Below are 144179 nucleotides of genomic sequence, written 5' to 3' on the forward strand. Positions count from 1 at the left end.
TGCAGAGGAAAAAATCCTTAGAGTTATCAGACTCAGAAAATGCAGCCCAAATAAACAGACACATCTCAACATCAACTGTTCAGAGAAGACTGTGTAAATCAGGCCTTCATGGTCGAAATGCTGCAAAGACACCACTACTAGGACACCAATAAGAAGAAGAGATTTGCTTGGGCCAAGAAACACGAGCAATGGACATTAGACCGGTGGAAAGCTATCCTTTGGGCTGATGAGTCTAAATTTGATATTTTTGGTTCCAACCACTGTGTCTTTGTGAGATGTAGAGTAGGTGAACGGATGATCTCTGCATGTGTGGTTCCCTCCGTGAAGCATGGAGGAGGATGTGTGATGGTGTGGGGGTGCTTTGCTGGTGACACTGTCTGTGATTTATTTATAATTCAAGGCACACTTAACCAGCATGGCTACCACAGCATTCTGCAGCGATACGCCATCCTATCTGGTTTGCGCTTAGTGGGACTATCATTTGTTTTTCACAGGACAATGACACAGCACACCTCCTGGCTGTGTAGGGGCTATTTAACTAAGGAGAGTGATGGAGTGTTGCGTCAGATGACCTGGCCTCCACAATCACCCAACCTCAACTCATTTTGGATGTTTTGGGATGAGTTGGACCGCAGAGTGAAGAAAAAGCAGCCAACAAGTGCTCAGCATATGTGGGAACTACTTCAAGACTGTTGGAAAATCATGTGAAGCTGCTTGAGAGAATGCCAAGAGTGTGCAAAGCTGTCATCAAGGCAAAGGGTGGCTAATTTGAAGAATCTAAAATCTAAAATATATTTAGATTTTTTTAACACTTTTTTGCTTACTACGTGATTCCACGTGTTGTTTCATAGCTTTGAAGTCTTCACAATTTTTTTACAATGTAGAAAATAATCAAAATAAAGAAAAACACTTGAATGAGTAGGTGTGTCCAAACTTTTGACTGGTACTGTAGATATTTACAAAAAAATATACACTGCTCAAAAAAATAAAGGGAACACTTAAACAACACAATGTAACTCCAAGTCAATCACACTTCTGTGAAATCAAACTGTCCACTTAGGAAGCAACACTGATTGACAATAAATATCACATGCTGTTGTGCAAATGGAATAGACAAAAGGTGGAAATTATAGGCAATTAGCAAGACACCCCCAATAAATAGTGGTTCTGCAGGTGGTGACCACAGACCACTTCTCAGTTCCTATGCTTCCTGGCTGATGTTTTGGTCACTTTTGAATGCTGGCGGTGCTTTCACTCTAGTGGTAGCATGAGACGGAGTCTACAACCCACACAGGTGGCTCAGGTAGTGCAGCTCATCCAGGATGGCACATCAATGCGAGCTGTGGCAAGAAGGTTTGCTGTGTCTGTCAGCGTAGTGTCCAGAGCATGGAGGCGCTACCAGGAGACAGGCCAGTACATCAGGAGACGTGGAGGAGGCCGTAGGAGGGCATCAACCCAGCAGCAGGACCGCTACCTCCGCCTTTGTGCAAGGAGGAGTAGGAGGAGCACTGCCAGAGCCCTGCAAAATGACCTCCAGCAGGCCACAAATGTGCATGTGTCTGCTCAAACGGTCAGAAACAGACTCCATGAGGGTGGTATGAGGGCCCGACGTCCACAGGTGGGGGTTGTGCTTACAGCCCAACACCGTGCAGGACGTTTGGCATTTGCCAGAGAACACCAAGATTGGCAAATTCGCCACTGGCGCCCTGTACTCTTCACAGATGAAAGCAGGATCACACTGAGCACATGAGCACATGTGACAGACGTGACAGAGTCTGGAGACGCTGTGGAGAACGTTCTGCTGCCTGCAACATCCTCCAGCATGACCGGTTTGGCGGTGGGTCAGTCATGGTGTGGGGTGGCATTTCTTTGGGGGGGCACACATCCCTCCATGTGCTCGCCAGAGGTAGCCTGACTGCCATTAGGTACCGAGATGAGATCCTCAGACCCCTTGTGAGACCATATGCTGGTGCGGTTGGCCCTGGGTTCCTCCTAATGCAAGACAATGCTAGACCTCATGTGGCTGGAGTGTGTCAGCAGTTCCTGCAAGAGGAAGGCATTGATGCTATGGACTGGCCCGCCCGTTCCCCAGACCTGAATCCAACTGAGCACATCTGGGACATCATGTCTCGCTCCATCCACCAACGCCACGTTGCACCACAGACTGTCCAGGAGTTGGCGGATGCTTTAGTCCAGGTCTGAGAGGAGATCCCTCAGGAGACCATCCGCCACCTCATCAGGAGCATGCCCAGGCATTGTAGGGAGGTCATACAGGCACGTGGAGGCCACACACACTACTGAGCCTCATTTTGACTTGTTTTAAGGACATTACATCAAAGTTGGATCAGCCTGTAGTGTGGTTTTCCACTTTAATTTTGAGTGTGACTCCAAATCCAGATCTCCATGGGTTGATAAATTTGATTTCCATTGATAATTTTTGTGATTTTGTTGTCAGCACATTCAACTATGTAAAGAAAAAAGTATTTAATAAGAATATTTCATTCATTCAGATCTAGGATGTGTTCTTTTAGTGTTCCCTTTATTTTTTTGAGCAGTGCATATGTGGGATTGGAAATTATACAGACCATTACATTGATGGAAACTACAACCTATCTGCAATATTAAAGCTGATCTAGCCCCCTAAATATATCTATTTTTTTACAAATAAATACATGGGCACCAGTTACTGAACAACACTGTCAGTTACTTTGCCCCCCTGATCACAGGGTTGGTTCAATTCCCACATTAGAGCCTGTGACGATGAACCTCACGTTACCTCCTGAGCAGTGTAATGGGGACAGTGTATTATCAGTTTTGGGGAAATCTCATGAATAAGTGCTATAGCTGCTCAGGTATTCCATGGCAAATTCTGAGTGCAATCAGTGTAGAGGAAAAAATCTAGAGAAAAAAGGAGACGGATAATAACCGTACAGTATTATTGATTGATTCACCAGCTTGTCTTCATCAGGGATGTTCGTGAAACTTGATGAAAGAGGTTTTGACCTTTGAACACAGCTGATTTGGAACATTAGTCATTTGTTGACATTCGATGGACTCCTTGTTTTTCTACTGCCACGTATCATCTGCTAAAGAAATCCCACCGCAGATATATTGGTCCAAGAGGATGTACCACTGACCTGATTTCAGGAATAAAGCTTCCTGAACAAATGACTCCCCATCGACAGACAGTTAGGGGCCACATCCCTGAGTAGGAAAATGTAATGTTGGCCCATATGATGATTTAATGATCTCATGATCTAGGTCAAGTAACTAAAAGAAACTGGATGGAAGTTAACAGAAATATTCTTTAGGTAGTTCTTTCTTCAACATTGGCTTGAAATACTTTTATGTAAAGGAGCAAGAGGTGTGTACTTTAGTATTATGAGCAAGTTGGGTTATGAGAGCACGTTGTTGTAGGAGAACTACAGTTGAGGATTACAACATTACGCCCAACATGGAAAGATAAGGCACATGCAACTGATCTAAAAACTCTAGCAGATGTTTGTGTTTCTCTGCACTGTGACATTTTACTTTCTGTTTTTGGATGAAAGAAAAGAGACGAGGTACAAATTTGTTAATTACCACCACATGGTCCTGGTTAATGTCAAGAAACTTCAAAGCAGATTCAACATAAACAAGACTCAAATCTCTAACGAGTGATAGTGTTTGACTACACATGATTTATGTCCATATTCTACACATCAGCCCCAGCTACCAACTGGAAAATGTTGCAAGAATGTGTCTGGTGACTGACTGTGTTGTAAATATGCCAGAGAAGTCGCAGACTTTGCTTTGACTGTTAGCATTTTGCTCTTGGCTCGTTATAAAGCAACAAAATGAAGCATTGATTAATTTCTTTATTGGATATATTGCTGCTCTACTTTGGCAAACATGTACAACTTTAGTACAATCTCACACGTCTCTGTAAGTACCCCCAAACAGCAGTGTGAAGATACAGGAAACCTTTAGAAAAGTTACTATACAATCACTATGGGTGTTTCTCAAAATGCATACTACCGCTCTCCAAGCACGCAAATTGGAGCACAGGAGGGTTGGAGTATGAGTCAAAATCAAAGTATGTGAAACGGTGCACGGAGGCCAGTTCGCAGATGCATACTCCGTTGGTACATATTTTGAAGAATGCATCAACACAAGCTTCAATGGAAAGGATGCACAGAAATATGACGCAATCAAGTAAAGAAGGACGCAAAATGTATTGAAATCAATGGTGTCCCATATTTGAGCTGAAGCAAGAAACAATGTTGCCCATTCAATCTCATAAGTTGCCTGACTACAATATTATATCTTGATACATTATTAAATACATACTGTGTTAATTTTGGCATGTTTTGGCTGTAATGCGCATACATCCCATAGTAAGTCAATAGGGCTAACTAGCTAGCTACTACTGTCAGCTATCTAGATAGCCACGAAGAATTGGTAGCTAGCTACACACAAAGAATTGACATCTACCTTGCATAACATTAATTTAGGTCATTTTTGCCTGTTAAACTATCTCGTTATCTACAGTAGATTATTCCAATTTACATATAGCTAGCTGATTAGTTATGAAGTAAAACCTTTGATTTGTGTATGTTTAGTCTCTTTTGCCATTGTCCTGTCTGGAAGAAGGTTCAGTGAAGGTAACGTAAACTCACTCACTTTTGTACATCGCCTTGGTCCGTACAATTGATCTTATTTTTGCGCACAAAAAACGTAATACTTCCAGATCAGCTGTAATATCAATACCAATGTAAAACACAATTTCTCCCCTTTCCAACAAAATTAATGACGAGACCTTCATGATGCCCATCTCTGCATAATTCCCCAAGGCAATGAGCTTCATCGGGTCTTTTTAAAAATAGCGGGTGGGGAGCGAAGGCTACGAAGTGATCTTGAAAGGGGGAAATATGTTGTGTGAAGAAAACAGTTTTTTTCACCCGATTTGTCCAACTAATGAACTTTAAAATGTAAATAAAACATAAAGAGTTTATGTAATGTCTCATCACATACCTGTTTGAAGGTTTGTGTCGAATTTGAAGAGGGGTTTAGGGCTGCGCTAACGTTAGCCTCACAAGTGAACTGCAGCTGTTCAGGCTTTTGAGTGTCATGATGGCTCGCAGTAATGACGCGCAAAAAAATGCAATTGTCACCCTAGTCATGAAATATTAGTTTAATATTAGCAATAAGTATATTCATTTAGACAAAAATCATGAATAATGAAGTTTTCTTCCAAGTGTATATGGTTCAGCATGATTTTAATCTGCGAGAGAAGGGCTGTTGAGCTTTCTAGCACATTCACTCATTTGTTTGTAAACAATTAAAGAAGTTGTTCACTATTTTGCAACTTAAAACTAGATGGTAACTCCTCCTGAACGTAGTGTATGGACGAGGAGAAGAAAAAAAAAGTAATACATTTTTTTTTTAACAGCCATTACAAAGTTCAGCTAACTTTATCAACCACAAGCTAACAATCAATGGAAGTGATTTTTATTTGTATTTCTTATTGCCAAATCACCTTTTAGTAACATTAAACCAAATATGGCGTTGATTTGAATAGATTTCAGGTGATTAGGACATTCTTTTTTAAAACATGCTCACATGACCAAATCACTTCCATTGATTGTTAGCTTGTGGTGGCTAAGGTTAGCTGAAGTTTGTCGTGGCTGTTCAAAGAAATCTAAACCATGGATTACAGTTTATCTTGCTCCATGGACTACTTTCATGGTGAAGAACCATCTAACATCAAGTTGTAAAATAGTGAACTACTCCTTTGACAAGCTAGTTAGCTACCACATGTTCTTGTCAAACTGTCAACAGAGTAGCTAGCAAGCAACAAAATATGCCAACAGTCTAAATACCACTTGTGTCAACAGTCTAAATACCACATTGTGTCTGAATGGTCAGTTTTGACCATTCAGACACAAGTCACATTGCCAGGAATCAGATTTCTATCTGACTGAAATGTGGCTTAAAATATCTGATTCAATGTGCTTTTTGGCTGTTCAAATCTGCAGGAAAAAGAACAGATTCGAATCGGATATGCATAAAAATTGGATTTGAGTCACCTCAAACTGCCAATGTGAACAAAGCTTTAGTTTGTCTAGCGGAGCCCAGACTGCCTTAAGGGCCCAGGGTTCCAGTCTAGAAGCACGCTTTCCACTGTACCAAGAGGACAGTTTCGGAATTGCAGTTTAACTGAAGTCCGGCTCAGAAAGACAATTCCCATTCGGCCCCATAGAGAAGTATAATGAGAAAATTCCTAATAAGACACTTTATTCATCACCTTTTTGCACAAACATCCATTTAATTATTTAAATAATTGTTTTTGAGGCAGATTGTTTTTCATCACTCTCAGCCGAAGATATAACATTTTTATATTCATCCATTGTCTGCTTCTGGATGATGTGATGACATACTCGATACTCGCGGAGGGTCCCGGTGCGCACTGTGTGCTAGTGTGCAGGTGTAGACGTCCCAGTAAAACCGGATCTAGAAACATGGCTGCAACCACGAAACAGGGTATGCGAACATGGGTAGATCACGTTGAAAACAACGATCAGCCATCTTGGTTCTTCGTCTCCAGTTCTTTTATTGCTCAATGGACTGCCTCACTCAACCGCTTTCCTGCTCCAATAAATCTAGCGTATGTTCCAGTAAATATAATGGATAGGCATACGTGTTCGACTGCAGGTTTGAGTTTCATGTGTTATCCTTGGGATCCTCCATGGGATGTGATTCTTACTCCAAATATGGGAAACTATATACAGTATGTGCAGAACACATGGTTTATGTCTTGTTTACAGCCTTTGTAGCTTAGGAGTCTTAAGATTCTAATCGCTGCTAAATATGAACAAATACAGACAGACTATTTATGCAGACCAAATATTTATTTAATCTTCCACACACACACACACGTGAATAATAGTCGTCATTCTTTTTGAATGGTGACTAAGAACACATACTGTAATCTAACGTCCAATGTGGGAGAGAACAGGGAGTTAATCTAGACATGAGCACATAGCAGGCACGTGTCACTAGATCTTGCAGATAACCTTCACTGTTTTTGTGGCCAACTGTCTGCATACCTACCTCCCATGTTTTGAAATGGTAGATTAGAGAAAAAAACATCTTTCCTCGAATTTCAATGTTGACAAGAAAAGGTAGTAAATCACATTCAAGGGCTTCGCATGAAGGGACTAGAGACACAAAATAAGCCTAGTTGCTAAACACCCCTAGTCTGTGGCTGAGGAGGGTTTTCTGCTCCTGACTATCATAAAACGATGACATTCATAGTCTGCTAATGTGTTCAAACATTCAGTATGAATAACTAGCAATAAATAGTCATGCTGCTTGTGCTGAAATCCTAGTTAGGACCCATCCAATGAACATCTGCTTCTACTGGTCAATTCCCTGTAACAAATGACTGGAAATTATGCACAGTTAGTCTTGGAGAGTTCCATGGCGACCTCTTTGAGCTTTGGCATGAATCACTGGGGAGAGCCTGCCTGTCCTCCAGTCTAATGCCAGGTCTTACTGAACTCTTAACTGGTGTAGAAAGTATGACTATATTTTACACTAGAAACGGGCTTATTCTAGTTGAAACTTGAGGTACAATCCATCTACGTCAAGCTATGCCTGTCCATCGGGACATTATTAAAGGTGAATCAACAACATGTTGTTGGTTATAGTACGGAGAAAACGAGAAGCTGAAAAAATCAATTTAGACAGAATCATTGTCGAAATTAAAAAGAGGATGCAATACATACATGATCCAACATCAAAAATCAATCAATCGGGACCTGATGCAATCCAGCCAAGCCAATTCATTTCTCCCCTTCTTTGATGTGCAGGGTTTCAGTGAAAGCAAATGTGGCTGTGGTGCTAAAATCTGTAAAATACCTTAAAGGTATAATTCAGTTGTGTAATTCCTCGTCTTTCTTATGAAAACACAGCGTTATTTCGGAATGTGTTCAATTCATGCCTATACCAGACGTCAGTGCTTAGTATCATTTTATTCTGAATGTGAGTGCTTGAGGACAGGTATTGCTTCATTGATCATGAGGTTAAGGTACATTTACTGAGAGGAGACCAGAAATAAATAATTCAAAGCTGAGCCTGTCTTTAGTGTCCTCTTAGGTAATCAAATGAAAGTGTATTTGTCACGTGCGCTGATATAGAATGTTTTCCCCTCTGGTTGCACGTTTAACATGCTGATAGAAATTAGGTAAAACTGATTTAAGTTTCCCTGCATTAAAGTCCCCGGCCACTAGGAGTGCCGCCTTTGAGTGAGTGGTTTCCTGTTTGCTTATTTCCTTACACAGCTGAGTGCGGTCTTAGTGCCAGCATCCATCTGTGGTGGTAAATAAACAGCCACGAAGAAAATTGATGAAATGTCTCTTGGCAAATAGTGTGGTCTACAGCTTATCGTGAGATACTCTACTTCAGGCGAGCAAAATCTAGAAACTTCCTTAGATTTCGTGCACCAGCTGTTGTTTACAAATATAGATCCTTACGAGGCACCCCGCCCTGTGTCCTCTATACCTGCGTCTCTTTCTCTTGCCAATGACGGGGATTTCGGCCTTGTCGGGTGTCTGAAGTACATCCTGTGCGTCCTGCTTGTTGAAGAAAAAATCTTTGTCTAATCCGATGTGAGTGATCGCTGTCCTAATATCCAGAAGCTCTTTTTTGCCGTAAGATACGGTGGCAGAAACATTATGTACAAAAAAAAGTTACAAATAACACACAAAAAACACAAAGTAGCATAATTGGTTGGGTGCCCGTAAAACTGCTGCCATTTCTTTCGGTGTCATCTGTTCCTTTGGGTTCCATGTAGGATCCTTTCTACAGAGGGTTCTACCTGGAACCAAAAAGGGCTCTCCTATGGGGAACAGCCGAATAACCCTTTTGGAACCCTTTTTTCTAAGAGTGTACCACCTACCTATCTGCATGGAAACCATATAAACAGTAGGAGATGGACCCAAGTGTAAGCCACAGACTGAAACCAAACAGAAACCCTATTTGGACGGGCGGTTACTTGCTGTTTATGACACCCAGTCAACTTAATCATGAATCAAGATGAAAATAATCAAACCTTCTTCTTACATTTCTGTATTTTTGGGGGCTGGAGCCTTATCCAAAGAGGCCTTACAAATCAAAGTACCTCATGGATGCAGGGCTCATCTGCGAAAGAGACTGTGGTTAAATTGTTACAAATGCTCTTGTGGCTGAATGGAAGCAAGTCCCCGCAGCAATGTCTAATGTCTAGTGGAAAGCCTTCCCAGAAGAGTGGAGGCAGCAAGGGAGGGACCAACTCCATATTAATGCCCATGATTTTGGAATGAGATGTTCGACGACCAGGTGTCCACATACTTTTGGTCATAATGGTGTGTATAGACAGTATGGACAGTATATGAATAGAAAAGGTATGTACAGCAGTAGTCATATAGGATGACTCTATGTACATTGGGCAGCAGTCTTTAAGGTGCAGAGTAGAGTAGTGGGTGGTAGGCGGCAATAACAGTGACTAAGGTTCAGGTCAGGGTATTTGGCGAAGGCTGGCTAGTGGTGACTATTTAACAGTCTGATGGCATGGAGACAGAAGCTGTTTTTCAGTCTCTGCTTTGATGCACCTGTATTGTCTCCGCCTCCTCGATGGAAGCGGGATGAACATGCTGTGGCTCGGGTGGCTGAGGACCTTGATGATCTTCTTGGCCTTCCTGTGAACACTGGGCGCTGTAGATGTCCTGGTGGGCAGGCAGTGTGCACCCGAGGATTCGTTGGGCTGACCACACCCCCCTCTGGAGAGCTCTGCGGTTGCAGACGGTGAAATTGCTGTACCAGGCGGTGATACAGCCCAACAGGATGCTCTCAATGGTGCATCTATAGAAGTGTGCGAGGGTCTTAGATGGCAAGCATTCTTCACCACACTGTGAAGGCACCATTTCAGGTCGTCAGTGATGTGCACGCTGAGGAACTTGAAGTATTTGACCCTCTCCCCATTGATGTGGATGGGGGCATGCTCTCGCTGCAGTCCACGATCAGCTTCTTAGTTTTGTTGACATTGAGGGAGAGGTGTACTGTGTAGCTCAGTTGGTAGAGCATGGCTGCTTGCAATGCCAGGGTTGTGGGTTCGATTCCCACACGGACCAGTATGAAATTGTATGTAATCACTACTCTAAGTTTCTCTGGATAAGAACATCCGCTAAGTGATTAAAGTGTTTTTAAAAATGACTAAATTTACTTTTTCCTGGTACCATTCCGCCAGGGCCCTCACCTCCTCCATGTAGGCTGTCTCGTCATTGTTGGTAATCAGGCCTACCACTGTTGTGTCATCAGTAAACTTGATTATTGAGTTGTAGATGTGCATGACCATGCAGTCATGGGTGTACAGCAGGGGTGTGCAACTCCAGTCCTCAGGGGCCTGATTGGTGTCACACTTTTTCTCCATCCCTAGCAAACACAGCTGATTAATCAAATTGCATTCTAAACTGAAGATCATGATTAGGTGATTATTGGAGTCAGGTGTGTTAGCTGGGGCTGGGGCAAAACTCTGACACCAATCAGGCCCCCGAGGACTGGAATTGCCCACCCCTGGTGTACAGGAAGGAGCTGAGCACACACCCCTGTGGGGACCCCGTGTTGAGAATCAGTGTGGTGGAGGTGTTGTTGCCTACCTTCACCACCTGGTGTTGGCCCATCAGGAAGTCCAGGACCCAGTAGCACAGGAAGGGGTTCAGACCCTGAGCTTGGAGGGAACTATGGAGATATGCGTCATAAAACTATTCCAATTAGTTACTTCTCTATACAAATAATAATATCTGACGTGACACACCGAGAGCTCCCCACAAATAGGAAGGGAGGACAGTACGGCATGCTTTCACAGGTTTACGTGGTCGTTTTCATAGTCCAAAATGACAATACTTTCACAGAAGAAGGGGGTAGTTTTTTACTAGTCTTTTATAAATTGATCAGTCATGTGCCACAAATCACGATAGTAAAACATGGACAGCAGATCTCACTTCCCAGAGTACCTCAGCTATGCAAGAGGGGGAACTCCTAAAGCCCACAATGAGGGATCCCCTCTGATACTCTGACTTATATCGCAAAGAACATATACTTTCTGTAAATGAGCAATGATCTTGTTCTGTTGTTAATTTGCACACTCTTGAAACCTGGGATAAAAGGGATTCCCGAGCCATCAATGTCCGAGGAATTCCCCTTGGTTTTTTACAGTTGTTTCTAATCAGAGATAGCTTATCCTACTGAACTGTCTGTGTCTTGTGTATGGATGTTACTTGGCAACAGAGACTGCCTTGGCTACGTGATATGTATGGATGATGCATCGTAATGCAAGTGAACGTTGCTTTTATTTTCCAAATGATTCATGTTTCCATCGCGTGGCTTTCATTTTACACTTTTTCTCCTATTATGTGCCAGCGCACGGTGTGATATGATCAAGTGATTTGCAACAAGAGCTTTTGATCCAACAATCGAAAGCAGATGTTTTTACAGTATGAGTAGATCATATACGTGGATGGTGATAAGCCTACATTGTTTCATAACCCTACATTGTTAACTACACGTGGATGGTCATAATAACCTTATATTGTTCAGCTACGTAGATCAGTCATCATATTGTATTTATCCAAAGCCTAGTTCATAAGGTTTTTGTGGGGTGCAAAAAGTGCAGATAAAAATATTGACTGTAGTAAGACTCAGTGTCGTGTGCAGTACCTTTGGTTTCCAAACCCACAGACAGAACTAGCCCAATGCCTAAAGCAGTTAAAAGATCAACCTGTGAGCTGTCTGTGCCCTTTTCTTTCCCCACAGAGCACTCTGGCTCTGTAAAGGGCCCAATAAAAAGCACTGGAAGTGTTTACACTCATACTGTAGGAGCATTGAGAGCCAGAGCTCCCCATGGACTCCATATCCAGATCTGTTATGTGACTTTGTCAGAACTAGAACCTCTACATCAGCAGATTACTATGATGTCAGGGGGATGATGTATGCTTGCGCACTGTGGAGGGCTGTGGCCGACTGGCTGTTAATGGGTGCTCAGTGTCTGGGGGGGTGGCACAAGGGAGAGGTTTGACTTCAATTCGTTGCCATTATTCAAAGCAGTTTCGATGCATGGGTCTCAACATCATCCAGCGCCTGAGCAGCTAAAATTGCACAAACGCCCATACTATCAGAATGGACAAAAGCAGAGTAGCCACAGCAAATAAAACGGGAAGTATATGTGGGAGGATCAAATGCCATTGTTGACCTTTGATTCATTCTGCAAACCCTCACTGAAGAATTTACTTTCATTCAAATCAGTGTTGGCTAGTGGGAAAGGCAGGCTATGCTGGTGTTCTGTACAGTGAAAGGGCTGTCTGTTTGTGTGTGCATATTTGTTCACTGTGTGCAACACTACTAATGCACTCTTACCAACCACTCAATTATTAAGTCATGAACAGCTATGACCAGTCCCTCAGATTACATTCATGCCATATTATTAACCTACGATAGTTTGGCAATGCTCTGAGGTACGGTACCCTGTCAATAAGATTTGAAATGACATAATATTGGTGGTAGAGATGTGTTTACATACCGAAAAAGCAAACAAGCACAATAAGATCTTAACTTAACTTAATTAATTAAACTTAATTCCATATTCTGTAGTAACAACGATCATGGTATGTTCTTGTGTTTTTGCTATTACCCAAAAATGCAATTTTCACTAAGCTTGAAAGGACGTCTCAGAACAATATCATTCGACATCATATGAGTTACCTTTCCAATAACTTTTCTTCTAAACCTCATCAGTGTCAGTATGAGATTCTCAGAATCATTCTGTTCCACTGGTGCCAGACAGTCAACTGCAGCTTTTCAACGACTGGCGACAGTCTGAAGTAGTGAAATACAGTCGGTATGTCCATGGCACTCAGACAATGTCATCATTATCTACATGTGTGGTCGCCAGGAGGACCTCTAATGTAATGATGTGATGATACACCTTGTTGCTCTGCATATCGTAATGCTTTACGATTCATTTACAAACGGCACACTGTGTTTCAGGGTGGCTTTCAAAATACTTTTTACATTCCTGGATGCAATGGACTGAGAGTTGAGGGGCTTTATTCACCCATACATTTAGTACAGCACATGGCAAAACACAGTGGGACATACCTATACCCTGAAAGGCAGCTGATCGTCCATTATCACCAACTCTGAGCCAATTAGCTAGAATGTTCTGGGCTTGCATCTTTGGCGCACAGGGAGCACTGCGGATGACTTGGCGTCTGTCTATAAACAATGAATGAAGACAAGGCCTTTGAGAGAAGTGCATCCAACATATTCACACTATGACCTCACTTACAGGAATCGGACAGAGTCACTGCAACCAATGAATCATCTTCTTCCAAGCATGGATCCAGGAGGACTCCAATGTTAACAATGCTAACACACTGCATTGGAAGTGCTTTCACTAAGTTACCTCCAAACATGTTGCCTATACTTGTATACATACTTTATACAAGTATAGTGCACATGGATACGCAATGATAACCTATATCCAAACCAAAACATGCTGTTTGCCTGGCTCTATGGTAGTTTTATGGTGAAAAGATTGAATAGGCGATCATGACGTTATTTCATAGTACTTCATTTAGATCAAGCCGTGCTAGGCAGTTCCAATGCCATAGCAAAAGCCATACTTCCCTTGTTAGCATTTAGGGATGAAGCGTGGATTACCATCAATGATTTACGACGGCCAGCAGTTCAAGTTCATTTCAGGACATTGGCATGTTCTAGAGAACAAACAGTAGAACAAGAAAAACCTTTGGCAAAGTCTGGCAACAAACTCCTTCATGTTCACTTGTAAAATATGGTTTGGTTCTTAGACTTCCATAGAAGAATCTGCCTGTTTGATGGAAAGGGGGCTAGAGACTTTTTGCTTACAACCTTAATTTAATCTCTCCAGCTAGAGCTATGTCACGTGTCCCCCTGTAATTCTTCATTGTGGTCATCTGATGATGGTAACGTGCCATTCAAGGTTGCTTGATCCTCCTGTACATGATCTGCTTGTGTTCTCACAAATGTAAGCACTGGCACTGCTGTCTTTTATTTATTTTTCAGGAGATCGTTTACTGATGATTTACTGAAGCATTTACTCAGTAGATAACATTTGAGCACTCATGTGATAGACTACGCCATCAGAGGGAACCCAAATGTGCCTTAAACTGAAACGTTAGCCAAAACAAATTACATAGCATTACATAGTTTAACAAAAAATTCATTGTGAGTTTCCTTATTTTTTAAGATATCAATGCCATATCAACTGAGCACGGTTCATCATGGTAATATATTTGATGACCCTAAAACATTTCAAGTTGACATGCCATTGTGAAGTGGATTTACAAAGAATTTAAATGGACATGTAGATTTTCTGATTTATCATTAACTCAGCCACCTCTTAAAGGGGAATGTAAAATAATTGTACAATCTCCAGCACCAGCCCAACATCAACATATGTGAAAATGGAGCGTTTCTATGTTTTGTAGTAAAACAGATCGAGCAAGAAAAGTGTTTCCAATGACATCATCAATCAATTTGTAGACAATTAGTAGGCAATGCCTAATCATATTTTGCAAAAATCACACAATGCACACCGATGATGACATTGGAAACACTTATCTTCTATCTTTTTTATTACAAAACCTAGGGTGGTGCTGGAGATGATTGTTATGTTTGTTCCTTATATAATGACAAACCGGGGCGGGGCGTAGGTTTAACTACTTTTAATGAACATATACTTCAGCTAGAAAACTCCATGTTTAACCATGCAAGGCATTCTTTAACCATCTCCCGCGCCTGCATAGCCTGCTGGGTAACGTAGTCTAAATGTTACTAACACATAACAACACATCTTCTTTCCTTTAAAAGAAAACTACTTTTCTATGTAACTACACATGTCACATCACATTTGTTTACTCAACCTGCATAACTTGCAATTTTCAATAACACACATTTCTTTCCCCAAATAATTTTTCCCTTAAAAAAATAATATTCTTTCCCCCAACTAAATATAGTCTGTTCAACAATACTCTATTGTGGCTCTATTTCTTTTCACATTAACAAAACATTCAGTCCAGGTAAGTGTCTTGCACATTTGTCGTGTCGCTGTTTTCGTTTGTCTTTCTGTTTTTCCTTTGCGAGTTTGACTTTGTGAGCACCTCTGGGTGTTAGCAAGTCCTCATGAATGGGTAGGTTGGTTCTGATGCGACGTCCCATCAACATTTGTGCAGGTGAAAGTCTGTTCTGCAGCGGTGCGCTGCGGTAGATCAGATTTTTTAGGAAATGCTCCTTTCCATCATGTGCCTTTTTCATCAGACCTTTGACAATATTGTAGTAGGGTCTGTTGGGTACTGGATGAAGCATTAGCAGCTCTGCTTGCTGCTTTGGCCTGTAGGTCAAACACAGTTCACATGAAGCAGTGGTCTGGCTGATTCCCTGGTTCATTCTTGGCCAGTACATTACTTCTCGTGCTCGTCATTTGCATTTTTCCTCACCCAAGTGGTCCTCGTGTATTTTCTGTAGCATTTCTTTTTCGTAGTGTCATGGGAATGACAATCTTGTTGCCTTTGAACACTATGTCATCCACAACGGTGAGCTCTGCTCTGCACATCCAGTAATCCTGTATTCTCCTTGGACAGTTGTTTTTCTGTGCGGGCCATCCTATCAGTGTTGTTTCTTTCAACTCTGTTTGGTCAGCTGCGGTCTCTCTTTTGATCTGCTCCATTCTCTCAGAAGACACAGGAAGTGATGCTCCGATCATGTCGACGTAGGCCTGAATCTCAGTGTTTTTCTGTGTGCGGAAGCTCTCCTTGTTGACTGCTCGAGAATGTGTCGGCGGCGAACATGAACTTTTCCGGGGTATAGATCATCTTCACATCATACTTTGCAGTCTGATCAACATTCTCTGTATTCTCATTGGACAATCATTCAGTGGCTTAGACATGATTGACACCAATGGTTTGTGGTCGGTTTCTACTTCGAAGTCTCGTCCGTAGACGTATTGGTGAAACCTTTCGCAAGCGTATGTGCTTGCCAGTAGTTCTTTCTCTATTTGTGCATACCTTGTCTCTGTGCCTGTCAAGGCTCTGGACGCATAAGAGACAGTTTGCCATGTGTCGTCATGCTGTTGCAGAAGAACTGCTCCCAGGCCAAACTGTGACGCGTCTGCAGAAATCCTTGTGCTTTTTATGGATCATAGAACCTGAGCACTGGCTCTTATGTGATTGTCTTCTTTAGGTTTTTGAAGCAGTTTTCCTGTTCATGGGACCATTCCCATTCGTTTTTCTGTTCCAGAAGACATCTGAGTGGAGCGGTGTCACGTTCCTGACCTGTTTTCTCTTGTTTTGTATTTATTTAGTATGGTCAGGGCGTAAGTTGGGTGGGTTGTCTATGTGTTGTTTTCTATGTTGGGGTTTTGTGCGTTCGGCATGGTATGATTCTCAATCAGAGGCAGCTGTCAATCGTTGTCCCTGATTGAGAATCATACTTAGGCAGCCGGGGTTCACGTGTGTGTTTGTGGGGTGTTTGTATTTCGTGTCAGTGTTCGTGCCACACGGGACTGTCTTTCGGTTTGATTCGCTTTTGTTATTTTGTTTCGTGTAGTGTTCAGTTTATTGTTAATAAATCATGGTCACTTTCCACTCTGCGTTTTGGTCCGATCCCTACACCTCCTCTTCAGACGAAGAGGAGGAAATCAGCCGTTACAAGCGGACTGTGCTGACAGTTGAGGTATGAACTTTGCAAGGTAGGTGATCATGCCCATGAAGCGTCTCACATCGTCCTTGTTCTTCGGGCGCTCCATGTTGTTGATGGCTGATGTTTTCCTCGGGTCTGGTTTGACTCCGTCCTCTGAAAGTACATCTCCCACGAAGGTGTTTTCACACCAAACTCGCATTTGTCCTTGTTAAGTTTTAGGTTGACTTTCCGTGTCAGGTCCAGCACTTGTCTCACTCTCGCATCGTGTTCTTCTTTTGTGGACCCCCAGACGATGATGTCATCCATCATAGTCTCCACTCCTGGAATGTGCTCGAAGATCATGTGGATTGTCTTGTGGTAGACCTCTGGCGCTGAGAGAATCCCATATGGTAGATGAAGAAATCTGTACCTGCCCTCAGGTGTGTTGAATGTGCATAGCCTTGAGCTTGCATCATCTAGCTTCATTTGCCAGAATCCTGATGAGGCATCAAGCTTACTGAACCACTTTGCTCCAGCAAACTGTGACATTATCTCTTCTCTGGTTGGCAACTTGAAATGCTCTCTCTTGATTGCTTTGTTGAGATCTCTCGGGTCTAGACATATCCTGAGATCACCGTTTTTTTTCAACACAATAACTAACCAGTGAGCTTACCCAGTCTGTAGGTTCATCCATTTTTGTGATGACGTCCATCTTTTCCATGCGTTCGAGTTCCTCTTTGAGCTTTTTCCTTAGTGCAAATGGAACTTTTCTGCATGCATGCACAGCTGGAGTAATTTTGTCATCAGTACATATTTTGTGTTCTCCTGGTAAACATCCAAGACCCTCAAACACATCCTCATACTCAGCCAGTAGTGATTCTTGGTCATTTTCAGTCTGTGATGTCACGACATACACTCTTTTCAACAAATTGAGCTTTTCACATGCAATGATTCCTAGAATAGGCTGTACACTCTTTTCCACAATCAGCAGCTGTGCTCTGAACTGTTTTCCTTTATGCTGTAAAGTTACTATGCAGCTACCTTTGACTGGTACGTTCTCCCCAGTATAACCAGTAACCTTCATTTTCACCGGGTGTATTTTGCTCTTCACCTTCAGTGTTTTGTAGTCATCCAGCGATAACAGGTTTACCTGTGCTTCAGTATCAAGCTTGAATAGTATTATAGTTTAATTCACAGTCAATGGCACAATCCATTCAGCATTTACTGCATTGCATATTTCCACAGAATCAAAGAATTCTTCCATCTCCTCGACTGTGTGAACCATTTTCTTTGTAGCCTCAGCTTTGCAGCATTTTGAGAAATGATTATTTTTCCCACAGTTGTCACATGATTTGCCATATGCAGGGCATTTTTTGGGCTTGTGGATAAATCCACATTTTCCACATGTAGTGTTTTGATTTCTCTCTTTTGCTTGTTTTTGTTTTGTAAGGCGTTGTGTGTATTGCTCCTCTCTTTTTATTGCATACACTGACGTCTCATCCCTGCACAGCTCTTTACCTTGTGCTCTGGTGGTTTCAGCTGCTCGACACATATTCACTGCTTTATCCAAAGTTAAATCTTGCTCAGGCAGCAATCTCTCCTTGAGTCCATTATCAAGTATGCCACAGACTATCCTGTCTTTCACTAATGAGTCTGTCACGCTTCTACTAAAGTTGAACCCAGAAGCAGACCAGGACAAGGAGAGTAAGATGAAGGTGAGTATTTATTTACAAGTTTGAATGTAGTGATAGAAAAATCCAAGTGACGGAGCGGGCAGCGGAGGTGAGTTGATGGGATTGAATAGGAAGATCCAATGAAGTAACTGAAGTCACCGACGACCAGGTAGGAATGAGATGAGTGTTCCGGGTGAATGACTGTAGACAGAAAAAATGGAGGTGAGTTCAAGGCAAGTAAGACGTACAAAACAACAAAACAAACTCTATCAAACTGGAGGCTGATACACTGGCACAACATACTGTTCATGGCTAACGATCCGGCAGGGAATGGATGTTAGGTCAGCGCTTATGAAGTGGAGGGGTGATGATCAGGACCAGGTGTGCAGATAGCTGATGGGATACAGGTGCAGGTACTCAGAGATACAGGGTGCGTTCCAGGACACCGGACACCGCAGGACCACCTCCGATCATCCGAGGAGGAGGACGAGGAGAAGGACGAGGAGAAGGACGAAGAGAAGGGGGCAACCCCGTGACCAAGTCCAGAGCCAGATGCGACCAAGGTCGCCGGGGAATAGGTAGGGGGTGAAGAAGCCCAGAACTGGGCCGATTGGTACTCTTATTCTGCGCACAAACAGGACAAGCGGCAACAATCCTCCGGGTATCTTTTCCCATGGCAGGCCACCAAAATCGTCTGCGCAGTAGCGCCATAGTCTGAGCAGCGCCATAGTCTGAGCAGCGCCAGGGTGACAAGCTATCTTGCTGGCGTGGAACCACTGAAGGACAGCAGGACGGACCGACTCAGGCACGAACAACCGACCGGGTGGACCGTTACCAGGGCCGGGCTGCGTCCAAAGGTCCGCCATCACATCCTCCTCAATCCTCCATGTAACGGCTCCCACGACAAAGTTCTGGGGAAGAATCGTCTCAGTCTTGACCCCACTCTCCTCCGTCTTGGAGAACATCTGGGACAAGGCGTCAGCCTTGCCGTTCTTCGACCCAGGTTGGTGGGGAGGAAGTGACAGAGCCTTCTGCTTACTGAACACTTCACCCAAATCGTGATAGGTTTCTGGAACCAGGGACAAATCAGGGGAAGCAGACTCACTGACCTGACTGAGAACAGCATGAGAACAGGCAGACCTAAGACAGTTAGCATGACACTCAATGCTCCAACTAGTTACCTTCCCAGTCACCCAATCGAACGAGGGATTGTGTTCTCTTAGCCAGGGGTATCCAAGAACCAGAGGAACATGGGGGGAAGGCAAAATGAAAAAAGAAATAACCTCTGAATGATTCCCCGACAACAACATCTTAACCGGTTCAGTCCTCGTAGTGATCCGTGCAAAACTACTGCCGTTCAGAGTGGTTGCTTCAATGGCTTCCGGTAATTGTTCCTTGGAAAGCCCCAGCTGTTCCACCAAGTCGGCGTCATTAAAGCTGCCATCGGCACCTGAATCGATAAAAGCGTTCATCGCTAAACTCTGATTCTTATTTATGAGGGTCGCAGGAAAATGAGGTCTGACAGGGTTCTTGGAAGGTTGAAACTGGCTCGCTAAAAGTCCTCCCACTTTTAGCGAGCCGGGCAGTTTAACGGACGCTGAGGACAAGCGGAGATGTAATGTCCTGAGCTACCACAGTAGAGGCAGCTGTTGGTCTCACGTCTACGTTGGCGCTCATCCTTAGTTAACCGGTACCGCCCCACTTGCATGGGTTCAGGATCAGGCGGCAAGACACTTCCACTAATCCCGTGTGGAGAATAATGATCCACACGTTCCGGTCCCCCTCCTGACCCGAATGGTAACCGAGTAGCTGATTGATTGGACAGACCCCACTGCTTCTCCCTCCGACTCTATTATCTACCCGAATAGATAATTTGACCAAACTGTCCAGGTCACTAGGCTCTGGATAGGAGATCAGCTCCTCCTTGAGTTGCTCCGACAACCCCTGGTAAAAAGCCGCTTGTAGTGACTCCTCATTCTACCCACTCTCCACAGCCAATGTCCGGAACTCAATCACAAAGTTTGCCACGCGACGAGCTCCTTGGCAAAGAGAGAACAAACGTTTATCTGCGTCCTTACCTCGGACTGGATGGTCAAAAAGCTTTCTCATCTCTGCCGTGAACTCCTGGTATGACGCCATGCAGGTGTCCTGTTGTTCCCAAACAGCTGAAGCCCATTCCAGAGCTCTACCACGCAGCAGTTCAAAAACAAAAGCTATCCTAGCCTTATCTGTGGCGTAAGAGTAGAGCTGCAGATCAAAAACTAAACCACACTGCATAAGAAATGAACAGCATCCTCCCAAATCCCCTTCGTATTTATCGGGCGTCGGTTTCCAATTGTCAGCTAAATTGCCTGTTAACTGCATAGGAGTAGGAGGACTAAGCCTATCCTTGACGGAGAACAGGAACAGTGTCAATTTCTCTTACTTCTGTATGTTGCTCATCAACTTGCTCGTCAACAGATTCCAATGCAGCCTCGCTCTCGCTGCTGTCAGTCTCGCTGCTGCGGCTCGTTGTCCTCGCTCTTGCAAGCTAGCATCTTCGACTACTCACGTTATTTGACTTGTGGTAGAATGTTCAATTTTCGTCACGGAAATTTGCAGAGTTACTCATTTCTTTTCTCTGTCTCGTCATAGCGGCTACCAATCTGACATCATGTTATGTTTGTTCCTTATATAATGACAAACCGGGGCGTAGGTTTAACTACTTTTAATGAACATATACTTCAGCTAGAAAACTCCATGTTTAGCCATGCAAGGCATTCTTTAACCATCTCCCGCGCTCGCATAGCCTGCTGGGTAACGTAGTCTAAATGTTATTAACACATAACAACACAATGATGAACATGAAGTTGAACATTTTAGAAATGTCCCTTTAACCAATCCCTTAGTGAAGTTGGTGTTATTTGGATCATGAGATGGTTCATGAGAAGTTTTCAAAGGTTTTCCAAAATGTCCAAGATCGAGGAAAATCTATCTTGACGGACCTTATGGGACATTGAGGTAAATTTGTTCAGCACGAGGAAAGACACATACATACAAAGTTTGAAGTCTAGATCAAATGGGGCAGCAGATTTGAGGGTTTAAGTGAGACTGCTTATAACAGCGCCCCTATAGGCCAATTAGTGTCATTGTTTTTGAGCAATTTACTCTTGGCCGCTAGTTTCTGTGTGCAATATTTTTTGTTGTTGTTGTTACCAATCTATGCTTTAGTTATTTGACATGGTAACTGAAGCATAGATTGGTAACGTAAGAAAAAAATACATAATTTTTTTTTTTTTTATGACAATAGGTTTCACATTAACCGCTAATTAATATGTGGATTAAAATTCATGGACAATTTTGTAGGGGTTGAAGCCTTTTTAAAGCTAACAATAAACTACAAGTTTTAAATGTCCTGCATTGCAGGAAAGTTATCCTGAAACAGGGTGATCAAATTAAGATCCTACATCAATAAGTGATGATGCGTAGGCGGTAAGGTGCTGTGAGTCCCATGCTGTTTGTCCAGAGTGTTTCCATCACTGTCATTGTCTCCTCCTAATCTGTGCTCCTCATCCACATCTGGAGGGAAGTTACTATTCCAAGAATTAGCTAACATTGATTTGGGCTAAAATGCATAATCTCCTGCCAAAAGTGAAATGTGGAACAAGTCTCAATCAGGAAGGGAGGAAGCTGTCATTACATAGCATGGGTCTAGCATCTGAGTTGACAACGAAGGAGAGGAGACAGATGCAGTGAAAGGGGCTTTAGAGAGTTTAGGAATGACTCAGAGGCTACTGCATAGCTTTACCTTTCACGTGATCTGTATTTTTTTACTGTGTTTTTTTATGCAGATCTTAACTTTTTTTTTTACATAATGTCACCGCCATCACCTAACTATGACCGAAAACAGCTTCTGGACATTATAACAGCCATTGCTAACTTCGATTTGGACCAACATTTGCAGGTCTGGATGTTTTGCTTACTCCGGACGAGGCCTTAACCCCGGGACTCGAAAGAGGAAGCGGCGGTGAAAGAGTGCAGGCGAGCCGGCATCCTGATGAAAATACCAAGTCGGGCAAATAGACTCCCATTACACTCTGCTCTATTGGAGAATGTGCAATCACTGGAGAACAAACTGGATGAGTTCCGTTCGAGACTATCCTATCAACTTGACCTGAAAAACATATCCTATATTTCTCAGAGTCATGGGTGAACAAGGACATGGACATACATCTCGCTGTTTTTTTATGCATCGACCAGATGGCAGACTTGGGTAAGATGAAGGGAGGAGGGGTGTGTCTCTTCATTAACAACAGCTGGTGCACAATCTCTAATGTTAAGGAAGTCTATAGTATTTGCTCGCTTGAGGTAGAATACCTTGATAAAAAAAATGCAGACCATAGTATTTACCAAGAGAGTTTTCATTTTATTTTTCGTGTTTGTCTATTTACCACCACACACCGATGCTAGCACTAAGACTGCACTCAACGAGCTTTATAGGGGCATAAGCAAACAAGAAAATGCACATTCAGAGGCTGCATTTTTCGAGGATGGTGATTTTAATGCAGGAAAACTAAAATCTGTTTACCACATTTTTACCAGCTTGTCACCTGTGCATCTAGAGGTCACAAAACTCTAGATCACCTTTATTCTACACCCAGAAACACATACAAGGCTCTCCCTCTCCCTCTCCCTCTCCCTCTCCCTCTCCCTCTCCCTCCCTTTGGCATATCAGACCATTACTCTATCCTCCTGCTTCCTGCTTACAAGCAAAAATTAAAAAAGGACGTACCAGTGACACGCTCAATAAGGAAGTGGTCTAATGAAGCGGATACTAAACCACTACAAAGGGTGGTGAGTACGACGAGCATCACTCTATACCAGGCGGTGTCAGAGGAAGGCCTAAAAAATTGGCAAAGACCTCAGCCACCCAAGCCATAGACTATTCGCTCTGCTACCACACGGAAAGTGGTACCAGTGCACCAAGTCTAGAACTAACATGACCCTGAACAGCTTCTATTCGAAAGCTGTAAGACTGCTAAACAAGGCTGTTAAATAGCTAATCAAATGGCTACCCAGACTACCTGCATTGACCCTTTTTTTTACTAACTCTCTTGCACTGACTCTATACATACACACTGGACTCTACCCCTACACTCCCACATACTTACACTGACACCCCAACGCAAACATACACACACTACATACACCCACACACACATAACATGCACACACATGCATACACTCACATTTCCACACTCACCACATATGCTGCTGCTACTACTCCACATATGATGCTGCCACAGCTCGGTCTATTATCTATCCTGTTGCCTAGTCACTTTACTCCTACCTACAATTCCCTCCATAATTATTGGGACAGTAATTTCTTCTTCTTTTGCCTCTATACTTCAAAAGTTTGGATTTCAAATTTTACAGTGACTGTGAGGTTAAAGTGCAGACTGTCAGCTTTCATTTGAGGGTATTTTAATCCATATCAGGTAAACCATTTAGAAATTACAGCACTTGTTGTACATAGTCCCCCCATTTTAGGGGAGCAGAAGTAATGGGACAAATTCACTTATAGGTGCATTGAAGTAGTAAAAGGTGAAGCATTTCATCGCATATTCATAGCACTGTCACGACTTTTGCCGAAGTCGGTTCCTCTCCTTGTTCGGGCGGTGTTCGGCGGTCGACGTCACCGGTCTTCTCGCCATCGCCGATCCATTTTTAATTTTCCATTTGTTTTGTCTTGTTATCCCACACACCTGGTTTTCATTCACTCATTACGTGTTGTGTATTTAACCCTCTGTTCCCCCCATGTCTTTGTGTGGTATTGTTTGTTTGTAAGTGCTTGTGCACATGTTGACTGGTGCGCGTCGGGTTTTGTACCCAAGTTGTTATTTTCTTGATGCCGTTGGTTTTGGAATTAAACTGCTCCGGCTATTACCTAGTTCTGCTCTCCTGCGTCTGACTTCCCTGCCACCAGTTACGCACCCCTTACAAGCACGCAATGACTATATCAAACTTGTGATCCTATACATATTTGTTGGATGCATTTCTGTGTAACAACCCGCACCGGGCCGCCACCGACACTAGTCACCCCCCCCCCTACACCCCCATTTGGTTTCAGGTTTTGCGGCTGGAGTCCGCACCTTTGGGGGGGGCGGGGGTACTGTCACGCCCTTGGTTCTCTATGGTGTAGTAGGTCAGGGCGTGACTAGCGGGTGTTCTAGCTCAATATTTTTATGTTGGTGTTTTGTATGGTTCCCAATTAGAGGCAGCTGGTAATCGTTGCCTCTAATTGGGGGATCATATTTAGGTAGCCATTTTTCCCACCTGTGTTTGTGGGATATTGTTTTGTGTTTGTGCATGTGTACCACTACTTTCACGTTTCGTTATTGGTTTATTGTTTTTTGTTTAAAGTTTCACTGTAATAAAGATGTGGAACTTCAATCACGCTGCGCCTTGGTCCGTCTTTAATCACGAGCGTGACATTCTGTTGGTTTTGGTTGTTTCAGAATATTTTGTGCCCAATAGAAATTATTTGTAAATCATATATTGTCTCCTTTTTAAGTCACTTTTATTGTAAATAAGAATATAATATGTTTCTAAACACTTCTACATGAATGTGGATGCTACCATGATTATGGATAATCCAGAATGAATCGTGAATAAGGATGAGTGAGAAAGTTACAAATGCACAAATATCCTACCCACCCCAAAATGGTAAGCTCCCCTGTTATTGTAATTGTGAGAGGATAGCATGTCTTGGGGGTATGATCTTTGTGTGTCTATACTTTCTAACTCATCATTATTCAAGATAGGGTCACAAGCTTGATGTAGTCATTGCATGCTATGAATATGGCACCAAATATTTTTGCTCCCCTAAAGTAGGGGGGACTATGTACAAAAAGTTCAGTAATTTCTAAATGGTTCACCCGATATGGATGAAAATATCCTCAAATGAAAGCTGACAGTCTGCACTTTAACCTCATAGTCATTGTTTGATTTCAAGCCTTTTGGAGTATAGAGCCAAAAGAAGAAAGAAGTCTTCACTGTCCCAATAATTACAGAGGGCGCTGTATACTGTCATGGAAAGAGCAGGTGTTCTTAATGTTTTGTATACTCTGTGTATGTGTTAGTGAAAAGTCTGACCAACACAAAGGTGTAGCCTAAACTCACAACGGCTCTCGGTGGAGGAACTGTGAATGGCAGGATGAATAGACCAGCAATACACATCCTCTCAAAAAGCAGACATAGGCCTATTCACATACATTGATATGATATATTTTCCATTATAGCTTATTAAAGTAAATGTTTTTCCATTTCTATATTATTCTCTCCATAACATATGGCCTAACAACTTCACCCATATGTTTTTTTAAGGGGATCTACATGGTTTATTCTGATCCATTTTATATGAAATGTATTAAAAAGCGACAATGAAAATAAAGAGAGAAGCATATTTCACAAATAAGGTAGGCTCCTTTTTACAGGAAATGACGGGTTGCCCCACTTGGCCCCTGTCCATCTATAAAATATTTATCCGCTGATGGAAATCGGCTATGAAAGTATGTCTCGGATATTACGCTCAGCTTCTTGAGGTAATAAGCTCGTCCCTTTTTCCTTCTGCGCTCTGATTGGAGGAAGTGTTGTCTCAGGAATGTCACGAAACTATTTAAATAGCACTTATGTCCACAGTGTTAGTAGAATAGTCTGAGCATCGGAATAAAGACAGAACGAACTTGAGAGTTTTTAGCGAACATTAAGATTAAGACTATTTAACACATGGAATAAATTGGAGAATTAAAGAAGAAATAACGGGACAACGAAGCTCTTCAACTTATCCATCTGTGACTTATTTATTTTATTTTATTCAGGTCGGTAAATTCTAATCATAATATTTTCTTCGAATAATATATTATAAGCTTTTTATTACGTTTTTATAATTGGACTGGAATCTTTTGGAAGTGTGTAAATGACAATACCTATTTAACTGTGTTTCTACCTTCTGGTTTAAACAGATTTCTGGGGTTTCAAGATGAAGCTGACAGGAGTCTTTCTCCTTTTGGTGCTTTGGAATTGCGAGGGCAGCAGGGTGGCAGGTGAGTTTTTGTAAATGTTTTATTAAATATAGAAATATTCAAATCAACAATGGAATTATTCTGTTAAAAGGTCTGGCAATAGTTTATCTGTCAACTTAAAGTTGCCCATAGAGACTCACTACAGTTTCTCCCTTCACAGAGAGTAGAGATGATAACAGTGTATACGACCTATTCGAGCTTGTGAAAGTGAACAAAAGGCACCAAGGAGTTACCTTGGTAAAAGGCGCAGATCCTTACAGCCCAGCCTATAAGATACTGAACGCAGACCTGATCCCCCCGGTTCCCGAGATCTCCTTCAGGGACCTCATTGATTCGATACAAGCTGAGAGGGGATTCCTTCTCCTGGTCAACTTCAAGCAGTTCAAGAAAACCAGGGGCAGTCTATTGACTGTGGAGAAGGATGACGGATCAGGACCGATATTCGAAATCATTTCTAATGGCAAGGCGCAAACTCTGGATGTGGTATACTCTACCGGGAACAAGCAACAGGTAGTGTCCATAGAAGATGCGGATCTAGCGACTGGACACTGGAAGAATATCACGCTGTTCATTCAGGAGGATCGTGCCCAGCTGTTCGTCGGGTGTGAAGAGATCAATATATCAGAAATGGATGTGCCCATCCAAAAGGTCCTGACGCATGAGGTTGCCGACATTGCCCGTCTGAGGATCGGAAAAGGAGCTGTGAAAGATAGATTTATGGTAAATATAAATTAATTTATGACTTCATAAATACATTGCAAATAATGTTGTAATTGTATACAAATAAATGTTAGTTATAGCATAGTCTGAGTAAGTCTGTGAATTTACCTTGTCCTGAGGCTATTGCGAGCAGCGCAGCGTTTGGTGCGCGAGGATAGTCACACTCACAGACATGTAGCCTAATGTTTGAAATTAAAATGAAAATACGCTATTTTGATCCTTTAGGAAAAGTATTGAAAAGATGCAAATGTGTGGATATGGACTAAGTCCAAATGCAATGTGTACGTCTGCAGGGAGTGCTTCAGAACGTGCGCTTCGTTTTTGGAACCACTTTGGAGGCGATTTTACGCAATAAGGGATGCCAAAACTGTAAGTGTATAAACGTTATTTTTGTATTTAAATGTTGGAATTACTATGTATGGTATATGTTATCCAATGCTTGTTAATTGTACACATCTAAATGCATTCCATTAACAAACATAATTAATAGTAACTCTATTGCCATGGTCATTAAAGCCAATTCACAGTGGGTGTTATTATGCTGTTTGTGGAAATTAATACGTCTGTTCTTCTCCAGCTGCAACTTTGACTGATGTCATGACACTGGACAACCCAGTAAATGGGTCCAGCCCAGCAATAAGGTCTGATTACACTGGCCACAAAACCAAAGGTGAGACCAGACTTCACACTCCATGGACAAAGTAATTTGCTTAATACTGGTCTGTGTACAACTGTTAATGTGAAGGAGGCAGGTAACTAACTGATTGCTTTTCTTCTCTCCAGATATTCAGCAAGTCTGTGGTTTTTCCTGTGAGGATATCACCAGCATGTTCAAGGAGCTCAAGGGCCTTGGTGTGATTGTTAAGCAGCTGTCAAATGAGCTCAACAGAGTGGTAAGCACAGGAAGCAGCTTGGTCTGCACACTGTCATCCTTTCTCCCTCCCTCTCTAGTCTATCTGTTCCCAGTTAAAACCTCTCCACTGCACAGCCACTTGTCCCTGGAATGGCATTCCCTGCCAGATCCCTAATGACTCCCATATGAGTACACAAATATGTTTGACTGTCATTTAATTTGTATTTACTTCAGTTAAATCAAGCTATGTCTTAATCACAATGTTGGTAGGTGATTCATTTCTACTGGAACCTTGGCTATGTAAAAGTTTCCATCCTCGTGTCTGAAACCATGCTCCTCTCTCTACCTCCCCTCTCTGTGCAGAATAAGGAGAGCACTCTGCTCATGAACCAGATGAACATCCACAGTGGGATCTGTCTTCACAACGGCATTGTGCACAAGGACAAAGAAGAGTGGACTGTGGACGACTGCACAGAGTGTACCTGCCAGGTAGGTGTCATGACACTTGTTGGAATGCAGTTATCCAGTAATCCGGCCAGTAGTAAACTGTGTGAAAACCAGGCAGTAGCTCCTAAACCCCTTCTGTAATAAGGTGCTAATGGGCTCTTATGTTTATAGACTTAACCAAAGCCCCTGTGTGACCAGGCAGTGTCCGTCTGCTATCCATCACCTCACCTCTAATGAGATGTTAGAGAGAATGGCAATAAAGCAGTGTGGGGAGGGGGGGGGGGGTCTGCCCTGTCAAACCCCTCTCTTTCTCACCTACTCTCTCACTAAGGGTTATCTATTTGGATAGGTATCAAGAATGCTTCTTTAATTAGGACATTTGCTGAGACCCTCTGTTCTGCCTTTCCCACCGCCACTATCCTTCCCCCCAGCACCTTGCTTGCCTGAACCCAGTGCAGGTGCACAGAACTGGGGTGGTAGCATAGCGGTGAACCCCCTGCCCTAGCCAGAGATCATCCCAATGTTCCCAAACATAGCAATTCATCCTGGCAAAGCAGCAAGCGCTTTTGCGTAATGCAAAGTTAATGATCCAGATTATTTTCCTTTGCTGTTGCCGGACAGTCTGCTCTGGAGACAAACCCATTACTAATCCCAGCAATCTTCTCTACAGAACTCTGCCACTGTGTGTCGCAAAATCTCTTGCCCCCTGATGCCCTGTGCCAACGCCACCGTGCCTGATGGAGAGTGCTGCCCACGTTGTGGAAACCGTGAGTATTATTCTTTGTAGTACTTTTTTTTTGTGAGCTGGACTTTGAACTAGAAGTTGAACTTATATATATATACAGTACCTGTCAAAAGTTTGGACACAACTACTCATTCAAGGGTTTTTCGTTATGTTTACTATTTTCTACATTGTAGAATAATAGTGAAGACATCAAAACTATGAAATAACACATATGGAATCATGTAGTAACCAAAAAAGTGTCAACTTCTCTGGGATATGTGGGACGCTAACGTCCCACTTGACCAAAAGCCAGTAAAAATGCAGAGCGCCAAATTCAAATAAATTACTATAAAAATCAAACTTTCATGAAATCACACATGAAAGACACCAAATTAAAGCTACACTGGTTGTGAATCCAGCCAACATGTCAGAATTCAAATAGGCTTTTCAGCAAAAGCAAAAGATGCTAATATCTGAGTTAGCACCATAGTAAACAAAGAGAGAGAAGCATATTTCAACCCTGCAGGCGCAACACAAAACGCAGAAATAAAAATATAATTCATGCCTTACCTTTGACGAGCTTCTGTTGGTGGCACTCCAATATGTCCCATAAACATCACAAATGGTCCTTTTGTTCGATTAATTCCGTTGATATATATCCAAAATGTCCATTTATTTGGCTCGTTTGATCCAGAAAAACACAGGTTCCAACTTGTGAAACGTGACTACAAAATATCTCAAAAGTTACCTGTAAACTTTGCCAAAACATTTCAAACTACTTTTGTAATAGAACTTTAGGTATTTTTTTACGTAAATAATCGATCCAATTGAAGACGGAATGATCTGTGTTCAATACAGGATTAAAACAAACTGTAGCTAGCTTTCTGGTCATGCGCTTCTAACAAACAGGACACTTCGAGTGACCCTCGTTCAAGATGGCCGTACTCCTTCATTACACAAAGGAAAAACCCTCAACCAATTTCTAAAGACTGTTGACATCCAGTGGAAGCGGTAGGAACTGCAAGAAGGTCAATTAGAAATCTGTATTCCCAATGAAAATCCATAGAAAAGAGAGTGACCTAAAAAAAAACATTCTGAATGGTTTGTCCCCGGGGTTTCGCCTGCTAAATAAGTTCTGTTATACTCACAGACATGATTCAAACAGTTTTAGAATCGTCAGAGTGTTTTCTATCCAAATCTACTAATAATATGCATATTTTATCTTCTGGGGATGAGTAGCTGGCAGTTGAATTTGGGTATGCTTTTCATCCAAACGTGAAAATGCTGCCCCCTATCCTAGAGAAGTTAAACAAATCAAAAAATATTTTAGATTCTTCAAAGTAGCCACCCTTTGCCTTATCTCCTATATCGACATAACCTGAAAGGCGGCTCAGCAAGGAAGAAGCCTCTGCTCCAAAACCGCCATAAAAAAGACAGACTACGGTTTGCAACTGCACATAGGGACAAAGATCATACTTTTTGGAGAAATGTCCTCTGGTCTGATGAGACAAAAATAGAACTGTTTGGCCTTAAAGACCATCATTGTGTTTGGAGGAAAAAGGGGGATGCTTGCAAGATGAAAAACACCATCCCAACCGTGAAGCACGCGGGTGGCAGCATCATGTTGAGGGGGTGCTTTGCTGCAGTAGGGACTGGTGCACTTCACAAAATAGATGGCATCATGAGTCAGGAAAATTTGGTGGATATATTGAAGCAACATCTCAAGACATCAGTCAGGAAGTTAAAGCTTGGTTGCAAATGGGTCTTCCAAATGGACAATGACTCCAAGCATACTTCCACAGTTGTGGACAACAAAGTCAAGGTATTGGAGTGGCCATCACAAAGCCCTGACCTCAATCCTATAGAAAATGTGTGGGCAGAACTGAAAAAGCGTGTGCAAGCAAGGAGGCCTACAAACCTGACTCAGTTACACCAGCTCTATCAGGAGGAATGGGCCAAAATTCACTTAACTTATTGTGGGAAGCTTGTGGAAAGCTACCGAAACGTTTGACCCAAGTCAAACAATTGAAAGGCAATGCTACCAAATACTAATTGAGTGTATGTAAACTTCTGACCCACTGGGAATGTGATGAAAGAAATAAAAGCTGAAATAAATCATAAATCTCTCTACTATTATTCTGAGATTTCACATTCTTAAAATAAAGTGGTGATCCTAACTGACCTAAGACCATTTTTACTAGGATTAAATGTCAGGAATTGTGAAAAAACTGAGTTTAAATGTATTTGACTAAGGTGTATGTAAACTTCCGATTTCAACTGTATATTTCCCCCCAATTTCGTGATATCTAATTGCGATGCAATTACGATCTTGTCTCATCACTGCAACTCCCCAACGGGCTCAGGACAGGCGAAGTTCGAGTCATGCATCCTCCGAAACATGACCCGCCTAACTGCGCTTCTAACACCAGCCCCCTTAAACCGGAAGCCAGCTGCACCAATGTGTAGGAGGAAACACAGACGACTGGAGTCAGCCTGCATGCGCCCGGCTCACTACAAGGAGTCGCTAGAGTGCGATGAGCCAAGTAAAGCCCCCCGGCCAAACCCTCCCCTAACCTGGACGACGCTGGGCCAATTATGTGCCACCCTATGGGACTCCCGGTCACGACACAGCCTGGGATAGAACTCGGGTCTGTAGTGACGCCATGCAGTGCCTTAGACCGCTCCGCCACTTAGGAGGCCCTAGAAGTTAAACTTTTTTGACAACCTGCCTATGAGGTGTATTTTAACTTGCCAAATATCTTCCATTTCACTTTTCATTAACTTTTCTCAGTCCTTCACATTCCCTGACCTTGGAATGCCAAGTCTCAAATCTCCTGGGTTAAACTGATTCTAAAAAGGCACTGTTCTTCACAAATCCTTTGCCCCCCTGGCTGAGCTCTGCTGTGGTAATAGCTCTCCCATTATCTCTCTGCCCCCAGCGAGTGACTATGCTGAGGATGGCTGGTCCCCCTGGTCTGAATGGACCCATTGTTCTGTGTCTTGTGGACGGGGTATCCAGCAGCGAGGTCGCTCCTGCGACCGCATCAACAGCAACTGCGAAGGCACTTCTGTGCAGACCCGCGACTGCTACCCTCAGGAATGTGACAAGCGCTGTGAGTAAACCTACCATTTCTACTCTACAGTCTCTCTCAGTAACATTCTTCTCATATGTACTGTAATAGCACATTAATTAATAATGACATGTCTGTCCCCTACAGTTAAGCAGGATGGTGGCTGGAGCCACTGGTCTCCCTGGTCCTCCTGCTCTGTGACCTGTGGTGAGGGAGTCATCACCCGAATCCGCCTCTGCAACTCCCCCACTCCCCAGATGGGAGGCAGAGACTGTCAAGGACAGGGCCGAGAGACAGAAGTCTGCCAGGAATCACCTTGTCCAAGTATGCAGAAGAGCAGCATCTAAACACATGCACATATCTATCCATCTGTCTGGAGATACAGGTGTAACTCATCTCTCTCTCTCTGTCCTTTAGTTAACGGAGGCTGGGGACCCTGGTCTCTGTGGGACACCTGTTCTGTCACCTGTGGAGGTGGACTCCAGTCTCGCCAGCGTCTCTGTAACAACCCCGCCCCCAAGTACAAAGGGAAGGAATGTCAGGGTGACACCAAAACATCCCAATTGTGTGGCAAAGAGGACTGCCCTATCAGTAAGCATTTTTATCAATAGATTATGACATTTGTTATTTTTACCTAACAGTGTACAAATCCAATATTGTTCAGTATTTAAAATATGCTTCTGTCTACAGATGGCTGTCTGTCCAACCCGTGCTTTGCTGGAGCTAAGTGTACCAGCTTTGATGATGGTTCCTGGAAGTGTGGCTCATGCCCAGTGGGCTACACCGGAGACGGCATCAACTGCAAGGACATCGACGAGTGCAAGGAGGTCCCTGATGCGTGCTTCACACTCAACGGAGTCCACCGCTGTGAGAACACTGAGCCTGGCTACAACTGCCTTGCCTGCCCCACTCGCTACTCAGGACCACAGCCCTATGGGAGGGGAGTGGAGCAGGCCACAGCCAAGAAACAGGTGAGACAGCCTTTGACTACTGCGACAAAATACAAGAATGCGAGGATTCGTTTTTATTCTGATGCTAGGAGCTCAGAAGCACATCTTAACCCTACATATCTCTCCCTTCCCCCTAGGTGTGCACACCCCGTAACCCCTGCCAAGACGGCAGCCATGATTGCAACAAGAATGCTAACTGTATCTACCTGGGTCAGTTCAGCGACACCATGTTCCGCTGTGAGTGCAAACCTGGTTACGCTGGCAATGGCCACATCTGTGGAGATGACACCGACCTGGATGGATGGCCAAACAAAGACCTCCTGTGTGTGGAGAACGCCACCTACCACTGCAAGAAAGTAGGAAGGACCCCACTACACACAGTCTATTCCTAGATTCTCCACTGTGTTATTGTGGTTATGGCTCTCTAACCAACCCTTTTGTTTTGCAGGACAACTGTCCAAACCTTCCCAACTCTGGGCAGGAGGACCATGACAAAGATGGGCTTGGTGACGCTTGCGATCACGATGATGACAACGACGGGATCCCTGATGATAGGGTGAGACATCAAAACATCCTCTCGCTCAGGACTTTGTTATCCACAGAGAAACTAAACATAGCAATCAGTAAACATTTCTCTTCTAGGCTAGAGAAAGTGGAGGAGTCAGGAAGAAATATGAGACATAATATCATTTTGGGCTTGTGGCCAAAAGTGCAAAACAGCATGGCCTTATGCCCATAATTCATAGTGTGCATACTGTAAATAGACCAGGGAGAAATTTTGTGGTAAGCAAACACTAGGTTTCTCAGAGTTAAATATCAGATTTCTAGCACAATACACACTAGCCAGCTGTAAAGTCAGGGTTTTTCCCATTTCCAATACTATAGAATCTCTAATACTGTATTTTCAATGTACTGATGGTATTCTTCAACAAACATGTTAATAATAGGACAACTGCCCAATGGTCTACAACCCAGCTCAGTATGATGTGGACACAGATGACGTTGGTGATCGCTGTGATAACTGTGTGCATGAGAGCAACCCTGACCAAGTCGACACAGACAACAACGGAGAGGGAGATGCCTGTGCTATTGACATTGACGGTGATGGTAAGAGATCATCATTACTCCAGCACCAGACAATTACATTTCTCAGTGCTTTCAGTCATTATCAAAGTCCTTCTTAAAAGGTATCATAGACTGATGTAAGTGTGTGTTCACTTCACAGGTATTCTAAATGAGAGGGACAACTGCCCCTATGTCTACAATGTGGACCAGAGAGACACTGACGGGGACGGAGTGGGAGACCACTGTGACAACTGCCCTCTTGAGCACAACCCAGACCAGGTAACTGCAGCTTTAATCATCTAATACATAAGAACCCAATCTTATCAAATATCTTCCTTAGAGGGATGTAGAACTTTCATAGGCCCCCCTGCCTTTTAGGACAGTAGCCACATAATGCATCAGTGGTCAGTTTCAATGAAAGACAGGAATGAGAAAGCTGTGAGAAAAATGAGTGCAATGCTCCTCCTCCCCTTATTCATTCCCACTTTTTGAAGAAATATGAATGTGTATGTGTGTGTAGTCTTGCCAAGGTGAAAGGACACAGGATTCTTGTTTGAAGAGGCATTGCTAGAATACCTGAAGACAATGGGGTACATTTAAGATGAGGGAAATAATAGTGCTTCTCATGTTAAGGGAGATGAGTGGTGAAATACATTCATCATGTCTGAGTGCATTGAAGTAGAGAGAAGTTTCTCTTATACAAGTGTGTAAGAATGTGCTTTTGTGAAGACTAAATGAATTGTGTTGTCCTCCAGATTGACTCTGACTCAGATCGTGTGGGAGACAAGTGCGACAACAACCAGGATATTGATGAGGACGGTCATCAGAACAACTTGGACAACTGTCCCTATATCCCCAACGCCAACCAGGCCGACCACGACAAAGACGGCAAGGGTGACGCCTGCGACCACGATGACGACAACGACGGTATCCCTGATGACAAGGACAACTGCAGGCTGGCCTTTAACCCTGACCAGCTGGACTCTGATGGTGAGTCACGCTCTCCAGTAGCTCAATTCAACTGACCTATAGAACGATTAATCTAGAAAGATACAGTACTCGCTACAGAAGTGCAGTGTCACAGAGATTAACATAGGCAGCCTGTTGTCTCCATGCCGGAGTGTCAAAGTGTTTTTCTCTGCCTCCTCCTGTCAGGTGATGGTCGTGGAGATGTTTGCAAAGATGACTTTGACCAAGACAACATACTTGATATCTACGATGTGTGCCCTGAGAACTTTGCCATCAGCGAGACGGACTTCCGCAGATTCCAGATGGTACCGCTGGACCCCAAGGGAACCTCCCAGATCGACCCCAACTGGGTGGTCCGTCACCAGGGCAAAGAACTGGTGCAGACTGTCAACTGTGACCCTGGCATCGCTGTTGGTATGTACTGCACCAATAATATAACACCTTTGGAACTAAGGAAAACAACTACAAAATAACTACCATTTGTAGATCATGGGTTCATTGAGAAAAGTCCTAACCATCGCTCTTTGTTGTCTTTAGGGTTCGATGAGTTTAACGCAGTGGACTTCAGTGGAACGTTCTTCATCAACACAGACAGGGATGATGACTACGCTGGCTTTGTGTTTGGCTACCAGTCCAGCTCCAGGTTCTATGTGGTGATGTGGAAGCAGATCACACAGACCTACTGGTCCCACACCCCAACCAGAGCTCAGGGCTACTCTGGAGTGTCCATCAAAGTAGTCAACTCCACCACAGGACCTGGGGAGCATCTGAGGAACGCCCTTTGGCACACCGGTGACACTGCTGGACAGGTACGCTTAGCATTCCCTTCACATTACGAGCACAGGCCATATCTAAGAGCAGTGAGAGAGAAAATCACTGGGTAGGAAACGTTTCTCATGTATTTTTGTTATTCCTCCTCTTAGGTACGTACTCTGTGGCACGACCCCAAGAACATTGGCTGGAAAGACTACACCGCCTACAGATGGCACCTGGTCCACAGGCCCAAGTCTGGACTCATCAGGTGAGCTCAGATTACCTTTAGCTCTGAATGTCCTCCGCCTTTACCAAGGCCACACAAACTCCTGATTTCATGAGCTAATGATCTCATGTCATCTTCCCTCCTTTTAGAGTTGTGATGTATGAAGGCAAGAGAATCATGGCGGATTCTGGAAATATCTACGACAAGACTTATGCTGGTGGCAGACTAGGCATGTATGTCTTCTCTCAGGAGATGACATACTTCTCAGACCTCAAATACGAATGCAGAGGTAAGATGTTTTTTATTAATGTTTTGGCAAACAAAAAACATACTTTGAGTCTGAATTTTTACAGGGATTTAACATATTTTTTTCTTCTCTTTTTCCTCCAGATTCTTAAATTAGACCAGAGAGAGGCTCTTAGAAGAATGTATCTACCTGCTCAAATATACATGTAACGTATGACCTGGGACCATATCTTTATTACTCTTTACTTTGTGACGTGCACATTGGTGGAATGGAGAGCGAGTGTGCAGCATTGAGGCAGACTGACCTCAGGACATAACTTTGCTCAGTGAAGAAATCGGTCTCTCTCCGTCTCTGAAGTTTCTGTTTCTCTAGCTGTACTCAGACCCATATCTCTGCACTTCTGAACTAGTTGGTATCCCTCTCTGGATGGAGGTCCAAAGGGAAGAGTATTTTCTTTATTTTTGAGCATTACTTCAGATCTGCTGTGGACTCAAAAGGACTTGAGTTGTTTCCAAATGAAGAAAGCAGTAGATGTTCTACAAATAGGCCAGAGATACCTGCTGAAGGAACTGTGGAGGCACCATGGACAGTATGGATTGACTGTTACCATCAAAGAGAGTGAATGCTACCCATGAAGAGCTTTGTGATAAAGGCACCTAAGCCAATTGTAGTCAATGCATTAGCAATTTCAAATTCTAGATAACTTTAAATTCCCCCTGAGTCTAGAAATAGTTATATTCGGTAACTAATTGGCTTTTAGTAGACACTTGAAGTTCAGCTCAGTATGAAGTATGTCCTCAGGGTTTGACCAGGCTTGCCAAGTGGTTTTCAGGAAAGAACTCTAGATGATATATGGAAGGAGCATAGAACCAGGACTTGCACCAAAAGCCAATATAGACTACTAGCGAACAACAACAACACAATTGCTATTTCGCCAGAATTCCAGGAAGATATTTTTTGTTTTCTCTCATCTTAGTATAGACATAAGTGGAGGGACAAAAACCACATGGGTCAGTCTAACCTGCCTTAAAAGGACTATGGTTACTAAGGTTGTATATAACTTATTACATATTTTGTTTGTTACCATTTGAGAGTATTGACACATGATCCTAGAGTTAGGATATCTCTTGTCTTTTTTCATCTCTGTGTCTTATTTTCATAGAAACCTGTTCTAAATAATTGAAATCTTGAAACCGGGATAAATCCCTCTAAAACGTCCTCTAATAACAGTGTTCAGTACTATCAGTATTATCCCTCATTCCAACCTTCCAAAATAGACTAATTAGGTGTCATTTAAATCTCATTGTTCTTTTGCACAGTATGTCTGACTTGTGTGCTTGAGAATGTGTGTACATTTCTGATGGTAAAAACAAAGGAAAACCTTTATGTACAAATATTACCTCATTCTTTTTTTATTGAAACCAACAAAACATGATAGTACCTTTTTAGCAGCAGAATTTGGTTGGCTTTTTTGTGTGTGTTTCACTGTAGTACAATCATTTGTATGCTGTAAGATATTTTTGTAGCAGAAAATTCCTCAACAAGAAAGCAATTGATAAAAACGTTTTCATAAATATGGTGTGCTTTATGTATGTCCTGTGCATTTGTAATGGATAAATTATTGTTAGGATTGTCTGTTCTATGTTAAGAGGTTATTTCATATGTGTAGATAAATGCTATTTAAATAATTTATCAAGAAACGTGACCTGTGTTTCTGTTTGTATAAACTTGTTTGCACACTGACACGAGGATATCTTTGAATATTGTTTTGTTTTGTATATTTCCTTTCTTTTTTTACTGTTAGTGATGCTCGTCTATAAACATTTTTACCATAGTTTTACTCCCCAAATGTTGTTTCTACTTCTGTCAGTTATTTTGTAATCTCAACCAAACAATAAATACACAAGGGAGAAAAAAAAATGTTTGAGTGTCCTTTGCTTGCTTGTGGATATATTCTCAGTTTTAATAACTACAGTATTACAAAGTATTACAGGGAAAGATGCCATATTCTGTCAACTGCTGGAATCTATGACTTGATTCCTGGGAGCCCTCTGAGAAAGGGAGTGTCCTTGAGAGTCAACAGCATGATAATTTAAATGAACTAAGGCCCAGTTTTAGAACATTAATCACATTCAACAATCACAGGAGCAATGTTCCCTTTAAGCTGCACATGGGCGCACAGCTTCCCTAGGACTACCACACAGAATAAATATGAGCCCCTGCAGAGAAGCACGAGATCAAACTTCACTCAACTTGACAGTTTTCCCCTTTAGTTAACACTATAAACGTTTCGCTCTACTGTGGGAATTGTGATCGAATCAACACAATATTAGCCACTTTCAATGTAATCTACTGAAACAAAACGAACTATGCAAGATTTAGTATGCAAAACTAACTGTGCAAGAGTTTTTCTTGTAGGCACAGCGCATTGGACTAAGATTTTATTGCATGGACAGGCAGTACTCTACACAGACCAGTGCACAATTACCAATCAGAGCTGAAGTACTGACACGAATTGTCCCCATTATGAGAGAGAGTGCAGAGAGAGAAAGAGAGACACAGCTGCATGCGAGCCCTCATTTTTCAACATGTTTTTGACATGTAGAGATACTCTGAATGATCGGCAATGAAAAGCCAACTGACATTTACTCCTGAGGTGCTGACCTGTTGCACCCTCGACAGCCACTGTCATTATTATTATTTGACCATGCTGGATGAGAATTATTTTATTTTAATCATGTCTTATCAAAAGTTTTCAGAATTCTTTGAAAATCCAAATGTAATTTCAAAATTATCTTTATTGTTGTGTAAAAAAAAACCATGTAAAATAAAAGCAAACCTACAGTGTACAAAACATGAAGAAAACCTGACCAGGTGAATCCAGGTGAAAGCTATGACCCCTTAACGATGTCACTTCTTAAATCCACTTCAATCAGTGTAGATGAAGGGGAGGAGACAGGTTAAAGAAGGAGTTTTAACCTTGAGACAATTGAGACATTGACTGTGTATTATTATTTGACCCTGCTGGTCATCTATGAACATTTGAACATCTTGGCCATGTTGTTATAATCTCCAACCGGCACAGCCAGAAGAGGACTGGCCACCCCTCATAGCCTGGTTCCTCTCTAGGTTTCTTCCTAGGTTTTGGCCTTTCTAGGGAGTTTTTCCTAGCCACCATGCTTCTAGACCTGCATTGCTTGCTGTTTGGGGTTTTAGGTTGGGTTTTTGTACAACACTTTGTGACATCAGCTGATGTAAGAAGGGCTTTATAAATACATTTGATTGATTGAAATTTGATTTTACAAAAGGATAGATTTGGAGTTAGATAAACTTGAATTTTTCAACAAGGACATATGCAGGATGCTACACTCCACAGCATGGCCTTCGCTCCAGATAAAAACTCCAATCCTACAACCTAATTTTGGACAAAATTAACCAGATAGATTACTGCAACCAAGATTACCTGCTTCCAAGCAATATGGAGGGTGCTCTAGCAAACAAACAGCAGAGACCTGAGGACACCATCCAACCTGGAACTGAGTGAGTAGTGTTTGGTCTGGTGCTATTTTGAAAGAAAAGAAGAAAACATTTAAAATAAGTAAAGTACATGACAATGATAGATTTTATTTTATGGGGACTGAATGCTGAGTTAAGGCTGCCAGGTTTGCTAGGACAGACCAGATACAACTTCAATTAGCACTGAGGTTTGAAGTGAAAGGTGTCGAGGCCTTTGGGCCCAACAAGTGGCAGGAGTCTTTGAAACCCCCTCCTATTGTTCAAAGACCATCCACTGGAATTTTCCACACGAAATCTGCCTCCAGAAATAAAAGCTTCTCCCAAGTGGTTGTGACACCTACTCCCATTGCCTGCTGCACTGCTGCTTGGATTCCACCTGGCGATCTGTTCACCATCTGCCCTGTCTCCCCCTGTCTGGTACAGGTACCCCCACCACACTCCCCCCTCTCTCCCGAGCTTTCGCTCACTTCAAGCACACACACACTTTTTTGGCAAGTGACACTGAACTTACAATGGCTAGCCTCAAGTCATTATATATTTTTTTTCTTGCGCATTTTGCTATTTTGCTATTTGCCTCATGACTCTTGCATAGTTTGTTGACTACAAACTTTTTTTACCCAACCGTGGGACAGACTATGTTTGTTCCCACACTTCGGACTCTGACGATCTATTGGTTAAACAGACTTTTGGCCTCCCATCCTATTCTAACCACCTCTCACCGGCTTTGTATTCAAGTTACCTGATGAAATTGCTATACAATATGATCTTGTTGCCATCTGATGCACATTCAGATGTCATAAATCACCACTGCAGAGTTCTCCCTGTACTATGCCGTGCCTTGATTGTATTACTGTTGATGATATCTGTAAATGTGCATGTACACCCTGGCTCATCTACTGTTGCTTGCTGCAATTCTGACTTGTGCTCTGATATCTGCATCACTAATTTCTGCTCTCGTAAATGCCTGGGTTTTCTGCACGTTAACACTAGAAGCGTATTACCTAAAATGGATCAATTGAAAGTGTGGGTTCACAGCTCCATTCCAGACGTGTTGGTCATTACTGAGACATGGTTAAGAAAGAGTGTTTTGAACACTGATGTTAACCTTTCTGGTTATTACCCTTTTTGGCAAGACAGATCTTCCAAAGGTGGGGGAGTGGCAATCTTTACCAAGGATCACCTTCAGTGCTCAGTTCCCCCCAAAAAATTGTTTGCTGGTTTTAAACATTAAACTTTCAAATAGCTCTTTGTTGACTGTTGCTGGGTGCTATTGTCCTCCATCAGCACCGGCCTGCACCCTACCTGCCTTAAGCGCTCTCCTGGCCCCTTACACTAAGTCTGAATTTGTCCTGCTAGGTGACCTAAATTTGGACATGCTTAAACCACCTGACCAAGTCCTAAAGGAAGATTATTACCAATCCCACAAGGTATGACTCTAGGCACCCAGAAAAGGTTACTCTCCTTGATGTTATCCTCACAAATAATCCTGATAGGTATCAGTCTGTTTTTTTTCTATAATGAATTTAGTGATCACTGTTTTACAGCCTGTGTTCGTAATGGCTGCTCAGTGAAACGACCTGTCCTGATTTGTCATAGACGCTTGCTAAAAAACTTTAATGGGCAAGCCTTCCTTCAAGATCTGGCCTCTGTAAATTGGTTAGAATCAGCTTGATCCTCTCTGTCGAAGACACTTGGACCTTCTTTTTAATATTTTCAGTGGTATTGTTAACAAACACGCCCCATAAAGAAAATGAGAATTAAAACAGGTTCAGCCCCTGGTTCAACCAGAGTTACTCCACCTCAAGAATTGCATTTGGCGAAAGGCTCAGCACACGCATACTCAAGCTGACTGGCTCTCGTTCAGGCAAATGAGAAATACTTGCACTCAGGGTATCCGGAAGGCCAACGTTAGTTACTTTAGGGGGCAGTTCTCTCACAAGAAGTTCTGGAAACGGTTAAAGACCTGGATAATAAACCCTCATCACAGCTAATCATGTCCCTTCATGTTCATGATGTGGTTGTTACTGACAAGAAGCACATAGCTGAGCTCTTAAGTCATGATTCCTATTTGACTCAGCAATGCCTCCTTGCCCATCCCACATTTCCTCATCTCCCACTCCTTCTGATGCGACTATCCCCGATGCTTCTCCCTCTTTTTCCCCTACCCCGCTACAATGTTTCTCCCTGCAGGCAGTCATGAGGTGCAAAAGGAGCTCATGAAACTTGACCCCCCAAAAAACATCTGGGTCAGATATTTTAGACCCTTTCTTCTTTAAGGTTGCTGGCCCTATCATCGCCAAGCCTGTCTCTCCTTTCTGGGGAGGTTCCCATTGCTTGGAAGGCAGCCACGGTTCGTCCTTTATTTAAAGGGGAAGATCAAGCTGATCCTAACTGTTATGGACCTATTTCTATTTTGCCCTGTTTATCAAAAGTATTGTTAATAATCAACTGACTGGCTTTCTTGATGTCTATAGTATTCTCTCTGGTATGCAATCTGGTTTCCACTCAGGTTATGGATGTGTCACTGCAACCTTAAAGGTCCTTAATGATGTCACCATTGCAATTGATTCTAAGCAATGTTGTGCTGCTATTTTTATTGACTTGGCCAAAGATTTTGATACGATAGACCACTTATTCCCAAACTAAGGTATACAAGCCCCCAGGGGTACGCGCAATGCCATCACGGGTACGCAAAATAAAAATGTGATTCACATTTTTTTTTTTAAACACAACAGTTTTTTCTTGCCTGAGTAGCCTCGTTTCGCTGCCAAAAATAAAATTAAACCATCTAGTGTTCAGCGAAATAACAAAACAATGTCAAATACAGGTAGCCTAGTCAAATAATTAACATCCAATCACATTAACCGTTACTCTCTTGCAGGAAACCTTCACTCTTGCGCAGACATTTAGAAACGAAACATGACAATTTGAAAAATAAGCCACGGGAGGTTTCTGAGTGAGAATAAAGATGACTTTCGAGTAGTAAGAAGTTATAGCTCATTTCGGGTCAACAATGAGGGAGTGGTTGCTTCCAACAAGAGCACAAAACGTCTCTATTTCTAGCCATCTTTGAAAGGCAAATCAGGTAAAGAACTATTTTATGTCTTAGGGGAAGTGTTGTATTTTGAGACGGTCTTGAATAAGATAAGTAGCCAATAGACAGAGCCTAGCATAATTTGTCTGATTCTCTGTAATAATGGTATGGGAAAAATAATGCATTTATTTTGTAAAGTGGATTATTGCATCAAACATAACATTTTAAGTCACCTCCTAAACAGGTTTATGTCAAGCCCTGGATGTATTTTATTTTTTAAAGTCTCATGGAATGTAGTCATTGAACACCACACATTGGCTGCTACTGTAGGCTGAACGATAGAACAGCTATTTCCATGTTAAAATGTTATGGGATGTGTTTTTCTCCATTGTTTTTGATGGTAGGCCACTCTGGTAGGCCTACATTATGATCAAATAGCCACAGCAGCCTACTTGACCACTGCTAAAACTTAAAGCGGGTACAGCCTCAGTGTACTATTACTAATGTAGAGCTATTACACAATATAACCCACATAGCACTGTGTCTATTTTTCTTGGAATTGACCAGTGAATGAAACCTCAAATAGCTTATAGAGTCACACCTATCTGAGGCATTCCACAGACCTACAGCCTTTGCTGTTTGGCTTCTGTAGAAGAGACACTGAGCTTGTACTTTCTACAAACAGAATGTTGATTCAGTCATTTTACAGGGCACATCTCTGGTAGTCAATGGCAACACTGCAAGTTCATGCCAAATCCAAATCCAGACAGCCTCAGCTTGCTACTGATCCCTTTACCTCAGAGTTGACCTCATTGTTATGGAATGAAGGTAAGCAGACCATACCTAGAGGACATCATTGGCTCCTCAAATCACTCTGATTGAACCGTATTATTCTGCCAATAACTGCAATAATGATTTGATAGATTGCAACATCTGTGTCCCTTCAGATACAGTTGAAGTCGGAAGTTTACATACACCTCAGCCAAATACATTAAAACTCAGTTTTTCACAATTCCTGACATTTAATCCTAGTAAAAATTCCCTGTCAGTCAGTTAGGATCACCACTTTATTTTAAGAATGTGAAATGTCAGAAGAATAGTGGAGAAAATGATATATTTGAGCTTTTATTTCTTTCATCACATTCCCAGTGGGTCAGAAGTTTACATACACTCAATTTGTATTTGGTAGCATTGCCATTAAATTGTTTAACTTGGGTCAAACGTTTTGGTAAGCCTTCCACAAGCTTCCCACAATAAGTTGGGTGAATTTGGCCCATTCCTCCTGACAGAGCTGGTGTAACTGAGTCAGATTTAAAGGCCTCATTTTTCAGTTCTAACCACAAATGTTCTATAGGATTGAGGCCAGGGCTTTGTGATGGCCACTCCAATAACTTGACTCTGTTGTCCTTAAAACCTCTTGACGCTAGGGGTCAGATTTTTTTATATAAAAAAAAAAAAAAAATTCCCAAGGTAAACGGACTATTTCTCAGGTCAAGATCGTAGAATATGCATATAATTTACAGATTAGGATAGAAAACACTCCAAAGTTTCCAAAACGGTCAAAATATTGTCTGTGAGTATAACAAAACTGATTCTGCAGGCGAAAACCTGAGGAAATCTAACCCGGAAGTTATTTATTATTTTGTTAAATCTGTGTTTCCTGGCCCGTATTTCTTCCATTTAAAGGGGTATCAACCAGATTCCTTTTCCAATGGCTTCCTCAGGCTGTGACCAGGCTTTAGACATAGTTTCAGGCTTTTATTTTGAAAAATTAGCGAGATTTTTCAAAACTAGTCAGGTGTCCTCTGATTAGTTCCTGCGCGCGAGAGGGGTAGCTTTCCATTTTCTTTCTCTTTTATTGAATAGGTTACGGTCCGGTTGAAATATTATCGATATTGTTTGTTAAAAACAACCTGAGCATAGATTATAAAAAACATTTGACATGTTTCTACGATCATTACGGATAATTTTTGGAATTTATGTCGAACGGAACGAGGCTTTGGTTTTCTGAACATAACGCACAACCCAAATGGCGTTTTTTTGTTATAAAAGTCATATTTATCGAACAAAAAGAACATTTGTTGTGTAACTGGGAGTCTTGTGAGTGCGAAGATTATCAAAGGTAAGCGATTAATTGTATTGCTTTTCTGACTTTCGTGACCATGCTAATTTGGGGCTAGCTGTTGTAGCATTGATGGATACACTCACAAAACCCTGGATTGCTTTCGCTGCAAAGCATATTTTCAAAATCTGACACGATAGGTGGATTAACAACAAGCTAAGCTGTGTTTTGGTATATTTCACTTGTGATTGCATGATTATAAATATTGTTAGTAATATTTTGCGCCCTGCAATTCAGCGGTTGTTTAGGAAAATGATCCCGCTAAAGGGATCCGTAGCGCAGAGAAGTTAAGCCATTTTGCCACAACTTTGGAAGTATTATTGGGGTCATTGTCCATTTGGAAGACCCATTTGTGACCAAGCTTCAACTTCCTGACTGATGTCTTGAGATGTTGCTTCAATATTTCCACATAATTTTCCTACCTCATGATGCCATCTATTTTGTGAGGTGCACCAGTCCCTCCTGCAGCAAAGCACCCCTGCAAAATGATGCTGCCACCCCCGTCCTTCACGGTTGGGATGGTGTTCTTCGGCTTGCAAACATCCCCCTTTTTCCTCCAACCATAACGATGGTCAATATGGCCAAACAGTTCTACTTTTGTTTCATCAGACCAGAGGACATTTTTCAAAAAAGTGTGATCTTTGTCCCTATGTGCAGTTGCAAACCGTAGTCTGGTTTTTCTATGGCGGTTTTGGAGCAGTGGATTCTTCCTTGCTGAGCGGCCTTTCAGGTTATGTCGATATAGAACTCATTTCACTGTGGATATAGATACTCTTGTACCCGTTTCCTCCAGCATCTTCACAAGGTCCTTTGCTGTTGTTCTGGGATTGATTTGCACTTTTCACACCAAAATTCGTTCATCTCTAGGACACAGAACGCATCTCCTTCCTGAGTGGTATGACGGCTGCGTGGTCCCATGGTGTTTATACTTGCGTACTATTGTTTGTACAGATGAACGTGGTACCTTCAGGGGTTTGGAAATTGCTCCCAAGGATGAACCAGACATGTGGAGGTCAACAATTTTTTTTCTGAGGTCTTGGCTGATTTCTTTTGATTTTCCCATGATGTCAAGCAAAGAGGCACTGAGTCTGAAGGTAGGCCTTGAAATACATCCACAGGTACACCTCCAATTGACTCAAATTATGTCAATTAGCCTATCAGAAGCTTCTAAAGCCATGACATCATTTTCTGGAACTTTCCAAGCTGTTTAAAGGCACAGTCAACTTAGTGTATGTAAACTTCTGACCCACTGGAATTGTGATACAGTGAATTATTGTAACGATTCTCGTCTGGTGAAGGAGAAGAGGACCAAAATGCAGAGTGGTAAGTGTTCGTCATAATTTAATTGAAAACTGAAAACTACACAAAATAACAACGAGGAGAAAACGAAACAGTTCTGCAAGGTGAACAGACACTACACAGAAAATAAACACCCACAACCAAAATGCGGAAAACAGGCTGCCTAAGTATGATTCTCAATCAGAGACAACGATCGACAGCTGCCTCTGAGAACCATACCAGGCCAAACACAGAAATATAACAACATAGAAAAAGGAACATAGACTACCCACCCCAACTCACGCCCTGACCAACCTAACACAAAGACATAAAAAAGGAACTAAGGTCAGAACGTGACAATTATAAGTGAAATAATCTGCCTGTAAACAATTGTTGGAAAAATTACTTGTGTCATCCACAAAGTAGATGTCCTAACCGACTTGCCAAAACTATAGTTTGTTAACAAGAAATTTGTGGAGTGGTTGAAAAACGAGTTTTAATGACTCCAACCTAAGTGTATGTAAACTTCCGACTTCAACTGCACATATAGATTGACTAAGTGAATTGGAGTGAAACTGTTGTAGTGAAATCATTGGGCAGTTTGGTTCCTGGGGGTCTGTCTGTCCAACAGGCCCACACTCCCACTGCTCACAGCTAAATCATTATGCATGAGGTACATTGTGCGGTCAAATAAATCCGTTAAGTTTAAAGAGACCAGAAACGGTCTGTTCTCATCTACATTAGCAGGGTTAATACAATGGGCTCTCCTACTGTTCTGACTCCTCATTTGGCGCTACAGGAAAGTGTAAATGAATGGAAATACTCAAGTAGAATATACAGACCGAGGGGAGCAATCATTGTAAAAAGGCACAATAGAGCGATAAAAAAATTAGTTACAGGTTTAATAGTTTCATAATGTATCACTCCATTTAGGAAATCAAAAGACATTCTATAAAGCCTTGACAAACATCAAAATACTTGTATAATATAGTTATTCTTATGATTATACACTACACAGTTTAACAAGACTCAGTGATTCATACAGTCATTGTGTGTTAGTTGGTGTGGGAGAGTCTGTCTGGAAGAAATCCATATTGCTGCCCTTCTGGTGACATGACCGCAGGCCTGGTTGTTAGCACCATATAACCATACACAGCGTATTAGGAAAGTATTCAAACCCCTTCCCTTTTTCCACATTTTGTTACGTTACAGCCTTATTCTTAAATTAATTAAAATGTTGTTTTCCCCCTCGTCAATCTACACACAATAGCCCAATGACAAAGCGAAAACATGTTTTTAGATGAAAATAAAATAAAGAAATATCTTATTTACGTAGATATTCAGACCCTTTGCTATGAGACTCGAAATTGAGCACAGGTGCATCCTGTTTACATTAATCATCCTTGAGAAGTTTCTACAACTTTGAGTCCACCTGTGTTAAATTCAATTTATTGGATATGATTTAGAAAGGCACATACCTGTCTATATAAGGTCCCACAGTTGACAGTGCAGGTCAGAACAAAAAACAAGCCATGAGGTCGAAGGAATTGTCCGTAGAGCTCCGAGACAGGATTGTGTCGAGGCACAGGTCTAGGGAAGGGTACCAAAATAGTTATGCAGCATTGAAGGTCCCCAAGAACACGGTGGCCTCCATCATTCTTAAATGGAAGACGTTTGGAACCACCAAGACTCTTCCTAGAGCTGTCCGCCCGGTCAAACTGAGCAATCGGGGAGAAGGGCCTTGGTCAGGGAGGTGACCAAGAACCCGATGGTCACTCTGACAGAGCTCCAGAGTTCCTCTGTGGATATGGAAGAACTTTCCATTAGGACAACCATCTCTGCAGCACTCAGGCCTTTATTGTAGAGTGGCCAGACGGAAGCCATGCCTCAGTAAAAGACACATGCCATGATTGGAGTTTGCCAAGAGGCACCTAAAGGACTCTCAGACCATGAGAAACAAGATTCTCTGGTCTGATGATTGAACTCTTTGGCCTGAATGCCAAGCGTCACGTCTGGAGGAAACCCGGCACCATTCCTACGGTGAAGCATGGTGGTGGCAGCATCATGCTGTGGGGATGTTTTTCAGCTGCAGGGACTGGGAGACTAGTCAGGATCGAGGGAAAGATGAAAGGACCAGGGTACAGAGAGATCTTTGATGAAAACCTGCTCCAGAGCACTCCGAACCTCAGACTGGGGCGAAGGTTCACCTTCCAACAGGACAAAGACACTAAGCACACAGCAAAGACAACGCAGGAGAGGCTTCGGGACAAGTCTCTGAATGTCCTTAGGTGGTCCAGCCAGAGCCTGGACTTGAACCCGAGCGAACATCTGACCTGAAAATAGCTGTGCAGCAACATTCCCCATCCAACCTGACAGAGCTTGAGAGGATCTGCAGAGAAGAATAGGATAAACTCCCCAAATACAGGTGTGCCAAACTTGTAGCGTCATACCCTAGAAGACTCAAGGCTGTAATTGCTGCCAAAGGTGCTTCAACAAAGTACTGAGTAAACGGTCTGCATACTTATGTAAATGTGTTTTTTTTATATATATATAAATATGAAAAAAATCTAAAAATCTGTTTTTGCTTTGTCATTATGGGGTATTGTATGAGATTGATGAGGCAAAACATGTATTTCATCCATTTTAGTATAAGGCAGTAACGTAATAAAATGTGGAAAAAGTCAAGGGGTCTGAATACTTTCTGAATGCACAGTAAATATACACATTTCTATATTTGTCACACCCCACATACAGTATGTGTTAATACTCTATGGTGAACACATAGTGGTGGCTTTGTCCAACTGGCTAAAGCTGGTGGTGTATGCATCTCTAAGCAACTCTGACAGGATATAGTCAGAGAGACGGGGTGTGCTGTCCGGCAGGCTCTCCGTATCAGAGTTGTCCCTGGGTGATGTGTCCCTTGTCCCCAGACCATGTCCCCAGCTCTGTGATATCTCATACTCCTCCAACAGAGTCATCAGCTGCTCCTCCAGTAGTATTGGTTTGTCAAACTAGAAAAAGAGAGGGCGAGAGAGAGAGATAGAGACAGTGACAAAGACAGAGAGACAAAATACTATACTGAACAAGAAACACTGGAGATGTCTAAGATCACTTCCCAGCAGTATTCCTACTGTAGTCATTGTTTAGTAGGCCGATGATTTGGTTCCGATAAACTCTGCTAAAAATGCTCTACCATTGATAGCAGTGGTATTTCAAGATGATTAATGAACCAACCACAGACGTCCCTGTGCTTGGTGGGACTGCGTCCCACAAAATAGTTGGACAGCCCAACTAAACAAATTTCCAGTTGCCTAAAACACTTCTAGTTGGACGAGAGGTTGTTTTTCTACAGATAAGTAAGGGTCTTCACAGAGCCTTTTGGAAATGCAGGGAGTTCAAGGAGATAGCCAATGCACAGAAATGGCTTACACAAATGACAGAAATCAAATGTCAACTCTTTGGCAACTTCTGTATTATCATGGCTCTTTTCTTTAACTTAACAATGAGGATTCATTTTCAAAGTGGGGTAAGTTGATCAAAAGGGGAAAGTTGAGGCAACCTTGTTTCTAGGAAACCATCTTTAAAAATGCATAATTTGACCAAATATTTAGGAAGAGGTCATAATTTTCTGTGAAGGAAGAAAGCACATGGAAAAAGTGGTAAGCAAGTAAGGTCCCAAAAACTGATTTTCACCAGGTCGAATGAATGTATTGTGTTCGACGTATCATACGCATGTACAGTTGAAGTCGGAAGTTTACACTTCGGTCGGAGTCATTAAAACTCGCTTTTCAACCACTCCACACATTTCTTGTTAACAAACTGTAGTTCTGGACATCTACTTTGTGCATGACACAAGTCATTTTTCCAACAATTGTTTACAGACAGATTATTTCACTTATAATTCACTGTATCACAATTCCAGTAGGTCAGAAGTTTACATACACTAAGTTGACTGTGCCTTTAAACCGCTTGGAAAATTCCAGAAAATGATGTCATGGCATTAGAAGCGTCTGATAGGCTAATTGACATCATTTGAGTCAATTGGAGGTGTACCTGTGGATGTATTTCAAGGCCTACCTTCAAACTCAGTGCCTCTTTGCTTGACATCATGGGAAAATCAAAAGAAATCAGCCAAGACCTCAAAAAAAATAATGTAGACCTCCACATGTCTGGTTCATCCTTGAGAGCAATTTCCAAAGCCCTGAAGGTACCACATTCATCTGTACAAACAATAGTACGCAAGTATAAACACCGTCATACCGCTCAGGAAAGAGACGCGTTCTGTCTCCTAGAGATGAACGTACTCTGGTGCGATAAGTGCAAATTAATCCCAGAACAACAGAAAGGACCTTGTGAAGATGCTGGAGGAAACAGGTACAAAAGTATCCATATCCACAGTAAAACGAGTCCTATATCAACATAACCTGAAAGGCCCCTCAGCAAGGAAGAAGCCTCTGCTCCAAAACCGTCATAAAAAAGCCAGACTACGGTTTGCAACTGCACATGGGGACAAAGATCATACTTTTTGGAGAAATGTCCTCTGGTCTGATGAAACAAAAATAGAACTGTTTGGCCATAATGACCATCTTTATGTTTGGAGGAAAAAGGGGGAGGCTTGCAAGCCGAAGAACACCATCCCAACCGTGAAGCACGGGGGTGGCAGCATCATGTTGTGGGGGTGCTTTGCTGCAGGAGGGACTGGTGCACTTCACAAAATAGATGGCATCATGAGGTAGGACAATTATGTGGATATATTGAAGCAACATCTCAAGACATTAGTCAGGAAGTTAAAGCTTGGTCGCGATTGGGTCTTCCAAATGGGCAATGACCCCAAGCATACTTTCAAAGTTGTGGCAAAATGGCTTAAGGACAACAAAGTCAAGGTATTGGAGTGGCCATCACAAAGCCCTGACCTCAATCCCATAGAAAATTTGTGGGCAGAACTGAAAAAGCTTGTCAGGAGTCCTACAAACCTGACTCATTTACAACAGCTCTGTCAGGAGGGATGGGCCAAAATTCACCCAACTTATTGTGGGAAGCTTGTGGAAGGCTACCGAAACGTTTTAACCCAAGTCAAACAATTGAAACCAAATAACCCAAGTCAAACAATTAGTACCAAATACTAATTGAGTGTATGTAAACTTCTGACCCACTGGGAATGTGATGAAAGAAATAAAAGCTGAAATAAATAATAATCTCTACTAATATTTTGACATTTCACATTCTTAAAATAAAGTGGTGATCCTAACGGACCTAAAACAGGGAATTTGTACTAGGATTAAATGTCAGGAATTGTGAAAAACTGAGTTTAAATGTATTTGGCTAAGGTGTATGTAAACTTCCGACTTCAACTGTACAGCTTGTGAATTTTTTGCATTATTCAAGAGTGTAATATGGTTTGGCTGCATTATTCAATATGTGATATGTTTTGGAAGAAAAGTTTTTGTCATTGTCGAACAGTTTGTGCTTATTGGCAATTCGCTACTGGGATATTTACGTTCAATTTGAGGTGCGGACCAAAAATGACACATTTCCAGCCACAACGATAGGTAAGGCAAGAATGTAATGCGAATTGAAAAGTAGAATTCTCTTTTGCTACCCCGCTCCTTAAACTCTCCTTGATATCTCGTAATGGGAACACGGCCTAATCGCTCATCAATGTCCCTTCTCTTTCCAGCCTTTGAAACTCACCAGCCCCTCATGACCCAGTTGCTTGCTAGATGTCGCTCCCTCAGCTTACCTGTGTATGTTGAAAGTCCTCTAAAATGTATGCTCACTGAATGCTCATTGGCTAAAAGCGTGGTATATCAGACTTTATAAACTGGTTGTTTCGAGTCCTGAATGCTGATTGGCTGACAGCCGTGGTATATCGTATACCACAGGTATGACAAAACATTTATTTTTAATTGCGTTGGTAACCAGTTGATAATAGCAATAAGGCACCTCAGGGGTTTGTGGTATATAGCCAATATACCATGGCCAAGGGCTGTATCCAGGCACTCCGTGTTGCGTTGTGCTTAAGAACAGTCCTTAGATGTGGTATATTTGCCATATACCATACCTTCTCGTGCCTTAATGCTTAAGTATACCACGGGTATGACAAAAAATTACTATTTACTGATCCAATTACGTTGGTAACCAGTTTTTATAGCAATAAGGCACCTCAGGGGTTTGTGGTATATGGCCAACTCCGCATTGCGTCGTGCATAAGAACAGCCCTTAGCTGTGGTATATTGGCCATGTACCACACCTCCTCAGGCCTTATTGCTTAAATGACACCCTTTAGGCTAGTGGTATTCAAACTTTTTCAGCCAGAACCCCATTTGTTTTTTCACTAGAAATTCTGCCCACCCCACATCTAATGACACAACCTTACAAATCGCCGAATTAAAATTCACACCAACAAATAACCTTAAATTCCTTACATTTGAATCTCTCAGATAAAAATTAAGAGAACCAATAAATAAATTTACTCAAAATATGATTCAAATTATCTTTCTCAAAACGTTTGTATATTGTCCCATAAAATAATCTGTACTCTTCATTTTTTATTTGCCAACACTGCAATTCCCCCACGACCCCAACTTTCCATAGTACTGCTTTAGGCCATTAGAGGGTGGGCGGTATTACTCATTTACGACCCCTGCAATTACCCGCACAGCATATCGTCTTTCCCTGCTGACAACGGCCAGAGGTGTACACTCCACGGACACATTCCTGCCCTACCCCATGCATTAAGCACCCCATGCTGCTCCGCCGCTTGCCTGTGGACTTGACCTTCAACCCTAGCATGGCCCTAGCATGGCTAAGGAAACCCCTGCAATGAGGGGAGAGGACGCATGGGGCATGTCCTTGGCCCTGGCTTAGGGCCTCTTGATGGTGTGTACAGAATGGTGATAACACTAACCACTAAGTAAAACATTACACACTTAACCTTTCTCTCAACCTGTCTAAACTATAATTTTTTGACTGGTGTGTTTGACTCACACACTAAAAGATAAGGGCCATGAGGTAACGACAGTGACTAGAAATACATGTGCTGGACTGTAAATGAGCCATTACTTCAACTTGAAACCACTGTCATTAAAACACATCGCCATCGGTCAATTACAAGCATGTCAGCATTTGAGTGCTCATGGATGAGGCAATACAACACACTCCATGGTCAGCCTGCAGTAATGGGTACCTCTGGCTCTAGGCTTACCAATACCATGTGCGTTGGACATGGGAAGCACATGTGAGCTTCCCCTACGGAGAGAGAGAAGCCTTAATGGCTATAACAAAGTGCTCTGATCAGACGGAGCGGCTGACCCTAGATGCCCCTCTGCAGTGCGTGCCGGGGGTGTTGCTGGGTGACTGATGTATGTTCCCCTGTCCGTCACTGCCCAGTCTCTTTGCCAAGTCTGTACCCAGTCTGTCTATGCCCAGTGTGTCTCTACCCAGTCTGTCTCTGCCCAGTCTGCTCTCCACAGCACCCGCTCGTTAAGGCCTGTGCTGCAGCCGGGGCTTCTGGGATGCCGTCCAGCAGCCCAGAGACCACATTCCAGCAAACAGAGAAAGTGCTGCGTTGACAGGAAAGTGAGGAACCCTATCCAAAAGAAATGAAAAGTGACTTGTTTCAATGAGGTGCTGTGTTTTGGGACTGTACTCTCTCACAGGGTTATCATTGAGAGGGGAATGAGGCCGTCAGGCCTGCTTGGGCACTTGTAATGCAGAGCAACGCGATCAAACGCTGGTTCCGTTGGGAAAAGGACAGCCTGGAGAATGCATGTCTTTGTGAGACAATCCGTTTGAACGCTCTGGGGAGTGAGCTGGGAAACATTTATGGCACAGTATTATGTATGTTGACCAGGCTGTTACAGCTGCAATGCAACTTTGTTGCCTTACAGAAAGCCCTGGTCGGTTTAAAACTTGTACTTAAGGCGGGCAAGACTAAATATATGTTGTTTTCTAATTTCTCACAAACATGTTTCAGATGAACTACATCTTTATTCATTAGATGGTTCTCCCATCAATCGGGTTCACGCCTAGAAATATCTGGGCATTTGGATTGATAAAGACAATGTTCACAAAAAACATATGGATAAGCTAGTTAAAAATCCAAGATTTGAAGGGGGCTTAAAAATAAATAAATAATTGTCCCCTCTCCCTAAATAGCAGGAAGCAGATTTTGCAGTCAACTTTCCTGCCAGTTCTTGACTATGGTGACACCATGTACCAGAATACAACAGTCACTACTCTTAAACCTTTCGATGGCGTCTACCATAGCACCTTTCTCTTTATCACAGGTGAGAGTTTTAATAATTACCACTACATCTTGTATCAAAAGGTTTGTTTAACTCTTGAGTTTCCTCTGGTCTCGACCAATTTAGGTAAATCCCCTTTAGTTTTATTGCCCTCCATTTTTGGAATAACCTACAAAATTCCTTACATCATGATTCCCTGGTGCCGCTAGAGCAGTTTAGGACTCTGGTGTTGAATGAACTCAGTGAGGATTGTAGTTGTTTTGATTGATTGTAATGGTTTCTTTGCTGACATTTTGTTGAGGTTGTGCCTTGTGGTTATTTGTACTCTTCGTGGTTTTTTTTGTAATGCAGATGTTTCTTCCTGTTTGTAAAAAAAATAAAATAATAAATGAACTCAGGGCAGCATTGGGAATAAGACCCTGGGCTCAATTGGGCTACCCTGAATAAATAAAAGTTAATAATACATGTTTGCTTTTGACCAACTGTGAGCCAGTCAGGAAGTCGGCAGTTGCGGACCCGTTGTGGTCAGCTTCCTCACAGCGATACAACCTCCACACGGACATGTGAAATATAAGGCAGAGGTGCCAGATTCCTTGATCTAATTTCTGACTGAAGCTGCCAATGGCACAATGAACACAAAGCATGAATTACAACTTTCTGATCAATTTGTAAGTAACACTATGGAAAGGAAATTGCCAAATTCTGATAGTGTATGGGCTATAAAGACATGAACTACAAAGAACAAAAATTCTTCTACATAAATGTGATGCTGCCGAGGATCAACTAAATTCTAGAGAAGGAAAGACTTGGAGGTCTGAAGGATTAGAACGAGACAAGGTGTATTGATCCAGGCCATATGCCTGGCGGTTGTTACAGAATCCTAATGAGGCTGGGCCAGACAGAGAGACGGACAGACCGACCGACATCTCTCCATTCCCAAACCAGAAACCGTGGATTGATGGCAGCATTCGCGTGAAACTGAAAGCGCGAACCACTGCTTTTAACCAGGGCAAGGTGACCGGAAACATGACCGAATACAAACAGTGTAGCTATTCCCTCCGCAAGGCAATCAAACAAGCTAAGTGCCAGTATAGAGACAAAGTAGAGTCGCAATTCAACAGCTCAGACACAAGAGGTATGTGGCACGGTCTACAGTCAATCACGGATTACAAAATGAAAACCAGCCCCGTCGCGGACCAGGATGTCTTGCTCCCAGACAGACTAAATAACTTTTTTGCTCGCTTTGAGGACCATACATTTAAACGTGTTAACCCTCGCAAGGCTGCAGGCCCAGACGGCATTCCCAGCCGCGTCCTCAGAGCATGCGCAGACCAGCTGGCTGGTGTGTTTACGGATATATTCAATCAATCCTTATCCCAGTCTGCTGTTCCCACATGCTTCAAGAGGGCCACCATTGTTCCTGTTCCCAAGAAAGCTAAGGTAACTGAGCTAAACGACTACCGCCCCGTAGCACTCACTTCCGTCATCATGAAGTGCTTTGAGAGACTAGTCAAGGACCATATCACCTCCACCCTACCTGACACCCTAGACCCACTCCAATTTGCTTACCGACCCAATAGGTCCACAGACGACGCAAATCGCAACCACACTGCCCTAACCCATCTGGACAAGAGGAATACCTATGTGAGAATGCTGTTCATCGACTACAGCTCAGCATTTAACACCATAGTACCCTCCAAACTCGTCATCAAGCTCGAGACCCTGGGTCTCGAGCTTGATGTTTATTGTCGAATTTGAATTGCGGGTAAGAGGAGACCCTGGATTCAGATGATTAGTGACTGCCTCTGCTAATGATATAGGCATTATGATATCTATTTCTATCTCATTAAACATTGTCTCAGTGAGATGCCATCCGCAACTCTTTTTCTCACACTTTACAAAGCTCTACCTTACAGGGCTAGTTGATACACTGTAAAATCAGTCATCCCCATGTACTTGTATTGTATAGCATTGTAACTCAAAGATCATTGGACAAACAGGACAAATATAAGCACCCACCAATGTGTCATCCGCCATCCAGGTAAGTCAAATTCTTCCTTGAGTTCAAGTTTTTCAAACAAACAACAACGTCAGCTGTCAACAGATCATAGCTTCCCGTTCACACAGCTGGCCCACTGGAGTTGCATGTATCAACACCCTCAAACTCTCCGGCCACCCCCTACCTCCAACCTCACCTAGCCCAGGCCAGCCCACCCCATCCTGGACTACATCACCTCGGAGGGCTCACTGTTGAGATCCTGTACACGCAGGGTTCGGTGCTAGCTTCCCACATTGTGGTCTGCTCAAGTTACAAGGTCACAGGCTTCAGTCACTAACCTTCACTTTTTTTCTTCAGCCAAAGTAACCTGTGGCCAATGCTACTCTAATAAAGGGAGGGATGTGTGACTCGCTAAAATTAAATGAGGACAAATACTTTACTCAATAAGTTCCTGTCACGTTCCTGACCTGTTTCCCTTTTTCTTGTATTTATTTTAGTTGGTCAGGGCGTGAGTTGGGTGGGTTTGTCTATGTTTGATTTTCTATGTTGGGATGTTTGTGTTCAGCCGGGTATGATTCTCAATCAGAGGCAGCTGTCAATCGTTGTCCCTGATTGAGAATCATACTTAGGCAGCCTGGGTTTCACATGTGTTTTGTGGGTGTTTGTTTCCGTGTCTGTGTTTGTTGCACCACACGGTACTGTATCGGTTTATGCACTTCGTTTATTTGTTTTGTAATTCAGTATTCAGTTTCGTTTTAATAAATCTTTAAGGAACACTAACCACTCTGCGTATTGGTCCGATCCGTCTCGCCTCTCCACGTCCGAGGAGGAGGAAGAATATGACGATAGCCGTAACAGTTCCCTCCCATATAATTATATGGTCACTCCCACTAAGGCCAACTTAGCCTGGGGATAAGGTTAGGTCTGGGAAATCCTAGGTCTGGGATAGCGTTGGGCCAGTAAACGAAAGGTCAACTGGTTAAAATCAAATCAACAAAAAAATTGTCACATGCGCCGAATACAACAGGTCTAGTAGACCTTACAGTGAAATGTCTACTTACAAGCCCTTAGCCAACAATGCAGTTTTAAGAAAATACCTAAAAAGAAAAAAAATACAAATAATAATAAAGTAAGAGATAAGAAAAACAAATAATTAAAGAGCAGCAGTAAATAACAATAGCGGGGCTATATACAGGGGGTATCGGTACAGAGTCAATGTGTCAAAGTGCGGGGGCACCGGTGTCGAGGTAATTGAGGTAACTATGTACATGAGGGTAGGGTTATTAAAGTGGCTATGCATAGACAATAACAGAGAGTAGCAGCAGTGTTTGTGGGGGGGGGGGGGGGGGGGGGGGGGGGGGGGGGGGGGGGGGGGGGGGGTAGTCTGGGTAGCCATTTGAATCCCCAAACCAACTAGGTGAAAAATCTGTTGATGTGCCCTTGAGCAAGGCACTTAACCCTACTTGCTCTTGTAAGTCCAACAGATAAGATACAACAGGGAGCCCTCTTCTGGTCTTCATCAGTAGAGGGCTGCTGAGGGATAGCTCAGTATGACAAGGCACTCGTTTAGTGAGATTATGACAGATGCACTTTGACCTGACTCGGATAAATATCAAATCAAATTTTATTGGTCACATACACATGGTTAGCAGATGTTATTGCGAGTGTAGCGAAATGCTTCAAGTGGGTTTACACCTACAGGTATACATAATATATACATCTGCTAAATTGTAATTATTCGATTTATTGCCTACCTCATGCCTTTTGCACACATTGTATATAGATTCTCTTTTCCTACCATGTTATTGACTTGTTTATTGTTTACTCCATGTGTAACTCTGTGTTGTTGTCTGTTCACACTGCTATGCTTTATCTTGGCCAGGTCGCAGTTGCAAATGAGAACTTGTTCTCAACTAGCCTACCTGGTTAAATAAAGGTGAAATAAAAAAAAATTAAAAAATGACCAGAAGGACTGTAGAACTGTAGTATTTTGGGTGTGAATACAAGGGGGAGTAAGCCTTATTCACACTCCGGCAGGAGAGTCTTTATGGAAATATGTTTAATTTCTGCTAAATGGTAAAGTGCTCCATTAAATCTTTCATTAGATGTCTCGCCCAGTGGCAGGCAGTGGCCACTTGGCCAGAGCCCAAAACAAACCCACTTTGAGTTAGTCAGAATTAGATTCAGGGAGAATCCTCCCCTCCTACATTTTAGTAATTTAGCAGACGCTCTTAACCAGAGTAACTTACTGGAGCAATTAGGGTTAAGTGCCTTGCTCAAGGGAACATCAACAGAATTATATATATTTTCAGGACCCTGTCTTTTAAAGATAATTCGTAAAAATTCAAATAACTTCACAGATTTTCATTGTAAAGGGTTTAAAACACTGTTTCCCATGCTTGTTCAATGAACCATAAACAATTAATGAACATGCACCTGTGGAACGGTCGTTAAGACACTAACAGCTCACAGACGGTAGGCAATTAAGGTCACAGTTATGAAAACGTAGGACACTAAAGAGGCCTTTCTACTGACTCTGAAAACACCAAAAGAAAGATGCCCAGGGTCCCTGCTCATCTGCGTGAATGTGCCTTAGGCATGCTGCAAGGAGGCATGAGGACTGCAGATGTGGCCAGGGCAATAAATTGCAATGTCCGTACTGTGAGACGCCTAAGATAGCGCTACAGGAAGACAGGACGGACAGCTGATCATCCTCGCAGTGGCAGACCACGTGTAACAACACCTGCACAGGATCGGTACATCTGAACATCACACCTACGGAACAGGTACAGGATGGCAACAACTGCCTGAGTTACACCAGGAACGCACAATCCCTCCATCAGTGATCAGACTGTCCGTAATAGGCTGAGAGAGGCTGGAGTGAGGGCTTGTAGGCATGTTGTAAGGCAGGTCCTCACCAGACATCACCGGCAACAACGTCGCCTATGGGCACAAACCCACCGTCACTGGACCAGACAGGACTGGCAAAAAGTGCTCTTCACTGACAAGTCGCGGTTTAGCCTGATGCTTGGATTCGCATTTATCGTCGAAGGATTGAGCGTTACACCGAGGCCTGTACTCTGGAGCGGGATCGATTTGGAGGTGGAGGGTCCGTCATGGTCTGGGGCGGTGTGTCACAGCATCATCGGACTGAGCTTGTTGTCATTGCAGGCAATCTCAACACTGTGCATTAAAGGGAAGACATCCTCCTCCCTCATGTGGTACCCTTCCTGCAGGCTCATCCTGGCATGACCCTCCAGCATGACAATGCCACCAGCCATACTGCTCGTTCTGTGCGTGATTTCCTGCAAGACAGGAATGTCAGTGTTCTGCCATGGCCAGCGAAGAGCCTGGATCTCAATCCCATTGAGCACGTATGGAACCTGTTGGATCGGAGGGTGAGGGCTACGGCCATTCCCCCCAGAAATGTCCAGGAACTTGCAGGTACCTTGGTGGAAGAGGGGGGTAACATCTCACAGCAAGAACTGGAAAATCTGGTGCAGTCCATGAGGAGGAGATGCACTGCAGTACTTAACGCAGCTGGTGGCCACACCAGATACTGACTGTTACTTTTGATTTTGACCCCCCCTTTGTTCAGGGACACATTATTCCATTTCTGCTAGTCACATGTCTGTGGAACTTGTTCAGTTTGTGTCTCAGTTGTTGAATCTTTTTATGTTCATACAAATATTTACACATGTTAAGTTTGCTGAAAATAAATGCAGTCGACGTTTCTTTTGTTGCTGAGTTTATATATAAATACATATAATCATTTTTTTATACTCATCCAGGGTGTGTAGCAGTGCAGTGTGCAGCAGCACCCGTCATTCACATTCCTGTGCTTTCCTCCCCACAGACACAGACAAACAGGCCTTTCTGGAAAGCTTGACCGCTCTTATGTGGAAAACTGTTATGAAACTACCAGATTGTCAGAACAAAGAGCCCATATACTACACCACCTGAATACTGAGCATAACAGGTCTCTGACAGCAGAGCCAGCCTTCCACCCACGATGTGTCAGAGCCATAGCCTCTAGCTACTCCCTCATACCTCCACCTGCCCAGAGCAAACACATTCCACATACGACAGGCTTATTTTCTCATCAGCACAGTCTGAGCCTGTACTAGTCTGTCAACAACTACTGTGTGAAAAATATATCAACTACAACAATACTTCACAGAGATCTAACATCTAATATTTTTGGTCAAAAGTGTAAGTGTGTGTATAAACATGGCCTTTGAATTGTCATTTATAAAATCTGAGACAATGGCTAATGACAGTATTAATGATGTATTAGTGATAAAATGAGGAGTGCCCCATTGGATGTATCCTGTCTTACTGTACATTCTGTGATTGTGCTCCTTCATACTGTTGATATTGGGACAGAGCCAGAAGAGGGTGTGGGAATAACATTTTATCCTGACCTGTTGCAGACAGCTGAAGAGCAGGGTTATCACGTCTCAACAAGTATACTTTTTATGTTTTTGTTACTGAGAAACTCAGAGAGGGGGGGGGGGGGATTCATCACACAATGGACCAAATAGATGGTCATAATAATTGAGATGATATTTAAAGGTTCATGTATATCAACATGATACAGAGGCATTCCAGCAAGATTGGGGAAAAAAGGTGGGAGAAATGAAAGACTTCGATGAGAGAGGAGTTGGGGGTCAGGAGAATTTGGAACAGGGAAGCTTCACTGATGCCAATAAAGCTGTCCTCAGATCTGATTCCAGAAAAATGTAGGAAGCAAAAATATGACATATACAAGTAAATGCCAAAATAATGGAAACACTTGAGTAAATGAGCGATACAAAGTATATTGAAAGCAGGTGCATCCACACAGGTGTGGTTCCTGAGTTAAATCAGCAATTAACATCCTATCATGCTTAGGGTTATCTATAAAAATGCTGGGCAGGGCATTAGTTTGGCCATTATTTTGGCTAACATGTGTCATGTTCCTGACCTGTTTTCTCTTGTTTTTGTATGTGTTTAGTTGGTCAGGGCGTGAGTTGGGGTGGGCATTCTATGTTATGTGTTTCTATGTTTAGGTTCATTGTCATTTAGCCTGATATGGTTCTCAATCAGGGACAGGTGTTTTACGTTTCCTCTGATTGAGAACCATATTAAGGTAGGTTGTTCACACTGTTTTGTTTGTGGGTGGTTGTCTTCCGTGTTTGTGTCTGTGCACCACACGGGACTGTTTTGTTTGTTCGTTCGTTTGTGTAGTCTGTACCTGTTCATGCGTTCTTCGTGTATATGTAAATTCTCTAGTTCAGGTCTGTCTACGTTCGTTTATTTGTTTATTTATTCTTCGGACAAAGAGGAGGAGAACAACCGTTACAACATGGCTATGCCCAAAAGGATGGCAATGCCCCATCCACAGGGCACGAGTAGTCATTAAATAGTTTTATGAGCATAAAAACGATGTAAACCATATGCCCGTCTCAGTCACCAGATCTCAACCCAATTTAACACTTATGGGAGTAAAAATGGTATTGCTTGCATCCCTCCAATAAAGTTCTAGACACTTGTAGAATCTATGCCAATGTGCATGAAAGCTGTTCTGGCCCAACACCCCATTAAGATACTTTTTGTTGGCGTTTCCTTTATTTTGGCAGTTACCTGTACATAGATAGCACTGTATTGGAGTAAAATGGGTGAATGTGTGTTTCCATAATCCAAACAGATAAGACTAAATCACCTAAAATTCTGTCAACCACAATGAAATCCATCAAATGTGATGTGACTGGACACAGGTCGTCTCTGGTCATTAATCTGTGAGTTACATCAACAATTTAGTTCACCAAAGCTTTTAAGATTTTCCTCCTCTCCAAAAAGTGCTGAAGTCCAGAGACTCGAGACTAAACAATATGAGAGAGCATACCTCTTTTCCTCCCTCTACAAAGTCTTGGGAGAGAAACCACTGCTACTGCTCCAGGTAGTTATAAGCTATTTATTTAGGATCTATTGATCTGGAAGGGAGATATTTTCCCGTTCATTGCAGCATACGCAGAATTATGTTTTTGATTTATCCCAGTTTTTACAGGATCCCTAGTCCCCTAGATTAAGCTTGTGTTGCCTCTCTTTACAGGCTTGTTCCTGGCACATTAACCAGGGCAAAAACTATGCAGAATGGATGGCAAAATAAAGACCTAAGTACAGACATAATTGGCTGGTACCAAAAGAGCTGTAACCAGGCTGCAGGAACATCAACATGAAGCACTCAGCTGAGTTTGGACCAAGTTAACTCACCATGTCAATGCTGTGAACCTAGTCTCCCTATACGCTTGTTTCTATTTCTGACCAATACAATCAAACTCTAGAACCATACTCTTAAAACACCTAAATGAGTGTGTTCTGATTAGTTTAGGGGTAAATCTAGAGGTAGAACACATAAATCTAGTCTGAGAACAGAATCATGTCGTTGTTTAGGTGGTGGTTTTCATAATGAGAGTATCCTCCGGATACTGGTTGAGAGAATACCAAGAGTGTGCAAAGCTGTCATCAAGGCAAAGGATGGCTACTTTGAAGAATCTCAAATATAAAATATATTTTGATTTGTTTAACACTTTGTTGGTTACTACATGATTCCATATGTGTTATTTCCTAGTTTTAATGTCTTCACCATTATTCTACAATGTAGAAAATAGTCAAAATAAAGAAAAAACATGGAATGAGTAGGTGTGTCTAAACTTTTGACTGGTACTGTATATCCACACTATAGGTTGGAATAATACTGTGACATTGTTAAAATGATGATAATGCCCTTTTAGTGTAAGAGCTGAGTGAAAAGACAGCAAATTTTCCGTTTTCCACTTCCCACTCAGACCACTCCCAGCAAAATTCTTGCTAGAGAAATTGCCCTTTGGTATGAAGCTATTTTTGTTTATTTTTGACCATTTTAATTGAAAATAATCACAGCAAGGTACTTAATTGTTACCCAGAAATGATTTGATATTGAGATAAAAATGGCTGCATTGGACCTTTAATTGTTTAGCATAATAGGGTCTACTGATGCTTTAATTAAGCATGGATAAGTTGAGTTGTGGTTCACCATGGCAAAGTGTACAACCAGTTGGTAAAGTGGAGCCCTAAATTAGATCAAGGCATATTTCATAGACTCCGAAAGTAACACCTACAATAAACATCCATACTACCAAATGGGGATGAGGCAGGTACCCCAGAAAGCCATATTGTGTGGGGTTGTAAAGAGCTGCCACTTTGAAAAATGATATGGCAAAATCACTGATTCGATGGCTGATGCCCTCTTTTGCTACACAATAAATTAAAGTCACAAACGTCAGTGGATGGAGGAAACAAATCCATCCCCCTTTGTTGCAGGTACATTCCTGTGTTCACGTGTTTTTGTCCCTAGAAACCAGAATGTTTGCCATTTGTAATAGTTGTGATTGTAACTCTACAGAGTCTCAGAACAAGGCCATGCTCAATTGTTTCCAGGGGACATTGTGGGAATAGAATGAGGGAGGAATTGCAGTGAGCCATTAAACATTAAAAAGGAACCTTGGGCACAGACAATCAATGGAATTAACGAGTTCCCAAATGAAGAGTAAAATGTGTTCAGCATTCATAAATAAGGCCGTTAAAGACCTAAAAAGTGATACAGCATTAAAAATAAAGTCATTGGATTTACAGGTAACTGCCTAAATAAAGGAAACACCAACATAAAGTGTCTTAATAGGGCATTGGGCCACGAGCCTCCAGGACAGCTTCAATGCACCTTGGCATAGATTCTACAAGTGTCTGGAACTCTATTGGAGGGCTGCGACACCATTCTTCCACGAACAATTCCATAATTTTGTGTTTTGTTGATGGTGGTGGAAACCGCTTTCTCAGGCGGCGATCCAGAATCTCACATAAGCGTTCAATTGGTTTGAAATCTGGTGACTGACACACCCTTTAAACCTCCTATGCTCCTTTGAGACCCCTCTTTCATAGTCACTGAGATGTCTTCTAGCCATGGTGGCCAAAATATTGGGAAACTGGGCATTTTTATACATGACCCTAAGCATGATGGGATGTTTTAATTGCTCAGGAGCCACACCTGTGTGGTATCCCTCATTGGCTCAAGTGTTTCCATTATTTTGGCAGCTACCTGTAATTCTACGCACAGTGCAATAAAATAATTACTTGCTTACAGTATAATGTAATGCATAATCTGACCTAAGGTTAATTGCCCAATGCCCTGTGACATTTTTGCCAGCAGGGATAGTGCTCTTTTCAATTCCCCTACAAACTATATGAATTGTGTCAATGCATGTGCATGCATATCTGTGCATGTGGAATTCCCACTGTGGAGTCAATTGTTCACTTTGATCAAATGTGTGTATTAGTGATTGTATATAAATGTGCGTGTGTGTGTGTGCGCTGTGGTGTGCGTGTGTGGCTGCTTTGAACTCACAGTCATTTCTTGGCCCTGGCCCAGCAGCTCTAGCTGCAGCTGGATCTCTTGGAGGCGCCTCTCCTGCCCTCTCTTCTCCCTTATATCCTGCAGGACCTTCTCTCCTGGCAACCTGTCCCAGCCAGCCTCCAGATCCTGACAGACACACAACAGAGAGTAATGTTCTCATGGGGAACACACCACTAATCATCACACATGTAGAAGGAGACATTCACTTGACCATAAAAGCAGAGGGGACTTCCATGAGGCAGAGTTGAAACTGTCACAGAAGAAACAGCCATCAAAAGACTTCCACTTAAACCAATAACTAACTACATTGTATAAAAATGCCATCATCCTAAAGTCTAATTAGTCTGTCTGTAGAACGTCACTGTAATGATGCACTGTCATCAATACAATACAATGCTATGAATCCCAATGGCAGATTTCTGTACTATGTTTTAGATTTATGGGAAAAAATCTGAGACATAGGAGAGTTGAAACCAAACCGTCGTAAGAGCTGAGGAAACTGAATAACCCCATTCCACTTCTCATGGGGTCCAACATAAATCTCATATTTATGGCATAGACTTGTAAGCTGGGGACACAGACTGCAGTATGCTACATCCAAAGCAAATGTTGAAAATGGGTCAGGAGGAAATGGATGAATCATGCCTGGAGGACTATCCAGGGCTGATGAATGAGAAGGCCTCGAGAGCTTGTCATTTCCATGGGATCTGTTTCATGGGTAGGTCTTGGTTACAGAGGAGAGAAACTCTGAGCAGGCATCATCATGAGGTCTAGACTCCATAGAGACACAGATATCTACCCCAGAAATCCGTAGATCACATATGTTTATAATGTTTACATTACGGTGCGTTCTTGTAAATTAAAATTAAGGTGATTCACAGCAATGGGTTCTGACACATTGTACCAAATATTTCAGAAAATACACTTGTACTTAGGTTCCAAAGGGCGTCCTGGAGAGGCCTTTCTTTCCTGCTTTGAGTGACCAATAGATGACCTGTAGTAAGGTCACAATCCAACCCCTAAAATATATGAGTGCACATTTAAGACCTAACTAAGTAAAATAATGGTTGGTTCTAAGAGGATGTAGCCAACCACAGGGTTCTTTTTGTGTGTCTAACCAGTGATATGTGGTTAAAGTCTCCATATCCTCTGGTAAGCTTGACATGCAGCACTATTTATGATCTAATAATGTCAAATTGATGGAAATATGATGAAAAATAGACATTTTGAGTGAGATTCGCTCATTGTGACATTGTAGATTATGGGAGAGGCCTGTTCTTTGCAACAAAACAAAAAAAAGTTAATAATTGTTATGACACATTTATGATTTCATATACAAGTTGAGTTCAGAGTTGAGAGCTCAGTAACGACGTATTACACAAATTTTGCAAATTTATGGCTGATATAAGACCTCATAACAACTTCCATAAGTAGTAAACTTAACAGAATAAGTGTCAATCACAATTCTATTGATATCCACGTTTCTGTCCACGAAATCATCAAGCACTATGAGATTATTCGATCAATTTTAGATTTTAACAAAAAAAGGCCCTCTTTTAACACATGGCATGTGAGAGTGTGTGTGGCTTCACCTATAAATGCCCTGTAGTCTCCCTGAGCCTGATGGAAACGATGACAACCTCCATGTGATGTCTCTTTTAAGTGGTTGTTATTAGAGCCCTTCAGACTCACTCACAATGGACTACCACTGTGGGATCAGGTTGCTCTCGTGCACTTGAGTGAGAAACACGCCGACCCAACAAGGCAAAACACAAATTAAAGTCTAGTTTTACTACCTTATTCACACCACTAACTACATGTTTCTAAAAAATGTTTTCTCAAAAATCGTTGGGAAAGACAGACCATTAATTTGGAAAAGACAGCTTATTCTGCCCTACTTTCAAGAAATCACAACCATCGTCAGAAGACTAGATGAGACATACATTTAGGCTTGAAATACCATTGACTTTTTATCACTTATAATAGCCACATAGGCTACATGGGTATCCTGTGCTATTTCTATTGAATGTACTGTAATTAAGGTTAGAGCTATCAATATATACACTATGGAGTCCACAGCAGTGCACGTATTTTATCCATTCAACAGCATTTCTACCCAGTGGAAAGACAACTTAGCATGTGTCTGATTAAGATATGCCTAACCTGAGCAAGAGATTCCATCTCTCATTTATTAAGTGTATATATGATTAAGTCAAATTAAATCATTTGAAGGATCAGTTTGACTATTTTCAGTTGCAACATAACTCACTGTAGCCCTGTACACTTGTACCCTCATAAGGGTTGAATGGCAGATTTGGGCACTGATAAGTGCCTAAATTGGAATACAGTGGCTGTACAGTAACATGCTATACATGACGTCAGAGCTCAGGCTCTACGCTCCACAGCGCTGTATGGGTTTTGACTGTCAGCCGTTCAGAACTTGAGCAACGCAAGCAACAATAAGTTGCCCCCATCCCTCCCACTAATTGGACAACTTTTGCAAATGTTTTGTTGTCTGAGTGAGGGAAATGCTGTAAATTACGAGGACTCTGTGTATTTTGAAAGATGCGACGTTGAGTATTATAATAAATACTGCTTTGCTGTCCTACAAGCAAGCCAAACAACTGTGAGTCCAAATGTGCATATCATAAAACTCATGCCATATACAGTGTCAACGTTTATGACCACTATGTTCGATGTACAGTTAATAGATGACATGGCATTGTTCTGAACAGAATGAGCCTGTTTGTCTATTGTGAATGCACGCATCTGAATCATGACTCCTTTCTATGCGTAACAAAATAATGATATGTTTCTCTAAATTGCCTTTTGAAAGCCTAACACTGCAAGATAATATTTTAGAACTTAGCTCGTTATGTTGGTAATAGAACAAGCTTTCAAATGATGCCCACCTGACCCAGATTGCGATTTAAAAATGGGCAATTTTTTAATTGCGTAAACTACAGTAATTGTGTGATGGCTGGGAGGCAGGGTTGTGCTCCAAACCAAACAAATGTGCTTGCTCTAGTTCCTCAATGGCACAGCTAGGAGATTAAAAAAAAACACTTTCTAGTTCAGAGCCATTCAACTATATTCTTACGGGGCCAGATTTGAAAAGGGTTATTTATAGGGCAGCAGACATTTTCTACATGGGATTACTATTCCTAAAACCAGTATAAAAAAAACATTCACAAACACAATTATAATCTTATGAAGCACTTTTATTAAAATGAAATGTTGCTAAAAGTTCATATTAAGTGCGTTAAGATTAGCTTAATTCAGTGCATCAAATTGTTTAAGTAATGGAACACATTTGTAACACAGTTTATCTGCATCACATTCATTTTACATCATGTCCATTTTACATACAGTTGAAGTTGGAAGTTTACATACACCTCAGCCAAATACATTTGAACTCAGTTTTTCACAATTCCTTATTCACATTTAATCCTAGTAAAAATTCCCTGTTTTAGGTCAGTTAGGATCACCACTATAATTTTCATGCCTCATGATGCCATCTATTTTGTGAAGTGCACCAGTCCCTCCTGCAGCAAAGCACCCCCACAACATGAAGCTGCCACCTCCGTGCTTCACGGTTGGGATGGTGTTCTTCGGCTTGCAAGCCTCCCCCTTTTTCCTCCAAACATAACGATGGTCATTATGGCCACACAATTATAATTTTGTTTCATCAGACCAGAGGACATTTCTCCAAAAAGTACGATCTTTGTCCCCATGTGCAGTTGCAAACCGTAGTCTGGCTTTTTTATGGCGGTTTTGGAGCAGAGGCTTCTTCCTTGCTGAGCGGCCTTTCAGGTCATGTCGATATAGGACTCGTTTTACTGAGGATATAGATACTTTTGTACCTGTTTCCTCCAGCATCTTCACAAGGTGCTGTTGTTCTGGGATTGATTTGCACTTTTCGTACCAAAGTACGTTCATCTCTAAGAGAACACATCTCCTTCCTGAGCGGTATGACGGCTGCATAGTCCCATGGTGTTTATACTTGCGTACTATTGTTTGTACAGATGAACGTGGTACTTTCAGGCGTTTGGAAATTGCTCCCAAGGATGAACCAGACTTGTGGAGGTCTACAATTTTTTCTGAGGTCTTGGCTGATTTCTTTTGATTTTCCCATGATGTCAAGCAAAGAGACACTGAGTTTGAAGGTAGGCCTTGAAATACATCCACAGGTATACCTACAATTGACAAAAATTATGTCAATCAGAAGCTTCTAACGCCATGACATCATTAACTGGAATATTCCAAGCTGTTTAAAGGCACAGTCAACATAGTGTAAAGTTCTGACCCACTGGAATTGTGATACAGTGAATTAAAAGTGAAATAATCTGTCTGTAAACAATTGTTGGACAAATTACTTGTGTCATGCACAAAGTAGATGTCCTAACCGACTTGCCAAAACTATAGTTTGTTAACAAGAAATGTGTGGAGTGGTTGAAAAACGGGTTTTAATGACTCCAACCTAAGTGTATGTAAAGTTCCGACTTCAACTGTACATAGCTTAATCTTTTGTTTTTATTTACACATATGAAACCTATTTTGCATGGAATATCTCAGTTAACCAAGCAGCATCACATTATTTTCTACAGTGCCTTCAGAAAGTATTCACACCCCTTGACCTTTTCCACATTTTGCTACGTTACAGCCTGAATTTAAAATTGATTAAATTGACATTTTTGGTCACTGGCCTACCCACAATACCCCATAATGTCAAAGTGGAATTATGTAAATAATTTAAAAAAGTTAAGTATTCAACCGCTTTGTTATGGCAAGCTTAAATACATTCAAGAACTTCTTCAGGCTAGGGTCCTTTTTTCTCAATTTCCACCTGACTGATGTGCCTAAAGTAAACTGCCTGTTACTCAGACCCAGAAGCCAGGATATGCATGTAATTGGTACCATTGGCTAGAAAACACTTTGAAGTTTGTAGAAATGTTAAAATAATGTATGAGACTATAACACAAAATATATGGTGGGAGAAAATCCAAAGAAAAAGCAACCAGAATAATTTTTGAGAGAGCCCATGCTCTTACAATGGAAAGTATTGGGGCATATCAAAATCCAGCTCCCAGATTGCAATTCCTATGGCTTCCATTAGATGTCAACAGTCTGTTCAAGGTTTCAGGCTTGTTTCTTCCAAAACGAGGAAGAATTATGAGTTTCAGTACTGGGACTCAGAGTTGGAAATCAGTCTGTGCGAGCACGGTGAGGGGATGCGCACCTGCTAATATCACTTTCCTATTGAACATACTTCTTTCCGTATGAAATATAATAGTTTAATTACATTTTAGGGTACCTGAGGATTACATAGAAACGTATTTTGACTTGTTCTAATCAAATTTAGCGGTAAATTTTTGGATTCCTTTCTCTGCACGTTGAACAAGTGGATTACTCCAACAGATGGCGCCAACTATACAGACTTTTTGGGATATAAAGAAGGATTTTATCTAACAAAACGACACTACATGCTGTAGGTGGAACCCTTTGGATTGCAAATCGGGGGAAGATTTTCAAAAAGTAAGTGAATATTTCATCGCTATTTGTGAATTTATGAAACCTGTGCTGGTTGAAATATATTTTGATGTGGGCCGTCCTCAAACAATCGCATTTCATGCTTTCGCTGTAAAGCCTATTGTAAATCGGACAATGCAGTAAGATTAACAAGAATTTAAGCTTTTAACCGATATAAGACAGTTGTATGTACCTAAATGTTTAATATCCATAATTTGTTTGATTATTTATTTAAATTGTACGCCCTCCAATTTCACCAGAAGTTGTCGACAGGTGTCCCGCTGGCGCTAAGCACTAAGTTAACAAGTCACATAATACGTTGCATGGACTCACTCTGTGTGCAATAATAGTGTCTTTTTTGAATCTCACCTCATCTCTCTACCCCAATTATCTGTAAGGTCCCTCAGTCGAGCAGTGAATTTCAAACACAGATTCAACAACAAAGACCAGGGAGGTTTTCCAATGCCTCCCCAAGAAGGGCACCTATTGGTAGACGAGTTAAAATAAAAGACATTGAATATCCCTTTGAGCATGGTGAAGTTATTAATTACACTTTGTATGGTGTATCAATACACCCAGTCACTACAAAGATACAGGTGTCCTTCCTAACTCAGGTGCCGGAGAGAAAGAAAACCGCTCAGGGATTTCACCATAAGGCCAATGATGGCTTTAAAACAGTTAGAGTTTAATGGCTGTGGATAGGATAAAACTGAGGATGGATCAACAACATTGTAGTTACTCCACAATACTAACCTAATTGAGTGAAAAGGAAGCCTGTACAGAATAAAATATATTTTAAAAATCCATCCTGCTTGCAACAAGTCACTGGAGTAATGGCACCGGAAGGGATGGCTGCAGTTTTACGGGCTCCTAACAGACTGCATTTTTTCCCCCCTATTGTTTGCAACTTATTTGTACATAATGTTGCTGCTACCATATCTTATGACCGAAAATATCTTCTGGATATCAGAACAGTGATTACTCACCTCAAACTAGATAAAGATGTTTTACTTAATGAGTCCGACGAGAAGGATATACTGCTTCTCGAGACCAGGCTCAAATACCTATCATTCGTGTGAAGAAAAGACGGAAATACAGGGGGCGGAGATCGGGGTGCCTTGTGAGAATTCTTCGGCGAGTGAGTAACCCGCCTCTACCATCCGTTCTATTGGCGAAAGTGCAATCATTGAAAAATAAACTTGATCTCTGTTCGAGACCATTCTACCAACTGGACATTAAAAACTGTAATATCTTATGTTTAAGCGAGTTGTGGCTGAACGACGACACGGATAATATACAGTTGGCTGGGTTTTCCGTGCATCGGCAGAACATCTATGTCTGGTAAGACGAGAGGTAGGTGGGTGTGTGCTTCTGTTTGTCAATAACAGCTGGTGTGAAATGTCGAATATTAAAGAAGTCTTGAGGTATCGCTCGCCTGAGGTAGAGTACCTCATGATAAGCTGTAGAACACACTATCTACCAAGAGAGTTTTCATCTACATTATTCAAAGCCATCCATTTACCACCACAACCCGATGCTGGCACTAAGACCACACTCAACGAGCTGTACAAGGCCATAAGCAAACAAGAAAAGGCTCATCCAGAAGCGGCGCTCCTAGTGGCCAGGGACTTTCATGCAGGCAAACTTAAATCCGTTTTACCTCATTTCTACCAGCATTTCACGTGCAACCAGAGAAAAAAAAGCTCTAGACCACCTTTGCTCCACACACAGAGATGCATACAAAGCTCTCCCTCGCCCTCCATTTGGCAAATCTGACCATAATTCTTTCCTCCTGATTCCTGCTTTCAAGTAAAAACGAAACCAGGAAGTACCAGTGACTCGCTCAATATGAAAGTGGTCAGATGACGCGAATGGTATGCTACAAGACTGCTTTTGCTAGCACAGACTGGAATATGTTCCGGGATTCAACCAATGGCATTGAGGAGTATACCCCCTCAGTCACCGGCTTCATCAATAAGTGCATCGACGACATCGTCCCAACAGTTACTGTGTGTACATATCCCAACCAGAAGCAATGGATTGCAGGCAACATCCGCACCGAGCTAAAGGCTAGAGCTGCTGCTTTCAAGGAGCGGGACACTAATCCTGACGCTTACAAGAAATGTCGCTATACCTCAGACGAACGATCAAACAAGCAAAGCGTCAATACAGGACTAAGATTGAATCCTACTAAAACGGCTCTGACGCTCATCAGATGTGGCAAGGCTTGCAAACTATTATGGTCTACAAAGGGAAACCCAGCCTAGAGCTGCCCAGTGAAGCGAGCCTACCAGACGAGCTAAATGCCTTTTTTGCTCGCTTCAAGACAAGCATGCATGAGAGCACCAGCTGTTCCGGATGACTGTGTGATCACGCTCTCCGTAGCCGATGTGAGCAAGACCTTTAAACAGGTCAACATTCACAAGGCCGCGGGGCCAGAAGGATTACCAGGACGTGTACTCAGATCATGCGCGGACAAACTGGCAAGTGTCTTCACTGACATTTTCAACCTCTCCCTGACCGAGTCTGTAATACCTACATGTTTCAAGCAGACCACCATAGTCCCTGTGCCCAAGGAAGCGAAGGCAACCTGCCTAAATGACTACCGCCCCGTAGCACTCACGTCAGTAGCCTTGAAGTGCTTTGAAAGGCTGGTCATGACTCACATCAACACCATCATCCAGGAAACCTTAGACCGACTCCAATTCGCATACCGCCCCAACAGATCCACAGATGACGCAATCTCAATCACACTCCCCACTGCCCTTTCCCACTTGGACAAAAGGAACACCTATGTGAGAATGCTGTTCATTGACTACAGCTCAGTGTTCAACACAAAGCTCATCACTAAGCTAAGGACCCTGGGACTAAAGACCTCCTTCTGCAACTGGATCCTGGTCTTCCTGACAGGCCGCCCCCAGGTGGTAAGGGTAGGCAACAACACATCTGCCACGCTGATCCTCAACACTGGGGCCCCATAGGGGTGTGTGCTTAGTCCCCTCTTGTACTCCCTGTTCACCCACAACCGTGTGGCGAAGCATGACTCCAACACCATAATTAACTTTGCTGACGACACAACAGTGGTAGGCCTAGTCACCGACAACGATGAGACAGCCTATAAGGATGTCAGAGACCTGGCAGTGTAGTGCCAAGTCTCCTTGGTGTCCACATCACCAACAAACTATCATGGTCCAAACACACCAAGACAGTCGTGAAGAGGGCATGACAACACCTTTTCCCCCTCTGACTGAAAAGATTTGGCATGGGTCACCAGATCCTCAAAGTTCTATAGCTGCACCATCGGGAGCATCCAGACCGGTTGCATCAACGCCTGGTATAGCAACTGCTCGGCCTCCGACCTCATGGCACTACAGAGGGTAGTGCGTACAGCCCAGTACATCACTGTATTTCATTTTCAATAAATGTGCCAAAATGTAAAAAAATGTTTTAAAAAATCACTTGAGAAAAATATATTCAATCAATTTTGAATTTAACAATAACTCAAGGGGTATGAATACTTTCTGAAGCCACTGAACACATTTGTACTTATAACACAGTTGATCTGCATCACATTAATACATTTATATTAAATGTCTGTTTTACATACGTAACTTCATCTTTTTTCAACATTTTATGCATGGCATATCTCAGTTGACCAGCATGATATTCTGTTCTATATTATGTTGTTCTTTTCTCTGACAATATTATTATTATTTTTTATATTGAAAATGTTCTAGGCATGGCATATCTCAGTTGACTAGCTTCTACGGAGAAGTCTCTCTCCCCCACATCAGTAAAGAACGGGTCCCTATAACAAAATGCCCCCCCCCCCCACCCTCAGTGGGGACACAAACTCATAAAATCTCGTTGGAAAGTGAGCTTCCAGTTACCTAAAAACTCTGACATCATGGGAGTGATCTGTACAGATGATGACCTAATATAGTTGCGATGTCACGCGGGACTAGGTGGGTGCAGGAATCAGACGCAGAGAGAGTTCCACTGGGGTATAGTGCTCTTTACTAAGGCACACACAAAATATAAGCCCAACAATACAGGGCGTGGACATACAACGTGACAACCCAAAAACCACAGGGTGTCAAGTGTAAGAAAGAAAATACACCTCAGCCTACAACATAGAATGCCCACTCAGATCACACCCTGACCAAACAAAACATAAAACATACAAAGCAAACTATGGTCAGGGCGTGACATGCGAAGTGTATAGAAATTGAACGTTTCGTTTGGTCTCAAGAAGAAAAGAACACATTTATTTTAAAATAAGTCTATTTTTCAATCATGTCAACAACTGTTTTATCCCTCCCCTGTTGTCCCAAATTAAGTCCACTGAATTGATTGAAGATGTCACTAAAAGACACACAACTGATACGAACTCCTCATCATGCATTTTTGCTAGATATGGGTTTTCTTTCTTGTGGTGGCAATCAAGGAGAAAAGCAACTCTCCTCCATAAACTCATATAGACTGTCCTCGAGAGCGTTATTACCCTTGCTTTGCCACCAAACATCATGTTAAATGATGTTCTGCGATGAAAGAGCCGATAGGCAGGCTGACAGACCCTGTTCCCCTCTTAGCAGCTTTGATTGGCTGTAAAAGAGATGTTGGGTGATATTGATTGACAGCACTTAATGGGCGGGACTACAAGAAAATATATTCTCCCATTGGAGAATATTGAAAGAGGGCTCCTTTTTGGCACTAAACATCAGCATTTTTGTAGGGATTGTTAGGCAGATTTTTTTAATTTAAATGATGTTCTGAATTGATCAAAGGGCCATTCTAAATTATAAGTTGAATAGCCCTGTTATAGTTGAAGTCATAAAAGCGCATTGACATTACTTAGGAAGTGTGCACCAGTGGAGGCTTCTCAGAGGAGGAAGGGGAGGACCATCCTCAGTGAATATCAGAAAAATAAAAAGTGAAATGTTAAAAAGTTATCCTTTTAATTAAATATAATCACGACACCAAATACTTGATTAAAACAGACTGTTTTTCAATGAAGGTATAGAGTAGCCTCAGCAGCACTCTGTAGGGTAGAACCATGGTGTAGCCGGAGGACAGCTAACATCCGTCCACCTCTGGGTACATTGACTTCAATACCAAACCGAGGAGACTCGTCAGTCCAGACCACCTGCTGACATTTTTCTGCACCCCAGTTCCAGTGTTTTCATGCATAGTTGAGTCGCTTGGCCTGGTTTCCACGTCGGAGGTATGGCTTTTTGGCCGCAAGTCTTCCATGAAGGCCACTTCTGACCAGACTTCTCCGGACAGTAGATGGGTGTACCAGGGTCCCACTGTTTTCTGCCAATTCTGAGCTGATGGCACTCCTGGACATCTTCCGATTGCAAAGGGAAGTAAGCATGATGTGTCTTTCATCTGCTGCAGTAAGTTTCCTTGGCCGACCACTGCGTCTACGGTCCTCAACGTTGGCCATTTCTTTGTGCTTCTTCAAAAGCTTGGACAGCACATCTGGAAACCCCTGTCTGCCTTGAAATGTCTGCCTGGCAGAGACCTTGCTGATGCAGTATACCTTGTGTCTTGTTGCTGTGCTCAGTCTTGTCATGGTGTATGACTTTCTTTGAACGTAAACTGTCTTCAGCAACCTCACCTTCTTAGCTGAGTTTGGCTGTTCCTCACCCAGTTTTATTCCTCCTGCACAGCTATTTCTGTTTCAGTTAATGATTGTGTTTCAACCTATATATTGAATTGATGATCATTAGCACCGGTTTGGCATAATTGTTTAATCATACACCTGACTATATGCCTACAAAATCCTTGACTTTGTGCAAGTGCATCTACAAGAAATTATGCTGTTTCGAAGGCATTCTTACTTTACAGCATTTTTTTACACCTGCCTAAAACTTTTGCACAGTACTGTGTGTGTGTGTGTGTGTGTGTGTGTGTGTGTGTGTGTGTGTGTGTGTGTGTGTGTGTGTGTGTGTGTGTGTGTGTGTGTGTGTGTGTGTGTGTGTGTGTGTGTGTGTGTGTGTGTGTGTGTGTGTGTGTGTGTGTGTGTGTGTGTGTGTGTGCGTGTGTGTTTGTGTGTGTGTATATATACACACACAGTATTTTTACTTTCACTTACATAGCTAGCAAATGCAGCTAGCTAGTTTAGCCTACTCAAACACCATGTTCAAACAGAGAGGAATGCCATGTTAGCTAGCTGGGTATGGCTATCCAACACTGGAACTCTCCCAAGTCAAGGTAAGCTTTTGGTTTTATTAATTTATTGCCACCAGGGCCCGCCGGTGTAAGTGGTAAACTGATTGCTGAACTGCATGATTGTAGCGGGTTTACTAACGTGTTAGTTCTAGTAGTTATGACAACGATGTAGGCTGTGTGTAGCAGTTAGCGGTTTTGGTATGAAGGTTTGGCTTGGAAAGTTTTTTTTTTGCATGGTCACAGACAGCTGTTATATTGTGCACTGAAGTCCACAAATTAAGGGAATAGATGACAGGAGAGAGCGTCAATGCGAGAAAGAATTATATACACAATGAGCAAAGTAATCATGCTGTTTATACAGTTCATTCGGGAAAGAATTCAGACCCCTTCCCTTTATCCACATTTTGTTATGTTATAGCCTTATTCTAAAATGAATTAAATAAAACAAATCCTCATCAATTTACATACAATACCCCATAATGACAAAGCGAAAACAGGTTAAGAAATGTTTGCAAAAGTATAAAAAAGCAAAAAACAGAAATATCTTACTTACATCAGTATTCAGACTCTTTGCTATGAGACTCAAAATTGAGCTCAGGTGCATCCTGTTTCCATTGATCATCCTTGAGATGTTTTTACACCTGTGATAAATTCAATTGATTGGACAGGATTTGGAAAGGCACACACCTGTCTATCTAAGGTCCCACAGTTGACAGTGCATGGCAGAGAAAAAACCAAGCCATGAGGTTGAAGGAATTGCCCGTAGAGCTCCGAGATAGGATTGTGTTGAGGCAAAGATCTCTGGAAGAGTACCAAAACATTTCTGCAGCATTGAAGGTCCCCAAGAACACCGTGGCCTCAATCATTCTTAAATGGAAGAAGTTTGGAACCACCAAGACTCTTCCTAGAATTGTCCGCCCAGCCAAACTAAGCAATTGGTGGAGAAGGGCCTTGATCAGGGAGGTGAGCAAGAATCCAATGGTCACGCTGACAGAGCTCCAGAGTTACTCTGTGGAGATGAGAGAACCTTCCAGAAGGACAACTATCTCTGCAGCACTCTACCAATCAGGCCTTTATGGAAGAGTGGCCAGATGGAAGCCACTCCTCAGTAAAAGGCATATGAGAGCCCACTTTGAGTTTGCCAAAAGGCCCCTAAAAGGACTCTCAGACCGTAAGAAATAAGATTCACCTAGTCTGATGAAACCAAGATGGAACTCTTTGGCCTGAATGTCAAGCGTCACGTCTGGAGGAAACCTGGCACGATCCCTACGGTGAAGCATGGTGGAGATAGCATCATGCTGTGGAGATGTTTTTCAGTGGCAGGGACTGGGAGACTAGTCAGTATTGAGGGAAAGATGAATGGAGCAAAGTACAGAGAAATCCTTGATGAAAACCTGCTCCAGAGCACTCAGGACCTCAGACTGGGGTGACGGTTCACCTTCCAAAAAGACAACGACCCTAAGCACACAACCAAGACAATGCAGAAGTGACTTCGGGACAAGTCTCAATGTCCTTGAGTGGCCTAGCCACAGCCAAGACTTGAACCCGAGCGAATATCTCTGGAGAGACCTGAAAATACCTGTGCAGCGGCGTTCCCCATCCAACCTGACAGAGCTTGAGAGGATCTGCAGAGAAGAATGCGAGAAACTCCCCAAATACAGGTGTGCCAAGCTTGTAGCGTCATACCCAAGAAGACCTGAGGCTGTAATCGCTGCCAAAGGTGCTTCAACAAAGTACTGAGTAAAGTGTCTGAATACTTATGTAAATGTTATATTTTAGTATTTAGAGTTTACTGTCTAACCAGACACCTAGGTATTTGTAGTTGTCCACATATTCTAAGTCAGAACCGATTAAATGTATTGACATGTTTAAAAATATATAATTTTCTAATCAACTGACACACCCTTTCTGTTTTTGGAGTAGTTGAATTTGTATGTTTCTTTGATTGTTTAATCAATTTGAAAGAATAGTGTCAGGAAGTTGGAAACAATATTGGTGATAATGTAATGTACTTGTTGATTAGAAAATTATATTTTTTTAAACATGTCAATACATTTAATCGGTTCCGACTTAGAATATGTGGACAACTACAAATGCCTAGGTGTCTGGTTAGACTGTAAACTCATTCCAGACTCACATTTAACATCTCCAATCCAAAATTAAATCTAGAGTCGGCTTCCTATTTCGCAACAAAGCATCCTTCACTCATGCTGCCAAACATACCCTCGTAAAACTGACCATCCTGCCGATCCTCGACTTCGGCGATGTCACAAAATAGCCTCCAACACTCTACTCAACAAATTGGATGCAGTCTATCACAGTGCCATCCGTTTTGTCACCAAAGCCCCATATACTACCCACCACTGCGACCTGTACACTCTCGTTGGCTGGCCCTCGCTTCCTACTCGTCGCCAAACCCACTGGCTCCAGGTCATCTACAAGTCTCTGCTAGGTAAATCCCCGCCTTATCTCATCTCACTGGTCACCATAGCAGCACCCACCCGTAGCACGCTCTCCAGCAGGTATATCTCACTGGTCATCCCCAAATCCAATTCTTCTTTTGGCCTCCTCTCCTTCCAGTTCTCTGCTGCCAATGACTTGAACGAACTGCAAACATTTCTGAAGCTGGAGACTCATATCTCCCTCACTAGCTTGAAGCACCAGCTGTCAGAGCAGCTCACAGATCACTGCACATAGCCCATCTGTAAATAGCTCATCCAATCTACCGCATCCCCATACTCTTATTTATTTATTTATCTTGTTCCTTTGCACCCCAATATCTCAACTTGCTCCTTCATCTTCTGCACATCCTACCATTCCAGTGTTTATTTGCTATATTGTAATTCATTTGCCACCATAGCCTATTTATTGCCTTACCTCTCTTATCCTACCTCATTTGCACATGCTCTATATAGATTTTTCTACTGTATTATTGATTGTATGTTTGTTTATTCCATGTGTAACTCTGTTGTTGTATGTGTCAAACTGCTTTGCTTTATCTTGGCCAGGTCGCAGTTGCAAATGAGAAGTTCTCAACTAGCCTACCTGGTTAAATAAAGGTAAAATAAAAAAATAAACAATGTACACCATTTAAAACGGCCAAACATCTATTCACAACAGTATTCAGTTGGTAAGAGACAGACATTCAGTCAATACTAGGAATATATTGTCCAAACAAAAGAGAAATAGGCAAAATAACATTTAGATTTAGAGCAATAAAGAAATTGAATAATTTATCTGAGCAAACCAGAAACCTTTCGATATATAAATTCAAACAATACTTTAGAACCATTTAAATATAATACATTTGAAGGTTGTGCGGGACTATGGTAGGTGAAGTAATCAATCTATCTTTTCAGACTGTTAGAGTATTTATCTGGTCAATATGTCAGTCTATTATGTCTGTTTGTTTGTAACAGTGTGTTATGTGAAAATGTGATCGTATTATAAATTGTATTTTAATGTTTAAGGACTCTTGGAAGATTAGTCCAAATGAGAACTAAAAGAGATCATAATAAAATCAAATCAAACTGTGCGCCCCAGTGACGGTCGGTGCCGTTTAAGATGAGGGAGGACGATTTATATTTTTTTACGGGCCTTATTTCTGTTACAGCATATTGGATGACTGTCATTCATATTCCATTTACCCTGCTCAATGTAACATCAATAGATTTAGGCTAATACATAATACTAGAATTTTCCCTATACCCATCATGAGGTTGCTACAACCTAGCCTCCGAAATAAAGTTTACAATGTAGGTGCACAGTTCGAAAGAAATTTGAGTAATCAAGGTGACTGACAGTGACATATTCAATACTGCCTTGCACACTTTTGCCTGCATCTAGCTGATCTAGGTGGTAATCATTAGTCCAACAGTTGCAAACGAGTTTCTATTGGACAAATTCGGGTATGTTTTTCCCGTTCCGTTTGCTTCCGTTTAATAAACGTTTTCCAACAAAATCGGTGGAATGAATACACCCCTGATCACACGCAAACAGAGCCACATGCAGTGCATTCGGAAAGTATTCAGACCCCTTGACTTTTTCCACCTTTTGTTACGTTACAGCCTTATTCTAAAATGGATTACATTTTTTCTTTTTTTCTCTCATCTAGCTACACAGAATATCCCATAATGACAAAGCAAAAACAGGTTTTTATATAAAAAAGAAAAAAAAGAAAATATAACATTTCCATAAGTATTCAGACACTTTACTCAGTTCAGAGTAGTGATGCTGGACGGGCGGGCAGGTGCGGGCAGCGATCGGTTGAAGAGCATGTATTTAGTTTTACTTGCATTTAAGAGCAGTTGGAGGCCACGGAAGGAGAGTTGTATGGCATTGAAGCTCATCTGGAGGTTAGTTAACACAGTGTCCAACGAAGGGCCGAATGGTGTCGTCTGCGTAGAGGAGGATCAAAGAATCACCAGCAGCGAGAGCGACATCATTGATGTATACAGAGAAGAGAGTCGGCCCGAGAATTGAACCCAGTGGCACCCCCATATAGACTGCCAGAGGTCCGGACAACAGGCACTCTGATTTAACATACTGAACTCTATCGGAGAAGTAGTTGGTGAACCAAGCGAGGCAATCATTTGAGAAACCAAGGCTGTTGAGTCTGCCAATAAGAATGTTGTGATTGACAGAGTCGAAAGGCTTAGCCAGGTCGATGAATACGGCTGCACAGTATTGTCTCTTATCGATGGCGGTTAGGATATCATTTAGGACCTTGAGCGTGACTGATTTGCACCCATGACCAGCTCTGAAACCAGATTGCATAGCGGAGAAGGTACGGTGAGATTCGAAATGGTCGGTAATCTGTTTGTTAACTTGGCTTTCAAAGACCTTAGAAAGGCAGGGTAGGATAGATATAGGTCTGTAGTAGTTTGGGTCTCGAGTGTCTCCCACTTTGAAGAGGGCGATGACCGCGGCAGCTTTCCAATCTATGGGAATCTCAGACGATATGAAAGAGGGGTTGAACAGGCTAGTAATAGGGGACGCAATAATTTTGGCAGATAATTTTAGAAAGAGAGGGTCCAGATTGTCTAGCCCGGCTGATTTGTAGGGGTCCAGATTTTGAAGCTCTTTCAGAACATCAGCTATCTGGATTTGGGTGAAGGATAAGTGGGTGAGGTTTGGGCGAGTTGCTGTGGGGAGCGCAGGGCTATTGACCGGGGTAAGGGTAGAAAGGTGGAAATGATCAGCCGTAGAAAAATGCTTATTGAATTTCTCAATTATTGTGGATTTATCGGTAGTGACAGTGTTTCCTAGCCTCAGTGCAGTGGGCAGCTGGGAGGAGGTGCTCTTATTCTCCATAGACTTTACAGTGTCCCAGAACTGTGAGTTTGTGCTACAGGATGAAAATGTATGCTTGAAAAAGCTAGCCTTAGCTTTCCTAACTGCCTGTGTATATTGGTTCCTAACTTCCCTGAAAAGTTGCATATCACAGGGGCTATTCGATGCTAATGCAGAACGCCACAGGATGTTTTTGTGCTGGTCAAGGGCAGACAGGTCTGGAGTGAACCAAGGGCAATATCTATTCCTAGTTTTTTGTTTTTTATTATGGAGCATGCTTATTTAAGATGGTGGGAAGGCACTTTTAAAGAATAACCAGGCATCCTCTACTGACGGGATGAGGTCAATGTCATTCCAGGATACCCCGGCCAGGTCGATTAGAAAGGCCTGCTCGCTGAAGTGTTTTAGGGAGCGTTTGGCAGTGATGAGGGGTGGTCATTTGATCGCAGACCCATTACGGATGCAGGCAATGATCGCTGAGATCTTGGTTGAAAACAGCAGAGGTGTATTTGGAGGGCGAGTTAGATGATATCTCTGAGGGTGCCCGTGTTTACGGATTTGGGGTTGTACCTGGTAGATTCATTGATCATTTGTGTGAGATTGAGGGCATCAAGCTTAGATTGTAGGATGGCCGGGATGTTAAGCATGTCCCAGTTTAGGTCACCTAGCAGCCCGAGCTCAGAAGATAGATGGGGGGGCAATCAATTCACATATGGTGTCCAGGGCACAGCTGGGGGCAGAGGGTGATCTATAGCAAGTGGCAACGGTGAGAGACTTGTTTCTGGAAAGATTCATTTTTAGAAGTAGAAGCTCGAATTGTTTTGGTACAGACCTGGATAGTAAGACAGAACTCTGCAGGCTATCTCTGCAGTAGATTGCAACACCGCACCCTTTGGCAGTTCTATCTTGTCGGAAAATGTTATAGTTAGGGATGGAAATTTCTGGGTTTTTGTTGGTCTTCCTAAGCCAGGATTCAGACACGGCTAGGACATCCGGTTTGGCAGAGTGTGCTAAAGCAGTGAATAAAACAAACTTAGGGAGGAGGCTTCTGATGTTAACATGCAGGAAACCAAGGCTTTTACGGTTACAGAAGTCAACAAATGAGAGCACCTAGGGAGTAGGAGTGGAGCTAGGCACTGCAGGACCTGGATTAACCTCTACATCACCAGAGGAACAGAGGAGAAGTAGGATAAGGGTACGGCTAAAGGCTATAAGAACTGGCCGTCTAGCACGTTTGGAACAGACAGTAAAGGGAGCAGGTTTCTGGGCACGATAGCATAGATTCAAGGCATAATGTACAGACAACGGTATGGTAGGAAGAGAGTATATCGGAGGTAAACCTAGGCATTGAGAGAGATATAGTCTCTAGAGTCGTTTAAACCAGGTGATATCACCGTAAAGGCGGGAGGTGGAACAACATGGTTGGTTAAGGCTTATTGAGCAGGGCTAGAGGCTCTACAGTGAAATAAGACAGTAATCACTAACCAGGACAGTAATGGACAAGGCATATTGATATTAGGGAGAGGCATGCGTAGCCAAGAGATCGTATGGAGATCGTCCAGTGAGTGGTTGGGCTGGCTGGGGACACAGCGATTCAGACAGTTAGCAGGCCGGGGCTACCACGCTAGCATAAGGGCCTTAGATGGACATCATGATGGGGGAAAGTCAGTTTTTGCCTCCTCATGCGGTGACGTCGATAGACCAGTCGTGGAATTAGTAGGGTTCCAAGTAGCAGAGGGGTCCAAGTCCAATTGGCAAAATAGGTTTAGTGGTCCAAGAAACTGGCCGATGGATCAGCTAACAGTCCAATATGCTCTAGATAGCTAGCAGGCCGCGGTTAGCAGAATGGGCCTTCAGGGGACGTCGCCCCTGAGGGGCCTGTTGGGATCCTCGGGCAGGTTATGTTGGTATTCCAGTTGTGAAGGATCGGCGGGGTTCCGTGCCCCGTATCGGCAATAGAAGGGGTCCGTCCGGATATTGTAGCTGAGGAGTGGGCTTCAGGAGTAGCCCAGGAGCCCTAGCCGGGAGATGGGTCTAGCATGGGCTAGCTCCAGGTTAGTTGGTGCGTGCTCCGGGACGGAAACGTTAGCCAGGATTAGTCAACCCGGTTGCGGTTAGCTAGCTGCCACGATCCAGATGAAAAGGTCCAGAGTTTGCGGTAGAAATCCGGGGATATGGAGAGAAAAATAGGTCCGGTATGCTCTGGTTTGAAACGCGTTGTATGAACTGGCGAGAGCTTTCCGAGCTAAATGTTAGCTGATGACCGCTAGCAGTGGTTAGCTGACTGATAGCTGGTAGCTAGTTAGCTAGCTAGCTTCAGTTGAGGTATTCCAGTTCGGAGGTAAATAGAAATACTTAAGGGGGAAAAAACAGATCCACACCACATTGGGAGAGGAGGGTTGCAGGAGAGTATTTTGAAGTTGAGGTTTAGGAAAAATATTAAAAAGAATGGGAAGAAAAATATATACATGGTACGAGACAAGACAAAGACAAAGACTAGACCATCTTGCCTCACACTACTGACACACATAAATCATGAAGAAGTAGGAGTTAGTAACTACTCTTGCTGCCGTTACGTAAAAAGCATACAATGACTTGACTGAATAAAACTGCTACGCCATCTTGGAATAGAATGTTGTGAAAATAAGCATGTTTTTGTCAATTATCTTGTTGATTGATGACAGACCAAGATCATTGAGCATGACTACACAGAAGAACCATATCTCCACCTTAAAACAATCCTTGCTGCTTTGTTCTGTTCAATCTGCAGCCTCCTAATTTCACTTGCTGATGCATTTACCCAGACCACAGACCAGTAGTTTACCTGACTCCTAAATTAATGCTTGGGTTGTTTGCTTCTGACCATGCATGCAGTTTAAATTATTTTACATAGATTAGTTATTTAAGACAACCATGATAAGCAGTTGTCTAGCTGCACCCCTAGTAGTTTGGTTTCTGCCACTTCCTCAATTTGTACTCCCCCCATACTTAATTGTATCCCATGCTGTGTTGGCATTTTCCTGGTGGAACAGACCAACATAACCATGGTTTTCTTGGTGTTCAAAACAAGTTTGTTCCGGCAAATCCCTGATATTTCTCAGATCTACTTGTAGAGCTTGCTGGACCTGTTGAACCAATTGTCTTGCTGTATAAATTGTAGTATCATCTGCAAATATAGCAGCTTGAGTTTCAGATAAGGCATAAGGAAGGTTGTTGGTATATATTAAGTAAACAAGTGGCCCGTGGCAGCTGCCCTGTGGTATTCCACAGTTTAAAGCACGAGGGGACGAAAACAACCCATTGATATAGGTGGACTGTTTCCTGTCAGTTAGATATGACTGTACCCAATTCAATGCTGCCTCTTTAAACCCATAATGTTATAATTTTGTCAAAATTATTTCATGATCCACTAAATCAAATGCTGCACTAAAATGTAAAAATAGTACTCCACAAACCTGCCATTATCCATAGCATTGAGCCTCTGGTCAGTCATGTCAACCAATGCAGTGGTGGTGGAATGTTTTGTGCGATAAGCATGCTGATTGGCTGTAATCAGATCATTCTTTTCCATTACTCCCATTTGTGTCTACCACAATACCTTCCAATATCTTACTGAGTGAAGGGAGTGGACTAATTGGTCGACTATTGGTAGGAGTCTTTCGGGATTGGACACAGTTTAGCATGCTTCCATACACTTGCAAATGACCCCTTTTCCAGTGACCAATTAAATATGTATTTCAGTGGAGCTACAATCTGGGAAGCAGCAAAGCAAAGTAAAAAGAAATGTCATAAGATCATAAACTTTAGATTTACCATCGGGTAATGACTTCAATAGATTTAACACCTCTACTGACACCATTTCTAGAGTAAAATAGCATGTTTTTTGCTCATAATATGATCATCAATCCATTGGACAATAGCTTGTTTGGAAGAATGAGTGTTTATGCATATGCATATAAGCCCAAGCACGAAAAAAACATCATTAAAATTATGCTTGCACCATTATCTTCTTATGGCTGGGTGGCAGTATTGAGTAGCTCGGATGCCCCGAGTAAACTGCCTGCTACTCAGGCTCAGAGGCTAAGTTATGCATATTATTAGTAGATTTGGATAGAAAACACTCTGAAGTTTCTAAAACGGTTTGAATGATGTCTGTGAGTATAACAGAACTCATATAGCAGGCAAAAACCTGAGAAATCTGAGGTTTGTAGGTTTGCCTATCCAATATACAGTGGGATATTGGTCATTTTGCACTTCCTAAGGCTTCCACTAGATGTCAACAGTCTTTAGAACCTTGTTTGATCCTTCTACTGTGAAGAATGAGGGAAGGAGAGCTCTTTGAGTCAGGTGTCTGGCAAGAGCTGAACATGCACGCTCATGTGAGATCGACCTGCTTTCAATCGCATTTCTGAAGACAAAGGAATTCTCCGGTTGAAACATTATTGAAGATTTATGTTAAAAACATCCTAAAGATTGATTCTATACATCGTTTGACATGTTTCTACGAACTGTAATGGAATTATTTGACTTTGTCTGACCTGCGCGTCATGAATGTGGATTACTGGACTGAACGCGCGAACAAAATGAAGGTATTTGGACATAAATTATGGACTATATCGAACAAAACAAACATTTATTGTGGAACTGGGATTCCTGGAAATGCATTCTGATGAAGATCAAAGGTAAGTGAATATTTATAATGCTATTTCTGACTTCTGTTGACTCCAAAAAATGGCGGATATCTTTATGGTTTATTTGGGCTCTGAGCGCTGTACTCAGATTATAGCATGGTGTGCTTTTTCCGTAAAGTTTTTTTTAAATCTGGCACAGCGGTTACATTAAGGAGAAGTTTATCTAAAGTTCCATGTCTAATACTTGTATCTTTTATCAATGTTTATTATGAGTATTTCTGTAAATTGATGTGGCTCTCTGCAAAATCACTGGGTGTTTGAGGCAAAACTAAGATTTTTGGATATAAATATGAACTTTATCGAACAAAACATACATGTATTGTGTAACATGAAGTCCTATGAGTGTCATCTGATGAAGATCATCAAAGGTTAGTGATTCATTTTATCTCTATTTCTGCTTTTTGTGACTCCTCTCTTTGGCTGGAAAAATGGTGACTTGTGACTTGGCTCTGACCTAACATAATCGTTTGTGGTGCTTTTGCCGAAAAGCCTATTTGAAATCGGACACTGTGGTGGGATTAACAAGAAGTGTATCGTTAAAATGGTGTAAAATACTTGTATGTCTGAGGAATTTTAATTATGAGATTTCTTTTGTTTTGAAAGCGCCCTGCACTTTCACTGGCTGTTGTCATATCGATCCCGTTAACGGGATCTCAGCCGTAAGAATTAAACAATATATAGCCTACCGTATATTACACATGGGCAGAAAAACATAAAACAAAACTGATTCAAGATGTCTTTGGTACATAATTGGTCTAGCCCAGGTATTCCAAACCTAGGGTACCCCTGGCCGTCGGGGGTACGGCAAATTACAATGTGATTCACATATATATTTTTTATAAAAAATAAATATATATGAAAAATAAAAATAAAAATGTTCTTCACATTTTCAAACAGTACATTTATATTTTCCAACGGGGCTATACATTTGGGTGAGGTTCTCTCTAGCCTCGTTTCACTACCAAAAATAAAATTTAACCATCTAGTGTTCAGCGAAATAAGAAAACAATATCGAATAGAGGTAGCCTAGTCAAATAATGAACATCCAATCACATTAACCGTTACTTTCTCGCAGGAAACCTTCACTCTTGCACAGACATTTAGAAACGAAACATGACAATTTGAAAAATAAGCCAAGGGATGTTTTTTAGAGAGAATAAAGACGACTTTCGAGTAGTAAGACATATATAACAGATACAGATACCATCAATAAGAAGGGTCTAGGCCTCCCGGGTGGAGCAGTGGTCTAGGGCTAACTGCGCCACCAGAGTCTCTGGGTTCGCGCCCAGGCTCTGTCGCAGCCGGCCGCGACCGGGAGGTCCGTGGGGCGACGCACAATTGGCATAGCGTCGTCCGGGGTAGGGAGGGTTTGGCCGGTAGGGATATCCTTGTCTCATCGCGCTCCAGCGACTCCTGTGGCGGGCCGGGCGCAGTGCGCGCCAGCCAAGGGGGCCAGGTACACGGTGTTTCCTCCGACACATTGGTGCGGCTGGCTTCCGGGTTGGAGGCGCGCTGTGTTAAGAAGCAGTACGGCTGGTTGGGTTGTGCTTCGGAGGACGCATGGCTTTCGACCTTCGTCTCTCCCGAGCCCGTACGGGAGTTGTAGCGATGAGACAAGGTAGTAATTACTAGCGATTGGACACCACGAACAATTGGGGAGTAAATGGGAAAAAAATGTTTAAAAAAAAATAAGAAAAAAAAATAAAAAAATAAGAAGGGTCTAGAAGCGTCTTATATGGTGAGTGGCTAGGACAGACAAGCCCCATACTATTAGGGAGAACTTAATTCTTCCAGCTGCCGCGGATATGGCTGGGACAATGCTATGGAAAAAAGGCCAAAAAAACTAGACAGACAATGCCTTCATCAAACAACACTGTTTCACGACGCATCAATGGCATGGCAGGAGATGTTTTGAAACAATTACTGCTTTGCATACAAGCCAGTGAATTATATGCGTTACAGCTGGATGAGTCAACTGACGTTGCGGACCTGGCACAGCTCCTTGTACAGTTGAAGTCGGAAGTTTACATACACGTTAGCCAAATACATTTAAACTCAGTTTTTCACAATTCCTGACATTTAATCCTAGTAAGAATTCCCTGTCTTAGGTCAGTTAGGATCACCACTTTATTTTAAGAATGTAAAATGTTAGAATAATAGTAGAGAGAATGATTTATTTCAGCTTTTATTTCTTTCATCACATTCCCAGTGGGGCAGAAGTTTACACACTCAATTAGTATTTGGTAGCATTGCCTTTAAATTTTTTAACTTGGGTCAAACGTTTTGGGTAGCCTTCCACAACCTTCCCACAAAAAGTTGGGTGAATTTTGGCCCATTCCTCCTGACAGAGCTGGTGTAACTGAGTCAGATTTAAAGGCCTCCTTTTTCAGTTCTAACCACAAATGTTCTATTGGATTGAGGTCAGGGCTTTGTGATGGCCACTCCAATACATTGACTTTGTCCTTAAGCCATTTTGCCACAACTTTGGAAGTATTCTTGGGGTCATTGTCCATTTGGAAGACCCATTTGCAACCAAGCTTCAAATTCCTGACTGATGTCTTGAGATGTTGCTTCAATATATCCACATAATTTTCCTACCTCATGATGCCATCTATTTTGTGAGGTGCACCAGTCCCTCCTGCAGCAAAGCACCCCTGCAAAATGATGCTGCCACCCCCGTCCTTCACGGTTGGGATGGTGTTCTTCGGCTCGCAAACGTCCCCCTTTTTCCTCTAAACATAACGATGGTCAATATTGCCAAACAATTCAAATCAAGTTTATTTTATATAGCCCTTCGTACATCAGCTAATATCTCGAAGTGCTGTACAGAAACCCAGCCTAAAACCCCAAACAGCAAGCAATGCAGGTGTAGAAGCACCTGCATTGCTTCAAAAATTCAATTTTTGTTTCATCAGACCAGGGGACATTTCTCCAAAAAGTATGATATTTGTCCCCATGTGCAGTTGCAAACCGTAGTCTGGCTTTTTATGGCGGTTTCGTACCAGTGGCTTTTTCCTTGCTGAGCGGCCTTTCAGGTTATGTCGATATAGGACTTGTTTTACTGTGGATATAGATACTTTTGTACCCGTTTCCTCCAGCATCTTCACAGGGTCCTTTGCGGTTGTTATGGGATTGATTTGCTATTTTCGCACGTCTCTAGGAGACAGAACGCGTCTCCTTACTGAGCGGTATGACGGCTGCGTGGTCCCATGGTGTATATACTTGCGTACTATTGTTTGTACAGATGAACGTGGTACCTTCAGGCATTTGGAAATTGCTCCCAAGGACGAACCAGACTTACATCCACAGGTACACCTCCAATTGACTCAAATTGTGTCAATTAACCTATCAGAAGATTCTAAAGCCATGACTTAATTTTCTAGAATTTTCCAAGCTGTTTAAAGGCACAGTCAACTTAGTGTATGTAAACTTCAGTGAATTATAAGTGAAAGAATCTGTCTGTAAACAATTGTTGGACAAATTTTTGGCCGGTAGGGAAATCCTTGTCTCATCGCACACTAGCGACTCCTGTGGCGGGCCGGGCGCAGTGAACGCTGTCCAGGTCGCTAGGTGTATGGTGTTTCCTCCGACACATTGGTGCGGCTGGCTTCCGGGTTGTATGCGCGCTGTGCATGGAGCATAGCCAGATAACATAGGGTAGGTTAGGCCAACTCATTTTCTGTTCTTCTGAAACACATTTTCTTCATATCATAATGTTTCTTTAGCCCTGACTAAAATAAATAATGGATATTAAATTGATGTTCCAAAGGCGTGCATCTGCGGCTTGTACGCATGGAGGCCTGGAGATGCTAAAGGTGTTTCAGTTAATTAACGGTCAATTACAATGAGACCGGCAGACTTTTTCAGGACAATAACCGGCTGACAAAATTTCATGACTGCCACAGCCCTACTCAAGACAAAATTAAAATACACTCAATGAATCAGAGTGGTACGAGTAAAGATAACTCCTGGCATCATATCAGAGGTGTGGACATTTTTCAGGTCCTGTACCTGAACAAGTGACATGTCGTTGCGCAAATGTTTTATTTTTCAGGAGTGAAGAACAGCCACTGAGACTGATACCAATGTGGGTCCCATCTGTCCTGCTGCTTGCCAAGATAGATCAACAGCTGGATCTCTATTGATACAGACACCACTGCATAGCCCACCCACTGCAACAAGACAACTAATTAGGTCACATTTGCACTTACTATCTATCAGCACGTGTATTCTCATAGGAGCCATATATTTATTCTGACAGTTGATACATGGCAGCAGCTTGAAAGCATATTGATGCTAGATTTATTCTTGACTAGAGGAGTCCAGATTCAGGTAAGAATAACAAGAGCCACTGAAACTGCACCATTCCCTTGTCAACAGACTGAAGAGGAGCCAAACAGGGCCTGTGTTTTCCGAAAATAGTAGAAAATGAGATAAACAAAAACCTGGCCCGCTGCCCAATAACCAATAATGCAGCAATAATGCAGCAAGGACCACAGTGCATTCTGATCACTGATAATACTAAAAACAATACTCATGATGCACATTGACATAGGACTAATGCTCTTGGGGGGCTTAAACTCTCATCCTAGTGCTAACCATGCTCGACCCTGTCTAGCTTGAAAAAGGTTATTCACTGTTTTGCATATCTAATAAATTAACAACATTTTGTCGTCTTGCCGGTGACCTTCTGACAGGGCTCTTCATTGTAAGCAGTGAAAGATGAATGTGTACTAATGAAAACAGGAACTAGTCCATGACTCATTCAGAGTGGTTGTTTCTTAGAAAAGCATGCTCCCCTCTCAGGCTGGGCTACAGCGGAGCTTCGTATTTGGGCTGTGCCACGTGGACTCTGGCTATCTGCCAAGGCCTTTCCACATGCCTCGCCAAGAGCCCTGCGCTGCGAGAGCTCTGGGGTCTGCCGTGCGGAAGCACCGGCTGAGTTCCTCTCAGTCAGACAGACGCTTTGCCCAGCCATGACCCATAATCCTTCTCCCCGCCTCGCAGACAGAGGTGTGAAATGCAGATGTAGCCTGTCAGCACCACCTGCACAGTGATGCCTGGACATAGAGGTCAATCCAACAGCAACAACCCCTTAACCCCACACTAATCAACCTACAAAGACATACACTGCAGCCCACACTGATCTCTCTCAGAGTCCCTCTAGTTACTAGAGTCCTGACTGACATAGAAAAACATATACACTTAATTTTTTTTTTTAAAGAGGACAATGTCGTTTCATATACTAAGTGAACAAGAATATAAACGCAACATGCAACAATTTCAAAGATCTGACTGAGTTAAAGTTCATATAAGGAAATCAGTCAATTAAAATACATTCATTAGGCCCTAATCTATGGATTTCACATGACTGGACAAGAGCCCACCCACTTGGGAGTCAGGCCAAGCCAATCAGAATGAGTTTTTCCCCACAAAAGGGCTTTATTACAAAACAGAAATACTCCTCAGCACCCACTCAAATGATCCCGCAAGTGAAGAAGCCGGATGTGGAGGTCCTGGGCTGGCATGGTTACACGTGGTCTGCGGTTGTGAGACCGGATGGACATACTGCCAAATTCTCTAAAATGACATTGGAGGCGGCTTATGGTAGAGAAATGAACATTACATTCTCTGGCAAAAGCTCTGGTGGACATTACTGCAGTGAGCATGACAAGTGCATGCTTCATAAAAATTTGAGACATCTGTGGTATTGTGTTGTGTGACAAAACTTCACATTTTAGAGTGGCCATTTATTGTCCCCAACACAAGGTGCACCTGTGTAATGATAATGCTGTTTAATCAGCTTCTTGATATGCTATACCTGTCAGGTGGATGGATTATCATGGCAAATTAGCTTTTTGTGCGTATGGAAAATTTCTGGGATCTTTTATTTCAGCTCATGAAACCAACACTTTACATGTTGCGTTTATATTTTTTGTTCAGTATATATTTACATCTTTCAAATGTCCTAGTTACAATATTAGCTTGTGTCGAAGTTGACCTTTTCCTTCCCTCACACAAGAGTTCAGCTTTTACAACAGCATGCTGGATCATCAGCAGATGACATTCTGATTGCTGGACATTCCTGAGGTATTAGAAGATGTACTCGTGGGTCATCTGGACTTTATAGTTCCTTCCTGGGGGAACTGAGGGTGGTCTGGAGCAATCATTGTTCCGTAGATCAAAACCTCATGGCTTATCTACTACCCAAAAAGAACATGGAATACAATATTGCACAAATATTATGTCTTATAACAGGCATGCAATACAATTAAACCATATGTAAAGCTTGGAGGAAATTATAGTGTGTAATCCTTTTGAAGTCTTGCATGGGTAAAATGTTCTAAACATTTCTCGGCAAAGGAGGACCTATACTAACGTCAGTTGTAATCTATTGCCTCTGTGTTTATGCTATTCTCTCACCAACACATCCCAAACCATCACTTCAGCTAAAGCATAGGGAGACATTGGAGACCACTAACCAACGACAACCCCCCTTTAGACCCTTCAACAATATGAAGTAGAGAACTTTAGCCAAAGAATGACGCACATGAATAAGTTGAGAAACTTATAAGGCACCTCGGGGGTTTGTGGTATATTGCCAATAGGGCTGTTCTTACACAGGACGCAACGAGTGTCTGGATACAGCCCTTTCCCGTCGTATATTGGCCATATACCACCAATCCCTGAGGTACCTTATTGCTATTATAAACTGTTTACCAACGTAATTATAGCAGTAAAAATAAATATTTTGTCAGCCAATCAGCATTCAGGCCTTAAGAACAGCCCTTAGCCGTGGTATATTGGCCATATACCGCACCCAGTTAGGCCTCATTGCTTAATTATACAATGACGTTTATTAAAGGACACAGATTGCTGAACAGGGAGCAGTGTCAGTAGTTAATGTATAGCTGGCCAGGGCCATACATTCAGACAAGTAGTGACTGCAGGGGAATGTGATCATTTCCTGTCCTGCTGCTGAACGAATGGCTATATCTATAATATTATTACAACTGTATCAGTCAAGGCAAGTAACTAGGGAATGGATTCCCATAAAGTTTTTCCTGCTTTAGGCTATTAGAAGGCATATTGTAAATAGCTTACAGTGCCTTTGTTTCTTAAATCCATGTATCATTGTATCACTAGTATAGGCCCAGGCCTATATCAATCTCATGAGTCTTAAGATCGGAATAAAAAAGAAAACAAAGTTAACCAAATAAATAAACACCAGTGTTCCTGTGGATAACACCAATGGGAAACTTGTTTATAAAGAGTCTATAAACCTGTTTGATGGTAATTACAGGCTAGGGAAGGGAAGGGTGTGGAGTACAGTCGCTTTACCCAGGCAAGAAACATTAAAGTGCCACCAGATGACATCGCACTGCTCCCAAGGCCAAGCTCTCTTTACCATCCTGTTTTATACTTTATCCTCAAATTAAGGTTGACACCAGACCATAGGTTGACCGCCTCATCTCTTGCCTTGGTCGTGCTAGTCTAAATGGCTTGGTGCTCAACTGTGTCAGATTGGTTTAACAATATGCAATGTACTACAAGTTGGACTTTAAAACTAAAGCAGATGCCCAGAAACAGAACATACCTTTTGTATTGTTGCCTTTGGTAGTGTTTTTAATATATCAAGGAGGACATTATCTTCTAATATTAAGGCAAAGAATTCTACTCCCATCTTCCTATTGGCAAAGGATTAGAGGAACTGATATTGTTCTGTTGAAATCTCCACCGGCCTCATTTTGTCATATCATTTACTCTAGTCCTATTGAGGGCAAGGCACACAGTGGGTCTTGGGAAAGAAAAACAAACACAAGTGCTCAAAACGTGGACCAAAACACGTCCTCATACAATGTTCTAGGTCATTCTAGGACTAAGGAATATTGGTGATTGCTTGAGAGATGACACTATCTCCAAAGCCTCGGCGGGATTTGTTAGTCCTGTAGCGATGGCATAGCAAGACGGGCTAGTACACATTGCCAAAGCTGCTAATGAGTTTTAAGATATCAAATAAGCTGAGTTTGCAAAGTATAGGCCTAGTAAACACTCTGCTCATGTGGTGGTCAGCAGGGCGTTTTCTGTGTTGGTCTCTGACTCACCATTCAGTGCAGTGAAACCATAGGTTTCTTCAAAACCCACAAAGTGACCTCATAGCCTTATAGCAGAAATAGCCTGCCAGCACACAACAATAGCAACGCTGCAGTTACGAGGCAAAAGTTAACAAGGCCTTGATATTCTTGGGGGAAAGATCAGGTGCAATCGCAACGGTCACTAAGGAAACTGTTCCATAGTCAAATCCCACTGCATCTGCTGCCATGGTGACCACCCCTTTTGACCACTACATTCTCTACCAGCCACCTCTTGCAGGAATAGCATGTGCTATAAGGATATGTAAAAGCTGCACCACTCAACAGCTGATGCTCATAACTGAGTCCCCACCTCTAGATTTAACATGTGGGTCGTACACACATTCCCACACAAACACACTAAGGGGCGGGTGCATATACAGTAATGATAGACAGCCATGTCCACAGCTTCTTAGGACCACATCCTATTTGCAACAAGGTGAGGTTAACTATATGTTTATAACACAGGTATGAGATTGATATGAAACATGGCCACTTTCTAGAATATAAAGCAAAAAATGGAAGGGGAAAGAGTTCAGGGCCTCTCTTATGTAAGCCCTCCACCTGAGACAGGAGACACCCCTGCCGTGAAAGGGCCATTTGACAGATGTTTCTTAGAGTCATTTAACAAAATGGATTTTCAGGAATCCATGCATCTTTCATTGAAATCAGTACAATATCCACCAAGGCCTGCATGCCAGTGTTTTACATTAGAGTGGAGGTATTTATAAAAGAGAACTTCAAAATCAAACGTCAGCCTCAAGTAACTCAACTTGGGCTAGGTGCACCACTAAACTAAAGGCTGCATGTCTGACTACAAACCAGGATGTAGATAAGACCACACCCTAACTAAGATATGTGTGAATGGTAGAAGAACAAAAAAAGGCATTTAAAATGTATTTTCTGCCTTGGTCTGAGACACCGGACTCCAAAATAGTAAAAAATATCATAATGATGAGATTAAGAATACGATTAAGGAGACACTATGCCACACCATCTGCATGTAGTATGCTGCAACTGTATGCCCTGATGCCTCTAAATGAAAGGGATAAGGTTGTGCCATGTGTGGGGCTGGCACGTCTCTATGTTGAGTAGCCCTGTCATTAAGCTCTGGGCATGCAGTTGCCTCTTCCATGTCAAATGTAGAAGGTCATCGATCTGAAATGAGATTGTTCCAACATCAATCTGTTCGTTGAAGGTTAACATGTGTTGTTCAAAAAGACACACTATGTTTCATTTTGTATAGTGTGAGCAAGGAAGAACTTTCCAATAAATAACTTTTTCTGATATCTTGGCGTGTGTGTACAGCACGTAAGCAGGTTACTACAGTGCATCCAAACGGTTTCAATTAGGAGTCAGAATCGTGCAAGCTACTGCCGAGAAGAAAGGCAACCACAAAACAAAAGCATATAATTTTACGACCACCCTTGGATTTACCGCCACTGAGGCAGAATGAAGGGCTGGTGTATATAGTGATTTAGAGAGCTTGGGACTATAACATTCTGTCTGCCAAAAGATGATTCTGAGATAATTGGCTTTAAAGTTCCAAACCCTCATTAGTTTGAATGGTGTCAGCAATTTTTATATTGTATTCTTTTGAACTTAACATTAATTGGGGTATTCAGAGTACTATATAGGTAGAGAACATTGAACAGAACATGTCAATAGCAAAAATTGGACAAAAATGCAGACAGAACCTTATAGTCCCAAGCTCTTGATTTATTGACACTGTAGTCCAGCTTTAATGCGCATGCCATAACTGTGACCATAGCTTCAAGTCCCTGCCCCCTCAGACATGGCAATCAAACTGCTAAAAACTATTTTAAATGGGCACAGCCGCTTGCAACATCACACCGCATATATTATTTTTACCTTTCGAAATCAAACTTTGCACGTCACATTTGGTAACTAATATTCTTTGAATGGTTGAAAAGATCTAGGCCTCTGGTGGGAGCATGATAAAAAGTCAAATCGGACAGGCAGAGATTCATCTACTCCTCTCCAGCACAATAAATACTCAGGACATTACGAAATACAACGTGAACTTGACATTGAAAAGCTGGGATACCATGGCCATTTCTTTTCCAAACTGTGATCCAATCAGTGACAGAATTAAATGATACCCTAGATGCTCAAAATTCTTATCCTAAAACACTTTATGACTTCAAAAACATCTTCCCCAGGAACACAGCCTCAACAGAAGACACTGATGAGGATGCCATCTGGCCTAGTGAATTTAGCAATAAGGTTCTGAGATAATTCTGAGTGAGCTCATGTCTGGGAGAAGTCACTAAAGTGAGGACAAAAGATAATCTGGTGCCAATACAATGAACTTAAATGTCCTCAAAAATGGTATTTACCGAAGGGGTATCAATACTGATTATGACTATTGTTGTCTTTTATTGTGTTGATTCCTCTTCTGCAAAGACCCAGTAAACAAGGAGAGCCACATGAGTCATGCCTTGCTCCTCAACAAGCTCAGTCTCATCTACCTAACCTGAAGAAAAAGTACAGCTTCTGCTTTCCTAATGTAGAAGCTGAATAAATTTGCCTTATTATTCTGTCATTGAAATTCAAATCTAAGATAAATGATATATTCAGTGATGAAATGGTAAACAGTTTGAGAGTTGACTTTCAAGTAGCACATAGGGTTCTAATGAGCAGATAAATGACCATGCCACTCCAGAACAGTACGTTCAAACAGCACACAAGGTGTCACGCCTTGGCCTTAGTTATCTTTGTTTTCTTCATTATTTGAGTTAGGTCAGGGTGTGACATGGGGGATGTAGGTGTTTTTGTCATGTCTTTTTTATGTTTATGGGGCATTGTCTAGTCTAGGTGTTTGTATGTCTATGGCTGCCTAGATTGGTTCTCAATTAGAGGCAGCTGTTTATCATTGTCTCTGATTGGGAACCATATTTAGGCAGCCATATTCATTGGGTAGGTCGTGGGTGATTGTCTGTGTAAGTTGCCGTTCGTTTGTTGTTTTTGTAAGTCTGTTTAAGTATTATTTGTTTCGTTATAATAAATAGAAGAATGTATTTATATCACGCTGCGCCTTGGTCCTCCTCTCTTCATCCAAACGACGAACGTGACACAAGGAAATGTTGGAATCCTCATGTGAATCAATGGACACAATGTTCCTCTTCCATTGTGGTAGTTTTATGAAGGGAAATCGTTCCCATCATCCTTTGCCTCAAACCCAGATTTTTTTACATTTGCATATACTTTGCTGTACTGCATTAGCATGGGTAAGAGCCAGATAGATTTGTGCATGCAACATATGAAAAGTGAATGAATATTTATTGGGCAATTCTCAAGCTCAGTCTAGCAGAAACATAAAGTAGCCTACAATTTGCTGATGCTCAGACAAATGGTTTTTTTTACACTTTACAAGGGGTAAACTATGCAATTCTGTTGCATTTAGCATGGGTGTTGAGGAAATATGACTCAACATGAGAGTACTAAAGTTAGGGTGCAAACTAACAACACAAAATCACAAATTTTCCCATTTTATGAAAGTGGGTCTGCCTGAGGTTCAAAGAACAAAGCTTTTACAAGAGTCTGTAGTTGATGTCCCACTGTGTTGACCATGTTATGAGTCTTAATGACCTTGGCTCTTTGCAGGTAGAGATGGTGTTTTGAGTAGTTAATGGCACCTTTGTGAAACCAGACCTATTAGGAGGTAGACATTTGGGCTGTGCAGTACATACCTGGGCCTGGGGCAGACTGTGGTCAGGGTAGGGGCTTCGCACAGACAGGAAGTCTTCAACAGGAAGGAGAAGCTGCAGTCTGGAGTCAATGTGAATTAGCTGGTCTCGTTCTGTAGGTTCGGGGGTGTAACCCTCACCCGCTTGCACTGGAGCAGCCCACATGTCTCCCTAGGAAGAAGACAACATATAGACTGTAGTATATGACAAACGGTCCCTCCCTCCAAGTAGCAAGGGCACAAAAATGTCCCCCAAATAACAGCAAAATAAAAAAGGTTGAGCCCAAAAAACAGACTCTCAACAGAGAATTCTGTCAGAAATACTTGGCAAACCCTATATCTTCAAAACTGGACCGAAGCCATGTCCAAGTTAAATCTACCCTCCGGTTATTATTCAAATATAACATTGGACTATTTGACCTCCCATCCAAACTACTGTCACGAATGACACACTCTTTACGAAAGGTACTCTAAATACAACTCTTTCTTGCACCCGGAATTCGCTTTTGGAGAGAAGACAGAATACTGGTCACTGCCCCATGGGTCTTGCCAAGAACTCTCCAAAATGCCAAATATTTAACAATTGCTTCTGCCTCACAATGAGTGACTGTCTCTTAAGGCTTACATTATATCATATGAAACAGCAGGTGGATGGTGAGCTCATTTTGGGCCCAGTAATGAGCTAAGACTTGTCCAGCAGCCCTACTGCTAAGCTCAGAGATCTCAGTAGCGGCTCCACAGAGAGCCAAACCCTTTTACGCTATGATCTCAGTGCATGAAGATGAGTGAACAGGAGAATATTTTATCAACAGAGCCATGAAGCTTCCACTACCAACTAGCACAAACAAAAGACTTCAAAATGACCCATCTGAATAACATTATAACCCATTAGTTATATGCCCAGTTAGTTGTTTTTTTGTGTGTGATGACTTCGTGATAAAAAGATGTAGTAATATAGTCGACCAATCGAATGTGAATACAGTAGAATGAATGTGAATGTAAAAAGAGGACAGTCTAATTGCTAGGAGCACAAATTGACACATTAACAGACAAAATCAGTCAGCTACTGGATGTGCAGCACAACAGGATTTATCTAGGAGGAGACATGATGAAACAGAGCTATCCAGGGTCCTGGACACACTATTCATTTATTTATGCTGTTGAGGCATAGAGAATGACGCACAGAGTTGTTCTTCAATACCCTGTATCAAAAAGCCTATATACTGTATTACTGTACCTATGATATGTAAGATTAATTGAAGGAAAAACTACAGCCAAATCTGAGGAACATTGTGTCTTGTCCTACACTGAAAACACAGTGGTACCTGAGGTAGGCCTAAGCGATTCACTTTCTAAAGAGAGAAGTCTTCCTGTGTTTATGGAAAGGCAGCCTTTCAAAGAGCACTCAGTGTGATACCATGTTTATCACCCCAGGTTTCTAGTACAATATGCAGTTGAGGATCGTACTAGTAATGGAGGAAAGGCCATCATGAAAGTGTTTCAGGAGGAGAGACACAGACGCAGCGCTATGGCCTGTAACTGATTATGAGTCCTACTTGGCCCTGCCAAGTTCCCTGTCTGGGTGCACTTGCCCACATGGTCACTGTGAATTCCTGACTATCAACATGAAATATGTGCTCCCTATTCAACAGCCATTCATAACAGCACTCCACGCAATAACAGGAAGTCTAATTCTAACCAATAAAAGACCCCAGCATCTGCATGTATGCTCCTCTCGGTTAGATATCCGCCACGTAATTACAGCAGTATTGTTCTAAAAAGTAAAGGAAACCATCATAAATACAGCAGCCAGACTTCAAAACGTTGGCAAGATGTTCCAGGGATGCATGGCAGTCCGGGTCAGACTAAATGGTACAGTATGTGAGAGAAGTGCAAGTCTAGGTCCTCTCATCAGATGGGCAACGGGCAAGGTTCATCATAACTGACCTGAAAATGCAGGCTTCACAGCCACAGCTGCCAGCTAAGCCATTAGGGGAAAATTGCACCTGAAAATCAACCATTTGAAGTTTATAGGGTGTGGGTCAGTGGGTGGCAGCAGAACAGAAAACTGTCTGCTCCAGGTGGCAAACACTCTCACAAATGATATTAAACATAGGAATACAGGGGGCTATTCAAATGCACCTGGCACTGCATAAGTACCGATTTTCTGCACATACGAATAAACCATAATACTGAATAAGATTGCTGTCTGATATTCAGAAGATGTGGCAATCCCTGTGACCTTTGCATGGCACATGACTTCTGGTAAATAACAACTATGGGGAGTCAAAATCAGCTACCGTTGCTGCCAAGTAGTCATTGTTTCAAAACGTGCATATGGGCAATTTCATAGTAACAGAGTGATGCAGAGACTCAGATATTTTACTTTGGCTTGTTTAACTTTGCAACCATTGTGTTTAGTTTGACATACATTTTAAAGTGAAAAATCTGAGTCTCAGCATCACTCTGTTACCGTGGATTTGCCCAAATCTAAACTACACTACCGTTCAAAAGTTTGGGGTCACTTAGAAATGTCCTTGTTTTTGAAAAAAAAAGCATTTTTTTTGGCCATTAAAATAACATCAAATTGATCAGAAATACAGTGTCGACATTGTTAATGTTGTAAATGACTATTGTAGCTGGAAATGGAAGATTTTTTATGGAATATCTACATAGGCGTACAGAGGCCCATTATCAGCAACCATCACTCCTGTGTTCCAATGGCACGTTGTGTTAGCTAATCCCAGTTTATCACTTTAAAAGGCTAATTGATCATTAGAAAACAATTTTACAATTATGTTAGCACATCTGAAAACTGTTGTTCTGATTAAAGAAGCAATAAAACTGGCCTTCTTTAGACTAGTTGAGTATCAGCATTTGTAGGTTCGATTACAGGCTCAAAATGGCCAGAAACAAAGGACTTTCTTCTGAAACTCGTCAGTCTATTCTTGTTCTGAGAAATGAAGGCTATTCGATGCAAGAAATTGCCAAGAAACTGAAGATCTCGTACAATGCTGTGTACTACTCCATTCACAGAACAGTGCAAACTGGCTCTAACCAGAATAGAAAGAGGAGTGGGAGGCCCCGGTGCACAACTGAGCAAGAGGACAAGTACATTTGAGTGTCTAGTTTGAGAAACAGAAGCCTCACAAGTCCTCAACTGGCAGCTACCCTAAACATAGTACCCACAAAACAAGTCTCAACGTCAACAGTGAAGAGGCGACTCCGGGATGCTGGCCTTCTAGGCAGAGTTCCTCTGTCCAGTGTCTGTGTTATTTTGCCCATCTTAATCTTTTCTTTTTATTGGCCAGTCTGAGATATTGCTTTTTCTTTGCAACTCTGCCTAGAAGGCCAGCATCCCGGAGACACCTCTTCACTGTTGATGTTGAGAGGTGTTTTACGGGTACTATTTCATGAAGCTGCCAGTGATCAACTTGGATTAGCGAACACAACATGCCATTGGAACACAGGAGTGATGGTTGCTGATAATGGGCCTCTGTACGCCTATGTAGATATTCCAGCTACAATTGTCATTTACAACATTAACAATGTCTACACTGTATTTCTGATCAAATTTTCGTTATTTTAATTGACTTTTTTTTGTTGCTTTTCTTTCAAAAACAAGGACATTTCTAAGTGACCCCAAACTTTTGAACTGTAGTGTATATTACAACATATGCTGTAATTGTAAAGTAGGTCAGCGTTTAGGCCAGTTTAGTTAGGCCACTTCAATTTGATTAGCAAATGACTTCAAAACGGTAGATCATTTAAACAGTTTCTCTGTGTACTCATGAGTAATGGCCATAGCAACAACCATAACAGCTATGTGAGTAACACAGTGCTTGAAAGACGTTGCTCAATACATTACAAACTATTCACACCATGATAACGAGTGATTACTGGCTACTACTACCCTAAACATAATAAGTGAAATGTTTGTGTGTAGACCAAGTGCTGTGCGAGAGAGACAAATGGTGCAGTCTAGATGAACTCTGTTTGCCACATTTAGACACTTGAAAACATGAGTCCTCCTACACCACATGCTCACCATCAGGGCTGTATTTTGGCCTACCTCACAGCCTGCCTTCCCAGCATTGTCCCCTTCCTCCGTGTCTCTGAGGAGCTCCTCGAGACGATACTTCTCCTCCTGTGTCATCTGCACTGGGCCTCCAACACCACTCGCCAACTGTCATGTTTGACAAAGTAGTGACAACAATCATTCATCAGATCAGATTGTAGTTACTTTCAAATCAGGCCCCTGAGTCTTTGAGTTGAAGAACTATATATATTTCCCATTGGGAAAAAAATTACATGAGTAATGTGAGACTCCAAAGTCATGTGAGAGTCTGACACTGCACTTTGCCCAACATGAACTTTGACATACCTCAATATTTTTCTTCACAAAGTCTTGTTTATTTTTGCCCCTGGGAACCCCACTCTGGCTGCCTTCTGACTCGTCTGCCCTCTCTTCGTGACCCACTTCAGCCAAGTCTGCTGCTGTGGTGTTGAGGTCCTTTTCACCTGTGTGGGAGTCAGTGGCGGTTGGTACAGTTTTAGGTGAAGGAGGATGTTCTTTAGTTTTTTTCATGAGCATGGCCTTATTTATATTACAGCATATTGGATGACTGTCATTCATATTCCATTCACCCAGTGCAATGTAACATTGATAGGCTACTACATGAATGATACTCAAATTTTCCATATACCCGTCATGAGGTTGCTACAACCTAGCCTATGAATGAAAGTTTACAATGTAGATGCACACAGGTCGAGAGAACATTTTGCCTGCATCTAGCTGCTCTAGGGTGGACAAATTAAAATATGTTTATCCCCGTTTCGTTCCATTTGCTTCCGTTTTAGAAAAAAATAATTGCAGAATCAGCGGAATGAATAGACCCCTGACCACACGTAAACACAGTTCACTTTCATAGCAGCCAGGTTGTATTCCTTCTCGCATCTATGCGTTCTCCTCCTCTCAACTTTTCCCTTCGCTTGCGGACTTCAATACACAACACACCAGCTGTATATTACCAGGCAAAAAAAACATTCCAAACCAAACCAAATAACAGCTACAAAGAGCCTACATTGTTGTCACCATATTAGCTCAAGTAACTTCAAAGTCAATATAACTAATGCGTTAGTAAACCAGCTACAATCATGTAGTACAGTGTACAGTCAGTAAGCAGTTCTGCAGTTTCACAGTCAGTCCCCGGTGGCAATAAATTAGTTAAAACCAAAAGCTTTCCTTGACTTGGAAGAGTTCCAGTGTTGTGTTGGATAGTTATAGCCAGCTAGCTAACATAGCATCCCTTGGTTTCAGCCAGGTGTTAGAGTAGACTAAACTAGTTAGCTGCATTTGCTAGCTAAGTAAGTGAAAAAAAGAAAGAAATATATCTACGCCCCCTTTCTTTCGCTCCCTCTCGCTTCTCCTTCATTTTTTAAAGAAATTAATTTGTTTAAAACTGTTCAACTATTGTCTTTCTCTCTCTTTCAGTCAACTACGACCACATTTTATACACTGCAGTGCTTGCTAGCCATAGCTTATGCTTTCAATACTAGATTCATTCTCTGATCCTTTGATTGGGTGGACATGTCAGTTCATGCTGCAAGAGCTCTGATAGGTTGGAGGCCGTCCTCAGGATGTTGTCATAATTACTGTATACGTCTATGGAAGGGGGTGAGAACCATGAGCCTACTAGGTTTTGTATTGAAGTCAATGTACCCAGAGGAGGACGGAAGTACACCATGGTGCTACCCTAAATAGTGCTATTGAAGCTACTGTTGAACTTCTTCGCAAAACAGTGTGCTTTAATCAATTATTTGGTGGTTTATAGTTTATATGAATTATTTGTGGTTATACAGTGCATTCGGAAAGTATTCAGACCCCTTCACTTTTTCCACATTATTACATTACAGCCTAATTCTCAAACGGATTAAATAAATAAAAAGTCCTCATCAATATACACACAATACCCCATAATGAGAAAGCAAAAACTGTTTTTAATATAAAAAATAAATAAAAACATATTTACATAAGTATTCAGACCCTTTGCTATGAGACTCGAAAATTGAGCTCAGGTGAATCCTGTTTCAATTGATCATCCTTGAGATGTTTCTACAACTTGATTGGAGTCCACCTGGGGAAAATTCAATTGATTGGACAGCATTTGGAAAGGCACACACCTGTGTATATATAAGGTCCCACAGTTGACAGTGCATGTCAGAGCAAAAACCAAGCCATGAGGTTGAAGGAATTGTGCGTAGAGTTCCGAGAAAGGATTGTGTCGAGGCACAGATCTGGGGAAGAGTACCAAAACATTTGTGCAGCATTGAATGTCCCCAATAACACAGTGGCCTCCATCATTCTTAAATGGAAGAAGTTTGGAACCACCAAAAATCTTTCTAGAGCTGGCTGGCGGCCAAAATGAGAAATCAGGGGAGAAGGGCCTTGGTCAGGGAGGTGAGCAAGAACCCGATGGTCATGCTGACAGAGCTCCAGAGTTCCTCTGTGGAGATGGGAGAACCTTCCAGAAGGACAACTATCTCTGCAGCATTCCACCAATCAGGCCTTTATGGTAGAGGGGCCAGACCGAAGCCACTCCTCAGTAAAAGGCACATGACAGCCCGCTTGGAGTTTGCCAAAAGGCCCCTAAAGGACTCTGACCATAAGAAACAAGATTCTCTGGTCTGATGAAACCAAGATTGAACTCTTTGGCCTGGATGCCAAGCGTCACGTCTGGAGGAAATTTGGCACCATCCCTACGGTGAAGCATGGTGGTGGCAGCATCATGCTGTGGGGATGTTTTTCAGTGGCAGGGACTGGGAGACTAGTCAGGATTGAGGGAAAGATGAACGGAATAAAGTACAGAGAGATCCTTGTTGAAAACCTGCTCCAGAGCGCTCAGGACCTCAGACTGGGACAAATGTTCACCTTCCAACAGGACAACGACACTAAGCGCACAGCCAAGACAACGCAGGAGTGGCTTCGGGACAAGTCTCTGAATGTCCTTGAGTGGCCCAGCCAGAGCCCTTGAACCCAATCAAGCATCTCTGGAGAGATCTGAAAATAGCTGTGCAGTGACGCTCCCCATCCAACCTGACAGAGCTTGAGAGGATCTGCAGAGAAGAATGGGAGAAAATCCCCAAATACAGATGTGCCAAGCTTGTAGCTTCATACCCAAGAAGACTTGAGGCTGTAATCTCTGCCAAAGGTGCTTCAACAAAGTAGTGAGTAAAGGGTCTGAATACTTATGTAAATGTGATATTTCAGTTTATTTTTAATACATTTGCAAACATTTCTAAAAACCTGTTTTTGCTTTGTCATTATGGGGGTATTTTGTGTAGATTTACAAGGAGAAATAAACAATCAATTTTAGAATAAGGCTGTAACGTAACAAAATATGGAAAAAGTGAAGGGGTCTGAATACATTGCGAATGCACTGTATTTTGTATAGTTAATCTAAAAAGGATTACTTTTTCAAAATGTTTCACTATTTAGATTTTTATTAAATTTACTGAGGATGGTCCTCCCCTTCCTCCTCTGAGGATCCTCCACTGCTGGGAGCTGTTCATGCATTTTTGGATTCCAGCAGGTAAACGTGTAAACTTAGGAGTTTAAGAACCTGCTGGCTCTGTCTAATATCATCCTGAGACGTTCTGGAGAGACATTGTCAACAATCTAAGGAAGTATTCCAAATGACCTTGTATCAATTAAACTTCATGCATGTTATGTTTCTGGACCACTGAAATACATGCAATTGAAAAGGGCCCACTCCACAATGTTCATGGCTCTCAAACTATGACTGAGTGACATGTCATCCAGCAAACAGCAAATTCAAAAGATGGGAAAAGTTGTTCATGGACAGTTTGGAGGGAAAGATGTAGTCTATGTGGTGTTTTCAGGAATGAAAGTACCAAGAAAACTGAATACACAGTGAAACTACAAAATAGTTACATTGTTTCCTAGGGTTATACTGCCATCTAGCGTAGAATAATAAAACTACATTGTAATATAGTCCTAACGTTGTTACAGGACTAGTTACAGTGTACATTGGCCTCCATACACATATATGAGCAACTTAATGATGTAAAGTGTATAATTGTGTTCCAGCATATTTAAACAAACTCACTTTCCTCCACTTGTCTGTTGTGTCTTTCATACTCTTTGTCAGGCACTTGAGTCCCAAACACAGGAGCAAAGTCCAATTCTTCACTGGATCCGTGAGCTAGGGTGAATGAAAACGGATTATTACACATAGCCTGTATATTAATAGCAAATTACCATATTCAAATTCTGAGACTGAATCTAAATAACGTTATCAATTTGCTGTGACATATCCCATACAAAAAAAAAGCTGATCGAAAATGGTGATAAACAAAAAAAAAAAACGTGATTTATACTGTATATCTTGGAATAGTAATTTGGCATATGAGTAAAGTATTTGTACATTGTATTTGTACATATGTACATTGTCCTCAAAGCTCCAGTTAATGTGCATTGTAAACAGTATCCACACTGATCTGCGTTCTGGAATTACTGTTTAATATTTCACTTACCACTGGAAGGAGCCAGTGCCAAAAACATCCTTGTATTTTCTGCTTCATCTGCCCATTCTGAAGATCTGTTGGGCTTTATCTGCTGCACAGAAATAGGTAGGGAATACCCTTTAACATATAGACATTCTTAAAATGTCATTTAATGTGTGTATTCTGCGTATCCCTGTGCTTACCAATAGTTCCTGCCATAGTTTCTGATGGAGCTCCTTTCCTTTTCTCTTGACCTCTTTTTCATTTGAGATCCTTGAAGCCAAGATTTTGTCAAGTATTTTCATTTTCTTGATGGCCTTCTGGAGTTCTGGATCTTCGTTCTCCTCATCAGATACATCGCCAATGGAGTGATCTGGAAATTCATTCAAAGAAATGCATGCATACAAATATGTTCTTCCGTTTTCTTTTCAGTATTCTACTTCCTAAAATGCCATAGTGATATGTACTTATGCCTACCTTTCTCAGGAAGACTTTCATCTGGAGACTTGAGGTTTTCATGTGAGTTGCTGTGATCCTAGGAAAGTAATTGTAACATCTATTAAACCACAGGTTCTAGGCCCATTGATGGGGAAAGTCAAGAGGCAGTCATGTTTAGAGTTAAAAACAGTATAGTTATTTTAACATTCCATCTTAAGGGCTTTCCAGACAAGAAGCGGAGTCAAAGTTTCCCATGAATTTCGCTTTTGCGCTTTCAACATTGCAGCTGGCTTTAAAGGCGAGTCGAAACTGACTAATCTACAAATCACCTTGCATCATAAATAACTACTCAATATTATTTAAATCTTTCTTGGGCACACCTTGGTGACGCAAATGACGACTTTTCAAATCAGAAAAGTCTACCGATTATGGATATACTGTACCTTCGGAGGTGGGAAAAGTTTTGTCAAACAGGCACGGATCAAGAAATAACCAGCAAGGTGGGTATATGTTACAATAAGAAACCTTAGAGGCAGATATATATACAGTACCAGTCAAAAGTTTGGACACACCTACTCATTCAAGGGTGTTTCTTTATTTTTACTATATTTCTACATTGTAGAATAATGGTGAAGGCATCAAAACTATGAAATAACACATATGGAATCATGTAGTAACCAAAAAAGTGTTAAACAAATCAAAATATATGTAATATTTGAGACTCTTCAAAGTAGCCACCCTTTGCCTTGATGACAGCTTTGCACACTCTTGGCATTCTCTCAACGTTTGAATGGTAGTATATTTAAAGCAACGTTTAGGATAAAGGTTAGGGTTGGCTTGCCTTGTAAGAACCGGGTAACAGTAAAAGACAAAAAGACAAGTTAAGAGAACACACCAAGATGCTCTTAATATTTCTGTATAGTTCAGAAAAGTATCAAAATGTAGAGTTAGTTAACCGCCTTCTGCCACCATTCATCTTCTACTGGTTGAATATAGGCTACACTGCTCTCAAACTGCTCGGACCCTTGCCTAATAATAAGGGCGGCAGGTAGCGTAGCAGTTAAGAGCATTGGGCCAGTAACTGAAAGGTCGCCGGTTTGAATCCCTGAGCAGGGATTGTGCCCTTGAGCAAGGCACTTAAGCCTAATTGCTCCTGTAAGTTGATCTGGATAAGAGCATTGACTAAAATGTAATAAATCAGACTGTGATACCAATTATTGGTATACAGTCTGAAACAGAGCACTGCAAAAACTTGGAAAGTTTCCATACAAGCCAGAACGAAGAAATCAAATTACATTTGAACTAATCTTGTTCCCAGACACTTCCACCCAAATGTCTGGTGGACCAACGCATCAAACTTGGCCTTTGTTTGCCAAAACAGAAAGACCTGGACATATTGGCTTTGGCTTAATCTGCCAACCAATCATCTACTACAACACACCTCGCAGCCGTGTGATTCAAATACTTTACTCAGCAGGTCACTTCCATAGACTTCTATGGTCACTCCCACTAAAGCCAACACTGAATAATTGATATACCAGGCTTATATGCGCAATAGCCTGGGGATGAGGTTACATTTGAACTTACTCTACCGGTTGTCTGTGTGCGGTTAGTCCTTCAGTGGGTCAACATTTTTGCCAAAATATCCATAGGAAAGTATTATTTAAAGTACTGCTGTTTAAATTTCTATCACATGCGCAAAACCATGTAAAACAGCTGCAAGACTTCAGTTAATATGCATGAATTACATGCATGTGTCTTAGGTCTCGAGCAAACAAATATTCACCACACACTGAGACTTGTGTTGAAGTCGGTTTAATAATACTTTCCTGTGGATATTTTGTCTACCCAGACCCAAAAGCCACCATCAAAGCCTCCAAACACAGTACAAAAGTGTAAGAAACTCCATCACACCAAATTATTATAAGGTCCTCAAATGGTTCTTGAACAAACATGCACAGCAACCACACAACACAGCCTCTACATGGGACCTTCAGGTACAAAGCTCCAACCTGGACAGTTAGCTAACAGAACCAAATATGGTGGTGCTTTTATACACTGAGTATACAAAACATTAAGAATGCCTGCTCTTTCCATGACATAGGCTGACCAGGTGAATCCAGGTGAAAGTTACAGTATGATCCCTTATTGATGTCACTTGTTACGTCGACTTAAAATCAGTGTAGCTGAAGAGGAGATGGCTTGAAAATCGTTCTTTAACCTTTGAGACATGAATTGTGTATGTGTGTCATTCAGAGGGTGAATGGGCAAGACAAAAACTTTAAGTGCCTTTGAACCAGGTATGGTAGTAGGTTTGTGTCAAGAACTGCAATGCTGCTGGGTTTTTCACGCACAACAGTTTCCTGTGTGTATCAAGAATGGTCCACCACCCAAAGGAAATTGTGAAACATTAACCAAATACTATCAGGTTCAAACTGTGTCCCATTCTTGACACATTATTCCAAATGTGTTTTCTTGACTTGACCCTTGACTTCTTGAGGAGTATATGTTAGGTCATCTTGTTCTACACGCGCAAAGTGTGCATGTAAGTACATTACCAGCTTATTGTTAGGGGCATCATCGCTCAGGACCACCAGGGACGTCGGGCTGGGATGAAAAACTCTCCCGACGTCAGGCAGTGACACAGTTGATACACGGCTACCCGGGCGAGAACGCTCGTTGGATGCCGGGCGGTAGATATCATCTAAACTGCCTCTCGTAATATCCATGGGTGCTCTGGTAACGTTAACGTAACCCAATATTAGAATAGAGCATTTTGCAATAATTATATAGGTAAATAAATAAAATGTTCTATTGTATTTTTCGTTAAATTATAAATATAGTCTAGATACCTGATAGCTGTGTAGGCAGGCGTGGTGATGTTTTTCTTTCGGGGTGGTATCTAAGGACGCAAAAGACCCGGAAGTGGTAACTACAAACTTTGAATACTAGCCATATGTATTATTAGTATCGCGGTTGGTGCAATCTGGAATCGTTGGGAAGATTACATTTAAAATGGTAGGATTAGGTTATAGTTAGGGTATATGGGTTTAGAGTAGGGACGTCCCAATGATCGCAGATTGCACTAACATTAGCTTCACAGAAGCAACCCGTAGAAGCATCTATCCACATGACTTCCCGTTTTCAGATTTTGCCTTCAAAATACAAGTCCGAGGTAAAACGCTATGTGTATGATACGATATCAATCTTTTTTTCAGCTTTGCATAGTGCGTAATGTAAAAATGTGGTTTTAAAAAAGTATAACCAAATCGGGGAAAATGTTTCTATAAAATAAATAAATAAGATAAATAAGATAAATAATAAGATAAATAAGATAAAGAATATAATAAGGGCTCGAGTGGCGCAGCGGTCTAAGGTACTGCATCTCAGTGCAAGAGAGATGCAGTCTCTGGTTCGAATCCAGACTGTATCACATCTGGCCTTGATTGGGAGTCCCATAGGGCTGTGCACAATTGGCCCAGCATCATCTGGGGTAGGCTGTCATTGTAATTAAGAATTTGTTCTTTACTGACATTGACTAAAATACAGAAGAGTACAGTATATACATATGAAATGAGTAAAACAGTATGTAAACATTATTAAAATGACTAGTGTTCCATTAAAAGTGACCAGTCATTCCATGTCTATGTACATAGGGCAGCAGTCTCAAAGGTGCAGGGTTGAGTAACCGGGTGGAAGCCGGCTAGTGATGGCTATTTAACAGTCTGATGGCCTTGAGATAGAAGCTGTTTTTCAGTCTCTCGGTCCCAGCTTTGATGCACCTGTACTGACCTCGCCTTCTGGATGAGAGCGGAGTGAACAGGCCGTGGCTCAGGTGGTTGACGTCCTTGATGATCTTTTTGGCCTTCCTGTGACATCGGGTGGTGTAGGTGTCCTGGAAGGCAGGCAGTCTGCCCCCGGTGATGCGTTGGGCAGACCGCACCACCCTCTGGAGAGCCCTGCAGTTGCGGACGGTGCAGTTGCCGTACCAGGCAGTGATGCAGCCCGACAGGATACTTTCAATTCTACCTTGTTGCGCCTTCTTCACCACACTGTCTGTGTGGGTGGACCATTTCAGATTGTCATTTATGTGTACGCAGAGGAACTTGAAGCTTTTAACCTTCTCCACTGCGGTCCTGTCAATGTGAATAGGGCCATGCTCTCTCTGTTGTTTTCTGAAGTCGACACAACCTTCCTGGTACGGCAATTGCTCGGCCTCTAGATGCAAGGCACTACAGAGGGTAGTGCGTACGGCGCAGTTCATCACTGGGGCTAAGCTGCCTGCCATCCAGGCCCTCTACACCAGGCGGTGTCAGAGGAAGGCCCTAAAAATTGTCAAAGACCCCAGCCACCCCAGTCATAGACTGTTCTCTCTACTACCGCATGGCAAGCGGTACCGGAGTGCCAAGTCTAGGACAAAAAGGCTTCTCAACAGTTTTAACCCCCAAGCCATAAGAGTCCTGAACAGGTAATCAAATGGCTACCCGGACTATTTGCATTGTGTGCACCACCAAACCCTCTTTTTACGCTGCTGCTACTCTCTGTTTATCACATATGCATAGTCACTTTAACTATACATTCATGTACATACTACCTCAATTGGGCCGACCAACCAGTGCTCCCGCACATTGGCTAACCGGGCTATCTGCATTGTGTCCCACCCACCACTTGCCAAACCCTCTTTTACGCTACTGCTACTCTCTGTTCATCATATATGCATAGTCACTTTAACCATATCTACATGTACATACTACCTCAATCAGCCTGACTAAACGGTGTCTGTATGTAGCCCCACTACTTCTATAGCCTCTCTACTGTATATAGCCTGTCTTTTTACTGTTGTTTTATTTCTTTACCTACCTATTGTTCACCTAATACCTTTTTTGCACTATTGGTTAGAGCCTGTAAGTAAGCATTTCACTGTAAGGTCTACACCTGTTGTATTCAGCGCACGTGACAAATAAACTTTTATTTTAAGTCCACAAAAAGCTCCTTCGTTTTGTTGAGGTTATTTTCCTGGCACCACTCCGCCAGGCCCCTCACCTCCTCCCTGTAAGCTGTGTCGTCATTGTTGGTGATCAGGCCTACTACTGTTGTGTAATCTACAAACTTGATGATTGAGTTGGAGGCGTGCGTGGCCACACAGTCATGGGTGAACAGGAGAGGGTTGAGCATGCACCCTTGTGGGGCCCCAGTGTTGAGGATCAGCGAAGTGGTGTTGTTTCCTACCTTCACCACCTGGGAGCAGCCCATCAGGAAGTCCAGCACCCAGTTGCACAGGGCGGGGTTCAGACGGGCCCCAAGCATAATGATGAGCTTGGAGGGTACTATGGTGTTGAAGGCTGAGCTCTAGTCAATGAACAGCATTCTTACATAGGTATTCATCTTGTCCAGATGGGATAGGGCTATTGCATCATCTGTGGATCTATTGGGGCGGTATACACATTGATGTGGGTCTAGGGTATCAGGTAAGGTAGAGGTGATATGATCCTTAACTAGCCTCTCAAAGCACTTCATGATGACAGAAGTGAGTGCTACGGGGTGATAGTCATTTAGATCAGTTACCTTTGCTTTCTTGGGTACAGGAACAATGGTGGACATCTTGAAGCAAGTGGGGACGGCAGACTGGGCTAGGGAGATATTGAATATGTCAGTAAACAAACAGCACAGGAATGAAATCATCAATATGCATTGATCACATCTTTACTAATGCTGCAGAAATGTGCTTGAAAGCAGTATCCAGATCCCTCGGATGTAGTGATCATAATATAGTAGCGATATCTAGGAAAACCAAAGTTCCAAAGGCTGGGCCTAATATAATGTATAAGAGGTCATACAATACGTTTTGTAATGATGCTGTTGAATATCTTTTGGTCCGTGGTGTTTACTGAGGAGCAAACAGACACTGCACTTGACACATTTATGAAATTGCTTATTCCAGTTGCTAATAAGCATGGACCCATTAATAAAATGACTGTAAAAACTGTTAAATCCCCATGGATTGATGTGGAATTGAAAAATTTTATGGTTGAGAGGGATGAGGCAAAAGGAATGGCAAATAAGTCTGGCTGCACAACCGATTGGAAAATTTATTGCAAATTGAGAAATCATGTGACTAAACTGAATAAACAGAAGGAAAAAAACACAATGAAACCAAGATAAATTAAATAAAGAATGATAGTAAAAAGCTTTGGAGCACCTTAAAACTTCTTATGGCTGCAATCCCGTTAACGGGATGATATGACAACAGCCAGTGAAAGTGCAGGGCGCCAAATTCAAACAGAAATCTTTAATAATTAAAATTCCCCAAACATACATGTATCTTATACCATTTTAAAGGTAAAGGTACCTTGTTGTTAATCCCATCAAAGTGTCCGATTTCAAATAGGCTTTACAGCGAAAGCACACCAAACGATTATGTTAGGTCACCGTAAAATCACAGAAAAACACAGTCATTTTCCCTGCCAAAGACAGGAGTCACAAACAGCAGAAATAGAGATAGAGACACTCATAGGACTTCATGTTACACAATACATATATGTTTTGTTCGATAAACTTCATATTTATATCCAAAAACCTGTTTACATTGGCGCCATGTTCAGAAATGGCTCCAAAATATCCATGTCAAATAACATAAATACTCATCATAAACTTTGATGAAAGATACATGTTTTCCATAGCATTAAAGATACACTTGTTCTTAATGCAACCGCTGTGTCAGATTTCAAAAAGCTTTACGGCAAAAGCACAATATTCAATAATCTGAGAACAGCGTTCAGCCACAAAAGGAAGCCATACAGTTACCCGCCAAATTGGGCAGTCAACAAAACTCATAAAAAGCATTATAAATCTTCACTTACCTTTGCTGATCTTCGTCGGAATGCACTCCCAGGACTCCCACTTCCACAAGAAATGTTTGTTTTGTTCGGTAATGTCCATCATTTATGTCCAAATAGCTATTTTTATTAGCGTGTTTGGTAAACAAATCCAAAGTCAGGAAGCGCGTTCACTAAAAGCAGACGAAAAGTCAAAAAGTTCCGTAACAGTCAGTAGAAACATGTCAAACGATGTATTGAATCAATCTTTAGAATGTTTTTAACATAAATCTTCAGTAACATTCCAACCGGAGAATTACATTGACTTCAGATGTGCGATGGAACAGAGCTCCCCCCTCTCATGTGAACGCGCATGGTCAGAGCATGGTCAGGTCATGCTAGACCTGACTAATTCCTGTCTCCTTCGGCCCCACTTCACAGTAGAGGCATCAGACAAGGTTCTACAGACTGTTGACATCTAGTGAAAGCCGTAGGAAGTGCAAACTCATCCATATCCCACTGTCTATTCAATAGTGGCTTGGTTGAAAATCGACCCACCTCAGAATTTGCTCTTCCTGTTTGGATTTTTTCTCAGGTTTTTGCCTACCATATGAGTTCTGTTATACTCACAGACATCATTCAAACAGTTTTAGAAACTTCAGAGTGTTTTCTATCCAATACTAATAATAATATGCATATATTAGCAACTGGGACTGAGGAGCAGGCAGTTTACTATGGGCACCTCTGTGCACCTTTCATCCAAGCTCCTCAATACTGCCCCTGCAGCCATAAGAAGTTAAATGAAATTCTGGTAAAAATTCATTCATCACAAAACCAACTGATATTGCCAACTACTTTAATGATTTTTTCATTGGCAAGATTAGCAAATTTAAGCATAACATGCCAGCAAAAAAAGCTGACACTACACATCCAAGTATAACTGAATAAATTATAAAAGACAAGCATTGTAATTTTACATTCCATAAAGTTAGTGTGGAAGGGTTGAAAAAATTATTGTTGTCTATCAACAATGACAAGCCACCGGGGTCTGACAACTTGGATGGAAAATTACTGAGGATAATAGCGGACGATATTGCCACATCTTCAATTTAAGCCAACTAGAAAGTGTGTGCCCTCAGGCTTGGGGGGAAGCAAAAGTCATTCCGCCACCTAAGACTAGTAAAAGCCCCTTTACTGGATCAAATAGCCTACCAATCAACCTGTTACCAACCCTTAGTAAACTTCTGGAAAAAAATTGTGCTTGACCAGATACAATGCTATTTTACAGTAAACAAATTGACAGCAAACTTTCAACATGCTTATAGAGAAGGACATTCAACAAGCACAGCGCATACACAAATGACTGATGATTGGCAGAGAAATTGATGACAAAAAGATTGTGGGGGCTGTTTTGTTAGACTTCAGTGCGGCCTTTGACATTATCGATCATAGTCTGCTGCTGGCAAAACTTATGTGTTATGGCTTTACACCACCTGCTATATTGTGGATAAAGCGTTACCTGTCAAACAGAACACAGAGGGTGTTCTTTTAATGGAAGCCTCTCCAACATAATCCAGGTAGAATCAGGAAATCCCTAAGGCAGCTGTCTAGGCCCTTTACTTTTTCAATCTTTACTAATGAATTTCCACTGGCTTTGAGGAAAGCCAGAGTGTCAATGTATGCAGATGACTCAACACTATACACGTCAGCTACTACAGCGACTGAAATGACTGCAACGTTTAACAAAGAGTTGCAGTTAGTTTCAGAGTGGGTGGCAAGGAATAAGTTTGTCCTAAATATTTCTAAAACTAAAAGCATTGTATTTGGGACAAATCATTCACTAAACCCTAAACCTCAACTAAATCTTGTAATAAATAATCTGGAAATTGAGCAAGTTGAGGTGACTAAACTGCTTGGAGTTACCCTGGATTGTATACTGTCATGGTCAAAACTTATTGATACAACAGTAGCTAAGATGTGGAGAAGTATGTCCATGACAAAGCGCTGCTCTACCTTCTTGACAGCACTGTCAACAAGGCAGGTCCTACCTACCCTAGTTTTGTCACACCTGGACTACTGTTCAGTCGTGTGGTCAGGTGCCACAAAAAAGGACTTAGGAAAATTGCAATTGGTTCAGAACAGGGCAGCACGGCTGGCCCTGGATGTACACAGAACGCTAATGTTATTAATATGCATGTCAATCTCTCCTGGCTCAAAAGTGGAGGAGAGATTGACAACATCACTGCGTGTATTTATGAGAGGTATTGACATGTTGAATGCACCGTGGTGTCTGTTTGAACTGCTGGCGCACAGCTTGGACACCCATGCATACCCCACAAGACATGTCACAAGAGGTCGCTTCAGTCCCAAAGTCCAGAATGGACTATGGAAGGTGCTCAGTACTAAATATGAACCGTCCAGAGTAGTGATTGCTAATCAGGCGGGCAGGTGCGGGCAGCGATCGGTTGAAGAGCATGCATTTAGTTTTACTAGCATTTAAGAGCAGTTGGAGGCCACGGAAGGAGAGTTGGATGGCATTGAAGCTCGTCTGGAGGTTTGTTAACAGTGTACAAAGAAGGGCCAGAAGTATACAGAATGGTGTCGTCTGCGTAGAGGTGGATCAGAGAATCACCAGCAGCAAGAGTGACATCATTGATGTATACAGAGAAGAGAGTCGGCCCAAGAATTGAACCATGTGGCAGTCCCATAGAGACTGCCAGAAGTCTGGACAACAGGCCCTCCGATTACACATACTGAACTCTGTCTGAGAAGTAGTTGGTGAACCATGCAAGGCAGTCATTTGAGAAACCAAGGCTGTTGAGTCTGCCGATAAGAATGCGGTGATTGACAGAGTCGAAAGCCTTGGCCAGGTCGATGAATACGGCTGCACAGTAATGTCTTTTATCATTGGCTGTGATATCGTTAAGGATCTTGAGCGTGGCTGAGCTGCACCCATGACCAGCTCGGAAACCAGATTTTATAGCGGAGAAAGTACGGTGGGATTCGAAATGGTTGGTGATCTGTTTGTTAACTTGGCTTTCAAAGACCTTGGGAAGGCAGGGTAGGATAGATATAGGTCTGGAACAGTTTGAGTCTAGAGTGTCTCCCCCTTTGAAGAGGGGGATGACCGTGGTAGCTTTCCAATCTTTGGGGATCTCAGACGATACGAAAGAGAGGTTGAACAGACTAGTAATAGGGGTTGCCACAATTGCGGTGGATCATTTTAGAAAGAGGAGGTCCAGATTGTCTAGCCCAGCTGATTTGTAAGGGTCCAGATTTTGCAGCTCTTTCAGAACATCAGCTATCTGGATTTGGGTGAAGGAGAAATGGGGGAGGCTTGGGCAAGTTGCTGTGGGGGGTGCAGAGCTGTTGACCGGGGTAGGGGTAGCCAGGTGGAAAGCATGGCCAGACGTAGAAAAATGCTTGTTGAAATTCTTGATTATCATAGATTTATCGGTGGTGACAGTGTTTCCTAGCCTCAGTGCAGTGGGCAGCTGGGAGAAGGTGCTCTTATTCTCCATGGACTTTACAGTGTTCCAGAACTTTTTAGAGTTTGTGCTACAGGATGCAAATTTCAGTTTGAAAAAGCTAGCCTTTGCTTTCCTAACTGCCTGTGTATATCGGTGCCTTACTTCCCTGAAAAGTTGCATATCACGGGGGCTATTCGATGCTAATGCAGTGCACCACAGGATGTTGTGCTGGTCAAGGGCAGTCAGGTCTGGAGTGAACCAAGGGCTATATCTGTTCTTAGTTCTACATTTTTTGAACGGGGCATGCTTATTTAAGATGGTGAGGAAGGCACTTTTAAAGAATAACCAGTCATCCTCTACTGACGGAATGAGGTCAATATCCTTCCAGGATACCCGGACAAGGCCGATTAGAAAGGCCTGCTCGCTGAAGTGTTTTTGGGAGCGTTTGACAGTGATGAGGGGTGGTCGTTTGACAGCAGACCCATTACGGACGCAGGCAATGAGGCAGTGATCGCTGAGATCCTGGTTGAAAACAGCAGAGGTGTATTTAGAGGGCAGGTTGGTCAAGATGATATTTATGAGGGTGCCCATGTTTACGGATTTAGGGTTGTACCTAGTAGGTTCCATGATAATTTGTGTGAGAGTGAGGGCATCTAGCTTAGATTGTAGGACGGCCGGGCTGTTAAGCATATCCCAGTTTAGGTCGCCTAACTGTACAAACTCTGAAGATAAATGGGGGGGCGATTAATTCACATTTGGTGTCCAGGGCACCGCTGGGGGCTGAAGGGGGTCTATAACAAGCGGCAACAGTGAGAAACTTATTTCTGGAAAGGTGGATTTTTAAAAGTAGAAGCTCGAACTGTTTGGGCACAGACCTGGATAGCATGAAAGAACTCTGTAGGCTAACTCCACCCCCTTTGGCAGTTCTATCTTGGCGGGAAATGTTGTAGTTGGGGATGGAAATTTCTGAATTTTGGGCCAGGATTCAGACACGGCTTGGACATCAGGGTTGGCGGAGTGTGCTAAAGCATTTTTTTTAAACTTAGGGAGGAGGCTTCTGATGTTAACATGCATGAAACCAAGGCTTTTATGGTTACAGAAGTCAACAAATGATAGCGCCTGGGGAATAGGAGTGGAACTGGGGGCTACAGGGCCTTGGTTAACCTCTACATCACCAGAGGAACAGAGAAGTAGGATAAGGGTACGGCTAAAGGCTATAAGAACTGGGCGTCTAGTGCGTTGGGGACAGAGTTCTGGGCGTGGTAGAATAGATTCAAGGCATAATGTAAAGACAACCTATGCGTTGGGTGACGATGAGAGAGGTTTCATCTCTGGAGGCATCAGTTAACCTCGGTGAGGTCTCCGCATGTGTGTGGGACGAAAGAGCTATCTAAGGCATTTTGAGTGGGACTGAAGGCGCTACAGTGAAACAAAACAATAAAAACTAGCCAAGACAGCAGTAGACAAGGCATATTGACATTATAGAGAGGCATAAAGCAATCACAGGTGTTGATCAGGAGAGCTAAGACAACAACGGGTAAATGGCGATGAATGGGCAGAGCGGGTCAGTTAGGTACGTACAGGACCTGAGTTCGAGGCTGGGACCGGCAGGTAAACAAAATGAGGTACCATGTTATTGAAACAGTCTAGGGGCATCAGCTGTGTAGCCGAGTGATCATAGGGTCAGAAGAGCAGCAATAGGTGAGTCAGGGTGCTGTTCGGTAGTCACTACTACGCTAGGCGAGCAGGGGACACAGCGTTCAGAAAAGCTAGCGGGCCGGGGCTAGTAGATGGTTCTTCGGCATTTCATAACAGAATAGCCTGTTGAGACCACATTGGGCGATCACGGCGGCAGTCCAGTCGTGATGGATTGACGGGGCTCCGTGTCGACAATAAAGGGTCCAGGCCAATTGGCAAAAGAGGTATTGTAGCCCTAGAAATAGCTGGTATATGGGCCTAGCTCGAGGCTAGCTGGTGCTTGCTTTGGGACAGAGACGTTAGCTAACAGTAGCCACTTGTTTGCAGCTAGCTAGCTGCAATGATCCAGAATAATGATCCGGTGTAATGATCCAGAGCGGCAGGAATCTCGTGATATGGTAGAGAGGAGCAGTCCGATATGCTCTGGGTTGATATCGCGCTGTGCAGACTGGCGGGTAATTGTCCGAGCTAAGGCTGGCTGATGCCGGGGGAAAAGGTGAGGACCGCTAGCAGTGGCTAACAAAGACTAGCAGCTGGTTAGCTGGCTAGCTCCTGATGGAAGTTCCAGTTATAAAGAATAAAAATAGCAGATCCGTACCACATTGGGTGAGGTGGGTTACAGGAAAGTATATTTAGTTCGTAGATAGAGAGATTAAGATATATACGAAAAAGACCTGCTATTTACATGGGATAAGACACGGGATAAGACATACACTACTTCGCTGCCATCTTGGATTTGAAATAAATATACAAATTTGACCCAGGTTTAATCCACAAAAGCAATGTTACAACAAAAAAATCATTGTGACATGTGTAACGAAAACGGCAGATGTAGGAGAAATGTTCAAAAGATCGACAAACATTTTATCCGTTCGACGGGTGGATTTTTATTTTGTGGTTGTAAGGCCGGTTGGATGCCAAATCTTTAAAACGACGTTGGATGCAGCTTATGGGAGAGAAATGAACAGTCAGTTCTCTGGAAAAACTCTGGTGGACATTCCTGGAGTCAGCATACCAATTGCACGCTAACTCAAAACTTGAGACATTGTATTTGTGTGACAAAACTACACATTTTAGAGTGGCCTTGTATTGCCCCCAACGCAAGGTGCACCTGTGTAATGATCAAGCTGTTTATGCCAAGCCTGTTAGGTGGATTGATTATCTTGGCAAAGGAGAAATGCTCACTAAGAGGGAATTAGACAAATTTGTGCACAAAATTTGAGAGAAATACACCTTTTGTGCAAAAGGAATATTTCTGGGATCCTTTATTTCATTCACCTCATGAAACATGGTACCAACACTTTACATGTTGTGTTCATATTTTTGTTCAGTATTGCTTACAAGAGTGCAAATTTCACGTCACGGACCATTGCGATAAGTAGGCACATGACAATTTTTAGAATATGGCAAATCGTCAATTCTTGCATTCAATTCAAGCCGGCTTTTGCGGGCTACCTGAAACATGAAACAGATAATGTTGGTGAGCAGGGCATACAGATTGTCGCCACTTTATTTTACTAATAGGATTATGGAAACACTTCTTATAAACACAAATTATGAACTTTATCGAACAAAACAAACATTTATTGTGGAACTGGGATTCCTGGGAGTACATTCTGATGAAGATCATCAAAGGTAAGTGAATATTTATAATGCTATTCTGACATCTGTTGACTCCACAACATGGCGGATATTTCTTTGGGTTGTGTTGGTCTCTGAGCGCCGTACTCAGATTATTGCATGGTGTGCTTTTTCCGTATTTAAAAAAAAAAGATCTGACACAGCGGTTGCATTAAGGAGAAGTGGATCTAAAATTCCATGCACAACAGTTGTATCTTTTATCAATGTTTATTATGAGTATTTCTGTAAATTGATGTGTCTCTCTGCAAAATCACCAGATGTTTTGGAACTACTGAACATAACAAGCCGATGTAAACTCAGATTTTTGGATATAAATATGAACTTTACCGAACAAAACATACATGTATTGTGTAACATGAAGTCCTATGAGTGTCATCTGATGAAGATCATCAAAGGTTAGTGAATCATTTTATCTCTATTTCTGCTTTTTGTGACTCCTCTCTTTGGCTGGAAAAATGGCTGTGTTTTTCTGTGACTTGGCTATGACCTAACATAATCGTTTGGTTTGCTTTCGTCGTAAAGCCTTTTTGAAAACGGACACTGTGGCTGGATTTACAACAAGTGTATCTTTAAAATGGTGTAAAATACCTGTATGTTTGAGGAATTTTAATTATGGTATTTCTGTTGTTTTGAATTTGGCGCCCTGCAGTTTCACTGGCTGTTGACAAGGTGGGACGCTACCGTCCCACGTACCCTAGAGAGGTTAAAAGTGCCTTCCTCACAATCTTAAATAAAAATGCCCCATTCAAAAAACAATTTACCAGGAACAGATATAGCCCTTCGTGCTGTCCAGACCTGACTGCCCTTGACCAGCACAAAAACATCCTGTGGCGTTCTGCATTAGCATCGAATAGCCCCCGTGATATGCAACTTTTTCCGGGAAGTTAGGGACCAATATACACAGGCAGTTAGGAAAGCTAAGGCTAGCTTTTTCAAGCATAAATTTTCATCCTGTAGCGCAAACTCAAAAAAGTACTGGGACACTGTAAAGTCCATGGAGAATAAGAGCACCTCCTCCCAGCTGCCCACTGCACTGAGGCTAGGAAACACTGTCACTACTAGAGGTCTACCGATTATGATATTTCAACGCCGATACCGATCCCGATTATTGGAGGACCAAAAAAAGCCGATACCGATTAATCGGACGGTTTTTTAAATGTATTTGTAATAATGACAATTACAACAATACTGAATGAACACTTATTTTAACTTAATATAATACATCAATAAAATCTATTTAGCCTCAAATAAATAATGAAACATTTAAATAATGCAAAAACAAAGTGTTGGAGAAGAAAGTAAAAGTGCAATATGTGCCATGTAAGAAAGCTAACGTTTAAGTTCCTTGCTCAGAACATGAGAACATATGAAAGCTGGTGGTTCCTTTTAATTAACATGAGTCTTCAATATTCCCAGGTGAGAAGTTTTAGGTTGTAGTTATTATAGGAATTATAGGACTATTTCTCTCTATACCATTTGCATTTCATATACCTTTGACTATTGGATGTTCTTATAGGCACTTTAGTATTGCCAGTGTAACAGTATAGCTTCCATCCCTCTCCTCGCTCCTACCTGGCCTCGAACCAGGAACACAACGACAACAGCCACCCTCGAAGCAGCGTTACCCATGCAGAACAAGGGGAATAACTACTCCAAGTCTCAGAGCGAGTGACGTTTGAAACGCTATTAGCGCGCACCCCGCTAACTAGCTAGCCATTTCACATCAGTTACACCAGCCTAATCTTGGGAGTTGACAGGCTTGAAGCACAGCGAAGAGCTTCTGGCAAAATGCAGGAAAGTGCTGTTTGAATGAATGCTTACGAGCCTGCTGCTGCCTACCACCGCTCAGTCAGACTGCTCTATCAAATCATAGACTTAGTTATAACATAATAACACACAGAAATACGAGCCTTAGGTCATTAATATGGTCAAATCCGGAAACTATCATCTCGAAAACAAAACGTTTATACTTTCAGTGAAATACGGAACCGTTCCGTATTTTATCTAACGGGTGGCATCCATAAGTCTAAATATTCCTGTTACATTGCACAACCTTCAATGTTATGTCATAACATGTCCAAACTGTTTCATATACCCTGACTCTGCATGCAATGAACGCAAGAGAAGTGACACAATTTTCCTGGTTAATATTGCCTGCTAACCTGGATTTCTTTTAGCTAAATATGCAGGTTTAAAAATATATACTTCTGTGTATTGATTTTAAGAAAGGCATTGATGTTTATGGTTAGGTACACATTGGAGCAACGATACGCACTGCATCGATTATATGCAACGCAGGACACGCTAGATAAACTAGTAATATCATCAACCATGTGTAGCTAACTAGTGATTATGATTGATTGATTGTTTTTTATAAGTTAAGTTTAATGCTAGCTAGCAACTTACCTTAGATTCTACTGCATTCGCGTAACAGGCAGGCTCCTCGTGGAGTGCAATGTAATCAGGTGGTTAGAGCGTTGGACTAGTTAACTGTAAGGTTGCAAGATTGAATCCCCCGAGCTGACAAGGTAAAAATCTGTCGTTCTGCCCCTGAACGAGGCAGTTACATTGCACTCCTGTTACACCGTTCCTAGGACGTAATTGAAAATAAGAATGTGTTCTTAACTGACTTGCCTAGTTAAATAAAGGTGTAAAAAAAGAATATTTAAAGAAAATACCGATTTCGGATTGTTATGAAAACTTGAAATCGGCCCTAATTAATCGGCCATTCCGATTAATCGGTCGACCTCTAGTGACTACCGATAAATATATAATAATTGAGAATTTCAATAAGCATTTTTCTACAGCTGACGATGCTTTCCACCTGGCTACCCCTACCGCGATCAACAGCCCTGCACCCCCCAAGGCAACTCGCGCAAGCCTCCCCATTTCTCCTTCACCCAAATTCAGAGAGCTGATGTTCTAAAAGAGCTGCAAAATCTGGATCCCTACAAATCAGCCAGGCTAGACAATCTGGACGCGCTCTTTTCTAAAAATCTTTCTAAAATTATCTGCTGAAATTGTTGCAACCCCTATTACTAGCCTGTTCAACCTCTCTTCATATCGTCTGAGATTCCCAAAGATTGGAAAGCTGCCACGGTCATCCCCGTCATAAAAGGGGGAGACACTCTAGAGCCAAACTGCTACAGACCTATATCTATCCTACCCTGCCTTTCTAAGGTCTTCGAAAACCAAGTTAACAAACAGATTACCGACCATTTCGAATCCCACCGTACCTTCTCAGCTATGCAATCTGGTTTCAGAGCTGGTCATGAGTGCACCTCAACCACGCTCAAGGTCCTAAACGTTATCATAACCGCCATCGATAAGAGACAGTACTGTGCAGCCGTATTCATCGACCTGGAAAAGGGCTTTACACTCTGTCAATCCCCACATTCTTATCGGCAGACTCAACAGCCTTGGTTTCTCAAATGATTGCCTCGCCTGGTTCACCAACTACTTCTCTGATAGAATCCAGTGTGTCAAATCGGAGGGCCTGTTGTCCGGACCTCTGGCAGTCTCTATAGGGGTGCCACATGGTACAATTCTTGGGCCGACTCTCTTCTCTGTATACATCAATGATGTCGCTCTTGCTGCTGGTGATTCTCTGATCCACCTCTGCGCAGACGACACCATTCTGTATACATCTGGCTCTTTGTTGGACACTGTGTTAACTAACCTCCAGACAAGCTTCAATGCCATACAACTCTCCTTCCGTGGCCTCCAACTGCTCTTAAATGCAAGTAAAACTAAATGCATGCTCTTCAACCGATTGCTGCCCTCACCCTCCCACCTGACTAGCATCACTACTCTGGGTGGTTCTGACTTAGAATTTGTGGACATCTACAAGTACCTAGGTGTCTGGTTAGACTGTAAACTCTCCTTCAAGGCTCACATTAAGCATCTCCAAACCAAAATTAGATCTAGAATCGGCTTACTATTTCGCAACAAAGCCTCCTTCACTCATTCTGCCAAACATACCCTCGTAAAACTGACCATCCTACTGATCCTCGACGAACTCATTTACAAAATAGCCTCCAACACTCTACTCAACAAACTGGATGTAGTCTATCACAGTGCCATCCGTTTTGTAACCAAAGCCCCATATACTATCCACCACTGCGACTTGTATGCTCTCGTTGTCTGGCCCTCACTACATATTCGTCGTCAAACCCACTGGCTTCAGGTCATCTATAAGTCTATACTATATAAAGCTACGCCTTATCTCAGCTCACTGGTCACCATAGCAACACCCATGCGTAGCACGCGCTCCAGCAGGTATATTTCACTGGTCATCCCCAAAGCCAACACCTCCTTTGGCCGCCTTTCCTTCCAGTTCTCTGCTGCCAATGACTGGAATGAATTGCATAAATCACTAAAGCTGGAGTCTTATATCTCCCTCTCTAACTTTAAGCATCAGCTGTCAGAGCAGCTTACTGTACCTGTACCTGTACACAGCCAATCTGTAAATAGCACACCCAACTACCTCATTCCCATATTGTTATTCATCCTCTTGCTCTTTTGCACCCCAGTATCTCTACATGCACATCATCATCTGTACATCTATCACTCCAGTGTTAATGCTAAATTGTAATTATTTCGCCTCTATGGCCCATTTATTGCCTTACCTCCCTACATTTGCACACACTGTACATAGATTTTTCTATTGTGTTATTGACTGTACTCTCCCTCCAGAGAGAAATCAGGGAATGTAACGTACTCTGTTTTACAGAAGTGTAACAGTATAACTTTAGTCCGTCCCCTCGCGAACCAGGGACCCTCTGCACAGATCAACAACAGTCACCCACGAAGCATCGTTACCCATCGCTCCACAAAGGCCGCGGCCCTTGCAGAGCAAGGGGAACCACTACTTCAAGGTCTCAGAGCAAGTGACGTCACCGATTGAAAGGCTATTAGCGTGCACTACCGCTAACTAGCTAGCTAGCCATTTCACATCGATTACACTCACCCCCCTTTCGACCTCATCCTTTTCCGCAGCAACCAGTGATCCGGGTCAACAGCATCAATGTAACTGTTTAACTTTAGTCCGTCCCCTCGCCCAGACCCGGGCGCGAACCAGGGACCCTCTGCACACAGACATCAGTCACCCACGAAGCATCGTTACCCATCGCTCCACAAAGGCAGCGGCCCTTGCAGAGCAAGGGGAACCACTACTTCAAGGTCTCAGAGCAAGGGACGTCACCGATTGAAAGGCTATTAGCGCGCACCACCGCTAACTAGCTAGCCATTTCACATCCGTTACAGAAGCATGGCTGTCTCTGGATATATTGTCCCTGTCAATTCAGCCAGCGGGTTCTCCGTCAATCACGTGGACAGGAAGAAAGAACTATCTGTGAAAAAGAAAGGCAGAAGGGTTTGTTTCATGATTAACAACTCATAGTGTGATCGTGGTAACGTACAGGAACTCAAGTCTTTTTGTTTTCCCAATCTGGAATACTTTACCATCAAATGCCAACCTCATTACCCCCCAAGATAATTTTCTTTCCAAGATAATTTTCATCATCACTGCCATGTAATCCATGCATCAAGATTGTTTTGATCACACGGACAGGGAAATGTTCCGGGTTGCCTCTGAGAATAGTATTGAATTATACACTGACTCTGTGACTGGGTTAATCAGGAAGTGCATAGAGGATGTTGTTCCCACTGTGATGATTAGCACTTATCCAAACCAAAACCCATGGACAGATGGCAGCATTTGAGCAAAACTGAAAATATAAACCACATTTAACCATGGCAAGGTGACTGGGAACATGGGCGAGTACAAACAGACCAGCTATGACCTCCGTAAGGCAATCAGAGGCTAAACGAGGAGGTGAGAACCGTGGCGGAGTGGTGCTAAGAAAATATCCTCTCCCTCAACGTCAACAAAACGAAGGAGCTAATCGTGGACTGCAGGGGACAACAGAGCAAGCACGCCCAACGCATCACTGGGGGAACATTGCCTACCCTCCAGGACATCTACAGCACCCATTGTCACAGGAAGGCGAAGAAGATCATAAAGAACCTCAGCCACACGAGCCATGGCCTGTTCATGCCGTTAGAATGTGGAGACAATACAGTTGCATCAAAGCTGGGACCAAGAATGAGAAACAGCCTCTATCTCAGGCCATCAGACTGTCAAACAGTCACCACTAGCCTTAGTCACTGTTCTAGCCGGCTACCACCCAGTACTCTACCTTAGAGACTGCTGCCCTATGTACACTGCTCAAAAAAATAAAGGGAACACTTAAACAACACAATGTAACTCCAAGTCAATCACACTTCTATGAAATCAAACTGTCCACTTAGGAAGCAACACTGATTGACAATAAATTTCACATGCTGTTGTGCAAATGGAATAGACAAAAGGTGGAAATTATAGGCAATTAGCAAGACACCCACAAAAAAGGAGTTTTTCTGCAGGTGGTGACCACAGACCACTTCTCAGTTCCTATGCTTCCTGGCTGATGTTTTGGCCACTTTTGAATGCTGGCGGTGCTCTCACTCTCGTGGTAGCATGAGACGGAGTCTACAACCCACACAAGTGGCTCAGGTAGTGCAGTTCATCCAGGATGGCACATCAATGCGAGCTGTGGCAAAAAGGTTTGCTGTGTCTGTCAGCGTAGTGTCCAGAGCATGGAGGTGCTACCAGGAGACAGGCCAGTACATCAGGAGACGTGGAGGAGGTCGTAGGAGGGCAACAACCCAGCAGCAGGACCGCTACCTCCGCCTTTGTGCCAGGAGGTGCACTGCCAGAGCCCTGCAAAATGACCTCTAGCAGGCCACAAATGTGCATGTGTCAGCATATGGTCTCACAAGGGGTCTGAGGATCTCATCTCGGTACCTAATGGCAGTCAGGCTACCTCTGGCAAACACATGGAGGGCTGTGCGGCCCCACAAAGAAATGCCACCCCACACCATGACTGACCCACCGCCAAACCGGTCATGCTGGAGGATGTTGCAGGCAGCAGAACGTTCTCCACGACTCTGTCACGTCTGTCACATGTGCTCATGTGCTCAGTGTGAACCTGCTTTTATCTGTGAAGAGCACAGGGCGCCAGTGGCGAATTTGCCAATCTTGGTGTTCTCTGGCAAATGCCAAACGTCCTGCACGGTGCTGGGATGTAAGCACAACCCCCACCTGTGGACGTCAGGCCCTCATACCACCCTCATGGAGTCTGTTTCTGACCGTTTGAGCAGACACATGCACATTTGTGGCCTGCTGGAGGTAATTTTGCAGGGCTCTGGCAGTGCACCTCCTGGCACAAAGGCGGAGGTAGCGGTCCTGCTGCTGGGTCGTTGCCCTCTTACGGCCTCCTCCACGTCTCCTGATGTACTGGCCTGTCTCCTGGTAGCACCTCCATGCTCTGGACACTACGCTGACAGACACAGCAAACCTTTTTGCCACAGCTCGCATTGATGTGCCATCCTGGATGAACTGCACTACCTGAGCCACCTGTGTGGGTTGTAAACTCCGTCTCATGCTACCACTAGAGTGAGAGCACCGCCAGCATTCAAAAGTGACCAAAACATCAGCCAGGAAGCATAGGAACTGAGAAGTTGTCTGTGGTCACCACCTGCAGAATCACTCCTTTTTTGGGGGTGTCTTGCTAATTGCCTATAATTTCCACCAATTGTCTATTCCATTTGCACAACAGCATGTGAAATTTATTGTCAATCAGGGTTGCTTCCTAATTGGACAGTTTGATTTCACAGAAATGTGATTGACATGGAGTTACATTGTGTTGTTTAAGTGTTCCCTTTATTTTTTTGAGCAGTGTACATAGTCATTGGACACTGGTCACTTTAATAATTTTTACATACTATTTCACCCACTTTATATGTATATACTGTATTCTTGTCATAGATCATCCTATATAACTACTGCTGTACACACCTTTTCTATTCATATACTTTCCATACTGTCGATACACACCATTATATGTATATGTACACCTATACATTATCTGTATATATTCTTATATTCCGGGCTTTGACGTTGCTCATTCTGATATTTTTTTATTTCTTTATATATTTTTTCTGGATTATGGGTGTAATGATTTTTGTTATTGCTAGGTATTACTGGAAAAGAGAAAGGGGGATACCTAGTCAGTTGTACAACTGAATGCCTTCAACTGAAATGTGTCTTCCGCATCTTCTGAATCAGAGAGGTGCGGGGGTCTGCCTTAATCGACATCCACGTCTTCGGCACCCGGGGAACAGTGGGTTAGCTGCCTTGCTCAGGGGCAGAACGACAGTTTTTTTTTTACCTTGTCAGCTTGGGGATTAGATCCAGAAACCTTTCGGTTACTGGCCCAACACTCTTCTGCACTGTTGGAGCTAGAGACCTGCGATAACATCTGCAAATCTGTGTAAGCAACCAATAAACTTTGATTTGCCTTTTTTTTTTTTACAGTCCGAAAGCCGAAAGTTTTCATGTTGATAGGATCCAGCTAGTGATACTGCTGTATCTCCTTACAAGTGTCTAAATGTATTCCTCATACATTCTGACCAAATGCTGCTCATTCATGATATTGTTTGAATCTTGTATAGAGTAATGGCATACAGTCGACTCCTGATGAAGAATTAATTCTCCCAGATCATCCTATACTTATGATAACCACTGGTTGTCTACATGAAGTAATCGTTTCCCTTTACTACTGGTCTGTAGGCTGCCTTGTAGCGTAGTAAACCTCCCATCCGGATGGCGGGGCTGTTGTACATTTCGGGGCTCGCCACCCACTAGAAAAAAGGAACGTTATCAAATTCCTTGACTAGAACACGGAAGTAGGATTGGAGACGACTTTGTTAAGACAAACCACTACATAGAGAACCAGTTTTAGCCTGTCTTCATTAAGAGAAATCCCCGATCACATTTGTTGGCGACGATGGCAAGCTAAGGTCATGCGTAGAATTACGTCATCGGGTCGTCTCTTGCCGAACTGCGCATGCGCAAGCTTTAAATCAAAGGCAATCCTTCGATATTAAGTTGTTTTTGACCTAAATAAAAACGTGTCACTTTCACGAAGTTGAAGTAATTACATGTTCAACTGCTTAAAACATTGACTCGAAACTAGGTTGTACCTCTAGATTTCGAGAATTTTATTCAACCAAGGAATCATTTTTACCCTTCTGTCATTGACTTGTCAAACCACGGCTTGGTCTGTTTCGCAAGTCTCGCGACCGTTGGTTGGAGTAAACAAAGACACACTACTGACTGAACTGAATAGGTTACCGAACTCTCAATCGACCGAAATGTCTCAACTACAAATGTTGCGTGTATTTTTAAATGACCGTTTAATGGCGGCTGCTGTGGAGATTTTCGGGGCAGTTGAGAAAACGGTAGTGGAGTACGAGGAGGAGAATGATCGGCTACGGAAACTTCTGCGGGTTACACCGGAGATAACACTATGCAGAAAAGGTTCGTATGTAACTTAGCTATGTAGATTCACTGATAGCTAGCTATAGTTCTACCGAATTAACTGTTTAAGCTAACAGGAATCAAACATTTTCATAGATTTTTAACCCCTAGGCAACCCTGATGTTTTTGATCTAACCGACCTGGAAGACCAGATGTTTTGAATTTAGGCAATCATTGAACTGATCAATTAGTTCAGTTGGTCAGATGTGGTGGCTAGTTGGAACAAAATCCTGCGGCACTCCAGGAACAGGGTTGCCTACCCTAAACAGTTACCAACATATTTTTGACCACAAGAAGAAACTTATTGGAAAAAGCAACAATCATAGTTTGAGTTTATTTAATCTTGCTCACAGATAAAACTGAAGAAATGCAGAATTTACATTACTAATAATTGCAAAACACTCATTTAAAATACAATAACACATAATACGTGACAAATAGAATACTGAACACTTGAAACATTAACAGGACATTTTTCATGATGGAAATTGAAATATTAATGTGATTTTTAAAACATAGTTTTGGGAAAACCATTTAAGAGCTATAGTTATTAAACAGTCTGATAGCAGTGGGTAGAGTGGCGGTTCATACGGGCAGTTATACAGGACAGTTATACAGGGCAGTTCGTGGCTGTTTCTCAGGAGCCTGGTGGCTGAGTTACCTTTTGGAGGGAGCAGGTCATTCAGCAGGCCACCACCCTTTGCCTTCTTCCGGTGGTGTAGATGTGGAGCCAGGATAGTAACCTTGGACACAGGAGCTTTGCGTGATCATCTTGATCAAAGGCTTTGGACATATCAGCAAGTTACATCCTCACCATTGTTGGTTTTCTGGAGTCTAGCTGTCAGCCAGGAGTGTGTGGCTTTCACAAGGGCGGTAGTAGTGCTAGACTTGATAGGTAGGCATACTGATTCATGCACTCCTATACAACTGTTGGCATTAGTTGTTTTTTTATGAGTCTCTCCTAGATTTTTCCAAGGCATGAAGTTAGAGAGATGAGCCTCCAGTCACTCATTGTACATGGGTTTGACACTTTAGATATGGGACATACATTGGCAATCTTCCAGGCAGCAGGAATAGTCCCCTGCCAATAGGAGGTGTTAACTATGTGTGTGATGACAGGGGCTAGATTTTCTGCTCTTTTAGTAGCCAGGCTGGAATGCCATCAGGACCACACGCTTTATGTGGGCTGAGTCTGGTCAGAGCTTTCTCAATCTGGCCAATGCTGCACAGCTCAACCTGCCTTGTAGGCATGGACAGGGGATAATGCCAAGAGGTGTGGTGCTTGTCCATGCCTTAGCAAAAAAAAAATACATTAAAAACATCAGCCACGCCGTCGTCTTCAATTCCCCCGACCTGTATTCTCCCTCCTGCTGTTGTTTTTCATCCCAGTCCTTTGTTAATGAAGTCCCATCATTCCTTAGGGTTTTACTTCTTTACGTCCTGTATTACAATTTTGTAGTAGTTTGTCTTTGCTTCCTTGATAAGCATTTGTGCTGTGTTTCTATATTTTCTCAATTTCATTGTTTTTCCCCATCTTTTGAAAATGTGTCTTTTCCTGATGGCAGCCTTTATTCGTTCAGTCATCCAGGTCGTGTCCAGTGTTTCTTATTGGCATGCATACATCAAGTGCAGTTTGAATGCAGGAGTTGAACATCTCCACCTTTGCATCGATGCTCTCCACCTCATATATGGCATCGTGCCAAGGCCTCCTGTCTGTTCCGTGTTACCAGACATCCTTTTTTCCCGCTGCACCTCGCTTCTCCCTCCTGATGTTGTGTTTGGGGAGAACAGCAAACATTTGTGATCACTGGATCTGAGAGGAGCAAGTACAGTGGGGGTGTTGCAGTGATTCTTCATATTTGTAAGGATCAGATCTAGGATGGTGTCCCCTCTGGTCTTGTCTTTGACCATTTGTTTCATGTCTGGATGGGAGTTTGTCAGCATCTTGATAGGCAGGTGATTAAAGTCTCCACACAGGATGAGACCCATTTGGGGAGAGGACATCCTGATCACATCGACAGTGTTTATGAGATAACACTGTGGATTTTCTCATTTGCCCATGGTGGATGGTAGAGTACTCCCACTTCCAGAGTTGAAACTGAGCTGCAGACTCGTTTAGGACGGAGCTGAAGCCACATACACTCAAATTCCTATTTCTCTAGGTTAGTTCTTCTCTTTGCCTGCATACTGTGATTCACATACATAGCCACGCCCCGTCCTCTGATCCCCTCTCTGAACCTGTCATTTCTGAACAGCTGATAGTCTTGTATGAAAAGAGATTCATCTATGATATTTTCGTGGGCCCAAGTTTCAGTGACACATCCAATGTCTGCATTTACTGATTGAAGAAGCAGTTCAAATTCATCCACTTTGTTTATCAATGATCTTGAATTACAAACAACCACATTCGGAGTCTCTGGGGCTTTTTTGGACATATTTGCGACATTGCATAATACATTTAGAACTCTGCATTCAAGTGAGTGGTTGTGTTGTTGATGTATTTTAGATTTGTTACCTGTCAGTATTTTCCTCAATCTGCCCTTACCAGCTGTATTCCCTCTCACCCGGCTTCTTGTGCGCATTATCCCGAGCACTGAAGTTTATCTTGGATATGCTGTGCCAGTGGAGATGCATGTTTTTTGTAAATCCATAAGAAATGTGTGGAGTATTCCACAACGTTTGTACAATCCATCGTTGTCAAAGCCATGCTTACTCCATTAAAAGAGCAGGGGAAAGTATGCAGCGTGAGAAAAAAAAGAATTTCAAACATTGTAACACGTTACTCGCGAGCAGCTGCCTGGAAGCGCCAACCTGCTTTGTGCGCCTGCTACATTAGCAAAATATCAACTTATTTCTTACATGTACTAATTACTATTATCTGAAAGAAAAGTTGACGATAAGACTAATTTTAGCATATTCTGTAAAACAAAAAGATAAATGTTTCCTTTATGGCCAACTAATCAACCTATTCCGCCCCAGCCATTACCATAAGCCCGTCCTCCTCAATGAAGGTGCCACCAACCTCCTGTTTTCAGAATGGAAATCCGAGCCTGTGGAATTAGTATCCCTTTCCAATGGTGTGTATTCACTTGTGGATCTCCAGCATCCATTTCCTATGATGCTGTATGTTACAATTTACAATCCCTATGATATGCTACAAATTGCTATTCGTACAATATGTTCTGAATTGCAATTCCTACAATATGAAATTGCAAAACGTACAATATTTTGCTAATTTGCTAAACGTATGATATTGTATGTTATGAAATCCAATGTGTTTTTGCTAACGTTAGCTAGCATTAGGGGTTAAGGTTAGGAGTTAGGTTAGGGGAAGGGTTAGCTAACATGCTAAGTAGTTGCTAAAATGCTAAAGCAGCTGCAATCCACATTAGTACTAAAAAGCTGATTTACCATTATTTGATTAAAGTATCATCTAGTTTTCACAATGTTGAAATAAATATAAATATTTGTTGTAAACAATTGCCATTTAAAGTTATGCTTCATTTTATTGACAAAAAGTGATTCATCTATTGATCCAGAGAGACGTTGAGTTTTATTTATTTAGCAACGCTGTAAGTGAAACAATGGAAGTGGTAGCTGCTATGGTAGCTCTTAAATTCTAGGCTGCATTTAACTCAGGTGTAGGCCAGTGACAATCTCAATTTCATACATTTTAAATTCTGGCTGTAACACAACAAAATGTGGATAAAGTCAAGGGGTGTGAATACTTTCTGAAGAAACTGTGTGTGTATATATATAAGTGTGGACACCTACTCATTCCAGGGTTTTTATTTTATTTTAACTATTTTCTACATTGTAGGATAATAGTGAAGAGCCACCGTGCTTCTACACCTGCATTGCTTGCTGTTTGGGGTTTTAGGCTGGGTTTCTGTACAGCACTTTAATATATCAGCGGTTGTAAGAAGGGCTATATAAATAAATAAATAAATAAATACATTTGATGACATCAAAACGGTGAAATAACACACATGGAATCATGTAGTAACCAAAAAAGTGTAATTTTTGAGATTCTTCAAAGTAGCCACCCTTTGCCTTGATGACAGCTGTGCACACTTGACATTTTCTCAACCAGTTTCATGAGGAATGCTTTTCCAACAGTCTTGAAGGAGTTCCCACATATGCTGAGCACTTGTTGGCTGCTTTTCCTTCACTCTGCGGTCCAATTCATCCCAAACCATCTCAATTGGGTTGAGGTCAGGTGATTGTGGAGGCCAGGTCATCTGATGCACCACTCCATCACTCTCCTTCTTGGTCAAATAGCCCTTACACAGCCTGGAGGTGTGTTTTGGGTCATTGTCATGTTGAAAAACAAATTATAGTCCCACTAAGTGCAAACCAGATGGAATGGCGTATCGCTGCAAAATGCTGTGGTAGCCATGCTGGTTAAGTGTGCCTTGAATTCTAAATAAATCAGACAGTGTCACCAGCAAAGAACCATCCCACCTCCTCCATGCTTCACGGTGGGAACCACACATGTGGAGATCATCCATTCATCTACTCTGCGTCTCACAAAGATACGGCGGTTGGAACCAAAAATCTCAAATTTGGACTCATCAGATCAAAGGACTGTCGATTCTCTTTGCTTAATTCCGCTGTTCTTGCCATAATATAAACAGGGTCTTTTACCAAATAGGGCAATGTTCTGTATACCAGCCCTGCCTGGTCACAACACAACTGATTGGCTCAAACGCATTAAGAAGGAAAGAAATCCCACTATTTAACTTTTATCAAGGCACACATGTTAATTGAAATGCATTCCAGGTGACTACCTCATGAAGCTGGTTGAGAGTGCAAAGCTGTCATCAAGGCAAAGGGTGGCTACTTATAAAATAGAAAACATATTTTGATTTGTTTAACAATTTTTGGGGGGGTTACTACATGATTCCATATGTGTGTTTTCATAGTTTTGATGTCTTCACTATTATTCTACAATGTAGAAAATTGTAAAAATAAACAAAGACCCTTGAGTAGGTGTGTACAAAATGTTGACTGGTACTGTAAATATACACACGCATACAGTACTGTTCAAAAGTTTGGCGTCACTTAGAAATGTCCATGTTTTTGAAAGAAAAGCACTTTTTTTGGTCCATTTTAAAATAACATCAAATTGATCAGAAATACAGTGTAGACATTGTTAATGTTGTAAATGACTATTGTAGCTGGCAACAGCTGATTTTTAATGGAATATTTACATTGGCGTACAGAGGCCCATTATCAACAACCATCAAGTTGATTGACAAAGTCATGATAAATTGGAAGAATTTAATAAACCACCTTTTGGACTGTGAAATATTATTCTGGGTCAAAATGACTGATTTATAATACATAGTTTGCATCACCAAATGGTGCCCAGGAAATAATTAAATCTAATTGTTACCACTCCCCCTCCAATTCAAAACCAAACATGGATGTCAATGTTTGCTCGCACATGCTTCGGTCTCCTTCCTGACTGCAGCAACATGATGCCTGTATTGCGAGGCTGATTAGCTAGGACACACAGGTGTGTGTGTGTGCAAAGCGATAACAACATACGATGCATGTTTGGTTTTGATTTGTACGGGGATTGTAGCATCTAATATATGGATTTAATTATTTCCTGTGACCCACTCTGTGACGCAAAAGACCCATTCCTTATCAGAACCGTCCACCGACGACAGATATACCCTCTTAAAAGCGTCGCCAAACCGGCACTGGCACAGGTTGTTAAATAAGTTGCACGGTTGGCCGTGTTATAGCCTACTGCTAGATACAATCTCGGTCTAGAAGCTGAGCCTAGCTATCTGCACTCGGGCACATCTAAAGGCTGTATAGATCATAGAAGTCTATAATTCACCTTTATGATTCAAGTGTTCTATATTCATTTTGTGGTATATAGATAACCTCTGCTCCTCCTCTCCTTCCCTCCAGACTCCCTGAAGCTCTCTCTCGCTGTCTCTGAAGAGGAGGTTCCCTCTGAGCAGCAGCACTGTGAGCAGGAGTGGAGCCACAGTCTGGGGCAGGAGGATCTAGAGCCCACACAGATTAAAGAGAGAAATGAGGAACTCAGGACCAGTCAGGAGGAAGAGCAGCTTCAAGGGCTGGAGCCTGATATCATAGAGTTCAAATTCACTCCTTCCTGTGTGAAAAGAGAACGTGATCAGGAAGACCCACTTTGGTCCTTGACTCTGTCCCAAACAGTGGAGAACAGAGAGTGTGACTCTAAACTAGTGGATCCTAAACCTTTTGGCACTGTGACCCACCTAAAGGGTTATGAAATGCTCTGTGACCCTACAGATAATCAAAACATTGTCTACAGCCACAGCTCAGCCTTAAGCAGCAACCCAGTAGGACTTGACAGAAGCCAACCATTGGCTCCAAACCCACCAATGGAGGAACACTGTTCCAAACCCAGCACCACATCTATAAAAACTCATCGTTGCTGTGACTGTGGCAAAATGTTTCCTCTCACAGCTGACCTGCAGAGGCATGTGACTCTCGCCAAGAAGAGACTCAGCGAATGTCACTTCTGCAAAAAACAGTACATTTCCACCTGTAAACTGAAGGCCCATGTCCGACTCTGTCACAGTGGGAAACCCTGCACCTGCCCCTTTTGTGGCAAGACCTTCAAACAAAAAGGAAATCTGTCCATGCACATGAGGATTCACACAGGAGAGAAACCATTTAGCTGTGGTTACTGTGGGAAAAGCTTCAATCACAAGGGAGACCTAAGAAGACATATACTGACTCACACAGGAGAGAAACCATTTAGCTGTAATTTTTGCTGTAAGTGCTTCAATCAGAAGGGGGACCTAAGGAGGCATATACTGACTCACACAGGAGAGAAACCATTTAGCTGTGGTGAATGCGGTAAAGGCTTCATACGCAAGGAGCACTTAACTGCACATATACGGATTCACACAGCAGAGTAATCATTTATCTGTGGTGACTGGGAAAAGCGTAAATCATAAGGGGAAGCTGAATATGTATATACGGACTCACAGGGGAGATATAATTTAGCTGTGATGACTGCGGGGAAGGCTTCACTCAGAAGACTAACCTAACTGACCATATATGGACTCAGACAGGAGAGAAACTGTTTAGCTGTGGGAAAAGCTTCAATAAGAAGGTGGACCTAACCGAGAATAAACTGATTCACACAGGAGAGAAATCACATGGGTAAATCACTGTGGGAAAAGATTCAAGAATAATCTTCCGACACGTAAAAAAACATCCACAAAGAAAGAAAACAGGATGAAAACATAAAGAAAATCAGGAGAAATATATCTTCTTTCAGCAGATGGGTATAAAAAGGCAGGTTGTGGACAACTCTTAGAAAAGAAACAATCATTCATGCACTGGGTTTCAGAGAAATAGATACATGATGGATTTACTTTTGTAAAATGCTCTATGTAAATAAAGTTTGATTTAAATAATGAGGATATTAACAAACAGTAGTGCATGTATTATGGGAATATCGCAGATCTGCTGTTCAAAGTCGGTTGATGTTTTCACGTCCATTAGAAATAAGAATTTCTGGTTTGTTTTGGAATGTCTCTCAGGGTGATGAGGACATGGTCTGACTAATGTTATTGATTTATAAAAATGTATACTTTCCTGATAATATCTCCTTCAATCCAAGAGAGTTTTTCATGCAGTTTTGACATAATGCAGCTCAATCATGATATTGGTTTGAAATGTAATGATATACATTCGACTCCTCACGAGTGCAGTTTGTATAAGTGCAAACTCTGTTTTAAGTGTACTACAGTGTTTTTCCTGTCCCAATTCAACAACATCTACAACTCACCAGCCGTTTTATTAGGTACGCCCACCTAGTACCGGTTCAGACCCCCCTTTGCCTCCAGAACAGCCTGAGCTCTTAGCACCCTGAGCTAGGGTGCTTTAGGTGCCAATGATTCAGACATGTTGCAGCGTTGTCTAGAAGGGAGATCCCACAATGTGATAAATGTGCAGTGGGGCATAGTCCGAGGGAGTGTAAAGTTGGGATCGAGAAAGCAGTGTGCCAACTGTAGGTGTACCCAGGCAGCTGGGGATCCGAAGTGCCCTGTGAGAGAGAAGGGGTTGAGATTGCCAGAGTTCGAGTGAGGCAGAACGTTTCTTATGCTGAGGCAGGGAAGAGTGTAGAGGATAGCCCAAGGGTGAGTGATTTGACTGGGAGCCTCGCAGTGAATAGACCTGAAGAGAGAGATCCAGAGAGGGTAAGCGTTAGGATTTCTTGTGTTTTATTGCTATGGTTATTGTACTGCACTGATGGAGAATGAATCCACAAAAAATAGATGTGGTAGTGGCAGCGAAATGTTGGGGTGTAAGAGATTTTAGCGCAGAAGATTTACAAGGGGTTTTAAGAGCAGGGATTCCATCTTCCCAGGTTGGTAGGGTAAAGTAGTAGGATAGGGATGGTGAGTTTTATGAGTATGGTGTATATGTGTATATGTGTAGGGTTAGATGGTAGTGCAAATTCTTTTTTTCCCTTTTTTGTGACAAAATGTGCAATTCACACTCCGACCTGTGAAAGGCATGATGATTAGACTAAAGGTGAGGACACAACAGTTAATCTGACACAACTGATTCCAAACATTACACTTGATTTTATCTGCATTTAACATTTTCTGTGCTTTTCGCAAAGTAACTCTGGATACATCCAGTAATATAATAAGAATATTCTTGGAAAATTTCGGGTAGGTGCAAGGTAAGACAAAAAAAATAGTGAGAGGTCTAAGTAGTGTTTCCAAGTGCCCACACACCTTTCCAAAGTGTGCACAGTTCCTAAGTAATTTCAATGCACTTTAATGACTCAAAGAAGAGTATTTGGCTATAAGTTTTTTTTTTCGAGCTCTCTTACCTGTGCCGTTGAGGAATTAGAGCAAGCACACCTTTATTTGTTTTGTTTGCAACACAGCGCTGAATCAACGCCTTTACACAATTACTGTTGCTGTGTATGCAATCTTCAAAAATGGTCCATTTATAAATCACAATTTGGGTCAGGTGAAAGCTTGTTCTATTGGCAACATGACTAGTGGCAGGTAGGCTAGTGGTTAGAGCGTTGGACTAGTAATCGAAAGGTTGCAAGATCAACTCCCCGAGCTGACAAGGTAAAAATCTGTTGTTCTGCCCCTGAACAAGGCAATTAACCCACTGTTTCTAGGCCATCATTGAAAATAAGAATTTGTTCTTAACTGACTTGCCTAGTTAAATAACGGTAAAAATAAAATGAAAAATAGGGGTGGTAAGGCAATAGCACGTGCTCCAGCAGGTATATTTCACTGGTCATCCCGAAAGCCAACACTTACTTTGGCCATCTTTCCTTGCAGTTCTCTGCTGCCAATGACTGGAACGAATTGCAAAAATCACTGAAGCTGAAGACTTATATCTCCCTCTCTAACTTTAAGCATCAGCTGTTAGAGCAGCTTACCGATCACTGTACCTGTACACAGCCCATCTGTAAATAGCACACCCAACTACCTCATCCTCATATTGTTATTTATATTTTTGCTCTTTTACACCCCAGTATCTCTACTTGCACATCATCATCTGCACATCTATCACTCCAGTGTTAATGCTAAATTGTAATTGTTTTGCCTCTATGGCCTATTTATTGCCTTACCTCCCTAATCTTCTACATTTGCACACACTGTACATCAATTTTTCTATTGTGCTACTGACTGTACGTTTGTTTATCCCATATGTAACTCTGTGTTGTTGTTTTTGTCGCACTGCTATGCTTTATCTTGGCCAGGTCGCAGTTGTAAATGAGAACTTGTTCTCAACTGGCCTACCTGGTTAAATAAAGGTGAAATAAAAAATAAATAAAAGGTTGGACCGCAGCAGCAGAGCTTGATGATGGTCTCAGCATGGCAGAAGGCGAGGTTCAGCCACAGGTCTCGACGAAGCTCTCAGGACTTGAAACCACAGGTCCGCAGCAGCAGAGCTCGATGAGGGTCTCCGGACTGCAGATGGCAAAGCCGCCCCATTGGCAACAGGAGAGGCCCCAGGGACAGGAGTTGGGGTTTGCTGGATCTCCACAGCAGCGATGGGTGGAGATCTCAGGACAATAGACGGCCGGACCACCACATCAGTGAAAGGAGAGGGCTCTGGGACCGGAGCTGAGATCAGCTGAATCCCCACAACAGCAACAGGCGAAGATCTCAGGAGAGGAGACCGCCGCACACCTGAAAGATAGGGATAAAAATACCCAAAGGCAGGAAAGAGTTGGACCTTGGGTCCAGGAGAAACTGAGTGCCCAGAGCTGTTTACTTGGGGCCTGACAGAGCTAGTGACTTGGGGCCTGACTGGGCTACAGACTGTGAGCTAGGGGATGTTAGATCTAGATCTGGGATAGGAAACTGGGGACCCAGTTTAGCAGCAAACTGTGAAGCCACTAGGTGATCAGGAAATCAAGATACTCTGGACCTACTGGGGCTATAGACTGAGGACCTAGTAGGGCAGAAGGTGAGGTGTCTCCTACGACAGGACACTGAACATCTTGGTCAGGAGGGTCCCCCGCGGGAACGTCAGGAGGGTCTCCCAAGGCTGGAACTAGCGGGAAACAGTTTGGAGGGGCTAGCAAGAACCCCAGGGCTGAGACCGGCAGGTTCCACCAGGCAGGGACTCACAGGGCCTGGACAGTGGACAGAGCCACTGCAGCAGAGATTGGATGGGGCTCCCAGGGAGGAGCAGGGAGATGTCTTTGGACAGCACTAGGCTGGACAACAAAGGTAGGACTAGGCCGATCCCAACAGGCCACAAAACTTAGCTCCATATAATGACACAAATCTCAAGGCACTTACGATTAGATGCACGCACAACTAAACATCAGACATACAGGGATTCAGTCCACAGGAGCAAAAGTTCAGCAGGAGGGAAACTGGAAGTGCTCATCAGGCTGGGGAAACCACGTTTCGGACCGCACAGCGTGCTGGGGTCATAGACTAACTGAAACTGAAGTCCCGGGAATCAAGGCCACTGATAGGCTGAAGGAGATATGATAATAATAATTTGACGTGATCTAGACCAATAAGACACTAACAAAGGTGTGGGTCCTCTAAATGGGAAACTAAGCTGCCCGACTAGAACTAACCAGAAAGGATGGCTAGAATCAGCTTAAGGAAGCTGGCGATTTTAAAAACTATCTAAATGATCAAATATGAGCTTAGTGTTAAGCTTTCACAAGGCAATTCAAAGAAGCAGATTGTAATTTTGGTGCGCTAGAATGGAGTCATGAGTGCATTCAGATGCTTGGTCCACAGCAAACGTTCTTCGCAATACAACAAATGGGCTCATTCTAGAGGTCGACCGATTATGATTTTTCAACGCCGATACCGATTATTGGACGACAAAAAATAGCCAATGCCGATTAATCGTCCGATTTAAATAATAATAATAGTAATAACAAATAAGTGTATTTGTATTAATGACAATTACAACAATACTGAATGAACACTTTTATTTTAACTTAATATAATACATCAATAAAATCAATTTAGCCTCAAATAAATAATGACACCTGTTCAATTTGGTTTAAATAATGCAAAAACAAAGTGTTGGAGAAGAAAGTAAGAGTGCAATATGTGCCATGTAAAAAAGCTAACATTTAAGTTCCTTGCTCAGAACATGAGAACATATGAAAGCTGGTGGTTCCTTTTAACATGAGTCTTCAATATTCCCAGGTAAGAAGTTTTAGGTTGTAGTTATTATAGGACTATTTCTCTCTATACCATTTGTATTTCATATACCTTTGACTATTGGATGTTTTTATAGGCACTTTAGTATTGCCAGTGTAACAGTATAGCTTCCATCCCTCTCCTCGCCTATACCTGGGCTCGAACCAGGAACACATCGACAACAGCCACCCTCGAAGCAGCGTTACCCATGCAGAGCAAGGGGAACAACTACTCCAAGTCTCAGAGCGAGTGACGTTTGATAAACGCTATTAGCGCGCACCCCGCTAACTAGCTAGCCATTTCACATCGGTTACACCAGCCTAATCTCGGGAGTTGATAGGCTTGAAGTCATAAACAGCGCAATGCTTGAAGCATTGCGAAGAGCTGCTGGCAGAACGCACGAAAGTGGTGTTTGAATGAATGCTTACGAGCCTGCTGCTGCCTACCACCGCTCAGTCAGACTGCTCTATCAAATCATAGACTTAATTATAATATAATAACACACAGAAATACGAGCCTTAGGTCATTAATATGGTTGAATCCGGAAACTATCATCTCGAAAACAAAACTTTTATTCTTTCAGTGAAATACGGAACCGTTCCGTATTTTATCTAACGGGTGGCATCCATAAGTCTAAATATTCCTGTTACATTGCACAACCTTCAATGTTATGTCATAATTACGTAAAATTCTGGCAAATTAGTTCGCAACGAGCCAGACGGCCCAAACTGTTGCATATACCCTGACTCTGCGTGCAATGTGCAATGAACGCAAGAGAAGTGACACAATTTCACCTGGTTAATATTGCCTGCTTACCTGGATTTCTTTTAGCTAAATATGCAGGTTTAAAAATATATACTTCTGTGTATTGATTTTAAGAAAGGCATTGATGTTTATGGTTAGGTACACGTTGGAGCACTGCATCGATTATATGCAACGCAAGACACGCTAGATAAACTAGTAATATCATCAACCATGTGTAGTTATAACCAGTGATTATGATTGATTGATTTTGTTTTTTATAAGATAAGTTTAATGGTAGCTAGCAACTTACCTTGGCTTCTTACTGCATTCGCGTAACAGTTAGCTCCTCGTTAGGCAGGTGGTTAGAGTGTTGGACTAGTTAACCGTAGTAAGGTTGCAAGATTGAATCCCTGAGCTGACAAGGTAAAAATCTGTCGTTCTGCCCCTGAACAAGGCAGTTAACCCACCATTCCTAGGCCGTCATTGAAAATAAGAATATGTTCTTAACTGACTTGCCTTGTTAAATAAAGGTGTAAAAAAAAAAATTGCTGTCCAAAATGACCGATTTCCGATTGTTATGAAAACTTGAAATCGGCCCTAATTAAATGGCCATTCTGATTAATCGGTCAACCTCTAGCTCATTCAGTTCAGGACAACCCAGGGTATAACGCCATGTCATCTTGTAACTGTACATCAAACATAGTGATCAGAGACGTTTACACTGTATATTACATGAGTTTTATGATATGGAAATGTGAAGTGCACATTTGTACTCATGGGTGTTTGGTTTGCTTGTATGACATCAAAGCGGTATTTATTATAATCATCGACGTCTCATCTTTTCAAAATACATAGAGTCCTCGTAATTTACAGAATTTCCCTCACTCCGACAACAACAAATGTGGAAAAGTTGTGAAAGTGAGCGCCACCCAGTAAGAGATGGACCCATATAGTTGCTAGTAAAAGGTAGGAACAACTGACCTAGGTCCCCCGTTAGAGAGATGATGACTCAGTAGGAGATGGGTAAAAAACACAGGTTTATTGCCAGCTTCAACACACACCAGCATTACAAGAGAATAGGAGTGATAGTG

The 144179-nt window shown here is 42.3% G+C and overlaps 3 protein-coding genes across 4 annotated transcripts; 2 read left to right on the plus strand and 1 right to left on the minus strand.

Annotated features, from left to right (window-relative positions):
• Positions 1–26080: 26080 nt before the first annotated feature.
• On the plus strand, positions 26081–38415 carry LOC129812855 (thrombospondin-1-like). The gene is made up of 22 exons (XM_055864785.1): positions 26081–26266; positions 26411–26491; positions 26631–27190; positions 27484–27559; positions 27768–27860; positions 27974–28083; positions 28407–28532; positions 29161–29257; positions 32154–32327; positions 32433–32609; positions 32703–32876; positions 32976–33256; positions 33373–33591; positions 33684–33791; positions 34183–34342; positions 34461–34579; positions 35056–35290; positions 35456–35683; positions 35807–36078; positions 36193–36290; positions 36398–36537; positions 36639–38415. The coding sequence occupies exons 2-22, from the start codon at positions 26428–26430 to the stop codon at positions 36644–36646; spliced, it is 3519 nt and encodes a 1172-aa protein (XP_055720760.1). The 5' UTR covers positions 26081–26266; positions 26411–26427; the 3' UTR covers positions 36647–38415.
• An 8913-nt stretch (positions 38416–47328) lies between these two features.
• Positions 47329–110756, minus strand: fsip1 (fibrous sheath interacting protein 1). 2 transcript variants are annotated; one of them, XM_055864787.1, is made up of 11 exons: positions 110468–110756; positions 110174–110351; positions 107655–107712; positions 107381–107550; positions 107208–107286; positions 106781–106876; positions 103036–103172; positions 102724–102837; positions 98656–98823; positions 65113–65247; positions 47329–49456 (listed from the first exon to the last, which is right to left on the minus strand). In XM_055864787.1, the coding sequence occupies exons 2-11, from the start codon at positions 110342–110344 to the stop codon at positions 49214–49216; spliced, it is 1371 nt and encodes a 456-aa protein (XP_055720762.1). In that variant the 5' UTR covers positions 110345–110351; positions 110468–110756; the 3' UTR covers positions 47329–49213. The 2 variants fall into 2 exon arrangements, with proteins under 2 accessions (XP_055720762.1, XP_055720761.1); XM_055864786.1 differs by having other exon boundaries at positions 107208–107289; positions 110468–110755.
• Positions 110757–130022: 19266 nt separating this feature from the next.
• LOC129812857 (zinc finger protein 91-like) lies at positions 130023–138099 on the plus strand. The gene is made up of 2 exons (XM_055864788.1): positions 130023–130663; positions 136592–138099. Exons 1-2 carry the CDS (start codon positions 130498–130500, stop codon positions 137590–137592), a joined length of 1167 nt encoding a protein of 388 aa, XP_055720763.1. The 5' UTR covers positions 130023–130497; the 3' UTR covers positions 137593–138099.
• The last annotated feature ends 6080 nt before the right edge of the window (positions 138100–144179 follow it).

The sequence above is a fragment of the Salvelinus fontinalis genome, chromosome 16, assembly GCF_029448725.1.
Source record: "Salvelinus fontinalis isolate EN_2023a chromosome 16, ASM2944872v1, whole genome shotgun sequence".
NCBI lineage: Eukaryota > Metazoa > Chordata > Actinopteri > Salmoniformes > Salmonidae > Salvelinus > Salvelinus fontinalis.

Excerpts from the sequence above, each read along its gene's own strand:
- LOC129812857 (XM_055864788.1), top strand. The coding sequence starts at position 130,498 with ATGTCTCAACTACAAATGTTGCGTGTATTTTTAAATGACCGTTTAATG. Across the intron at positions 130,664-136,591 it reads GATAACACTATGCAGAAAAG|ACTCCCTGAAGCTCTCTCTC; the intron begins GTTCGTATGTAA and ends CCTTCCCTCCAG.
- LOC129812855 (XM_055864785.1), top strand. The coding sequence starts at position 26,428 with ATGAAGCTGACAGGAGTCTTTCTCCTTTTGGTGCTTTGGAATTGCGAG. Across the intron at positions 29,258-32,153 it reads CTGCCCACGTTGTGGAAACC|CGAGTGACTATGCTGAGGAT; the intron begins GTGAGTATTATT and ends CTCTGCCCCCAG. Across the intron at positions 33,592-33,683 it reads CCACCTACCACTGCAAGAAA|GACAACTGTCCAAACCTTCC; the intron begins GTAGGAAGGACC and ends TTTGTTTTGCAG.
- fsip1 (XM_055864786.1), bottom strand. The coding sequence starts at position 110,344 with ATGGATATTACGAGAGGCAGTTTAGATGATATCTACCGCCCGGCATCC. Across the intron at positions 102,838-103,035 it reads TTGTGAAGAAAAATATTGAG|TTGGCGAGTGGTGTTGGAGG; the intron begins GTATGTCAAAGT and ends CAAACATGACAG. Across the intron at positions 65,248-98,655 it reads ACAGTCTGCCCCAGGCCCAG|GATCTGGAGGCTGGCTGGGA; the intron begins GTATGTACTGCA and ends TGTGTCTGTCAG.